At 44.9% G+C, this 120104-nt stretch overlaps 2 protein-coding genes and 1 long non-coding RNA gene across 9 annotated transcripts; 2 read left to right on the top strand and 1 right to left on the bottom strand.

Moving 5' to 3' along the window:
* Positions 1-1332: 1332 nt before the first annotated feature.
* Positions 1333-53559, top strand: LOC137346110 (transmembrane protein 268-like). Of its 7 annotated transcripts, none has more exons than XM_068009410.1 (11): positions 1333-1431; positions 15350-15376; positions 20629-20886; positions 23687-23767; positions 27326-27435; positions 30397-30504; positions 33323-33484; positions 42410-42520; positions 44251-44340; positions 45481-45681; positions 52143-53559. In XM_068009410.1, the coding sequence occupies exons 3-11, from the start codon at positions 20727-20729 to the stop codon at positions 52314-52316; spliced, it is 1197 nt and encodes a 398-aa protein (XP_067865511.1). In that variant the 5' UTR covers positions 1333-1431; positions 15350-15376; positions 20629-20726; the 3' UTR covers positions 52317-53559. The 7 variants fall into 7 exon arrangements, with proteins under 7 accessions (XP_067865511.1, XP_067865515.1, XP_067865514.1 ...); XM_068009413.1 differs by lacking the exon at positions 1333-1431 and adding an exon at positions 1464-1594; XM_068009411.1 differs by lacking the exon at positions 1333-1431 and adding an exon at positions 10844-11000.
* Positions 53560-55161: 1602 nt separating this feature from the next.
* Positions 55162-63707, bottom strand: LOC137345918 (uncharacterized). The gene is made up of 3 exons (XR_010968615.1): positions 63569-63707; positions 61616-61714; positions 55162-55469 (listed from the first exon to the last, which is right to left on the bottom strand). It is a non-coding gene; the product is annotated as an uncharacterized lncRNA (long non-coding RNA).
* Positions 63708-89421: 25714 nt separating this feature from the next.
* On the top strand, positions 89422-118184 carry LOC137346109 (cytochrome P450 2K1-like). The gene is made up of 9 exons (XM_068009408.1): positions 89422-89842; positions 95718-95880; positions 100785-100934; positions 104675-104835; positions 105728-105901; positions 107077-107218; positions 112515-112702; positions 113156-113297; positions 117762-118184. Exons 1-9 carry the CDS (start codon positions 89642-89644, stop codon positions 117950-117952), a joined length of 1512 nt encoding a protein of 503 aa, XP_067865509.1. The 5' UTR covers positions 89422-89641; the 3' UTR covers positions 117953-118184.
* The last annotated feature ends 1920 nt before the right edge of the window (positions 118185-120104 follow it).

Raw genomic sequence — 120104 nt, 5'->3', positions numbered from 1 at the left:
GGGCTAAGGCTTATGCCACACACACTCCAAGAAGTTATACCAGGCCTTGGACGGTCGAACCAGCAATCTTTAAAGGGAATAGCTGGAGGCCATTTGAAAATAAAAGGTCCAAGGAGCTGTAGAGAATCATAGAAAGGTTACAGCGTAGAAAGAGGCCATTTCGCCCATCGTGTCTGCGCTGGCCAAAAAACGAGCTACGCAGCCTAATCCCATTTTCCAGCATTTGATCTGTAGCCCTGTAGGTTATGGCATTTAAAGTGCATATCCAGACACTTTTAAATGAGTTGAGGGTTTGTGCCTCAATTACCCTTACGGGCAGAGATTTCCAGATCTCCACCACCCTCTGGGTGAAAAAAAAATTTCCTCATCTCCCCTCTAACCTTTCCACCAATCACTTTAAATTTACGCCCACCCCACCCCAACCCAACCCAGTCACTGACCCCTCTGCTAAGGTAAATAGGCAGCGAGTAGTTAGGATCTGGAATTCACTGCCTGAGAGTGGCTTTCAAAAAGGAATTTGTTAATTATCGGAAGGGTCATAGAGTTATTCAGCACAGAAACAGGCCCTTTGGTCCATCGTGTCCGTGCCGGCCATCAAGCACCTAACTATTCTAATCCCATTTTCCAGCACTTGGCCCGTGACCTTGTATGCTATGGCGAAACGGGGAAAGATTTGCAAGGCGGGGGGGGGGGGGGAGTGGGCCGAGGTGAGTTGCTGCAGCAGAGGGCTGCCATTGACATGACAGGCCGAATGGCCTCCTTCTGTGCTGTCCCCTTTCTCTGACTTCCTGATGGCCCATCACATATATATATATATATAAAATGGCCATTCTCAATCAATTCTTCTTATTGAAGATCTGATGCAAGGCCATCAACCTGACCTTTTAACTCTGTTGCCCCCCTCTCCACAGATGTTGCTGACTATTTCCAGCACTTTCTCTCCCTCGCAACCCCCCCCCCCCCCCCCCCAAAACACCATCTTCTCACCCTTTCAGTCGAAACTCTCGCGCGCGCGCAGAAACTGTTGCGCCTCCCCCACTTTGACTGACACCTCCCTCAGCCTACCAGAAGTCGAAGTGAGATGTCAGTCAGGCACGGATTTCCCCGCCCTTATCAGCAGAGAGGTGACCTGCCCCCCCCCCATCCCGTGACCGCCGGCTTCCCCCCCCCCCCCCCCCCGGCACGACGCTCTTTCACGGCAGAAGATTGACGTGGCGTTTCGCCAATCGGGTGCCCGGACGGCCCGTCAATCCACTGGGGTTGTCTCGTCACCTGTGGGCCGACAGACCAATGGCGTGCGTCCGTAGCGGGAGGGAGAGGCGGGCACAAGGCTGCTTCGTTGCTCAGATTGAAGGAGCTGGTGGTGATGGGGAGAAAGGGAAGTGAATAGAATTTGAGTGAAAATTGCAGAAAATGGTCTGGTGAAAGGGGGTAAGTGTTCATTTAAGGCTGGTTTTAACCGAGGGGAATAGAGGAAAGGTGGAAGAGAACAGTCTTGAGATGGAACGTGCACTGACTGCAGTTTAGAACCGTTAGCTGCTTGCCTGCATTTCCAGGACCTCAGGCTGATGCAGTTTACAAAAGCCACCAACAGGCATGTGATATTGTCTTTGTTAAAAAAATAGAAATACAACACTTTTCATGACCTCAAGGCGTCCCCAAGCAATTTACAGCCAATATAGGGGCACGTGGTAACCAGTTTGCACACAGGAAGCTCCCACAAACAGCATTGTGACCAGATTTTTTTTTTACTGATGTTGGTTTATGGATCAATATTGAACAGGATACGAAGAGGGGAAAAGCTTCCCATGCTCTCCAAAAATAGTGTCGTGAGATCTTTTACACCCACCTGAGTGTTCCCTCAGTACTTGGAGTGGTGTTGGTAGCGGAACCCCTCGTAACTTTCAAAAGGAAAAGTTGCAGATTTATGAGGGAAGAGGTGGGGGAGTAGGACTAGGTGGATAACTCTTGCACAAAGCTGCCACAGGCAAGACTGTCCAAATAGCCTCCTTCTGTGCTGCATGATTCTATGATTATTGCTGAAAATAGTGTCATTTTATCAAAGCTTTTCATCTCGCACTCATCGGGACAATTTGCAAGAATACCAATGTAAGGGAAAACAACAAATTCATACTGGTTTTCCCTCACATTGGTATTCTTGCGCATTGTCCTGATGAGTGCAAGATGAAAAGCTTTGATAAAATGTCTCTATTTTCAGCGATACTCAAGTTCTGTACTACGAAACGACAATTCTACGATAATATAAAAGCAAAATACTGCAGATGCTGTAAATCTGAAATAAAAACAAGAAATGCTGGAAATACTCAGCAAATCTGGCAGCATCTGTGGAGAGAGAAGTAGATTTACCGTTTCAGGTCAGTGACCCTTCAGAACAATTCAGACAATTCTACGATTCTGTGTTCCCTAAGTTGAGCAGACCCAGGTACATGTCTCAATGGGGAATTCACTGACAGGCGCAATTAGGAGAAGAATAAAACTGTTTGGCTGCACATAGGTGTAAAGTGAATTCTTCCAGGAAGTCAGCAACTCACTGACCCACGGTTGCAAGCTGTGAGGATCCCAGCGAGGTGCAACTGTTTGTCAGTGGGTTGTATATGCCTGGTGCCTCCAGTATCGTAAAGTGCATAGACCAGCAGTGCTGTTAATCAGTCTTTTGGTCTGAGTAGCTGGGGTGAGAAATGAGACTGTATGGAAATGTAGTCACTGTTGTAATGAAGGAGTCAGAATGATATACCACAGAAGGTGGGCTTTCGGCCCATTGGGCCTGTTCTGACTTATAAGAGCTTTCTAATTAGTCCCATACCCCTGTCACTTTCCAATACCCTGCAAAAGGAGAATGAAGCTTTTTTTTGAATCCAGATACACTGAACAGTTCTGACAAACAGGCTATTTCAGGGTTAATAGAATAATAACGGAATATTTCTGAAGATACTCTCTCAGCTTAGGTCAACAGTAGAAATGAAGAACTCTCCTCTCGCCAGATTCTCCTTTAGTAGCTGAGCTGTGCAGCTGGTGAGTTTCAGGAACAGTAGTGGTCATCATCCCAGGCCGCTGTAATTGTCGCTGGAAGGGCAGTCCGAGCACTAAGTCTCAGTGGTTCTTCAACGCACCACAACCGGCTGCCTGGATTACTATTGAAATATTAAAATTCTCATCTTTGTGTTAATATTGCGCCATGGCCTCCCCCCTCCCTATCTCTGTCATCTCCTGCAGCCCCACGACCCTCTGAGATATCTGCGCTCCCCTAATTCTGGGCTCTTGCACATTCCCGATTTTCATCTCCGCCATTAGCGGCCTTGGACTGCCAAGGCCCGAAGCTCTGGAATTCCCTCCTTAAACCTCTCTACCTCTCTTCACTCCTTAAAACCGATCTCTTTGTCCAATCTTTTGATCACCTGCCTAATATTGCTTTACAAGGATCGGCGTCAATTTTGTTTGATAATGCCCCTGTGAAATGCCTTGCGATGGTTTACTGTGTTAAAGACAATATAAAGTTGCCTAGCCAAGAAAATCTCAGGTGTATCTCATCGAATGTGCCCTAACCTGGGAAAAACATGCCATGGTCTAGATAAGACCAGGAATGAGTTTGATTTATCAAAGAGACAGCTTTGAGATAACTGGATGGTGGTTTTCTATTGTCCCCGACTTCCCATTGGAGCTGGGGCCAGAATTCTGTCGTCCAACAGCAGACTTGCCTTAAGATTAAAAATCACATCACCATTGGTGGGCGTTTTGCTTCTCATTCCTGTCACTACAGAAGTACAGGCTGCAATATCTTTCCCTTGGGTTTTTAAACTGAGATGCCAGGGCCTTGATTGTAGGATGTTCGTAGTTCAAAATCAAGTAGCTGATACGGATGTCGCCAAGCTCTTAAGAAGGGAAGATAGACTGATGATAAGAGGTTCCACAGTTTTCAGATCCTGGGAAAGAATGTGTTGAGAGCAGCTCAATCATCTGGGAGGAAAGCGCATTGGTTATAAATGTTATTCTCGTCAATCAGCCAACTTATTGCTGAACCGGATGAGTGAGGAGTTGATATGCTGCACCTCCTTGCATTGCATGTCCCCTTTGCGTAGCATTGCAGTATTCCAAAAGTGTGGGCACACCGTTACTGAAGATTCACTATAGATTCACTGTGTAAGTTGGCTGACAGTGGATGGATTACATTGGGAATGTTACCAGGGTGAAACAGGCCATTCAGCCCAGCTGCCCAGTGCTGGTGTTTATGCTGCACACAAGCCTCCTTCCACCTTACTTCGTCTCACCCCGTCAGCATATCCTTCGAAAGAACAAAATAACCGGACTTTGATTTATATAGCACCTTTCACCTCCTCAATGTCCAGAAGTGCTTTATGGCAATAAACTTTAATGTTGAAGTGTAGTTACTGCTGTTCTGCATAGACTATTAAAAATCTCTCAGAGCAGTGAAATTGGACATTGTACGGGGACTCAAAGCAAATGGTTTCACATTGGATGCTTGTTAACCCCAACACCCCCACCACCTCCGTTCCCCTGCCCTGCCCCTTATTCGGTTCCATCGACTTCAATAGAACTGAGGATTAAGTATGAGGTATAAGGGGCAGCAAGTGCAGTTGTGTCTGTTTTGCGTTCTTGACGCCACCACCACCCCCCCCCCCCCCCCCCCCCCCCCACTTCCAGATTCCAATTTCAGCCTACTTTACCTCCTGTTGTAACAACTTGTTGGTCATGCTTATTCTGGTGGGTGCTGCCATTGTAAATTGCAACCTTGATATTTCCTGATTGACATATTGTTGCCAAGTCTGGCAACTAAGTAGCTGTGCTGTGAGAGTGCTGAAGTCTCCCCAACACTGTTGCTGTCTTGTATGTAAGAGAAATGTCTAAAAAAAGAAATGTGTAATTGGCAAATGGCATTTTACTGGTGAACAGAAAAAGGCTTGACATGGGAGTTGCAGGAATTTAGCTCACAAATGTAATTCTTATGCGCCTTCTCAGAAATGCAGCTTTTAGGGGAGATGGTGGTAATGCTGCCGAATAACTAATCCAGAGGCCTGGACTAATGCACTGGAGGCATGAGTTCAAATCCCACCACAGCAGCTGGAGGAATTTAAATTCCATTAATTAAATCTGGAATAAAATGCTTCGCTAGGTAATAACGATCGTGAGACGACAGGATTGTCATAGAAACTCATCTGGTTCACTAATGTCCTTCAGGAGAGGAAATTTTCTGTGCTGACTTGATCTGCCTACATGTGAGTTCAGACACAAGGGAATGTGGTTGACTCTTAACTGCCCTCTGAAATGACTGGGCAAGCCACTCAGTTGTGCCAAAATTGGGAGAGCTGTCATACTCACCAAATTATATCTTACAGCCAATGTCCCAGACACAGCCATCACCATCACGGGATATGTCCTGTCCCACCAGCAGGCCCAACCCAGCAGAGGTGGTGGCATAGTGGTATACAGTGGGGAGGGAGGTGCCCTGGGAGTCCTCAACATCGACTCCTGATCCCATGAAGTCTCATGGCATCAGGTCGAACGTGGGCAAGGAAATCTCCTGCTGATTACCACCTACTGCCCTCCCTCAGCTGATGAGGGTTGAACACCACTTGGAGGAGGCACTAAGGGCGGCAAGGGTGCAGAATGTACTCCGGGTGGGGGACTTCAGTGTCCATCACCAAGAGTGGCTCGGTAGCACTATTACAGACAGAGCTGGCCGAGTCCTAAAGGACATAGCTGCTAGACTGGGTCTGTGGCAGGTGGTGAGGGAGCCAACAAGAGTAAAAAACCTACTTGATTATGTGCGCACAAATTTGCCTGTCGCAGATGCATGTGTCCATGACAGTATTGGTAGGAGTGACCACTGCACAGTCCTTGTGGGGATGAAGTCCCATCTTCACACTGTGGACACCCTCTTGTGTTGTGTGGTACTGCCACCATGCTAAATGGGATAGTTTAAGAACTGATCTGGCAGCTCAAAACTGGGCATCCATGAGGTGCTGTGGGCCATCAGCAGCAGCAGAATTGTATTCAACCACAATCTCTAACCTCATGGCCCAGCATATCCCTCATTCTACCATTACCATCAAGCCAGGAGACCAACCCTGGTTCAATGAGGAGTATAAGAGAGTATGCCAGGAGCAGCACCAGGCATAACTAAAAATGAGGGGTCAACCCAGTAAAACAACAACACAGGACTACGTGTATGCTAAACAGCAGAAGCAGCAACGGATCACATTAAAGCTGCAGTCCTGTCGCATCCAATCATGAAGGGTTGTGGACAATTAAACAACTAACCGGAGGAGGAAACTCTGACAAGATCCCCATCCTTAATGATGGGGGATCCCAGCATGTCAGCGCAAAAGCACATGCAACTATCTTCAGCCAGAAGTACTGAGTAGATGATCCATCATGACCTCCTGCTAAGGTCCCCACCGTTACAGATGCCAGTCTTCAGCCAATTTGATTCACTCCACATGATATCAAGAAATAGTTGAAGGCACTGCATGCAGAAAAGGCTATGGGGCCTGACAACATCCCAGCTGTAATACTGAAGACTTGTGCTCCAGAACCATCATGCCCGTTGCCAGTACTGCTATAACACAAGCATCTACCTGACCATTTGGAAAATTGCCCAGGTATGTCTTGTCTTCCAAAAAGCAGGAGAAATCCAATCCGGCCAATTACCACCACATCAGTCTCCACTCGATCGTCAGCAGAGTGATGGAAGGTGGTGTTGACAGTGCTAATAAGCAGCACTTGCTCACCAATAACCTGCTCACCGATGTTCAGTTGGGGTTCTGCTCCAGACCTTATAACAGCCTTAGTTTAAATATGGACAAAAGAGCTTAATTAAAGAGGTGAGGTCAGAGTGACTGTCCTTGATATCAAGGCAGCATTTGACTCAGTGTGGCATCATGGAGCCCTAGCAAAATTGAAGTCAATGGGAATCGGGAGAAATCTCTCCACTGGTTGGTAGCACAAAGAAAGATAGCTGTGGTCGTTGGAGACCAATTATATCAGCCCCAGAACATCACTGCAGGTGTTCAATAGGGTACTGTTCTAGGCCCAACCATCTTCAGCTGCTTCACCAATGACCTTCCCTCCATCATAAATCCAAAGTGGGGATGTTTGCTGATGATTGCATAGTCATTCACAACTCCTCAGATACTAAAGCAGTCCATGCCCACAGGCAGCAAAACCTGGATAACATTCAGGCCTGGGCTGATAAGTGACCTGACATTTGTGCTACGTAAAGTGCCAGGCAACGAGCCTCTCCAAAAAGAGAGAATCTAACCATCTTCCCATGACATTCGACAGCATTACCATCACTGAACCCCCCACTTCCAACATCCTGGGGGTCTTCATTGACCAGAAGCTTAATTGACCAGCTGTATAAATACAGTAACTGCAAGAGCAGGTTAGAGGCTGGGAATTCTGCAGCCAGTAACTCACTTCTTGATTCCTCAAAGCCTGTCCACCATCTACAAGGCACAAGTCAGGATGGAATACTCTGCAATTACCTGGATGAGTACAGCTTCAGTAACACGCAAAAAGCTTAATACCATTCAGGACAAAGCAGCCCACTTGATCAGCACCCATCCACGACCTTAAATATTCACTCCCTCCGCCACTGGCACACTGTGGCAGCAGTGTGTACCATCTACAAGATGCACTGCAGCAACTCACCAAGGCTCCTTCGACAGTACCTTCCAAACCTGTGACCTCTACCACCTAGAAGGATAAGGGCAGAGATGCATGGGAACACCACCTGTAAGTTCCCCTCTAAGCCACACACCATCCTGACTTGGAACTGTATCACTATTCCTTCACTGTTGCTGGGTCAAAGTCCTAGAACTCCCTCACAAACAGTACTGTGGGCGTACCTACACCACATGGACTGCAGTGGTTCAAGAAGGGTACCCTTTCTCAAGGGTAATTAGGGATAAACAATAAATGCTGGTTTTGCCAGCAATCCCCAGATTCTGTGAACGGGAAATTAAAAAAAAAAAACAGGTTACACCATAAGGTGAGCAGTACTAGGAAAATGGACAGAACTACTTTGCATTGCTCTGTTTAGACTATTACCATATGGACAGAACATTAAAAGATGTGTACCACTTCTCTAAATTTATTCTAAGATAGCATTACTTTCTCATGCCTGATTGGATTATTCTTTCTGCGTGATTAACAGCCAGCACTGACTTCCACTTTCTCCATTTCAGCAGACCAGAGAAGTAACTAAAATTAATCAAATAGAAAGGAAAGGAAAGGAAGTCTTGTATTTCTATAGCACTGTTCACAACCTCAGGACATCCCCAAGTGTTCACAACCTCAGGACATCCCCAAGTGCTTTATAGCCAAAGAAGTACTTTTTGAAATCTAATTGCTGTAGTAGGAATCACAGCAACCAATTTGCACACAGCAAGATCCCACAAACAGCATCTTTTAGGTGTTGGGGTCATCTGTGTTGAAGAATGGCACCACTGACGTTACAGCCCTGGGAGTGTCAGCCAGGATTTTGTGCTGGGGTCTCTGGAGTGGGAATATGGAAGGTTAAGGGGTGATTAGTTGAGAGTTTTAGGATTTTGAAAGAAATTGATGGGGCAGATAGAGAAAGACCTGGTGCGCAATCTAGAATAAGGGAACCTTAAAATCGGAGCCAGGCCATTCAGGAGATACGTTAGGAAGTACTTCATACAAATGGTGCTAAAAGTGTGGAATTCTCCCACAAAAAGCTTGTAAATGCTAGCTTAGTGAATAATTTTAAATCGCTCATTTTTTGCTTGCCACAGATATTATGGGCTGTCGAGCCAAGCATGATGGGGGTGGGGGGGGCACGTGGTGGGGGGTGTAAATGAAGTTAGGATACAAATCACCCATAATCTCATTGAATACCAGAACAGACTCAAGCGGCTACATGGTCTTATCCTGTTCTGTGTCAGCGTGTATCCTCTGACTTACAAAATGAGTTTGTGAATGATCTGCTGATATATTTAAAACTGCTGTAAGCTTTGCCTAATGGTGTATGTGGGAAACAGTAAGTTACTTGCAATTCACATGCACATGCCTGTAAGTCAATTACAATTATGCTGCCTTTGCATTTTTTTGGTTAAATATCTTTTCATCTATGGTATGCAAGAACACAGATAAATTCAGCCCAAAAAATGCTTTCAGCATTTATCTTTATTGGAATGTTTACACTCTCTGAGTTTTTTTTCCTCTAGCCTCTGCTGAAGATGGTGAGCCTTCCAGCGCCTCTTTTGACCTCCAAGCAGTCAAAGCTGGATTGTAATTCTTGAGGGCAGTGGGGCCATTTGGCGCACCCCTATTACACTACACCCACCCCCCACCCCCTGGACAGGCCCCGAGATAACGATGACTCAGCAGAGACTGGAGATCGAACCTTAGATCTCCCTGGTTCTAGATGGCTCCTGGAGAAACTGATTGGGCCACCAACGAAACGTGTGATGCCCTTTCAACGATAGGCATCTTGGACAGTCAAACTATTTGTGGCCTACTTCCAATACATTTTGCCAGCAGTTTGAAACTCCAGAGTCATTATTGTGCAGAATTTATTTGGTTTGAAGTTATGTCTTAATCTTGCTGCTCGATATTTTTATCCTGGACAGTCATATATTAACAAGCAGAGCAGATACTGATTTGCTATCCACTGTCCTTTTAACACAGATCTCATTTCCTCATTCATGCTTTTGCTACCTCTCGACTTGACTATTCCAATGCAGTCTCAACTGGCCCCGCACATTTTACCCTCCGTAAACTTGAGGTCATCCAAAACTCTGCTGCCCTTGTCCTAACTCGCCAAGACCCATTCACCTATCACCCCTGTGCTCGCTGACCTACATTGCCTCCCGGTCAAACAACATCTTGATTTTAAAATTCTCATCCTTGTTTATAAATCTCTCCATAGCTCGCCCCTCCCCATCTGCGTAATCTCCTCCAGCTCCACAGCTCTTTGAGATATCTGTGGTCCTCCAATTCTGGCCTCTTGAGCATCCCCGATTTTAATTGCATCACCATTGGCGGCCGTGCGTTCAGCTGCCTAGACTCTAAGCTCCGGAATTCTCTCCGTAAACCTCTCTGCCTTTTGACATCTCGCTCTCCTCCTCTAAGATGCTGCCTAAAACCTACCTTTTTGGCCAAGCTTTTGGTCATCTGATCTAATATCTCCTTATGTGGCTCAGTGTCATTTTGATTTATAATGCCCCAATGAAGGTCCTTGGGACATTTTATTATGTTAAAGGTGCTATATAAATGTAATTTGCTGTTATTGTCGGATCCGATATTGAAACTTAGTCGCAATGTCTGCAGACTGTGCATTCGCAGCTTCTTGTAACCCAACCTTCCCATTGTTAGAGGCACTGTGAGGGTTGTGGGGGGGGGAACGGGTGGGCATTAGTGGTGATGGGGTACGTTTAGCATTGGCAATCCCTGGTTAGACTTATTCCTGGAGGTTTTGTCATTTAATCTCCCGCCTCATCTGGTGAAACAGCCTTGTCTGTCCCGTCTTCAATATTTTTATAACTAATAAAAGAAAATGAAAGAGATTCACAATTTTTTCAATGTCATGCTGACTTTTGTACTGCTGCGTTGCTTGCAGCAGCTTCCTTTTAATTAGCCTTGAATTGCTGGAGATTCCAGGGAAATTGTGGAGGGATGGCAACCCTTGGGAAGTTGTGGAGGAGAGGCTGGTGCAGCCATCCGTGGGAATTGCGAGAGAGATTAGTAACAAGTGAAAGTGCAGTCAGACTGAAAGGACTGAGCAGCTGAGTTTCCTGTAAGTCATGGGATCATCGGCCCTTGTCTATTAATAACCCAGGAGGCGAGTTTATCATAAACCACAGCAAGGGGAAAAGTAGCAAGGAGTGCAGCAGAAACCTGAGACTGCTGCTTGCGGCGACAGAAACTGTCAATCACGCGATTGTGGCAATCCCAAGCAAGTGGAAAATAAAGAGAAAGAACAAACAAAATACCAGCAGGTGACTGAAAGCTGAAAGTGGTGCGTCATCCAGTTTTATTTTCCAGCTCATGTATTTTGCAGACTGGCTTGTTCTGTTGTTTATGAATAAGAGACTTGTTGCAGGTTTAATAAGACGTTAAAGGAGAGTTGTTACACCACTTACGGCAAGTGGCATGTCAGTTTTTTACATTTAAGGTTTATTGCTGATTGACCCAATAATATTTGTAGTGGTAATTTTTACAGTTCATGGAGTGCTGAGAGTATAGCAGGCTTGGCACTCTTGATTATTTCAGGGGTAATGCCGTCCTTTCCAGGGACTTTTCCAGTGGCTAGAGAATCAGTGGCATCACTGAGTTCCGATTTTGTTGGCTGTTCGTCCAGCTCATCCATGACTGGCAGAGACTGGGCTTCATTGAGGGAGGTATCAGTGACTACATTTTCCCTGGAGTACAGTTCTAGGTAGTGCTGCACCCAGCGGTCCGTTTGCTTGCATTGGTCAGTGATCGTTTCCCCTGATTTAGACTTGAGGAGGGCGATCTTCTTGATGGTTGGCCCAAAAGCTCTCTTTATGCCATCATACATTCCTCTGATGTTTCCGGTGTCAGAGGCCAGCTGAATACAACTGTATAGGTGTTTCCAGTAGTCATTTGTACAGCGCCTGGCTGTTCTTTGTGCAGTGCTTCTGGCTGCTTTAAGTTCTACGGATGTTAACTCGCTCGGGGCTTTCTTGTAGTTCAACAGTGCAATACGCTTAGCGGCTATGACAGGTGCCAGCTCTTCAAAGTGAGGTCGAAACCAGTCTGCATTCTGCTTCTCACGTTTGCCATAGGTGGTCATTGCTGAGTCATAGATGGCGTCTCTGATGTGGGCCCACTTGGTCTCTGCATCCCCTGTGGGAGTGTTTTGAAGGGCTTTTTCAAGTGAATTTAGAAACTTATGTAACAGCTGTGGATAAGAAATTCTGTTAGTGTTGATGTGTGGGCGGTCCTTCTGTTTGGAGTGATGTAGCTTCTTTGGTTTGAGTCTAACTGCACTGTGGAAGCTGCGTGTGGTTTGAACACTGTTTAAAGAGGCTTGCCTTGTGACAATGAGATCCAGCTGGTGCTAACGACGTGATCTTGGGTCCCTCCAAGAAACCTGGTGACAGGGTTTAGTATGAAAGAACGAGTTGGTGATGCAGAGGTTGTGATAGGTACACAACTCCAGCAGTCTCTGTCCATTCTCATTCATCCTTCCAATGCCATAGCGCCCAAGGCAGGAGGGCCATGAGTCATGGCCAGCCCCAACTCTGGCATTAAAGTCCCCCAGCAGTAACAAATGTTTGGTATTGGGAATGCTACTAATGATATTATGGAGTTCCTCATAGAACTGGTCTTGAAATTCAGGTGGGGAGTAGAGTGTTGGAGTATAGATGCTGAGTAGGTGGACTAGACCAGAGGCGGTGAGCAGTCAGATGGATAGTCGGATAGAGCCGTTTGAAGGTGGCTCTATCATGCTGAGCAGAGAGTTTCTGATGGCGAAGCCCACTCCATGCTGTCCTGGTTCTTCAGGATCCCTACCCTGCAGTAGAAGGTGTAGTCTTGCTCTCTTCAAGATCTGCTCACAGGGAGGCGTGTCTCCTGAAGTGCTGCAATGTCCACATTGAGTCTACTGAGCTTGTTAATGATGGCGGTCTTCCGAGAATCGTTGATTTGTGTAAGGTCTTCCGACAGGCCAGGACACATAGTTCTGATGTTCCAGCTTGCAAAACGAAGGGCTGGTACCTTTTTTTTTTGTCGTGCTGTTTGGTGCGGTGTTACAGTCCACTTGTCGGGCAATGACCCTGAGCTCCAAGCACCCATTGAAGCAGGCGGACTGTGGCAGGACAGAACCTTACTGACCAGGGGCTGCCCGGTTTGAGGCAGGCGGTAGCTGTCCAGTGAGGTGATCTCTCCCACCAATAAAGGCAACCCATGGCGCCCAATCTCTACGCCAATTGAGCTGGACTTATAACTCGTAACTTCTGCCTTCCCTGTTGCTTTGGCCATGTTGTTTCTCTAGCCAGTGGAAAAGCCCCTGGAAATTACAGCATTGCCCCTGAAATAATTAAGAGTGCCAAGCCTGCTATACCTTCAGCATTCCATGAACTGCTTTGCCTGTGCTGGGACGAGGGAGCAGTACCACAGGACATGCGCGATGCCAATATCATTATCCTCTATAAGAACAAGGATGACTGCGGTGACTGCAACAACTACCTTGGAATCTTTCTGCTCAGCATAGTGGGGAAAGTCTTCACTTGAGTCGTTTTAAACACTGCAGAAGCTGGCTGAGCGTGTCTACCCTAAGGCACAGTGTGGCTTTCAAGCAGAGCGAACCACCATTGACATGCTGTTCTCCCTTCGCCAGCTACAGGAGAAATGCCGCGAACAACAGATGCCCCTCTACGTTGCTTTCATAGATCTCACCAAAGCCTTTGACCTCGTCAGCAGACGTGGTCTCTTCAGACTACTAGCAAAGATCGGATGTCCACAAAAGCTACTAAGTATCATCACCTCATTCCATGACAATATGAAAGGCACAATTCAGCATGGCGGTACTTCATCCTTTCCTATCCTGAGTGGCGTGAAACAGGGCTGTGTTCTCGCACCCACACTGTTTGGGATCTTCTTCTCACTGCTGCTCTCACATGCGTTCAAGTCTTCAGAAGAAGCAATTTTCCTCCACGCAAGATCAGATGGCAGGTGTTCAACCTTGTCCGTCTTAGAGCGAAGACCAACGTAAGGAAGGTCCTCATCAGGGAACTCCTCTTTGCTGACGACGCTGCATTAACATCCCACACAGAAGAGTATCTGCAGAGACTCATCGACAGGATTGCGGCTGCCTGCAATGAATTTGGTCTAACCATCAGCCTCAAGAAAACAAACATCATGGGACAGGACATCAGAAATGCTCCATCCATCAATATCGGCGACCACGCTCTGGAAGTGGTTCAAGAGTTCACCTACCTAGGCTCAACTATCACCAGAAACCTGTCTCTCAATGCAGAAATCAACAAGCGCATGGGAAAGGCATCCACTGCTATGTCCAGACTGGTCAAGAGAGTGTGGGAAAATGTCGCACTGACACGGAACACAAAAGTCCGAGTGTATCAAGCCTGTGTCCTCAGTATCTTGCTCTACGGCAGTGAGGCCTGGACAACGTATGAGTCAGCCAAGAGTGACGTCTCAATTCATTCCATCTTTGCTGCCTCCGCTGAATCCTTGGCATCAGGTGGCAGGACCATATCTCAAATGCAGAAGTCCTCGAGGCAGCCAACATCCCCAGCATATACACCCTACTGAGCCAGCGGCGCTTGAGATGGCTTGGCCATGTGAGCCGCATGGAAGATGGCAGGATCCCCAAGGACGCATTCTACAGCGAGCTCGTCACTGGTATCAGATCCACCGGCCGTCCATGTCTCGGCTTTAAAGACGTCTGCAAACGCGACATGAAGTCCTGTGACATTGACCACAAGTCGTGGGAGTCAGTTGCCAGTGATCGCCAGAGCTGGTGGGCAGCCATAAAGGCGGGGCTGAAGAGTAGCGAGTCGAAGAGACTTAGCAGTTGGCAGGAAAAAAGACAGAAGTGCAAGGAGAGAGCCAACTGTGTAACAGCCCCGACAACCAACTTTATCTGCAGCGCCTGTGGAAGAGTCTGTCACTCTAGAATTGGCCTTTGTAGCCACTCCAGGCGCTGCTCCACAAACCACTGACCACCTCCAGGCGCTTACCCATTGTCTCTCGAGATAAGGAGGCCAAAGAAGAAGAAGATTTTTACAGGTAGTCAGTCAAAGGGATACAGATGGCAGGAGCATGTATTTGTGTGGGAGAGGGATTACACTTTGTCCAGAAAGCTTTATTATGTTTCTATCACACTAGTAGTTGGAATGAGTAAATTAGCAAATTTTCAGTAACAATCACAAACACAGTTAAAGCCGCCCGTTGACTAATTGTTTTGACATAACGTTTGTCAAGAGATTTCAGCATATTTAATCATTCTGAAATTGCTATCAGTAGATGTCTTCCCATTTGGAATGCTGGTGCTAATCCTACTCGTCAAAACACAATTTTAATAAATACCTCATCTTGATGTAGCGCCAACATCTTTTTGGCAGCAAGTGGCTTCTTGTAGATAGCAATCATTGTAGACTATCTGGATGTTACAGCTGCAAAGTGAATCTGTACATCAAAATTTAAGTTATCGTTGCTTTTAGTCACCATCACTTATTATTGATGAAAAAACACAACTCATTCACAGTTGTTACGTCGTGACTGTCCTCAGGATTATGGTAAGTAATTGATCATAAGTCCTCACTAAATTGTATCTTACATATGTTTTTCACTTTTGTAGGGGTGTCGCAGTGTGGCTTCTCAAAGGGTAAGTGTTGTTCTGCTGAGTTGCAGTATCTGTTCTATCTTTATAAATTTCTCATTTGTACCAGCAGTAAGTTTTATTTCAAAAAGAAAACTGCATTTTTTTTTTTAAAGAATTTGAGAGCATCCTTAAATATATGAAGGGTCAGTACATGAGTCTCTGAAAGGAGGAATACAATGAGAATTCAGGTCAACAATACTGATTGTTGATCTAAGTCTGTCCCTGGCATTTTTGGAATGTATTTGTGCCTACTTACTGAATCAACACCTGTAATATAGTAAACTATCCCAACGCACTTTGCAGGAGTGTTATTGGGCAAGATGTGACACCGAACCACGTAAATTCCGTAACAGCTGCCAAATTGTTGTTAAAACCCCAACTGATTTAGTGTCCTTAGAATGCAGGCAATATCGCCAAAGCACTATTTATTGCCCGTCTTAAGTTGGTGTCATCAATCACATGCTGTGGGACTGGAGTCACGTATAGTTTGGAGCGAAAGATTCCCTTTCCTGAAAGATATTCGTGAACCAGTTAAATTTTTATGACCCTTGGGCAGCTGTCAGTAACGGCAACTCCCATTCAAACTGCGTATTCAACATTGTAAAATGTCTCAATGCACTTTAGAGGAGCTTATCAGTGACACCAATCGAAAATGAGGCGACATCTTAGGACAGATAATCAAAAGGTTGGTTAAAGAGGTAGGTTTTAAGGAGCATTTTGCCGAAGGAAAGAGAGGTGGAGCGGTTTTGGGGTAAGGCGGGGAGGAATTCTAAAGCTGAGGGTGGAGGTGGCGGAAGGTACAGCTGCCAATGGGAGGTCAAGGAATTGGCGGATGAATATTTTCTTGATGCTGGCCCACAGATTGCCAGATTTGTTGAATTTACTTTGATCACTTGCTATGGTGGGATTTGAACTCATGACCTCTGGGTTGTTAGACAAGTATTATAACCACTAGGCTACTTCTGAAGGTGCCACTCAATTACAACAGTAATTGCCAGAGAGCAACCCACGACCACCCTAGAACCACCTAGTTACAGCACAGAAAGAGGCCATTCAGCCCAATCCTTCTACCAATCACCTTAAATCTGTGCCTCCTGGTAAGGGAAACAGGTCCTTCCTATCTAATCTATCTAGACCCCTCATAATTTTGTACACCTCTATTAAGTCACCCCTCAGCCTCCTCTGTTCGAAGGAAAACAACCCTAGCCGATCCAATCTTTCCTCACAACTGCAATTTTCGAGCCCTGGCAACATTCTAGTAAATCTCCCCAGAGCAATTATGTCATTCATGTAATGTGACCAGAACTGGACGCAATACTTCAGTTGTGGCCTACCCAGCATTTTATACAGTTCCAGCATTACATCCCTGCTTCTGTATTCTATGCCTTGGCCGATAAAGGAAAGCATTCCATATGCCGCCTTCACCACTTTTATGTACCTGTCCTGTCACCTCAGGGACGTCTGGGCATGCACTCTCAATATCCTCCCATTTATTGCTTTGTTTGTCCTTTCCAAATGTATTACCTCACACTTCTCCCGATTGAATTCCATTTGCCACTTCTCCGCCCACTCAACCAAACCATTGATATAATTTCGGAGTCTATGGTTATCCTCTTCACCATCAACTACACAACCAATTTTTGTGCCATCTGCAAATTTCCCAATCATGCCTCCCACATTTAAGTCCAAATTATTAATATCTGCCACAAACAGCAAGGGACCCAACACTGAACCCTGTGGAACATCACTGAAAACCACGTTCCATTCACAAAAACATCCGTTGACCATTACCCTTTGTTTCCTGTCACTGAGCCAATTTTGGATCCAACTTACCACATGGGCTTTCACTATTCTGACCAGTCTGCCATATGGGACCTTGTCAAATGCCTTACTAAAATCTATGTAGACAGCATCCACTCCGCTACCCTTATCAATCCTCCTTGTTACTTAAAAAAATTCAATTAAGTTGGTAAAACACAACATTCCCTTAGCAAATCCTTAACATGTATGTTGACTATCCCTGATTAATCCGTGCTTTTCTAAGTGACAGTTTATTCCATCTCTCAGAATTGATTATAATAATTTGTCCACCACCGAGGTCAGACTGACCGGCCTATAATTATTTGGCCTATCCCTTGCACCCTTTTTAAACAATGGTACAATGTTCGCAAACCTCCAATCGTCTGGTACCTGGCCTATACCTAGTGAGGATCCCTGGCTTCCTTTAAGAGCCTGGGATACAATCCATCCAGCCCTGGCAATTTATCCACTTGCAAGGATGTCAGACCCTCTAGTACTTCCTCTCTCATTATGCTTATCGTATCTAATATTTCACACTCCTCTTTAACTACAATGTCTGCATTATCCCTCTCCTTTGCGAAGACAAAGACAAAATACTCATTAAGAACCCTGTCCATATCTTCTGTATCCACGCATAAGTTACCTTGTACATTTCTGATAGGCCCTACCCTTTCCTTAGTTATCCTCTTGCTCTTAATGTACTGATAAAACATACTTGGGTCTTCCTTGATTTTACCTGCCAATATTTTTTCATATCCTCTCTTTGCCTCCCTAATTTCATTTTTTTACTTCACTTCTGCACTTTCAATACTCTAGGCTTTCTAAAGTATTACGTTTTTTTTGACTGTCATAAGCTTTCTTTTTCTGCTTTATCTTATACCTTGTAAGCTTCTAGGTAACCAGGGGGCTCTAGATTTAGCAGTACCACCCTTTTTCTTTGTGGGAACATGCCTACACTATGCCTATGGAATCTCACTTTTGAATGCCTCCCACTCGTTTGCCACTGATTTTCCTTCAAGTAGCTGTATCCAGTCCACTTTCTCCAGGTCACCTCTCCGCTTCACAAAATTTGCCTTCCCCCCCCCCCAATTTAGAACTTTTACTCCTGTTCTATCTTTGTCCTTTTCCATAATAATACTAAATCTAACTGAATTATGGTCACTATCTCCAAAATGGTCACCCACTGCTACTTTATCCACTTGCCCAGCTTCATTTCCTAAGACTAATTCTAGAATTGCACCCTCTCTCGGGCTTGTTACATGCTGGCTCAAAGACCATCGTGCAAGGTACCCCCCAACAAGGTGAACTGAGGGGCTGGACCAATGAAAAACCCCTCAACTGTATCCAGAAAATATTTGGTTTGCTGTAAAATGTACATAGCATGTAAAATGAAATGGAAGGATTGTGAGGCAACTCACTCCTGTATTGAAGGAAACTGATCTCTTTTGCACTCCTTGTATTTTTTGACTTTGTGCTTTTTGGAACTGTTTGTTAATGTATTTTTAAACAGTTTTTTTTATGAATAAAGTATATTTTGTAAATAAAAAAAAGTTACATGCTGGCTAAAAATGTTCTCTTGAATGCAATTCAAGATTTTTGTTCCCTCTGTGCGCTTCACACTAGTTGTATCCCAGTCGATATTAGGATAGTTGAAATCCCCAACTATTATTGCCCTAAAGTTTTTCCACCCAGAAAGTTTTGCCTACATATTTGTTTTTCTATCTCCCTGTCATTATTTGGGGGTCTGTCGGACCCTCTCAGGACAACTGAAGAAGGGTGATGAAGACAACCGTCTCAATGTTGCTCAAGTCTCAAGCAGAAATGGGGGGAAAAGATTCTGACTGAAGAGGGTATGAACTGAATGTGAAATTCAAGTCCTTTAAAACTAAGTGAAGACATAGTTAGTCTTGGTCAGTCAGATTGCCTACTGACACTAAAGGCTAACTCATGAAGAATGAACTATATGGAACTCTAACTCAAGTAAAGAGAGTCAGTGCCTTTGGAGAAAAAGACAGAGCAGTCAAAGGTGGGGCGGGGGGGGAGACTGATGTAAATTACAACCTTGAAGTCTCCCCACTATCCATTGTAATATATACCCAGGATGTGGTGCGATTGCATTTAGGAGGAAAATAGATTAGCGTGAGGGAGACCGGTATAAATGTTTTGCTGATAGGGTGAGATGACGAGGGGTTTGAGGAGTATTGTGTGGAGCATAAACACTAGCATGGACCTGTTGGGTTGAATGGCCTGCTCCTGGGGTATACGCGCTATGTAACATGATTTGCATTTTGAAACAGTTTCATTCAGTGTTTTTTTTTTATTGACGGTTCTCGGTCTCGATGCTAACTGTGGAATTGATCAGTGACAGCGTTAACAATGAATGGTGAACACTTGTGAGTGTTTTGATCAGCTCTAGAATTTGCTTTGTACGAAATGCATTGGTCATGGTGTGTCACCGGGTGGTAACACACCTAGAGATCCAGACGATGCCAACCAGGGAGAGAGAGGCCTACATTTTCCATTTGTGCGCTGAGAGAATCTGTATCAGAGGTTGTGCTGGCCCAGTCTGTGATTTTCTTTTTCACCCATTAAAATTAATGGTCAGAAAATCACGATCTGGGGGGCATGATTTCTCAATAGGGCTTCCCGGCATGCACCCGGAGCTGAAATAGAAAATCCCTGGCGATATATCCAGCAATGTGACAGTAATGTCTAAACTGTTTTGCCGCACATCTAGAATTATGTTAAAGAACTGAGATAAGAACTTTCAAGCCCCAGTGTGGTATGAACAGATTTGTTCATGGTCCCCACATATTGAGCTTTTTACTTATATCCACACCTCCACGGGAGACGTGACCAGGAACTTCTACTCGGGCAGAGAGTACAGGAATCAGCGCGTGAGATTATCCAACCTCTGCCTTGCTCCTTTATTAGAGGGGGAAAAGGTAGGCAGTTCAGAGTGAGGAAGAGGACAGTGCCATAAACAACAAGAGGTCTTAATGCTGGGAAATGGTGGGGAGGGGCAAGCTGAAACTATCAGCAAGTTTTTAGGTGTAAAATAAAACAAGTCAGCCATGTAATTGGAAATGGTGAGATTATCTTCCACGTATTATGCAGCTGCACCTCATTCCCACGACCCGTGGGTAGGGTGAGATAAATTGGGCTGGGAGGAGCTCATGTGGAGCATAAACAGTGGCACAGACTGGGTGGGCTGAATGGCCAGTTTCAGTGCTGTCAATTCTATGTAAGCTTAGCTCTTCGACCAAGCTTTTGATCATCTGCCCAAATATCTCCTTAAGTGGCTCAGCGTCATATTTTGTTTCATAATGCCTCTATGAAGTGCCTTGGGATGTTTTATTATGTTTTAAACGCTATATAAATTCAAGTTGTTGTTGTGATCCGTTTCAGTTTGCAATTATCATAATCTTATTTTGGTTCTTTATTTTAAATTGCAGGTGATCATGCCTAAGTTGCTGATTTGCTCCTCAAGTGTTGCTGATTCTACAGCGTCTCATACGTGTGGTACAAGGCAGTCGCAGCACTAGGGTCATGTATGATACAGAAACAGAGAAATATCTTGTCGTGCCACATCAGCTCACAGTCACCTATCATAATGGCGCATGATGACAGTGGCTACAATATATTGCCAGCGCGAGCCTCCTTGACGTCATTTGAAGCAGTAGAGGAAGCCGATGTGATTCACTGGATCAATGGTATGAAACGCACATTACTACACAGTTAAATAACTGAGTGCAGAAGAAAGAAAGACTTGGCATTTCTGGTAACACCTTTCATGGCTTCGGGATGTCCCAAAGAGCTTTACAGCTAATAAAGTATCTTTGTGAAATGAAGTCACTATTGTAATGTAAGAAACAGGGCAGACAATTTATGTACTGCAAGCTCCCACAAACAGCAATGTGATAATGACCAGATTATCTGTTTCAGCAATGTTCATTGAGGGATAAATATTGGCCAGGGCCAACTCCCATCTCTGCCTGTCAGGTTAGTACAAAGGAGTTGTGACCTCAGGAAATTAGAGCAGAAACTTGCAGATGCATTAATGAGCCAGCCCGAAGAATTGGCCTAAAGTAAAACACAGGCGTCCCTTGGGCTGAGTGTTTATTAAGGGTGTAAATATATGAATGTCAGTTGGGAGTCAGTTGCCAGTGATCGCCAGAGCTGGCGGAGAGCCATAAAGGCGGGGCTAAAGAGTAGCGAGTCGAAGAGACTTAGCAGTTGGCAGGAAAAAAGACAGAAGTGCAAGGAGAGAGCCAACTGTGTAACAGCCCCAACAACCAATTTTATCTGCAGCGCCTGTGGAAGAGTCTGTCTCTCTAGAATTGGTCTTTATAGCCACTCCAGGCACTGCTCCACAAACCACTGACCACCTCCAGGCGCTTACCCATTGTCTCTCGAGACAAGGAGGCCGAAGAAGAAGAAGTGTACGAATGAGATTTGTCTCACACCTGCCCATGAATGGCCTGAAATTTCAACAGGTGGGGGTGGAATAAAGGGCTAGGACCTGACCTCAGTGTTCCCACGAAGCTGCAAGCTGCTTGGGGGGAGATGGTGATGTAGTGATAGTGTCACTGAACTAGCATCCAGAGGCCCTGGGCACACGGTTCAAATTTAAATTCAATTAATTAAAATCTGGAATTGAAACCCAGTCACAGTAATGGTGCTGTGAAACTATCAGCGATTGTTGTAAAAAACCTATCTGATTCACTGATGTCCTTTAAGGGAAGAAAATCTGCCGTCCTTACCTGGTCTGGCCTACATGTGCCTCCAGACCCACTGCAATGTGGTTGACTCTTAACTGTCCTCTGAAATGGACTAGCAAGCCACTCAGTTGTCAAAGGCAACTGGGGGTTGAGCAACAAATGCTGGCCTTACCAGTAACGGCCACATTCCATAAAAGAATAAAAGAAAATCCTGAAAGGTACTGTGTAAGCCTTGTTCTGAGATAAGTAAATTGTATGCAAATTTAAAGAGAGCACACACTAGAAAACAAATGGACCATACACAACAACTAAAAGGGAATGTTGTCAGATTCTGCCTGAATTTGTATGTCCACCCACATTGAATACAGATAACAGTGAAGGAAATTGTCACCTCATATCACAAATGGTGCAAGTCCCTGGCATCCAGCATTGTGAAGTTTGTTGGAGGCTTCTACACTGTTGACAGACAAATGTTTCCCCACTGTTTGCAGAGCCTTTTGGATAAAACAAAAAGGAATTGTTTTTGCTCTGGGCCATTTCTTCAGGCCGAGCCACTAATGTGTCTGCTCGTGTATGTCTAATTTCCTGAGGCCCCGCCCGCCCTTCACCCCCCCCCCCCCCTTTTGCATTGATCTTGGGAATTCTGATGGGATTAAGGTGCTCCACAACAATCTCGGTGGCAGCTATCCCCTCCTGCTGGGGTTACGGTTTCCTTGAGGCAAATCAAGACCTTTATCTTCATGTTTCTCCATCTGTCCTCTTTTTCTCTTAGTTTTTTACATTTGCCTGAGTTTTGCGTCCACTCACTTCTCAAAAGGGTATGGGGCGAAAGCGGGAACAGGTTACTGAGTTGGATGATCAGCCATGATCGTAATGAATGGCGGAGCAGGTTCGAAGGGCCAAATGGCCTACTCCTGCTCCTATTTTCTATGTTCCATCTGTTAGTCCTTTCATTAACAACTGGTGTCTCTGGTTCTCATTTTCTTTGCTTGTTGAGAAACTTCAGAGGAGATTTGATAGAGGTGTTCAAAATAATGAAGGGTTTTAATAGAGTAAGTAAAGAGAAACTGTTTCCAGTGGCAGAAGTGTCAGTAATTAGAGGACACAGATTTAAGGTGATAGGCAAAGGAACCAGAGCTGACATGAGGAAACTTTTTGTTTTGCGCAGCAAGTGATCTGGAGTGCGCTGAAATGGGGGTGGAAACATTCAATAGGAGCATTCGAAAGAGAATTGGACAGATACTTCAAGGGGAAAAATTTACAGGGATACACGGAAAAAGCAAGGCAATGGGACTCATTGGATAGCTCTTTCAAGGAGCCAGCACAGGCACGAATGGCCTCCTGTGCTGTGCCATTCTGTGATTCTTTTTTTTGCCCTTCGCCCGCGCATCCCCATCTCTTCTATTCTCTCGCTCTCTCTCTCTGCTCTCCTCCGTTCCCCTGACTGGGAACCCCTCCCTGAGCACTTACCTTGTACTGACGAGCCTTCCCAGGGGCCCCGGCATTGGCCCCCTACCACTTGATTTTTAAGAGCTGGTAGCAGCCACTTCCTGACCGATTCTCGATGGCAGTCGGCATGTTAATGAGGCCTGCCTGCCATTGCTCCCGGACAGTCCTGTAACTTTCTTCACCACGTTCCGGCACCGGATTTAAAACCAAACCCAATCTGCCTCTCAAACCTTCATTCACCTCAGTGATTCATTTTGCATAGTCTCGTAATCTCAGTATGTCTGCTTCATTTCCTCCTCCTGACAAATTAAAGTATCTGAAAAAAATGATTTTTGTGTCTTAGATCCAAATGGACCAGGCCTCCTCAGTCGCAGTAATAGCACGAATGATTCAGAGCTGTACAACAGCCCATCTGAGAGACCAGGTGAGTCCTGAAACACATTGGGATTTTGAGCGCAAGATGACGCAGTTTTGTTGAGGCTGTTTCACTTCGGAGCAGTAGAAAGAACTGATAGCTCGGTGAAATTTATTCCATGAGTTGTGACGTTGCCTGAAGCAAGATCCATCAATTGATCCTCGGTCTGTCAGCTGATCCCAGCAGACGACTGGGAGAACACTAAATTTGGGCTCTGTACCCCTGGGCGAGGTGCGGGGCAGGGGTGGAGAAATCAACAAAGGTTCCTGCTGGAAGAGAGCATGAGTAAGGAACGAATTGGGCTTGGTTGTGCTGCTTCCACTTGAAAAGTGGCTGTTTTGGTCGCGATGCCACGGGGCTGATAAACAGCAAGAAACCAGTGACATTGGAGTGGAGGGAAGGGAGACAATTGGAGCATCAGAAATGAAATGCTATAATGACAACCAGCCTATTGAGAAACTGACCGGAGTGGGTGCAATGTTGGTTATACACTGAGCCCAAGGGTCCAGCGAATTCGGTCCAGCGAATTGGGTTAAAATTATTCCTATCAGATTTTTTTTTTTAAAGTTAAAGGTGCATTTTCAAGTTGGCAGGCAGCAAATAGTGGAGTGCCTCAAGGATCAGTGCTGAGGCCTGCGCTATTTACAATCTATTAATGACTTATAAGAAGAGACAGAGAGTAATGTATCCAAATTTGCTGATGATACGAAGGTAGGTGGAAAAGTAAGGAGCTGTGTGGAGGACACAGAGGGGCTGCAAAGAGATATAGACAGGTTAAGTGAGTGGGCAACAAGATGACAGATGGAGCATAATGTAGGGAAGTGTGAAGTTATGCACTTTGGTCGTAAGAATAGAAAGGCAGAATATTTTTTTAAAGGTGTGAAACTTGTAAGTGTCGATGTTCAGAGACTTGGGTGTGCTTGTACAAGGAACGCAGAAAGTTATTATGCAGGTAAAACAAGCAATAAGGAAGGCAATGTTAAACTCCAGAAAATTGTTAAGGAAGGATAATGCTGGAGCCCGTATTTACTCTGTTTCACATTCATTGTACAGAATAAAAGGATTACAAACATGTAGCTCCTCGCTCAAAACCCTCCACCAGTTTCAGTGAGTGTCTGCTTGTAAGTGCTCAACTAAGACCCCAATTAACACTCTTCACCTACATATAATCAAAGCATTGATACACAATTAACAGGAAAATGGCATGTTGTCCTTTATTGCAAGAGGATTGGAGTAAGGAATAAGGAAGTATTGCTACTATTGTGCAGAGTTTTGGTGTTGTTCTGGGACAATCACCACATGAGGAGACTCAGGTACAGCTTCAATTGATTTATTCAAGTGTACGCAGGGAGAGACACCACCTCGGGTATTCCAAGGTAATACTCTAACTTTATATTCAGGAGCATAGACATATTTACTGTTCTTATCATACAGTGTGTTCGGCCAGGGATGATTGATCTTACGCATTCCAATGAGCACACTTCCTCAACCTTATCAATGCACATACCAGATGGCTCCAAACTGTTGTCAACAGTTATCTTTTATCTGTCTGTTTCCCCCTTATACCAGCATTCCACAGACACGGTTGATTACATGGCCTCAAGGCCCCCGGCTCCATCCTTCGCTCCCTTATCCTAACCTCGGCCCTAGCAGCTTGTTTGTTCTATCCTAATCTAAACTTGATCATTAAATTCAGCTGAGATGTATTTCTAATTCTCAGCTTGTTTCTGCTTATGAATACACTGTTAATATCCTTTATCAGCGCCCACTCCAGATGCCTCTAGCCTGGGTCTATTATTCTCTTTCACATTAGTCCAAACATTCCATCGTTTAATTTGCTTTATTGTAAAGTCTGTACAGATCCCAGTTATCAACCTTTACTCCCTAATCCTGTAACAGCTTGTCTGTCTTTTCCTCATGCTGACTTATTCTGCTGAGCTGCCTTTCCAATTCACATTGCTTAATTCTGCTTTACCCCTTCAGTGCGATTACATCTGGAATACAGTGTGTAGTTTTGGCCTCCACATTTAAGAAAGGATATCTTTGCATTGGAGGCAGTGCATCGAAGGTTCACCAGGGTTGACCTATGACGAGAAACTAAGTAAATTGGGCCTGTATTCTCTGGAGTTTAGAAGAAAAAGAGGTGATGTGGTTGAAGCGTATAAGGTACCTTTTTTTTGATCGCCAGAACTGGCGGGCAGCCATAAAGGCAGGGCTAAAGTGTGGTGAGTCAAAGAGACTTAGCAGTTGGCAGGAAAAAAGACAGAAGCGCAAGGGGAGAGCCAACTGTGAAACTGCCCTGACAACCAATTTTATCTGCAGCATCTGTGGAAGTGTCTGTCATTCTAGAATTGGCCTTTATAGCCACTCCAGGCGCTGCTTCACAAACCGCTGACCACCTCTAGGTGCTTACCCATTGTCTCTCGAGACAAGGAGGCCAAAGAAGATGAGGCCAGCATTTATTGCCCATCCCTAATTACCCTCGAATTGAGGGGCTTGCTTGCAGAGGGCAGTTAAGAGTCAACCACATTGCTGTGGGTCTGGATTCACATGTAGGCCAGACCAGGTAAGGATGGCAGATTTCCATCCTTAAAGGACATTAGTGAGCCAGATGGGTTTTTACAACAATCGACAATGATTATTGATCATATGATTAGACTTAGCTTTTTTGTTTAGTTTCAGATTTATTAATAGTGGAATTCAAACCCATGTCCCCAGAACATTAGCCTGGGCTTCTGGATTACTAGTCTAGTGACATTACCACTACACCACCGCCTCCCCTGCAGGGGATGGATAGGGTAGACACTGAGAGATTACTTCTGTTGGTCGGGGAATCTACAAGACAGGGAGTCGATCATTTAGGATTGAGATGAGGAGAAATTACTGCACTCAAAGGGTTGTGAATCTTTGGAATTCTCTACCCCAAAGGGTTGTGGATGGTCCATCGTTGTATATATTTAAGGCTGGGATGGATAGATTTTTGGTGTCAGGGAATCAAGAGGTGAGGCGAGCGGGCAGGAAAGTGAAGTTGAATCCTCAGAACAGCTATGATCATATTGAATGGTGGAGCAGGCTCGATGGGCCGTATGGTCTACCCCTGCTCCTATTTCTTGTGTTTTTATGCTCTTGTGTTTTTATGTTCTTGTGTGCTGGCGAGAGCAACTCTTGGATATACCCCCAAGGTGGGTGAGTGAACAACGACGCCAGAGAATTTGACCACGTTGCAAGTGCTTGACCTCAAATTGGCCTCCTTACAGTGTGAAGTGGATGTTATGTGCTTCCCCAGTAAGTGACGGGTAATGGAAATGTGATATTCTTGTTATACACTTTACAACAGCAGTTCACAGCAGAAGCATCGGATGCAGTAGCAAGCCCGCCTGTGATCTTAGGAGAGGTGTCATGGGAAACATAAAAAGTCATGTGGAAAAAAATGTTTTTGCTGTAATATGCTGTTGACGCGAGAAGCATCTTTGAAAAGACTTCTCACCAGCAAACCATTGCAAAACACAAATTCCCTCTCACTGTGTGATGGCTCAAAGATCAAATTCTCCACAATTTGCATTGCAGAATTATACAACGGCCGGATTCTACTGGTCCTCACTTCCGGTGGCCTCTGGTGTTCTCAGGGATTTGATCTGCAGTCATGTGAGGAAAGTCTCGCCAGATTTGGAGTGCAGGTAACGCAAGAACTGCAACTCATTCATTGTTAGACAGTTCCTCCTTTTTTGTTCTTCAGATTTTATCTCTCGTTTTTATTTTGGATGACTTGCTGCTGCATGTTATCATGTGACTGGAAGGACAGGGTGTGCTTTGTCACACGCTCCACGATGGTGAATGCAGATCAGCAGCAGTCACAAAGTGCTAGAAATGTGCAGTCAGCAGATCCCTGTTAACTGATAACAGGTGTCAGCCATGTTGATGGACAATCTGTTTTCTCCCACTGCATTAATCTCAAGTGGATTTTAGATGGCATTGTCCACAATGATGGATAAGTATTTTACAATCATTCCCACAGCACCACCTACTTGCTGGAGCCTGCATCTGCATCATTACAGGTTACTGTTTACATATAAGGTTTCCTATCCAAGTGTTTACATAGGCAGTTTCAATGTGAAATGTTGACATAAAGGCATGTCCAAGAATCACAACAACAACGAGTGCATAAATACACAAAATGTTTAACAATAGATGTACAGATGATGAGATGGGCTAAAACAAACATAATTTGAAACATTTTGGTCGACCAAAGCAGATTATCTCTCAAAGAAAGATTTGCATTTCTATAGCACCTTTTATGATTGCAGGACATCCCAAAGCACTTTACAGCCAATGAAGTATTTTTGAAGTGTAGTCACCATTGTCATGTAGGAAACGTGGCAGCCAATTTTCACACAGCAAGCTCCCATAAACAGCAACGTAAGTGACCAGGCAATCTGTTTCTGTATTGTTGATTGAGGGATAGATATTGGCTAGGTCACTGGGTATAACTCTCCTACTCCTCTTCGAAATAATGGTGTGGGATCTCTTACGTCCATCTGAGAGGGCAGATGGACCCTGCATTTAACATCTCATCCGAAAAGGCAACGTTCCCTTAATACTGCAACAATCTGAAGTGGCTGCCTAGATTTTGTACTGAAGTCTCTGGAGTGGCACTTGAACCAACAGCCAGGTGTCTTTAGGATCAAGCGCCTGTTTCCTTGGGTCCCGTTTAACCAGTCAAATTTGTAGGAGGGTTGCATTTCAAGTATTTCTATTTAATTAAAAAGTTTCTTGCTTGCATAGAATCTCAGACTGGTGGTATGTGATCTGCAATTTCCCCCACATAACAAATTTCTTGATTTTAACCATTTTTTGACGGAGGGGTGCAAAGGTTGGATGCCTCTGTAGAAGTTTGACAGGGTAAATGGCAGATGGATGTTTTCCCTGGCAGGGAAGTCAAGAACTAAGGGTTACTGCCTCAGAATAAAGGGTTGCCCATTTCGAACTGAGATGAGAGTTGTGAATCTTTAGAATACTGTACTCAGGGAGCTGTAGACGCAGCTCAAGACAGAGAGATATTTTTGGTTACTCAAGGAATATAGGGATCGGTTGGGAAAGTGGAATTGAAGTAGTACAGCCATAATATTGAATGGTGGAACAGGCTCAAAAGGCCAACTGCTGCTCCTGTTTCTTAAGAACAGAAAGTGCCTGTGGTGGTGGTGGTCTGCCCAAGCGCAGGTCCTCTGCTCTTTCTCTCCACCCAGAAGAGATGGATATTACTAGGGAAGAGGGTAGATGAGGTGATTTCCAATTACCTTCTTCAGACTGAAAGGGGAATTGAATCTGCGCTGTTGATGTTGTTCTGAATTGCATGCTAGCCATCTAGCCAACTGAGCTATCCAGTGTGCAGAGAATAAGAGGGGGCAAAAAAAAAAATACATATTTACCAGGGAAGTGATGACTGAGTGCTTTTGTTTGTAAACGTGGCTGGTGGCCTGGCCTTCTGACTACATCGTGGCATGTGACATGGATAGAGGAATGAAACATAGCAAAAGATACAAGGAAACCTTTAGCAGTGGCCCGGTTCCTTATTCAGCATTGCTCTGCAAAATTGACGCGTCATCAAGTTGATTCCAAATATAACCTTACTTCTCATTTGGTTTATTCCACAAGAGAAATCGCAGTTCATTGGTCTGTGAAATGTTTTGTATCAGTATGTCTTTGAGTTTAGCTTTTATCATGTGACTTGTGTTGATTATTTTTCTTCTCATTTTTATTTATCAGATTTGTGAAACGCCTTTAGCATAGTAAAATGTCCCAAGGTGTTGACAGGAGCGTTATCAAGCAAAATTGGACACCAAGCCATATAGGAGATAGCTTGATGAAGGGTTAGTGTTAAGGAGTCTCTTAAAGGAAGAAAGCAAGTAGAGAAGTTGAATGGCTTGAGGAAGGAATTCTAGAGCTTAGGGCCCAGGCAGCTGGAGGCAGAGCTGCCAGTGGAGGAATGTTAAAAGCATGGATGTGCAAGAGGCCAGAATGGGGGGAGCACAGAGATCTCAGGGTTTTGGGGCTGGAGTAGGTTACAGAGATAGGGAGGGGTGAGCCCATGGAAGGATTTTAGATTTTTAGATTTTAGAGATACAGCACTGAAACAGGCCCTTCGGCCCACCGAGTCTGTGCCGGCCATTAACCACCCATTTATATTAATCCTACACTAATCCCATATTCCTACCACATCCTCACCTGTCCCTATATTTCCCTACCACCTACCTATACTAGTGGCAATTTATAATGGCCAATTTACCTACCAACCTGCAAGTCTTTTGGCTGTGGGAGGAAACCGGAGCACCCGGAGGAAACCCACGCAGACACAGGGAGAACTTGCAAACTCCACACAGGCAGTACCCAGAATTGAACCCGGGTCGCTAGAGCTGTGAGGCTGCGGTGCTAACCACTGCGCCACTGTGCCGCACTGTGAAAGCAAGAATGAGACTTTTAAAATTCCGATGCTGCCAGAATGGGAGCGAAGGTAGGTCAGCCAGCACATGAACAATAGGTAAACAGGAGTTGGTGCAAGTTAGGAAAGTCAGTGATGAAGAAAGGGCTTTGAAGATGGACCCCACTCTCTGTCACTATAGCATTGCTTTCCTGCTCCACAGGTGCCACCGGAAGATTATGAGTTACCGATTCGAGCATCCCTAATGAACACAGAAGTAAGACGATACATGTACTTCAGTTCCACTAGCTTCATGATGCTTCTGGCACCAGTAAGTGATCCTGCCATTTCCAGTTGTGTGAGCTTACATCAGCATGAAACGGCATAGCTCCTACAATGCCAAACGCTACAAAGCATTTCACCCATGTGTTAATTTTTTTATAATACTATTTATTTGTAACTGAGAAGGTAATACTAGCAAGTTCCCAGAGCATGGTCAACATTGCTTTGAATTACATGCGAGTGATGTAGTTTGACTCTTCTCTTAATCCTGTCCTCTTCCTCCCCTGGGTGATATAATTGTTGCTGTTGGTGAGGGAGTTTAGGACAAGGAGGACATAATCTTCCAATCAGGGCCAGGCCGTTCAGGAAAGAAGCTGGGGAACACTTCTTCATGTTAAGGATGGTAGAAGTGTGTAAATCTCTTCCCACAAAGAGCAGTACACGCCATCTCAATTAATAATTTTAAAGCTGCAGTCAATGGAGTTTTGCTAGACAAGGGTATAAAAGTTTGCAGCTAAGACAGGGAGATGGAGTTGAGATACAGTTCAACCATGACCTTATTGGTTCCACCAGTTCCAGTATGTTTTTAGAGCTAAGGCACAACCTATGTGAAGTTCAAAGGGAGATAGAGTGAACCCACATTCTGCACTGTGTCTGTACACTAACATCTACGTTACCGGCCAACCAGCCTTTTGGCCATTTTGTTTATCCTCATTGCAATTTTCTTCCCCTGAAGATGATGACTTATGCGGTATATAGTTCCACAAGCTCTCTCTGGTGCCCCAATCTCTGAGTAACTGGTTGCTACTGAACCATGCGGACTGCCTTATTTCAATTATCACCTTATGTTCCTTGTCCATAACCGGTCGAAGTCACTGGGTAACAATTTAAGGACAGAACTAGTTAATTTTAAATCTAGGCTGACGACACTGAGGTTAATTGTTGTGCTTCAGTTGAGATCAAGAATGGGAGGTTCCTGGTTTGTAACCCTAAATGCTAAACTATGGTCCAGATTTTTGCGGTGACAGTGACAACAAAACTGTCAACGTTCTCCGTCATTCCTGCTCTGAAAAGGACAGTTTAACGCAGAAATCCAGAAGTTGTTGTCGGTAATTCTACGCTTCCCTATAGAATGTGCTGTTGAAGTCTGTAATCAATTCGAAATCACTGAACTGGTGAGAGCTTGTACTTTTACACTATTAGTTTCAATGTAAAAACCCTTGAAAAAGTTACATCTTGTCAAATGAGACGTAAAGAGCAAAGAAAGTTCATAATTACTGCTGAACAGCCTCATTGGCCCTGAAAAACTAATTTTATATTTGTAGAATGTCAAATATTATAAAAACTGACACTTTTTCTTGGTGTAACTTTTTTTTTATAAGTTTCTTTGATATTTCAACTTCTACCTCAATCCCATATGCAATCATTTATTTCACTCTTTGTAAAATTTTAATTAAAAATGTTTTAAAATGTGCATTTTACTTTCTGGTTTGCTGTCTAAGAATTCTTCAATGTGATTGGCTGCTTACTCTGCTTGACAACATCACTGTTGCTGGACACAAGGAGATCCCCTTGACTTGGCATCAGATTCAAACTAATGTCGGGAAAGGGGAAATCCATGCCCCAGCAATTGCTAGATTTCTAACTGCAAAATCCAGATTTATGTAGTAGACTTGCCGCTTGAGCTTTGTTGTCACCGTTCTGTTCTATTTTTCTCTCCCTACTCTCCTAAAGATTGTGACTAATGGCGGGCTTATGGTTCCTTAGGCATTGACAAACGCTGATACTTTGTAGTAAATTGCCCATTCTTCATAGGTGAATCTGGACATGGTTGTCAGCAAGTCATGTAGGAAATACCGGAATCAAGCCAATCCCTGCTGTTTTTGTTTTATGACTACATGGGCACACCTTTCTCAAGTAGCTGTCAGACAGCAGTTAGGAGTGGGAATGCTGGATAATCTCCACGCCCCCCCCCCCCCCCCCCGCCCACTTCCTAGACCATGGGCACAAATTCCAAGCACAGTGCTGCACCTAAAGCTGGGTCCACTGGTTTGTGTGGGGTACCATACCATGCAGCGGTTTTAGATACTGGGTCATTAATGTTAAGACCACTTCAAGTGCTTTTTGAACAGACTATTTTAAAATAGCATAACTTTATTTCCAATTTCCAATTGGAAATAAACAGGGGATATTTTTAACAACTCTTTGGGTGGAATCCCATGGGATCGGTGGAACACAGTTTTTCATCCCACCCAATATCCGTTGAGTTCAATGGAGAGTAAAATCAGTTGGAGTGTAAAGCTGGTGTCACACTCAATCCCAATAGGCAAGTTAGCTTAAAATTGCCCCCTGTAGGTATATTTGTCTGGGAACTGCTGCAATGATAACATGGTGAAGATGCAAAGAATGTTGCAGAGCAGCAAGTCATTTTTCATTAATAATATTGCAAGTTGTTTCATGGATACATTTTTTTTAAAAATTGAGATATGCAGGTGAAAGACCACGGTCCATAGTCAAGGTTTTCACAGATAAATGGATAATGACCTAAACCTGCTTTAAAAAAAATAATTTGCAATAACAATTGAAATTGACGTTCAGATATTAGTAGAAAGAGGTATGTTTCAAGGAGCATCTTATAGGAGGAGAGAGAAGCAGCAAGGTTTGAGGAGGGAATTCAAGAGCTTGGGACCCAGACAGCTGAAGGCACAAATGCCCATGATGGGTCGAAGGAAATCGGGGATGTGCAAGAGGCTAGAATTGGAGGAATGCAGAGATCTTGCCCTGTTTTAGTAGTTTTGATTTCCAGCCTTGGGTAGGATGACAGACCGGTAGCACTGCCTGTGTAATGGCGTCTGTTGATCTTTTAGGTATTCTATTTGGCGGCCTGGTGTTGCCTCTTCTCGACTTTTCACCTCTACTTGGGCCAGTATCTGAAGAGCTTCTTCTGGGCTTTCTGCCTGCTAATCAGTGCCGTCGCTGTACTGCTGACCACAGTCTTGCTTCTGATACTGCATCGACACAATCAAAAGGTAGGGAAGAGACAAATGTACCTGTGATGCTGTGCTTACTTTAAAACCAGTGAAGCGTTTGATTCTTTTGATGTATCTGTACATGTTTTCATGGTTTATTGCAAATGCAATGTTATTTTTTTTTATTTTCTCCCTGGAGTTGCAAGTGGTACTCAGACTAAATATAGAGTGACAACAAGTCAGGTGTGGTGTTGTGTTACATATTTCATTTCAAAGTGAGGGATGTCATTGCTGAGGATCGGAACACATTTCCCGCTTGAACGTCCAGTGCCGGCATCAAGCATTCCCAGATCAGGATTATAATACGGCTGAAAGTATGACAAAATGCCCTTTGCACTCTGCTGTTAATGTGGTGCAAGGTTTTGTTTTCTGTGGTGCTGCATGTGATTTACAAACAACATGTGATTTTGTTGCACGTTAGTGCACAGAGGAACTTAGCTAACCGTGTGCTTCAACCACAACCTCAGATGAGGAAAGGCCCTACCACACAGGTTCGGCATTTCGGTTTCTCCCACGAATTGTGGCTGCTGAGTGTGACTGAATTTCTGTGCCAAATTAAAATCTTGCAGCACAGAAGGATGCCGATTCTGTCTACATTTTGCGAGAATAGGATCCAGAGTCCAATGAAAAGTAGAAGCCTCATTCCCCCTTTTTTATAACCTAAGCACTTCAGAATCCTTTCATTTAATCCACCACGTACCGTCCCTTCGACAGATAGTGCTGTTGACAGGGTCAGGTGTAGAACAAGGATATGCTACACCATTGAAATCTGCTTGTATTAACTCATCTGGCACTTAGTTTTATATTGCCTTCTTGTAACTCTTCAGTCCTCTATTTTTCATCTATTGTTTATCTATAGATTAATCTATCATGGACTGAATATGGCTGCAGTTGTCCCTCTGGTCCAGCTGTGAACGGAGGATGATTTCAGGAAAACACTAATACAGGCAGTCAGTTTTCAGGAGTTGGGGGTGTTAGATTGTGAATGAGTCTGACCATAATGAGGGGTTATAAGGTTAAAACAGTTATTTTCCTATGAACAAGGGATTACAAGATTAAAAAAGGGATCATCTTCCTAAAAGGTTAAAAATGCTTGTGGATGTTCCTCTGTGTTAAAAAGCTTGCCTCATCTTAGAACCATAAAGAGGCAGCCGCTTCTAAAAGTCACGAACCTCACCACGTGGTAAAACTTTGATAGTTTTGTAAACAGGCATAAAAGCTGCCAGAGTGCAATAATTGATCAAATGGTTTTATGCTGACAGCCCTAAACCAGTCGACTGAATTTTTGATAAAACTGACAAACCCAAAAATTAAATTATAATCTTGAAACACAGATGACAAATAAGAGCTGATCAGCAAGAACCAACACAATTTGTAAAGGGTAAATCATGTCGAACAAACCAGGTTCAATTATCAGAGGAGGTAACCAACGGGGTAGATGAGGGAGTGTCTATGGATGTTGTTTATCTTGACTTCCAGAAGCAACTCAGTGAAGTTCCACATAAGAAGCTATGGGTGGCACAGTGGTTAGCACCGCAGCCTCACAGCTCCAGGGACCCGGGTTTGATTCTGGGTACTGCCTGTGCGGAGTTTGCAAGTTCCCCCTGTGCCCGCGTGGGTTTTCGCCGTTTGCTCCGGTTTCCTCCCACAGCCAAAGACTTGCAGGTGATGGGTAAATTGGCCATTGTAAATTGCCCCTAGCGTAGGTAGGTGGTAGGAAATATGGGAGTACTATAGGGTTAGTGTAAATGGGTGATTGTTGGTCAGCACAGACTCAGTGAGCCGAAGGGCCTGTTTCAGTGCTGTGTCTCTAAAATAAAAATGAAAATAAAATAATGAGTAATTTGTTGTTTTGTAAGGCTAAGGACTTGCCCCGGTACCCAAAAATGCCTCGAGTCGGATTTTTAGTTTTAGTTTTAGAGATACAGCACTGAAACAGGCCCTTCGGTCCACCGAGTCTGTGCCGACCATCAACCACCCATTTATACTAATCCTACACTAATTCCATATTCCTACCACATCCCCACCTGTCCCTATATTTCCCTACCACCTACCTATATGAGGGGCAATTGCTAATGGCCAATTTACCTATCAACCTGCAAGTCTTTGGCATGTGGGAGGAAACCGGAGCACCCGGAGGAAACCCACCTTGTACAAACAAGTGATCTTTATTACGAGCATGCAAGGAGAAGTCCTACTCCCATGAATGACTGTAGACATTCTACTGGTACAATGTCTGAGCAGTCATTTTATAGAGTTTACAAGAGGTTTATTTGATAAGCTGATTCTTTAATTACCTCATCTCCCTTCTACTGTCTTCCCTAATCTCATCCTGCCTTGGTTATATTATTCACCTCATCAACCTTTTGATTAGGTTATTCACATGATTCGGGTGTCTCCCACCTGATCTTGTTACCTTCTGATTAGGTTATTCACATGATTCGGGTGTCTCCCTCCTGATCTTGTTACCTTTTGATTAGGTTATTCACATGATCCGGGTGTCTCCCTCCTGATCTTGTTACCTTTTGATTAGGTTATTCACATGATCCGGGTGTCTCCCTCCTGATCTTGTTACCTTTTGATTAGGTTATTCACATGATCCGGGTGTCTCCCTCCTGATCTTGTTACCTTCTGATTAGGTTATTCACATGATCCGGGTGTCTAGTAGGCAAGCTTTCTCAAGTTACAGGAACCTGTAAGAGGTTCCATTCCTGTACTCCCTTACTGCAGTTCTTGGACTTCGGGAATTACAAGAACAAAATTGCACATGACACAGGGTTAAACTGAACCACAAATTTCTTTATTTAAAAAAACAACACCCGTCCGAACACCCTGTTACAAAGACTTCTAAACTAATTTAAAGGACACCACACGACACCTCGATTGGTTAGTCCGATTAAAATCCCTCCATGATTTAACCTCGGCACTCACCCAAACACACAAGTCACCACAACTTATAAAATAAACCTTTTCGAAAAAACCACAGGCAAAACCCCATGTTTCTGCCCCAAATTCACTCAATTCAAAACCCAAACCCTCCCAGGATTTGGTTAGATTAGATTAGATTAGATTAGAGATACAGCACTGAAACAGGCCCTTCGGCCCACCGAGTCTGTGCCGAACATCAACCACCCATTTATACTAATCCTACACTAATCCCATATTCCTACCACATCCCCACCTGTCCCTATATTTCCCTACCACCTACCTATACTAGTGACAATTTTTTTATAATGGCCAATTTACCTATCAACCTGCAAGTCTTTTGGCTTGTGGGAGGAAACCGGAGCACCCGGAGAAAACCCACGCAGACACAGGGAGAACTTGCAAACTCCACACAGGCAGTACCCGGAATCGAACCCGGGTCCCTGGAGCTGTGAGGCTGCGGTGCTAACCACTGCGCCACTGTGCCGCCCTTACTACACTTAAAATTGTTTTAAAACTCTCGGTCCCAAATGCCCCTTGGATTTGGCTGATAACCTACAATCCTCCATGCGGTTGGGCCTTCCGTGAGAATTGTAGGTCCAAGGGCCATGTTGACCATTCCTGACCCTCCGTCTCGACTGCAGCACCCACAGTGCAAACCCTTCAAGATTTGACTGAAAAACTTACAATCACCCGCCCGGCTGGTCATTACCAATGGCCTGGACCTGAGATGACCAGTCCCCGTCCTTCTTCACATAACTGCAGTGCCAAACCCTTCGATCTTGTCTTTTTTATGATGACCCTTATCTAAATATCATCATCACATCTCCTGAAGCCATCCTGCTGGATGGTCAGCACTTAGCATCTTTTAATCTCTTTCCTCTGTTACCTGCCTGGGCCAGACAGATCCATTTAGTGCTGATGTTATTTCCATTACTGAGAACAATGAACTCCACCAAGGTGAGATAACCGAGGCTTCAGAGCTAATGTCCATGAAAAAGGTTGACAGGAGTGAATGCTGTGATCTGGAGCCGGTTAGTTACAACAATGGCCTCCCCGATTACTTAACATGATGGCAGTTATCCTGTGTCACTGTTATGATAATGTCCCAAATTCCAGCCCTTTAACAGTACTAGTTCTGTTGTGATGTTTGAAAATTGACTCATCGGAATGCAGCTTACCTCTGTGTGCTTTATGTTGAGGTTTGGCTCTTATTCACAGTACTAGTGTCTTTGGGGGTTGGGGTTCATTCCCCATACTCCACAAAGTCCAGTTTTAGAGTCCAGTTGGGGGGGTGGAATTCCGATCCCACAGACCTAAGTTATGCCAAGTATCCCATGATCCCCATATGTCAATCTCCCCTTTAGACCCCCCCCCCCTTTTGTCTCTTAGCCAGCTCCTGGCCCAAGTTAGCCATTACCCTAGAATCCTCTGTCCGTCGAATAATTTGGGGATGCTACTAGTTTCAGTGAGCTTCGAATCTTTCCCTAGCATCCTCTTACCACCTCACCAGTGTCCTAGTGACCAGGTTTAGTCTGGGATTGATACTTTGTATTATTCTACATAAATTACAGCAATTTTAGTCAAGCCTGCAGTATTCATGGGGTACACCGCTTCTGTTTCCCCCTTTTGGCCCTTGGCTGCTAGCAAGATGGCTAACTAATGCGAAGTGCTCCTTGCTCCATCACTGTTGGCCAGACAGGGGGTTAGATTTGCACAGTTACATTTTCTAAATTATTTTTATTTATTTATTTAGAGATACAGCACTGAAACAGGCCCTTCGGCCCACCGACCACCCATTTATACTAATCCTACCACATCCCCACATTCCCTATATTCCCCTACCTATACTAGGGGCAATTTATAATGGCCAATTTACCTATCAACCTGCAAGTCTTTGGCTGTGGGAGGAAACCGGAGCACCCGGAGGAAACCCACGCGGTCACAGGGAGAACTTGCAAACTCCGCACAGGCAGTACCCAGAATTGAACCCGGGTCGCTGGAGCTGTGAGGCTGCGGTGCTAACCACTGTGCCGCCCTTATGTCTAACATCTCAATTTAGGTACCAGGGTACAACATTCAACCATAAATCTGATAGCAATTGGCAACTGCACCGCTACCAGTACATCGGAATCAGTTCTAATCCAGGGGTGAATGTCCACCCTAATACCCCAGTCCCGAACCGCCTCCCACCACGATGCATCCTCCAGTTCGGTTTCCACATCCTCTCCCAGTTTTTTGATCTCCTGTTGGATTTGGTGATACTGCTTCATTGCTGTCCGGACCTCTTCCCTCACCTTCAGTAGATGTTCCAGCAGTTTAGGGATTCGCTTCCCCTCAACAAGTCCTCAACAGGTCCGGAGTCGATGTTGAGGACTCCCAGCGCAACTCCCTCCTGACTGTACACCACTGTGCCGCCACCTCTGCTAGGTCTGTCCTGCAGGTGGGACAGGACATACCCGGGGATGGTGATGGCAGTGCCTGGGACATTGCCTGTAAGGTATGATTCCGTGAGTATGACTATGTCAGGCTGTTGCTTGACTAGTCTGTGGGACAGCTGTCCCAACTTTGGCACAAGCCTCCAGATGTTAGTAAGGAGGACTTTGCAGGGTTGACAAGGCTAGGTTTGCCGTTGTCGCTTCCGGTGCCTAGGTATAAATGGAACCTTCATTGTCACGCGTTGCAACTTCAGGCACTGCTGTTCTCCATTCCCAACTGCCCTGAGCTACTCCTTAGGCATACTAATTTCGTCCAATCGCAATTGACATTGCTCGAGTATCCCATGGTTCCCATATGCCATGCTCCCCTTCAGTCTCAAGGCTCACAGCTTGCCTTTCTTAGAAATCAAAGAGGCTTGGACATTACCTAGAAATTAATAGATATACAACCTTACTTAGGAATCAAGGAGGGTGGATCATACCTAGAAATTAAGTTATACAGCCTTATCTGGGAAACAAAGGAGAATGAACTTACTTGCAGTCAAGGCAACATGCCATATGTCAGAAGTTAGTTATGTAACATGGAAAATAGTATAAATATTAGAAGCATACATTGGATTTTTAGATTTGTTGGGCATGCTCCGATGCCTCTTGCAGTAAAGGTACGACTGTTGGAGTGAGGTGATGATAATTCTCCCCTTAACTGGGACAAAGTTATCTCGCTAAATCTGTAGTGTTCTACTCGGGGATTTAAAGTAAATGTTACTTTAGTAATTGGATACCCTACTTAAATATTTTACTATAATATTTTTAGATTTAAAAATTGGATTCTCTGCTAGAAGTAAGATTGTACTTTCGTTTCCTAGAACTATTAACTAACAGTGAATTGCATGTTCGGTTCTTTAATAAACTTTTTGCCGTTCTGCCTGGTCACATTTGTGAAATAAACCAGCTCAATTTGCATCTGTCCTCAGCAAGTGTTTTCTTGGTTCATCTTCAGAGATTCAAGGAGCACATGGGTAAACGACGGCTCACAAGGGGATGCTATTTGTTACACACCTTTGATACTCCATTGTATAATTAGATATGAGCAATTCACAGATATCCTTAAACAGGAGATGCTCCAACTGCTTACAGAAGTAGCTGGCATCACTGCAGCTGAGAAAATTACTGCTGCAATTCCTTTGACCTTAAACGTAGAACAATATTCTTTAGGATCATTGAATTCATGGCAGGATAGACAGACAGGAATAGTAAAGGAAGACCACTTTAAGATGCATAGAATATCACAACTTTCTGCTACAGGTGGGAAGAGACAATCATCTGTTACCCTCATCCAACCAAATGGATGTGTATTAGGCACCTGTGGGTTATACACTGGTCAGGCTTTGACAGCTCCAGCGACCCGGGTTCAATTCTGGGTACTGCCTGTGTGGAGTTTGCAAGTTCTCCCTGTGTCTGCGTGGGTTTCCTCCGGGTGCTCCGCTTTCCTCCCACATACCAAAGACTTGCCGGTTGATAGGTAAATTGGCCATTAGCAATTGCCCCTAGTATAGGTAGGTGGTAGGGAAATATCAGGACAGGTGGGGATGTGGTAGGAATATGGAATTCGTGTAGGATTCGTATAAATGGGTGGTTGATGGTCGGCACAGACTCGGTGGACCGAAGGGCCTGTTTCAGTGCTGTATCTCTAAACTAAACTAAACTGCCAGCTAGAACTGGGTAAGAAGCAAGAGGGCATACAACAGATTTCTCCTGAACAATCCCACAACAAACCTCCGGAAGAACAACAGTCAGGTTAATACAGGAAGGAAGATAAGAGCACAACAAGCAAAAATTATTATTTTTTTAAAATTATTTGTTCATGAGAGTCACCAGCAAGGCCAGCATTTATTGCCCATCCCTATTTTCTCTTGGGTGGTGGTGAGTCTCTTTCTTGAACTGCTGGATTCCATTTGGTGTAAGTACATCCACAGTTTTGTTAGGGAGGGAGTTCCAGGATTTTGACCCAGCGACAGTGAAGGAATGGCAATATAGTTCCAAGTCAGGATGGTGTGTGACTTGGAGGGGAGCTTGCAGATGGTGATGTTCCCATGCGCTTGCTGCCCTTGTCCTTCTAGGTGGTAGAGGTCGCGGGTTTGGAAGGTGCTGTTTAAGGAGCTTTGATGAGTTGCGGCAGTGCATTTTGTAGATGCTGCACACTGCTGCCACTGTGTGCCATTGGTGGAGGAAGTGAATGTTTAATGTGGTGGAGGGGATGCCAGTCAAGCGTGTTGCTTTGTCCTGGATGGTGTTGAGCTTCTTGAGTGTTGTTGGAGCTGCACCCATCCAGGCAAGTGGAGAGCATTCCATCGCTCTCCTGACTTGCACCTTGTAGATGGTGGACAGGCTTTGAGGAGTCAGGAAATGAGTTACTTACCACAGAATTCCCAGCCTCTGACCTGCTCTTGTCGCCACAGTACTTATATGGCATTCCAGTTCAGTTCCTGATCAATGGTAACGCCCAGGATGTTGATAGTGGGGGATTTAGTGCTGTTAATGCCATTGAATGTCAAGGGGAGCTGTTTAGATTCTCTCTTGTTGGAGATGGTCATTGTCTGGCACTTGTGTGACTCGAATGTTACTTTACTAAAACAAAATCAGAATGAGGGTGACATGTCATGTTCAGGTAACAGATTCATTCAGACAAGCCTCCTTGTGCGGGGCTGCTGATCTCACATATGCCGAGGTTTATCCCTGCACGTAAGGAGGCCATGGAAAGCGAATTGGTAAAAACATATGGTTCAGTGCAACACCATACCATGTCTGGAGCAGGTTGGCCACCACTGCCTTCTCAGCCAGGGATGCAGGGACTAAAGGAAAAGAAAGAACTTGCACTTATATAGCACCTCTTACAACCTGAGGACATCCCAAAGATCTCTACAACCATTAAATTACTTTCTAAAGGGTAATCACTGTTACATTGCAGGAAATGCAATCGTCAACTTTTACACAGCAAGGTCCCAAAAACAGCAAAGTGATAATGACCAAATAACCTGTTTCTTCCTGCAGCGATGTTTGTTGAGCTATAAATATTGGCCAGGACACCAGAGGAGAACTCTCCTGCTCTCTGAAATAATGGCCGTGGGATCTTTCATACCCACCTGAGAGGGCTGATGGGGCCTCAGCTTAACCTCTCGCTCGAAAGACTGCACCTCTGACAGTGCAGAACCAGCCTCGGTAGATTATGTGCTTCAGTCCCTAGAGTGGGAGTTAAACCCACGACCTTCTGACTGAGGCATGAGTGTGATGCACTGAGCCACGGCTGACACTAAAACAATGGCAGGGAAAGGACTTTTGTACAAACACGCTAATCATTTGTGTGATAACAGCGCCAACAGTAGCTTCCACCCCTTTTTAGTTATTGAACAGATTGCCTGGATGTATTGGTGAACATAGGGTTGAACCTCTAGTCCCTACGTTCATTTAAATGCAGAAAGCTTCATTGATGTTAGTGTGGAGTGTGAAATGCTGGCCAAAGTGTTAATCTTTTTAAAAAATGAAACTAAAATCTGTGTTACAGATTAATGTGAACACAGACATGCGTCTCATCTGGGCCAATGAGAATCTCATGAAATGCAACATTTTAGTCGGAACGTTGGATACTACAAAATATTGCACAAGCGTGCTTCACGTATCCTTACCAGGAGTCAACCATTTGTGAAGGCTTTGTTATTTAACCCCGTGAGGGGTAAGTGGAGGAAATTTGAGACATTCAACAAAAGCACAATGATATCAGGGATGAGGGTCTTCAGTTACATGGAGGGATGTGAGAAGTTGGGATTGTTCTCAGTGCAGAGAAAATTGAGGGGAGAGTTGATTGAGTTGTTCAAAATCACGAAGGGCTTTCATCGAGTCTATGAGGAGAAATCCTTTCCAGTGGCAGAGGGCACAGATTTAAGGTAATTGGCAAAAGTACCAGAGGTGAGATGAGGAAGCTTTTTTTACACAGCGAATTGTTGTGATCTGGAATGCACTGCCTGAAAGAACGGTGGAAGCAGATTCAATAATAACTTTCAAAAGGAATTGAATATATAGTTGTAAAGGAACATTTTACAAGGCAATGAGCGGTCAAGTTGGACTAATGGGAATAAAAAAGGAAAATGCTGGAAATACTCAGCCGATCTGGCAGAGAAGAAGAAGAGTTCAGGTCTGTGTGACCTTTCATCAGAACAGTCCTGAACAGACCTGAACATGAACTCTGTCCAGAATTTTACATCCCCCCCCCCCCCCCCCCCACCCACCACAACGAGCGGGCTGGTGGTGGGCAGAGGGTGGTATAAAATTGGGTGGTGGGGGCCGTTCCCGATATCTTCCCACTCCTGCTGCAATTTTATGAGGGGCGGCAGCGTCGAGAAATTTCCCGTCCGCCCCAAGCCAATCAAGGTCCTTGAGTGACCAATTAACTGCCAGTTAAGGGTCTCCTTCTGCCGTCGCTGGTATTTTACCCGCTGTGAGGCGGCCGGACAGCAAAGGCCCCAGGAACACTGCCAGGTAATACCTGGCGGCATTCTTGCAAGCTTGAGGGGGCCTTTATAATCGGTTACCATGTGCCCCACGAGGCCTGCCTCCGAAGCCCCAACAGAACCCCCTGCCTCCCCCACCGTTTGCCTCACCGGGGCCCGGCCAGTTGTCCTCGGCGAGGCTCTAAAACTTAGGTTGGTTCAGGGCCATCCTTCCTCTTGCTTCCGATGGCTGGGTGTAGTGGCAGCAGTGGCACCACGCCCGGTGATGCAGCTGGGACCAAGAACTGCTGACCCGCTGATCGGCCAGTAGTCCCATTAGGCAGGACTTCCTGCCTCAAGGAGGTGAAAGTCCAGTGCAAGGCCAATGGCCTGGGGAGCAAAAATTCCCAGCATGGCTCCCTGGGCTCGGCGGAGGCAGGCTCGTCCCCGACTTTTGGCCGGTGGGCACAGCCTCCCACATAGCCTAAAATTCCAGCCTCGGTTACTCACTCTCTCTCTCCGCAGATTCTGCCAACCCTGCTGATTATTCACAGCATTTTCTGTTTCTATCTCAGATTTGCAGCTTCCACAGTATTTTGCTTTTGGATTAATTGGATAGTTCTTCGAACCAGCACAGGCACAATGGCTGAATGACCTTGTTCTGTGTTGTATCATTCTATGATTTCACTGGTGCCCTCCCCACCCCACTAGATGAGTCAGACATCTGTCCCATTTTGAGGAAATGCTGCAGAGCTGCAATGAGCCGTTGGTAGAGATAGTATCCTGTACATTAAATGAGCTGAACACTCCCTTTTTCTCAACATTGATTTTGTATGTTGGAGAAATGCTGAATTATCCCCATAAACCCATGTGTACAGGTGAAATAAATAACGGATTTCATTCCTTGACAAACAGCCAGCTCTGCTTCATGTATTTTGATATTAAGGAGTGCGAGAGACGACTCACTTCCCTGCTGGAAGAAAGACATCAGACACGTTCTGGACTTCAGGTAGTGATTGCTTTCTTTGTCCTCTTGCAAATAAAGACACTTTTTTTAAAGCATAAGAATGAGAAAAGACCATCCCGCTCCGTCCCACTGGTTATCCCTGCTCCAGGCTGTTGACGGATTTATTTTTTATCTCCCTGTCTAGCCTTTTGTGTTCACTTCCCATTTGTGCTTATTCAGTGAGTCAGTCTATTTAGCTTCCTCAACCCAGTAACTGTATCAGCATTTAGTGGGATTGCCAGAGAGTCTGTACTAACATTCAGTTACCACTTTTAACTTTTCATTTTGGTTTGTGTTTATTTGATTAGCTTATTTTTCTTTGTTTTTATTCTTTCATGGGATATGGGCATGGCTGGCAAGACCAGCATTTGTTGCCCAACCCTAATTGCCCTTGACCACTGAGTGGCTTGCTAGGCCATTTCAGAGGGAATCTAAGAGTCCTGTAGGTCTGGAGTCACGTGTAGGCCAGTCCAGGTAAGGACGGCAGATTTCCTTCCCTGAGGGATATTAGTGAACCAGATGGGTTTCTACGAAAATCAACGATAATTTAATGGCACCATTACTGATTTTTATTAGTTAATTGCATTTAAATTCCACCAGCTGCCATAGTGGGATTTGAGCCCGTGTCCACAGGGTATCAGATGGGCCTCTGGATTACTAGTTCAGTGACATTTCCACTACACTCCCTTTTTGGCACTTTTGAAGGGCAGTATTGAATTTGAAGAATGAGGGAAAGGCAGAAAGTAAAGAGAATCATGGTCGAAGAGTTACTCAAATGTACGTGAATGTAGGAGAATAAGGGATTATCGAATTGAGATGTTTGATATGGTAGATAGAGAGAAACTATTTCCTCTGGTTGGGTGTGGGGCAGGGGGTGGGGAAGAGTCCAGAACAAGGGGATATAATCTTAAACTTAGAGCTAGCTGGAGGATAATTGGAGATGAATAGATTTTTGTTGGATCAGGGTATCAAGGGATATGGAGCTAAGGTGGCTAATGGAGTTGAGGCACAGATTAGCCATGGTCCAATTGAATGGCGGAACAGGCTCGAGGGGCTGAATGGCCTACTCTTGTGCTATACAGTAACCAAATAAGCACCATCGTAACACTTGTATCCATTTAATTGTTTTTTTTTTATCAACAGTCCTTTTTGAATCAGAAGCTGGGTCACCTCTGCATCGTCATAGAAACTAATCAAGTCAATCCTCTCATCAACATCGAGGCAGAGACTGAAGAGGCTCCACTGTTACCAGGGAATGATGAAGACACTCACAGCAATGGCAGTCACCAATCACAGCATGTCTTTAATACATTGACATGCCTAGTACCTAAAGGCACAGCTCAGGTAATGCATTTAAATTAATGCATTACCAACTATAGTGTTTTGGCCTCCTACTCATCCCTGATTTCCTTCGCCCCACTATTGGCGGCTCTGCCTTCGGTTGCCCAGGCCCTAAGCTCTGGAATTCCCTCCCTAAACCTCTTCACCTCTCTATGCTTCTCCTAATGCTGCTTAAAACCTATCTCTGACCAACCTTTTAGTCAGTTGTCCTAATAACTACTTCTGTGGCTCGGTGTCCAATTTTGCTTTATAACACCCCTTGGGCTGTTTATCTTCTTTTTGGGCCTCCTTATCTCGAGAGACAATGGATACGCGCCTGGAGGTGGTCAGTGGAGTGACCTCTCCATGGCGCATGCCTGGGCAAATTTATGGAGGTTGAGAGTTGCCCAGTCGTCAAAACCCCCCTCTCGGCCTTTCTGGTGGGGTCCAAAGGAGTGCAGGACACGACGTTTGGCACCAGTATGGCTGCAGGAACTGCCGGAAACATGCCAAAGGTGACACATGACCGCCTACGGGGTTCCGCTCCGGATTTTCTGTTAGGGTTTACTCCCTTAGCCTTGGTCTCTCCCGAGACGCCCACAAGGCAGTGGGGTTGTTGGGGCCCCTACACAGGTGTAGGATGGTGCCGGTGGGAGGAGGGGATGCAAGGGGGAGGGGTAGAGGGAGGGGGTGGGGGGGGGTTGCAGGGGAAGGGGGTGCGGGGTGAAGATGGTGCGAGGGGGGGGCGGGCTGGGACGGGGTTGTGAGGGGGTGAGCTGAGAGGGTGGAGCAGGGAAGGGGACGGGGGTGGGGGGGGTAAAGGGGGGGGGAGGGGGTTGGAATCTGGTGCAGGTAATAAGCCATTTCCTCAGTGCCCACCATCGACGTCCGGAAAGCTCATCCACGTCCTTCGGGAGGTGAAGCATCATTTGGCAGACTTAGAGGTGATTACATTTGCTAAGGGTTTTTTTTTGCAGTGGTTTAAATAAAGGCATGCAGCATTGCCGACAGTGCGCTGCAGATGCTCTCCGAGCCATCTCCCGCGGGCGCTTTGAAGTTGCGGCCGGGGGGGCCGTTCGTGGATGTTTTGGGTGTTCGGGGCACCTTTTCACAGGACTTCTCTCGGGTCCCGCAGCTCCTTCTTCACCTCAATGGACTTACCGCATGCCGTGGCTGCAGACACTCTGGACTGTGAAGACAGCAGGATCGGACTCACCGCACTCCGTGGCTGCAGACACTCTGGACTGTGAAGACAGCAGGATCGGAGATTAATCTCCGATCCTGCTGTCTGTTTATCTATGTTCACAATATATATGCAAGTTATTGCTGTAAAGTACTAATTCTCAATTTTAAAAAAAATTCATTCATTTGATGTGAGCATCACTGGCTAGGCCAGCATTTATTGCCCATCCCTAATTGCCCTCGAAAAGGTGGTGGTGAGCTGCTTTCTTGAACCGTTTCAGTCCATGTGAGGTAGGTACACCCACAGTGCTGTTAGGAAGGGAGTTCCAGGATTTTGAGCCAGCGACAGTGAAGGAACAGCGATATAGTTCCAAGTTAGGATGGTGTGTGATTTGGAGGGGAACTTGCAGGTGGTGGTGTTCCCATGCATTTGCTGCCCTTGTCCTTCTAGTTGGTAGAGGTCGCGGGTTTGGAAGGTGCTATCACAGAGTCATAGAGTCGTGCAGCATAGAAACAGGCCCTTCAGCCCACCGCATCCATGCCGACTATAATGCCTATCTATACTAATCCCACCTGCCTGCATTAATTACATATCCCTCTATGCCTTGCTCATTCAAGTACCTGTCCAGATGCCTCTTAAATGTCGCTACTGTTCCTACCTCCATCACCTCCTCTGGCAGCTCATTCCAGATACCCACTATTCTTTGTGTGAAAAATTTACCCCTTTGATCCCCTTTAAACCTCCTCCCTCTCACCTTAAATCTATGCCCTCTAGTTTTAGTCACCTCTACCATGGGAAACAGACTCTGGCTATCTACCCTATCTATGCCTCTCATAATTTTATATACCTCTATCATGTCCCCTCTCAGCCTCCTTCGCTCCAGGAAAAACAGACCCAGCCTATCCAATCTCTCTTTATAACTCAAGCCCTCCAAACCAGGCAACATCCTTGTGAATCTATTCTGCACCCTCTCTAGCTTAATCACATCTTTCCTGTAGTGCGGCGACCAGAACTGCACACAGTACTCCAAGTGCGTCCTAACCAACGTTATGTACAACTGTAATATGACGTCCCAACTCTTGTACTCAATGCCTCGGCCAATGAAGGAAAGCATGCCACATGTCTACCTGTGTTGCCACTTTCAGGGAACTATGTACTTGCACCCCAAGGTCTCTCTGCTCAACAACACTCCTAGGGCCCTGCCTATATGTCCTGCCCTGGTTTAACTTCACACTTGTCTGCGTTAAATTCCATTTGCCAATCCCTTGTCCACTTTCCCAGTTGATCTATATCCTGTTGTAACCTACAAGAGCGACGTCTCGATTCATTCCATCTTCGCTGCCTCCGGAGAATACTTGGCATCAGGTGGCAGGACCGTATCTCCAACACAGAAGTCCTCGAGGTGGCCAACATCACCAGCTTGTACACACTACTGAGTCAGCGGCGCTTGAGATGGCTTGGCCATGTGAGCCGCATGGAAGATGGCAGGATCCCCAAGGACACATTGTACAGCGAGCTCGCCACTGGTATCAGACCCACCGGCCGTCCACGTCTCCGCTTTAAAGACGTCTGCACACGCGACATGAAATCCTGTGACATTGATCACAAGTCGTGGGAGTCAGTTGCCAGCGTTCGCCAGAGCTGGTGGGCAGCCATAAAGACGGGGCTAAAATGTGGCGAGTCGAAGAGACTTAGTAGTTGGCAGGAAAAAAGACAGAGGCGCAAGGGGAGAGCCAACTGTGCAACAGCCCCGACAAACAAATTTCTCTACAGCACCTGTGGAAGAGCCTGTCACTCTAGAATTGGCCTTTATAGCCACTCCAGGCGCTGCTTCACAAACCACTGACACTTCCAGGCGCGTATCCATTGTCTCGAGATAAGGAGGCCAAAGAAAACCTTAGACAACCTTCTTCACTGTCCACTATACCACCAATTTTGGTGTCATCTGCAAACTTACTAATCATGCCCCTTACATTCACATCCAAGTCATTAATATATATGACAAACAACAGAGGGCCCAGCACTGATCCCTGCGGCACACCACTGGTCACCGGCCTCCAATCTGAAAAACAACCCTCCACTACCACCCTCTGCCTCCTATCACCAAGCCAATTTTGTATCCAGTTTGCTAGCTCACCCTGGATCCCATGTGTTCGAACCTTCTGGACCAGCCTACCATGCGGGACCTTGTCAAAGGCCTTGCTAAAGTCCATGTAGACAATGTCCACCGCCCTGCCCTCGTCAATCCTCTTGGTTACCTCCTCGAAAGACTCAAATCAAAGCTGAGACATGATTCCCCATGCACAAAGCCATGCTGACTATCCCTAATCAGACCTTGCCTTTCCAGATGCATATAAATCCTGTCCCTCAGAATCCCTTCCAATATCTTACCCACCACTGATGTAAGGCTCACCGGCCTGTAGTTCCATGGCTTATCCCTGCTGCCCTTCTTAAATAAAGGCACAACATTAGCTATCCTACAGTCTTCCGGTACCTCACCCGTGGCTAACGATGATACAAAAATCTCTGTCAGGGCCCCAGCAATCACCTCCCTTGCTTCCCATAGCATCCTAGGATACACCTGGTCAGGCCCTGGGGATTTATCCACCTTAATGCGCTGCAAAACCTCCAACACCTCCTCCTTTGTAATGTTGATATGCTCCAGGATATCGCTGTTCCCTCCCTTGAACTCACTAGCTTCCATGACCTTCTCCACGGTAAATACAGACGAGAAATATTCATTTAAGACCTCGCCCATTTCCTGTGGCTCCACACATAGATTACCACACTGATCCTTAAGGGGATTGACTCTCTCCCCAGCTACCCTTTTACTCTTAATATACTTATAGAATCTTTTAGGATTCTCGTTTATCTTATCTGCCAGGGAAATCTCATGGCCCCTTTTTGCCCTCCTAATTTCCTTCTTAAGTGTAGTCCTACATCTCCTATACTCCTCAAGGGACTCGCTCGATCCCAGCTGCCTATACCTGACATAAGCTCCTTCTTTGTCCTGACCAAACCCTCAGTATCCCTCAACAACCAAGGTTCCCTAAACTTGCCAGCCTTGCCCTTCCATCTAACAGGAACATGCCGGCCCTGAAGTATCTAACTCTTCCTGTCGAAGGAGTCTTGGTGTGTTGCTGCGGTGCATCTTGTACATGGTACACACTGCTGTCACCATGCGTCGGTGGTGGAGGAAGTGAATGTTTGTGGATGGGGTGCCAACCAAGCAGTCTGCTTTGTCCTGGATGGTGTCGAGCTTCTTGAGTTGTTGGAGCTGCACCCTTGTAGATGGTGAACAGGCTTTGGGGAGTCAGGAGGTGAGTTCTCGCCGCAGGATTGCTGCCAGAGCTAGTGCTGACCCACAATAATTACACCAGCGCCCTTGGTGTGTAAAGTTCAAGGTTTCAGAGTACTTTTCATCCATGTAAATTAATTAGATTTCTTTTAATTGCTGCCCGAGATTGTGATGTAGTTGGTTGATAGTGTTAGGTGGTTGAAACTTAGGAAGAAACTGAAGAAGCCAATTAACTTAGATTATGAGTTTTCGACCGGGTTCAATTCAACTCCATCCCTTTCCGCCATGCCTCTTGGAGACTCTCAGATTGCCTGTTAACCTGCCCTCTGTCCAGTAGGACAGGTCCCAGTGAGATTGTGGTAATCCTATCTATTGTTGCTGTAACTTGAGTTGAAATTATTTTCAAGGGACTGGCTGTTCAATGTTATCAAACGTCGACATTTAATCATAGAATCTTACAGCGCCATTGGTGACTATTTGGCCCATTGTGCCTCACTGGCTCTTTGAAAGAGCCATCCAGTTAGTTCCATTCCCCATCTCTTTCCCAATAGCCCTGTGAATTTTTTCCCTTCAAGTATTTATCCAATTCCCTTTTGAAATTGGCTGTTGAATCTGTTTCCACTCAGCTTTCAGGCCGTGCAATCCAAATCATAACTCGCTGCATTAAAAAAAAAGTTTCCACAGGTCGCCTGTGGATTTTTGCCTAGATGTAGGAGAGATTTGTTTACACACAGAGTGGAAAAAGATGGAACTCATTGCCACATCACCCTGTCAATCTAAGGTGTTGTGTATGAGCTTTCTGTTATTGCTGCAAACTGCTCAGCAGAACAAGGATAGATTTGCGACCCAGGGCAGTGAGTAATGAGCCCTGAGGAAGCAGAAAGAGCAAAAGGAGAGATATTATTTGGAAGAAATTTAAAATGAAAAGCAACTGAACAGCAGCAGAAGTGTAGAGGAACAAAAGAAAAACAAAACAAGTATATGGTATGGTAGCAAAGTGGTTACGTTAATGGACTAATAGTCCAGAGAGAGTCGAACTAATGATCCAGACAGATCCCACCGAATGCTAAGGAATTTAAATTCAATTAATTAAAGGAATCTGGAATAAAAAGCCAATCCTGGTAATGCTGACCATGACACTACCAGATTATCGTAGAAACCCATCTGGTTCACTAATGTCCTTTTAGGGAAGGAAATCTGCTGTCCTTACCTGGTCTGGCCTACATGTGACTCCAGACCCACAGAAATGTAGTTAACTCTTAACTGCCCTCTGAAATGGACTGGAAAGCCAGTCAGTTATATTCGAGAAGGTGGCTCACCACCATCTTCTCAAGAGCAACTAGGGATGGGCATTAAATACTGGCCTTGTCAGCTTCACTCGCATCCCGTGAATGAATTTTTAAAAAGAATTAAGTCCTTGGCAGTGATGTAATCTCATTCTGGTATCTGAATCTGCCATGACACCACCTTCCTCGTCTCCTCCCCATCCCCATCATTTGAATAGTCATGGCTCATTGCGTAGTAGCCTTGCCACTGAGTTTAATAAGTTGTGCACTCAATCCAGTTGCACAGATTTGAACACGAAATCTGGGCTGAGAGCCCGATTGCAGTACTGAGGGAGTACTGCACTGTCAAAGGTGCAGTCTTTTGAATGAGACGTTAAACTGAGACACCATCTGCCCTCTTGGGTAGATTTAAAAAAGATTCCATGCTGCTATTTCAAAGAAGAGTGGGGGTGTTCTCCCTGGGGTCCTGACTGATATTTAAAAACAGGTTATCTGGTCATTATCACATCGCTGTTTGTGGGAGATTGCTGTGCGCAAATTGACAGCTACATTTGCTGTATTGTTTTTTGGTGTAGTCACTGTTGTATCTCCTTAGTTGTGAATCACTTTAGGATATCCTGAGTGTGGCACTGAGCCAAGGATGTGATCGATGATATTTTGCCTTGACTATTTTTGTTTATAATTTTTATTAAAAGTTCTATGTTTTTTTTTATTCCAGGAAGTAGCTTATCAGTTGCTGGTCATGTACAGTGGACTTTATGTAAAACTACTTGCAACAGAACAGCTTCCTCACATTCAGTCTTCCATTCATGCAAAAGATGAGCATGTTCCCTGTCTTTGTCAGTACGTAGAGACTTCAATATTGAACCTATCAAGCTGTGAACTGAAGTAACCATCTTCAACTCTGAACTTGCAAAAGTTTAGCAACTGTGATTCTTTCTGCATGTAACAACAATTGGGCCTTGAACCTCTGAACTTGTAAGGACTTCATGAAAATAACCTATCGAATGGCTGTCCATGAAATAAGGGCCAAAGAGCTTTCACTCTCATGCCAGAAGCTAGCTTGCTCCAAAAAAAAAAAGCACAGGCAGGAATTACTCAGCAACTGCACTTTTCCCTGTTCATCCAAAAGCTGCGAATGTGTCCAGTGGGCGGATTATTCCGAGTCCCTACCTTCCTCTGCTCCTCTCCCACATCGCTATCGATGATTCCTGGGTTCATTGGTCACAGTTTTTAATCCGTGGACATTAATGAATGCAAAATTGGAGGCAGAATTTTGATAGAATAGATGGGGAGAAAGAGTTTCCAGTGACGGGAGAGTTGGTAGCCAGAGCGCACAGCTTTAACATAATTGGCAAGAAACAGAGGAGATGGGTATTTTTTTTTTCACACAGTGATTTATGATCAGGAATGCACTGCCAAAAAGGGTAGTGGAAGCAGAAAGGGAATTGAATACATATCAAGAGAAAAAATGTGTAGGGCTGTGAGGAAAGATCAGCTGGGGGTGGGACAGGGTTAGTGTATCTAATTGGACAGTTCTTTCAAAGAGGCAGCATTGGCCGAGTGGACTCCTTCAGTATTGCATGATTCTATGAGATAATGAGTCCGCGCTTTTCCAATCAACCACCCATTGTGTGTGGCTCAGGGTTTCAGCATACTCCATGTATGTTTCAATATGGAATGCACTGCTTGAGACTGTAGTGGAGGCAGGTTCAATTGAAGCATTCAAAAGGCAATTAGACAGTTAGATGAGAAGAATGTGCAGTTACAGGGAGAAGGCAGGGAATTAAACCTTCGGAGAACTGGTGCTGACACGATGGGCCGAATGGCCTCCTTCCGCAATGCAACAATTCTGTGATTTACAAAGATGACTCTGTATTTGTTGGGTTTACTTATTATGTGAACAAATGCTTTGCTAGTGCTGAAATTTTCATACTGAATATGAATATTTCTTTTTCAAAGTGTAAATATTTTAAAAGATTTATGAACTGCTACAAAGTTTTAGTTTGTCAGATTATTTAATGACATGAGGAAGACAATTTAGTATTTTAATAGTAAAAGGAGAGTTGGTGTACTTCTGGCAAAGTAGACCCTGGACAGCTCCCCCTGTATTTTAGTCTTAAATAAAAAAAGCTTTTTGTACTAGCAGCGTTCCTTTGTACAGTTGTTAAAAGATTTTGAGTTGTGCCAGTTAATTTGTTTATATTCTACCGCAAACATCAAACATCATAAAACCAGGTGAAAAGGGCTTGAGAGATCATCATATATACTGTTGAAACGATCATTTAGTCAGATTGTTCTCAATCTGTCAGAACGACAGGAGTTTGAATGACAGAAGGACAGCTCGTTCGGATCTCATCCTTTGTCATTATCCAGCTACATCCCAGGTGAATCATAGACTTTGCCCCGTTTGCCAGGTAACATTAGACAGACACCATCCCCACATCTGGCATTAATACTATGGTAGATGGCTGCCCTATCAATTTGCATCACTTTTTAAACAAAGTGACTCCTGACAATGCAGCGCCATTGTGGGCATCATCAGTGCGTGCGAACATTTGGCAGTATGAATGAGTGCACATGACATCACCATACAATAGCCACCTCCACTTCCCCAACAGCACCCCACTCCCTCCCACCATCCCTGCTTCAATCGCCGCTTGCCCCCAACTCGGTCGCTCACTCCCCGCTTCGCCATCCGAAGAAGCAGCACGGCCTTGAGCGAGTGACTGAGGGAAGGCAACGGCCAGGCAGGGAGCGAGCGGCAAGAAGATAGGCGAAGGAGGGAGCAGTGAAGAGATACGTAATGGCAGGAGGGAGCGGGGGTACTGTTGGGTGTGGGATGGAGGTGGCGATCACAACCATTGAGGGGGTTTTGATTTAATTTGTTTGTTTCAAATTGAACAGCGCCATCTTTATTACCAGCGGCTGTCTAAGATGTTACAGTGACATTTCAGTCGATGAGGCTGCATTTGAGCATGTGCCAGTACTGCGCTGCCTAGTAGTTTTGCCAGCAAACGTAACCTTTAAAATAAATCGCTCTTATCGTACAGCATTGAATATGTGTTGACATATTGTAGGGGGTAGAGTTTCCTGTACCTAGATGTATTAGGGTGCAAGATGATTGGGCAGAGAAAAAAACCAAAACATGTTTACTTCTATACCTCCTTTCACAACCTCAGGACATCCCAAAGCACTTTCCAGCCAATGAAGTACTTTTTGAAGTGTAGTCACTGTTTTAATGTAGGACACAAGGCTATTTTGCACACAGCAAGCTCCCACAAACATGTAATAAAAAACAAGAAATGCTGGAACCACTCAGCAGGTCTGGCAGCATCTGTGGAAAGAGAAGCAGAGTTAACGTTTCGGGTCAGTGGTCCTTCTTCGGAACATGGCCTTCTGCCTCAGTGCTACAAAACTGAGCTACAGCTGACACAACTTACTGAAATATCCGGAACACAAGTTCCAAACATTTCAGTCAAAAGGTACTTGCCACACAAACTCCAGTTGGCTGTGACTTCAACTGCTGAGCTCCAAGAGTCCCTCCTTAAACTTCTCCTTGCACCTCTCTCTCTCAAGACACTCCTTAAAACCTACAGCTTTGGCCAAGCTTTTGGTCACATGTCCTAATCTCTGAGGTGGCTTGCTGTCAAATGTTGTTTGGTAATCACTCCTGTGAAACACCTTGTATGTTTTATAGTGTTAAAGACACTAAAGAAATGCACATTGAAGACAAGTTATCATTGAGCATGATTTTTTTTTTTTAATTGGATAGCTTCAAAACACAGCAGGTATTTTCAGAGATGCTCATCTTGCTAGTCAGCGAGTTGCTGAGCACATCTTCATTCTTTGCCATTAAATTTAGAACAGTAGACTGCATTGCCAGGAAGTTGCCAATAGTGCACCGGTCTGGATTGCCAACAGCTAGACCAGTGCAATCTTTAACCTCAGGATCCACATTGCTGAATCATGGGCCCGGATTTTGGCAGTGTCACTGGCAACAGATCATCATCCAACGATGAGTTTATCTGGTCATACTTTTCATCTGCAGAGAGAAACAGGCAAAAGTTATAAATTGTCTGCATAACAGCAGTGACTACTAGAACAGTAATCCATTGCTAGTACAGCACTGAGAAATCCTACTGTCAAGAAGGCATTATATAAATACTATTTTGTTTCTTTCTTGGTGATCATTTCCATGTAACTAAAAGACTTTTCAAAGTCATTTAAATGTTTATTGTGCATCTCATTCAGATTTACACTAGACTTGTCGCTCATGAGCATTTCTTCAGCCATTACTCTCCTGTCCCCAGAACTCAACCCCGTTTCCTGACTTACTGCATGCCTCCCATTTAAAAAAAAACTCCTCTAAACACTCCTCTTCAGTTACATAATCCAGTTTCCCTATCTTAACCTCTCCATTTCCCCCCTCTTGCTCAGTGTTCATCTCATTCCTGCATGTGAAGACTGCTATGTCAGTGCAAGTACCCGTTGTATTGATGCCCAATTGTACAAACAAGGAATCGCACTTTGTGCTATTTAATAAATCCTTCACTGGAACTTAGCAGCTTCCAGAGCTGTCTGCTGCAAATTTCACTCTTGCTTTTCCATGATGTACATATTGCAAATTTTGTGAAAATTTAAGAGTCAACTGTGGTTCAAGCATGTAGTCAGTTGCAGTCTAACTTACAAGGAGCTGCACTGATCCTGCAGAGGGTCATTACTTTGGATTGAAGATAGACAGTGAACGTGCAAGAGATTAGGCCTCAATTGGGGAGCTCGGAGGTGGGAGTTACAGTAAGGAGCACAGACCCGAAAGTAGGTCTCAATTGGAGAGCCCGGAGAGTTGGAAGTAAAGTTTGGCTCAGGTATAAAATTAAAACTTGAACCAGGCCCAGAGTTCTTTAATTTTTTTTTTTAAATGCCTGACCTGACAAGAACAAACATATCTTTGAAACAGAAAAAGATCATAGACTAAAACAAAAACAATTCGAAACAAAACAGTACAGTCGGGTTTTGCCGGGTAGCCAGGCTCTAGTTGGAAGTAGGGAGGCCCTGAGAGTAGGCCTCAATCGGACAGCCTGGAGGTAAAGGAGCGCAAGTAATCAGGGAGAGAGGTAATAAAGGCATTTAAAGTGTCAGCACAAGGGAAAGAGCCGATTGGTGAGTAGCTGGTCAGTTTTTTTTCTGTCCATATCAGGGACGAATCTGGAGTTTTATTTCCAGTAATTTTAGTTGAGTCTGATAAATAGAAGTTATGGCAGGGCACCTCAGTCCCATCCTGTCATGTGGAAATTCGAGGACACTTCTCGTTTCTTCAAATTTAAACACCCTTGTCCCCAGTAGAACTATTACACTTTTCCATCCCAATCATTCCCCCTAGTATACCCCTCATCTCCACTCCCTTAAATGCAAGGAATGCAGACTTGAATGACTGGTTTAACCATTCACCGCCAGATCTCACTAGACCACTTAAGGCACTATCGGATAACACCCTCCATCACTAGAATTTCCCACTATTCAAAGATCAGCCAGTAAGGCAAACATAATGCTAGGCTTTTCACCACTAGTTGTCATCATAAACACCATGCTGCCTCCTCTACCAAAAGTGTGAAGTACAAAGCTCGAGACTATCTGTTGAGCTGTCTCTACTGCTTCCCTCCTTTCCTCAACTCCACTGGGCCTAACTTCCTCCAAGGTTCCCCCTTGCCCTAACCCAGAATTTGCATCTTTAGTTTCTCTCCGATCTCTCTTTATGCCCTCTCCAAGCTGATCTTGTCGATGAGACACACCTCTTGCTCTCGAGACTCTATTCTTACTAAACTGCTGACTACTCAACTTTCCTTCCTGGTCCATGTTCACTGATATTAACTCTTCTCTTTCCTCAGGTACTGTTTACCGCTCCCCTGCTCAAATCTGCCATCAGCACCTCTCTGAAAAAACACAAACACTTGATGCCTTCATCTTTGCAAACTCATGCTCCAAACGTGAATCATCTTTTCCTCTAAAGTCCTTGAACTGTTGTCACCTCCCAAATCACTGTCCACGTCTCTCAGAACTTCTTGTTTGAATTCCTCCGATCAGGCTTCTGCCCCTCATTATACTGAATTGGCTCTGGCCAAAAAGGTCTCTTAATAAAGAAGTTGACTGTGACAAAGGTAAACTATTCCTCCTGGACCTGTCTGCAACCTTCGACACAGCTGACTGCCAAACCCTGCTCCAACACCTCTCCACCATCATCCAGCTGGGTGGGACTGTACTTGCTTGGTTTCTATTAGAGAATCAGCTGCAATTGCTTCTCTTCCCACTCTTGCACCATCACTTCTGGTGTCCCCCAGTGATCTATCCTTGAAGTCCCTCCTTTTTCTCATCTGCATGCTGCCCCTCAGCAAGATCATCTGAAATCAGGGCATCAATTTCCACTTGTACGCTGATGATACCCAGCTCTACCTCACCTCCACCTCTCTCGATCCCTTCCTCTTTCTCTAAATTGTCAGACTGCTTGTCTGACATCCAGTATTGAATGAGAAATTTCCTTCAATTAAAACATTGGGAAGACAAAGCCATTGTTTTCAGTCCCCATCACAAACTCCGTTGCCTTGCTACCAACTCCATCCTTCTCCCTAGCAACTGCCTAAGTCTGAACCAGACAGTTGCAACCTTGGTGTTAGATCTGACCCCAAGATGAGTTTGCTACCACACATTCGCACCATCACTAAGCCCACCTATTTCCACCTCCATAACATCGACCGACTCTGCCCTTGTCCCATCACATCTACTGTTGAAACCCTCAACCATGCAGTTTTTTATCTCTCGGCTTGATTATTCAAACACATTCCCGGCCGCCCTCCCACATTGTTCCCTCCGCAAACTTGCTGTCATTCAAAATTCTGCTGCCCTTTTCCTAACTCACACCAATTCCCGGTCACCCATTTTCCCTGTATTCACTGATCTACATGCTTGACCACAACAACTCAATTTTAAAACTCTCATCCGTGTTTTCAAATCCCTCTACCGTCTGGCCCTCCCTATCTCTAAACTCCATCAGCCATACAATCCCCCTGGATCCCTGCATTCCACCAATTCCGGCCTCCTGAGCATTCCCAATTTTAAATCACCACATTAGTGGTAATGTCTTCAGTTGTCTGGGCCCATAAGCTCTAGAATTACCTCCCTATATGTTTCCACCCCCCTAACTCTCTTTATTCTTTTAAGACGCTCCTTAAAACCTACCTCTTTAACCAAGATTTTAATCATCTGTGCCAATATCTCATGTTGCTTGGCGTCAAATTGTGTTCCAGAACAGTCCTGTAGAGTTCCTTGGGACATTTAATTATGGTAAAGGTGCTATATAAATGCAAAGTTGTTATGTATAAAATTATGAGGGGCCTAAATAGAGTGGATAGGAAGGACCTTAACAGGAAGCTCAATAACCAGTAGTTGGTAGAAGAATTACAGGGGAGTTGAGAAATGTTTTCACCCAGAGGATGGTGGGGATCTGGAACTCACTGCCTGAAAGGGTGGCAGAGGCAGAAACCCTCATTGCATTTTAAAAGTGCTTGGATATGCATTTGAAGTGCCGTAACGTACAGGGCTACAGACTAAGAGCTGGAAAGTGGGATTAGGCTGGATGGTTCTTGATCAGCCAACACGGACACAATGGGCCGAATGGCCTCCTTCTGTGCCATAAATTTCTATGCATCCAGAATCCATTCTGCTGTGGACAGGGCACAGACAGGTCGACACTATGACCAGTCACTCAATTAATTTGTGTTTGGGCAATTGAGGCAGTGAATAGTTCATAAAGTCTTATATTTGTATAGCGGCCTCAGGATGTCCCAAATTGTTTTGAAGCCAATGAAGCACTTCCTGAGGTACAGTCACTGTTGTAATGTGGGAAACACAGCAGCCAATTTGAGCACAGCAAGCTCCCACAAACAGCAGTGAGATAATAACTGATAATTTGTTATAGAAAAATGTTTGTCGAGGGATAAATATTGACCAGAACACTGGGGAGAATTCCCCTGCTGGAATGTTTTATGTCTACCGGAGACAGACAGGGCCTCCATTTAATGACTCATCTGAAATACAGCACCTCTGACAGTGCAGCGCTCCCTTTGTACTACCTAGATTCTGTGATTGAGTCTCTGGGGTAGGACTTGAAGCCAAAATCAGGCTTGAAGGGCCGAATGGCCGACTCCTGCTCCTATTTTTTATGTATGGCTCATAACAGACACAGCTAATTTCTCCCCCTCAAATGCATTTGCTCCTCCTTCACTTTATATTCTATTCCCTCCTGCAGGGGCTGGTTCATGTTGGGTAGGTTTCCACAGCTGGCAGCCAGCTGTGCTCCAGCATCTTTCTCAAATGGTCATATCTCAAGTAAGGTGGTGATACTAAATCTTTTATAAAACCCAGGTTCAGCCTCAGCTGGAGTGTTGTGCCCGATTCTGGGCAGCACACTTTAGGAAGGGTGTCAAGACCTTCGAGAGGGAGCAGAAGCGATTGACTGGAATGGTGCCAGGGCGGAGTGACTTCAGTTCTGTGGAGAGACTGGAGAAGCTGGGAGTGTTCTCCAGAAGGAACTCATTGGCTGTGAAGCACTTTGGGAGGTCCCCAGGTCATGGAAGGCACTAAACAAAACTCAGATTTTGTTTTTCCCTTTTATAGAACAGAGGTGGTCGAGGAGATTTCTAGAGATGTTTGAAATCATGAAGGGTTTTGACAGAGTAAATAAAGGGAAATAGTTTCCAACAGCAGGAGGCTCAGAAATTAGAGGACAGAGATTTAAGATAATTGACAGATGATTCAAGGGGAGATGAGGAGAATTTCTTTTTATCCTGTGAGTTATTAATGGGAATGCACTGCCTGGAAGGGTGATATGATGGAAGCAGATTCAATAATAGCTTTCAAAAGTGAATCGGATATATACTTGAAAAAAGAAACATTTGCAGGGCTATGGTAAAACCAGGGGAGTAGGAGTAAATGGTTATTTCTTTGAAAGAGTCAGCACAGGCACAACAGGCCAAATGGCCTTCTTCTGTGATGTCTGATTCGATGTGTAAACCAAAACATTAAAGCCTAGATTTTGCAATTGCCAATAATCAGTTAAAAATGAATGGGATATTGGAAGTTTTCACATGGGAGTTATCACAGTCAAGCCCAATCACTTTCCATATGTTAATCTGAGTTCTTTTTGCCTTCAGTCTGGTTCAGTAAATATACCGAGTCGGATGTGTAGGTAAAATCAATTACTTTATTTGCGCAGTCGCCAGCGGACTTACTCTGAGAACAGCAGCACTGACTCCACCAGAGTCTGTCGGGTCCCCCCCAGAGTAAGTAAAGTTTGTGATACAGGTACCACTGTTTATACATTAAGATTCATGCTACACCTCCTTGTTTAACCAATCAGTGCGGTACAATTCGACTTCACCCACATGGTGACATGCAGTACATCTGTTACTGAGGTTACAATACACTCCATTCTCAAGACATACTTGTTACTAATAAAATATTGTTTTGTACCAGCAAGATAAAACAAAGCGGACAAGCAAACTAATTAGCAAGAGCATAGGAATCATCAATAACCATGCTGGTCTCACTCCCTACATGGATCATGAGTCTGTCTCTACCTTGTGACAAGTAATTGCGGAGCATCCTGCTATCTCTATTAGGTTTACATTCTTGAGTGTTTCGTGCAGTCTGCAGCTACATTAAGTAGTGGCAGTTCACGAAGATAAGAGGGGCCTAGCACTCCTTATCACTCACACAGGGATGGACATCATTTGATTCACAGGAGTCCATTTGTTCCAAACCACAGGGAGTCACACAATCAGGCCATAAAGAACAGATGTCCTGGCAATTACCAGTGTCGGCTAGTCTTTACTGTCTCACACGCTCTGCCTTTACTTTTAACTATTTCATTGTGGTTTCTGCTACTTAAAATCAAAGCTCAGCAAAGCTACTATTCCTAACTTGGCTATTGTTCCCATTACGCATAGTGCCATACCTTTCTGCTCACTTCCACACATACAGATTAGGAGTGTCAACTCTGGCTGATTGGAGGCTCAGGACAAGAGTAGGACTTGCACAACTACTACAGTTGACATTAACTAACACAGCATCATGCAGGGGTTGAACCTAATACAAGAGAGAATGAAACCCATCCAGTGAATGAGAAGAGACACTAACCTTTGACCTGGCTACCTGGTGCCTTAGATTGGCCAGCAGAAGGTGAAATTTCCTTAGTGTTTAAAACACTGCCAATCTTGTCCAGCACGTAGCGGCAGGCTTTAAAAGACATAAAATTCAGAACATATTGCAGTTTCATTAACAACTTGAATTTACATAGCATTTTTAAATATTGTAAAATGTTGTAAAGCTCTTCACAAGGGTTACCAAAATTGTGTGAACAACATTTGACACCAGGACGATGAAAGAATGGAGATATAGTTCCAAGTCAGGATGCTGTGTGACTTGGAGGGGAACTTGCAGGTGGTGGTGTTCCCATGTGCCCTTGGTCTTCTAGGTGGTAGAGGTCATGGGTTTGGAAGTTGCTGCAGCGCATCTTGTATATGGTACACACTGCCGCCACTGTGCGTCAGTGGGGGAGGAAGTGGCTGTTCAGGATGATGAATGGAATGCCAATCAAGCGGGCTGCTTTGTCCTGGATTGAACTGGAACTCCCTACCTAATAGTACTGTGGGTGTACCTTCACCAGATAGACTGCAACAGTTCAAGAAGGTAGCTCACCATGCTGTGAATCAATAAGCAAAAACCTCAAATTTCTTCATTCCTGCAATTCTAGCCTCTCGTGAATCTCCGATTTTAACTGCTCCATCATTGCCTTCAGCTGGATGGTGTTAAATGATTCGAGTGTTGGAGCTGCATTCATCCAGGCAAGTGGAGAGTATTCCATCACACTCCTGACTTGTGCCTTATAGATGGTGGACAGACTTTGGGAAGTCAATAGGGTTTGTAGGTATGGAGTAGGTGACAGAGACAGGGAGGGTTCAGTAGGGAGTGAGTGCAGGGCCATGGAGCTATTTAAAATAGAATGTTGGTGGACCTGGAAACAAAGGGCAAATGGGACTTAGAATACAGGCAGCAGAGTTTTGGATGAGCTCAAATTTAAGTTTATGGAGACACATACACTGATTTGGTTTCATAACTAGCTCATTTAGAGTAGAGAACTTAGCTCGAGATATTTTCCAATTATTAAAAAGAAACAGCATACACCAAGGAAATGAGGATGTCTGAGAGCTACAACTTAAGAAATCCTTTGCTCTTTTTAAGAAACCTATTCCAGCCCAGGGTTTCACTCAACCAGTCCACTTCCATGGCATGACAAAATGGAAACAACGCTGGAAATAGGCCTCAACAAATCATGCCCTCACTTGTCTTGGAGAAATTCCGAAGAAGGGTCACTGACCCGAAACGTTAACTCTGCTTCTCTTTCCACAGATGCTGCCAGACCTGCTGAGTGAATCCAGCATTTCTTGTTTTTGTTTCAGATTTCCAGCATCCGCAGTATTTTGCTTTTATATTATTGGAGAAATTATACTTGGGTTTCATGACAATTTTTCAAAAGAAAATTCTGCATCATGTGCAAAGAAAGGCATCTATATCCTGGGTCTAAAATCAATTTTACAAAGTCTGTAAAAGAGTTGCAAACCCGAATACATGACAGAAGGCTCTCAGAGCAGTGCAGGCTTACAAAGAATGGACTGTCAAGACAGCCCAATACAGATTAAAAACCTTTCCCTGTCCTTAGCGCAAATTAAAAAGTACAAAGAACATCTTAGATCTATGTAGAGCATCTTGTATTACATTAATTCAGTCCAGTTTCTAAACTCAGACATAATATTTATCTATCAGCAACAAAATTCATCACTCCAACTCCTTTTTCAATGACTTCATGATGCAGGTTAAATACTGATTTTTAAGAGAACCTGACAACTTTAAGGAAACAGAATTATCTTTTGGATAACCTGAGTCTATTTTCTTCATAAAGCATTTGAGTGAGGAAGATGTGAACTTTAACCATCAGGATGCCAACGCCCTAACCTTTCAGGTTCTTTAATTAATCTCACTGATAATTTATAGTCATTATTTATCTTACTAATAGAAAACACTCTTACTCACCATCGATAATTAGTCAGACCATGTTTTTTGTCTCTCTTTTTATGCCTTTTCTCCCCAGAAATGTGCAATAGCTCAAAACAAAGTCCAGCTCTTCTCTATTCGTTACTTTTGCAACAGCTGTAACTCTCCTGGCGCCGCGCATGCTGGGAATTGTAGTCTTTCTCTCCTTAAAACACCAACTGCGAGCGCTGGGAGGAACTACAACTGCTGTACGCATGCGCAGTCACCCGGCCAGACGTCACCCCGCGGCCCTGGTTGCCAATTGGTCTTGACGTTGGCCACGCCCACAGCAGCTTTAGTCCCGCCCCCTGCACTTCCGCTGCTCCAATGGCCCAACTAAGCAGCTTAAAATAATGGTTGCAGACAATTTGAAACTTACACGAATAATGCAAACAGTCATCAAATTAGTCTGCATCTGCAGGGGGAGTAGAACCAGTCAACATATTGGGTTTATAACATTACAGCAGCAAGAAACAAAGAGAGACTTGTATTTATATTGCATTATAATTCTCCAGCTTGCTCCCACTCTGACCTCTCTGTCCTCCTGCAGTTTTCCAATGAAGATCAACGCAAGTTGGAGGCACAGCACCTCATCTTTCGATTGGGCACTTTACAGCCTTCTGGACTCAACCACTGAGTTCAACAATTTCAGACTGTAACCTCTGCCCCCATTTTGTTGCCTTCTTGTTTAGAGATACAGCACTGAAACAGGCCCTTCGGCCCACAAAGACTGTGCCAACCATCAACCACCCATTTATGCTAACCCTACACTAATCCCATATTCCTACCACATCCCCACCTTCCCCTACCAATACTAGGCAATTTATAATGGCCAATTTACCTATCAACCTGTAAGTCTTTGGCTGTGGGAGGAAACCGGAGCACCCGGCGAAAACCCACATGGTTCGCAAAGAGAACTTGCAAACTCCGCACAGGCAGTACCCAGAATTGAACCCGGGTCGCTGGAGCTGTGAGGCTGCGGTGCTAACCACTGCGCCAACCACTGCGCCACTGTGCTGCCCGGTTTTACTCTTGCTTTTCCTCTTGTTTTTGCTTTCAGACGGCAGCTGTTCATCATTCTATCATTCACACCTCCTCTAAGTCGTATCTTTTGTTTCTTTACTTGTCCCATTACCACTCCCTTTGGCTCTGCCTCACCAACTCTTTTGTCACTTAATCTATCCTGTTCCACCCTATCACAGACCTCCCCTTTTTTTCTTTTCCCCCCCCCCCCCTTCCCCCCTTCAATGTTTATAACCTATTATCTTTCTAACTTTCCCCATTTCTGATGAAAGGTCATCAAGCTGAAACGTTAGCTCTGTTTCTCTCCCCACAGATGCTGCCTGACCTGCTGAGTATTTCCAGCATTTTCGGCTTTTATTTCAGATTTCCAGCTTCCGCAGTATTTTGGTTTTGAATTTATGCAATTCCTTTCACAAACTCAGGATGTCCCAAAGCACTTTACATCCAATGAAGTACTTTTGAAGTGTAGTCACTGATGTAGGATACACAGCAGCCAATTTGCAGACAGCAAGCTCCCACAAACAGCGATGTGATAATGGCCAGATAATCCCATTTTAATGATGTTGGGGAGAGAGAAATATTGGCCCGGACACCAGGGTGAACTCCACTGCTCTACTTCAAAATTGTGCCATGGGATCATTCACATCCATCTGAGAGAGCAGATGGGGCTTTGGTTTAACATCTCATCTCAAAGACGGCAGCTCCAGTAGTGCAGCACTCCCTCAGTACTGCACTGGAAAATATTACAGATGGTCATCAAAAGGGGTAACAACTTGCATTTATATAGCGCCTTAAAGCACTGTCAGAACAACTACGATACTGAGCCACATCTTAGGACAGGTGACTCGAAAACTTGGTCAAAGAGGTAGGTTTTAAGTAGCCTCTTAAAGGAGGAGAGCGAGGTTGATAGGTTTCGGGAGGGAATTAGAGAGCTTTTAGGTTCTGGGAAGCTGAAGGGATGCTGGAGTGAAGGAAATCTGGGCTGTATAAGAGAATTGGACGGAAACCGAGATCTTAGAGTGTTACAGAGCTGGAGGAGGTTACGGTGATAAGATGAGGTTAGACAGTGGAGCGCTTTGAAATCAAGGTTGAGAATTTTAAATTTCCCAACTGAAAACAAAGGAGAAATGACAGCTCTTCAGATCTCTGCAATCTTCCAAGTCTGTCATCTTGAGCATCCCTGAATTTAATCGCAATTGTAAAAGAGTTGCAAACCCGATTGTGTGATAGAAGGCTCTCAGTACAGTGCATCCTTACAAAGAATGGACTGTCGCAACAGCTCAATACAGATTAAAAACCTTTTCCTGTCTTTAGCACAAATTAAAAAGTACAAAGATCATCTTAGATGAAGACCGTGCCTTCAGCTGCCAAGGGCCTAAGCTCTGGTTTTGGATTTTTGATACAAGGAAAATGAAGGGAGATGGGGATAGTGCGGGAAGGTGTAGCTGAGATAGAAGATCCGCCATTATCTTGTTGAATGGCAGAGCAGGCTTGAAGAGCCAAATGGCCTACTCCTACTCCTGTTGTTGTTATGCAGTTGTGAGGATACAGAATGACTTGTAAAGTGGAATGCGGGAGAGGGTTAAATAGTGCTTGGGGTGGGACTCTCTGTTGGAACACTGTGCTGGCGGGGAAGCCTGCACCGGCTGTCTATTATGGCCTGAGTCACTGAAGTCAGCTCCACTTTATCAGCGCTTTCTGTTTTGGTTTACTCCCAGTTTTTCAATTAGTTTTAAACTTTGTGTTTTGTGCAATGAAGTGTCATCACACCATAGAGGGGTCCTGACTTTCTTTCATCCAGCCTTCTGGCACCTTTTCTGAAGAGGGGGTCGCTCTTCCTGAGGTACAGCCTCATGGACACACGTAACCCCTCCTGTATTGCATCCGAGTCCTTTTTGAAAGAAAACATTATGAGGATGTGGGTGCAGCTGTCAAGACTGGCATTTATTGCCCTAAGAAGGTCGTAGTGGGCCTGCTTGCTAGACCACGTCAGTTAAGATTCAACCAGGCTGGCAAGGGACTGGAGTTACGTATAGGCCAGAACAAGTAAGGGCAGTGGGTTTCCTTCCCTAAAGAACATTAGTGAACAAGGTGGATTTATATGACAATCTGGCAGCATGATGGGGTGGTCACTTTTATTGATACCAGCTTTCTATTATTTCCAGATTTTTTTCAACCACATTTAAATGAGCAATTCTTCATCTGTGAGATAAGAATGTGATGGTCAGCAGGGTAATTAGCCATGTGACTATAAATCAATGGTTAAGCCAATCCTTACCTGACATTCACACCAAGACCATTTTTTAAGTCATTCATGAGATGTGGGTGTCAATGGCATTATTGCCCTTCCATGCCTTAGAATTGGCCCTTATCGATGAGAGTAGAGTTGAAAGAAATTCACTTCAAAACTTCCTTAAGAACACCGCTACACCATTCGACTTCCTCTCTCCCTCAAATTAGTCCCCCCTCCCCCCCCCCCCCCCCCCTCCTCCCCCCCCCCCCCCTCCCCTTCATCATCCCTTATCCCTTGACCCAGTCCATGTGATGAAGGTACTCCACAGTGCTGTGAGGAAGGGAGTTCCAGGATTTTGACCCAGTGACAGTGAAGGAACGGCGATATAGTTCCAAGTCAGGATTGACATGACTTGGAGGGGAACTTGTAGGTGGCGGTGTTCCCACGTACCTGCTGCCCTTGTCCTTCTGGATGGTGGAGATCACAGGTTGGAAGGTGCTGTCGAAGAAGCCTTGATGAGTTGCTGCAGTGCATTTTGTCGGTGCCCTGGTGGTGGAGCAAATGGATGATTAAGGTGGTGGATGGGGTATCTATTAAATGGTTCCTGGATGGTCTTTGGAATGGAACAAACTTACATTCTACCTGGAGATGTTTAGAAATTGCAGGTGTCAGTCATGGCTCAGTGGGTAACATTCTCACCTCTGAATCAGGTAAACCATGGGCTCAAGCCCCAATGCAGAGACTGAAGCAGAAAATCTAGGCTGATACTGTAGTGCAGTACTGAGGGAGTGCTGCACTGTTGCAAGTGCGTCTTCTGGATGAAACATTAAACCAAGGCCCTGTCTGCTCTCTGAAGTGGATGTAAAGGATCCCATGCACTATTTCAAAGAAGAGCAGGGGAGTTATCCCAGTGTCCTGGCCGATATTTATCCCTCGATCAACATCACGGACAAAAGCAGATTATCTGGTCATTATCACATTGTATTTTGTGGGATCTTGCTGTGTATAAATTGGCTAGAACGTTTCCACATTACAACCGTGAACAAAGTAGAAAAATTGCTTCATTGGCTGTACAGTACTTTGGGACGTCCTGAAGTCATGAAATGTAGTGTAGAAATGCAAACCTTCCTTTTCTTTCCAACGCAGAAACAGGAAATTCGACACAAGCAGTCCCTGTGAGTGTATATCATCCACAGGAACAGGAGTCCTCATTCCTTTTATCACAATGTACTAATCTAAAATCGTTACTGATCTATTTTCTCCACTATAATACTGGAGAACCATGTTAAAAGAAAGAGAAAAAAAAGGGTTGTATTTATACAGCACCTTTCACAATCTCAGGATGTCTCAAGACGCCTCACAGCCAATGAAGAACATTTTTAAAAGCGTGACTCACTGTTGTCATGTAAGGAGTATGTCAAAAACAAAGGCCGTGTCACAAAGTTACCCCAGCTACGTGTGCGCATGAACAACCAAATCTGTTTCACATGAGTGCAAGTTGGGTCTGTTCCTATCTGGCACAGACAAACACAGGTCCATTCTGTTGTGATAACGTATTTGTCAGTGTGGTCAATATAATTATCTAAATATATGTTTATACAAATATGTTTGTCATCACATGGAGTGATGCAATATCACATGATTCATTTCTCTTGTACTGTCTGTTAGCATATGTAAGCTGAAGCAACTAGTGCTGTTAAAGCTTTGCATTCAAAGCTTTTATGCCTGTCCTTCAGCTTCATTTATATGAGTCCAGAAAAAGATAATACAACACGTTCATGCACAGGCGGATCACAGGCTTTCCTTTTAATTACTGTTGGCACTGTCAGTTAACAATAACTTTGTGCGTTCAAATGACGTTCTTCTGTCCCCGGCTTTTCTTTTGTTTTAAAAGAGAAACAGCAACTCAAAAGTAGACTTTTAACACAAGATATTATCGCACTCTGCCCAGAGCACTCCCCTGATTTATGGCATGACTGATCCCCAGAGTTTCTGGCCAGGAGTGTTCCTGTAGCCAGTGTGTGGTAAAGTACTCTGCAGTGACTCATCAAACAACTAGGTTCCCTCACTGGGTGTGTGCGGTGCAGATTCAGGTACAGAACATGTGACAGTGAGCACAGCTCTTATGCTCTCAGGCTCATTTAGTAGATCACCAATGTGCTGTGCCTCCATGGGATCTGCACTTCTTTAACATTTATTTTATTCATCCCTCGGATGTGGGTGTCACTGGCAAGGGTGGCATTTATTGCCCATCTCCTAGCTGCCCTGAGAGGGTGGTGGTGGTGGGCCAACTTCTTGAACCGCTGGCAGCAGTTTTTGATGCAACTCAGTGACTTGCTAGGTCGCCAGTCGAGAGTCAAGTGGGTTGTGGGACTGGAGTCAGATATTGGCCAGGCTGGGTAAGGACAGTGAATTCCTTCCCTTAAAGAACATGAGTGAACCAGTGAGTTTTTACGACAATCCGACAGATTCCTGTTCACTTTTACTTTTTAGTTCTGGATTTCTTTTAAACGTAGTTCAAACTGTCAAAATCCCCATCATTGTTTATATCAAGAGTACACACTGTTGCAGCAATACCTGTTGCTTGAGACAAACAATTAAAGTAAAACTCTCCTTTAGAAGAGAGTTGAACAGAAATTACTGTTGGCACAATTAATGAGCTCATACGCCATTCTTTTTGTCTCTGATTCAGTGGGTAGCCCTCTCACCTCTGAGCAAGAATGTTGTGGGTTCAAATACCACTCCAAGACTTGAGCACATAATAATTTAGGCTGAAAATCCTAATGCAGTACTGAGGGAGCGCTGCATTGTCGGAAGTGCCTTCCTTCCAGATGAGACAGGAAACCGTCCTTTAAGATATAAGATCCTACAACACTATTTGAGGAAAAGCAGGATGTCCTGACCAATGTTTACCCTTCAACCAAAACCACTGAAAACAGTTTGTCTGGTCAATCAGCTCACTTCCTTTTGTGGGATCTTGCTGTGCACAAATTGCTCACCATGTTTCCTTGCACAGAGTGACTGCACACTTGTACTTTATTGGATATGAAGCATTTTGGGAGGTCCTGAAGATGTGAAACGTGTTATGTGATTATTTTAAATTAACCTCTGTGAAAATGAGAGACTGTTTTACGAACATGTTAGATGTTTATCTCTTGATGTTACCAGTTTCTACCCCAATCCTTTTTCGAACCTTAAAATTTGTGATGCTGTAATACAGATGTTTATCAGTAAGTGGTGCTGTTGCATTTTCAAAACTGTTTCCTGATTCTTCCACAGGCTTTCTTCACAAAGTCGACCTGGGCACAGACTAACCAGCGATTGGCTACAACTGAGAAGAGTCGGGTGAAAGGGTTATTCCCACCTGCTGGGAACAGGCTAAAATGAACAGATTCGGGGGCGAGAGGCTTAATATCCCCCCACCTGTGAGAACACGTTAAACAGTTTTGAGAATCATAAAATGATGCAGCACAACCATTCAGCTCATTGTGTCTGTGCCAGCATTTTGGTAGAAGTGTACAATTCATCTCACCCCGCCTGCTTTTTTCTATAGCCCTGTAATGTTTTTCCTCTTTCAAGTGCTCATCAAATTTTCTTCAGGCTGTTACTACTGAATCTGCTTCCACCACTCTTTCAGGCAGTGCATTCCAGATTATCACAGCCTGACGTGTAAAAGAATTGTTTTGTTATTCTTTCGTGGGATGTGGGCATCACTGGCAAGGCCAGCATTTGTTGCCAATCACTGAGTGACCTGTTAGGCAATTTCAGAAGGCAGTTAAGAGTCAACCACATTGCTGTGGGTCTGGAGTCACATGTAGGCCAGACCAGGTAAGGACAGCAGATTTCCTTCCCTAAAGGACATTAGTGAACCAAGTGGGTTTTTACAACAATCCATGATAGTTTCATGGTTCCATTACCGAGACTAGGTTTCAAGAGCAGATTTTTATTAATTAATTGAATTCAAAGTCTATCTGCTGGCCTGGTAAGGATTGGAATCCATGTCCCAAGAACATTAGCCTGGGTCGCACAATTACCAGTCCAGCGATATTATCACTACACCACCACTAGTTCTTTTGCTAATTGCGTTAAATCTGTCTACCACGCTTCTGCTACTAGAAACCGTTTCTCCTTATTTACTCTATAAAAACCATTAATGATTTTGAATACCTCATTCAAATCTCCTCTTGAACTTAGCTGCTGTAAAGGGAATAACTCCAGTTTCTTTAGTCTCTCCACGTATTTGAAGGCCCTTATCCCTGGCACTACTCTAGTAAATGGGTAACTGAATGTAATAATGCTCTGTGTTTAACCCCATGCTTTTGATTAGAAAGGAAAGGCAGGGCTATTAATCTGAGTACAAAGACAGATGGTCAGAGCAGCAACTTTCTACCCTCCTGCATAAAATTTTCTCCTTGTCTCAGAAGCTGATGACTTCCTTTCAAGATTTAGGATATGTGGTAATTGTTTTGGACTGCTGGGAGATCAAGTATCCGATAAATGTTCCATCTGGTGAGATTAGTCTCCTGCATTAATTAACACCTGAGCAAACGAATTACATAAACATTAGGGAACATTTTGTATGATGCAAATCTTCACATTTAATATAAACGCCTCAAAGTTAAAATTCTCGTCCTCATCTTCAAATCCCTCCACTGCCTCACCACACCCCCCCCACCCCCGCACCCTCCCTATCTCTGTAAACTTCTCCAGCCCTACACGCCTAAGATCCCTGTACTCCTCCAATTCTGGCCGCTTGCGCATCCCTGATTTTCATCGCTCCATCACTGGCGGCCATGCCTTCAGCTGCCTCGGCCCGGAGTTCTGGAATCCCCTCCCTAAATCTCTCCACTTCTCTTTCCTCCTTAAAACCCACCTCTTTGACCAAGCTTTGTGTCACCTGTCCTAATATCTCCTAATATGGCTCAATGTCGATTTATTGTTTGATAACACTCCTGTGACTTTCCTGGGGACATTTCACTACATTAAAGGTGTAAGTTGTTGTTGTTTATTTGTAGTTTTTGTTTGACTTCCCATTTCTTTATGCTTTTGTAATTCACTCGAGTTTGATTCTCCCACTCTAGTCAGAAGGATGGGGAGGCCTCACCCAGTACCCTGATCGACTGATTTAAGAGCTAAAGAAACCCGAGGCCTAGTTATTCATCTCACCTCCTGGATATAAAACTGGCGGCACGGTTCAATAATGCAGTCTTCCGGATGCGACATTAAACCAAGCCGCCCTCATGGGAACTTAAAGGTTCCCAAAGCACTATTTCGAAGAAAAGCAGGGGAATTCTCCTTGGTGTATGGACCAATATTTATCCCTCAACTAATAACATTAACACAGATTATCTGGTCGTTATCACATTGCTGTTTGTGGGAGATTTCTCTGCACAATTTGGCTGCTGCACCTCCAACATTACAACAGTGATTACACTCCAGAAATACATCAAGAAAACATGCTATGCCAAATGAGGATTTCTAATTCATCAGTCAGCAATCTACATTAAATTTTTAAAAAGGAAATCTGCGATCTTACATTTAACTTTTAAAAAAATAGCAACCAAGATGCCCGCCACAATTTGCATATAAATACCTCACATTCCAGGACATTGAATTGGAGACACATGTTGAACAAGGATCCCATCCAGGGCAATGCTTTGGATAACTGAGTAGATTATTCAATATCAGCCTCGTTAGCGAGACATTCAAAGCCATCCTGAGGCATTAATGAGTGGAGAGTACCTCCAGGGGGTAAACACTGACAATACCACCTGAAAGAGATTTGAGTTTTAGACTTTGGACCTCATTGAAAACAAAGGGTAGTGAGAGAACCATGTGACAGTCTCCCCAGGCTGTGTAAAACTTGGAGTTTTGTTATACAGAGTAAACAAGCTTCGAGTACTAACCAGACAGGACCCCAGTGGGGCTGTGTGTGTCTCTCTCTCTTTCTCCAGATATACTACAAGTTTTGAAACCTGCGTGATTGTGAAACATCCAAGTATCCTATTGCTACAGACAGAGATCCCGGGGAAAAAAGCCACCTGCATCACTGTCTCCAAGAAAAACCCGAACCAGGTAAGCTGGCTGCAAAGTACTTCTACCAGCTAGGGAATTCGGAACCACAACTACAGCTGGAAGACAAATGACTTACCAGACCCCACAGACTGTATATTACTTTTACTTGTTCTGGACTCTAATGCAATCCAAACTATTCCTCATCACTCTATAATCTATTTGTGTGTGTGTGAGATTCTTGTGTGTATGTGTGTGAGTGAAAGTGTAGTGTAATTTATTATTTTTAAGTACAATAAGCTCACCTCTTGTTTAAACTCAAGAAAACCTGTTTGATTGGTTCTTTTATGATAACAAAAAAGGTAAAAGGTTAAACACTCATTGAAGTGGTAAGCACATTCACTGTTTAAAAAGGAATCAATCCTGTTGACGTCAAACAAGGAGAAAGACAAGTAGGGAGACATACGACCCAGGAGCAAGTGATGGAGATCGAGCTCCAGCCTCAAAGTCTCCCATTCAGCCGCTTCCTCCAGCCAACTGGGGGGAGGCTGGATAGCCAGTGACATTTATATATAAGAAGATTAAGGGGATTGACAAAGTAGACATAGAGAGGATGTTTCCTCTGGTAGATTGGTCAAGGAGGTAAGAGCCCATGGGATCCAGGGCAATTTGGCATATTGCTGCCAGAGGAGGTGGTGGAGGCAGGAACAGTAGCAACATTTAAGAGGCACCTGGACAGGTACTTGAATGAGCAAGGCATAGAGGGATATGGAATTAATGCAGGCAGGTGGGATGAGTATAGATAGGCATTATGGTCGGTAGGGACGCGGTGGGCCGAAGGGCCTGTTTCTATGCTGTACGACTCTGACTCTGACCGTAACAACATCATTGGCTCTAAAGGGATTTAGGATGTGCTAGGTGATGAAAGTTTTTTTCCCAAAAATATACTTTATTCATAAAAATCTGTAAAAAAAATGCATTATAAAACAGATCAAAACAGCACCAAGTTGACATTCCAAAAAGTGCAAAGGAAATCAGTTTTCTTCAATGAGTTGCCTCACAACCCTTCCATTCCATTTTACATGCGATGTACATTTTACAACAAACCCATATCTAGTGTATACAGCCCGAGGGGTTTCCCATGGGTCCACCCCTTCAGTTCACTTTGGTGGGAGGACCTTACACAGTGGTCTTGAGCCTTTTGAGGCGCATTGAGCCTTTGCAGCAGCTGCCCCAAGCTTTAGTGCGTCCCTCAGCACGTAGTCCTGGACCTTGGAATGTGCCAGTCTGCAACACTCAGTCATGGAAAACTCTTTGTGCTGGGAGACCAGCAAGTTTTGGGCAGATCAAAGAGCGTCTTTCACCGAATTGATAGTCCTCCAGCGGCAGTTGATGTTTGTCTCGGTGTGAATCCCTGGGAACAGCCCACAGAGCACAGACTCCTGTGTTACATCGCTGCTTGGGATGAACCTCGACAAAAACCACTGCATCTCTTTCCACACCTGCTTTGCAAAGGCACATTCCAGAAGGAGGTGGGCAACAGCCTCTTCCCCACCACAGCCACCTCGAGGGCAGCATGTGGAGGGGGCGAGAATCCGTGCGTGCAGGAAGGATCTGACGGTGTGGGGGGGCCTTCTCACCACTAGCCAAGCTATGTCTTGGTGCTTGTTTGAAAGTTCTGGTGATGAGGCATTCTGCCAAATGACTTTGGCAGTCTGCTCGGGGAACCATCCGACAGGATCCACCGTCTCCTTTTCTGGTAGGGCCTTGAGGACATTCCATGCAGACCATTGCCTGATGGATTGGTGGTCAAAGGTGTTTTCCCACAGAAACTTTCCCAGGAAGGATAGGTGGTATGGCACAGTTCAACTGGATGGAGCGTTCCGCGGCAATGTGACCAGACCCATCCTTCGCAACACCGGAGACAGATAGAACCTCAGCATACAGTGCAGCCGCACACAAAGGTGGTCATCAGGATGAGAGCGACCTTGGGTACATTTTCCCCGCCCTTATCCAGAGGTTTGAACATCGTGTCCCTCCAGACCCGGTCCATTTTGGGTCTCCAGATAAAGTGGAAAATGGCTCGGGTGACCGCCAGGGCGCAGGAGAGGGGTATGGGTCAGACCTGTGCCACATACAACAACAATGTGAGCACCTCACACCTGATGACCAGGTTCTTACCCACAATGGAGAGAGATTGCTCCTCCCACATGCTCAGTTTATGTTTCACTACGGCAATGCGTTCCTTCCAGGTTTTGGCGCACGCCCCGGCCCTTCCGAACCATATCCCCAGCACCTTCAGGTAGTCTGACCTGATGGTGAAGGAGACAAAGGATCGGTCGGCCCAGTTCCCAAAGAACATGGCCTCGCTCTTGCCATGATTTACTTTGGCTCCCGAGGCCAGTTCGAACTGGTCGCAGATGCTCATCAGTCTGTGAAGGGACAGCGGATCCGAGCAGAAGACGACAACGTCATCCATGTACAGGTAAGCTTTTACCAGAGTGTCTCCGCTGCCTGGGATTGTCACCCCTCTTATGCTCAGCAAAAAGTTCCATACAGCAAACAAACAAGACAGGAGAGAGAGGACAGCCCTGTCTGACTCCAGATTGGATTGGGAAACTTTCGGATTCCTACCCATTGATTGAGACTGTGCTACTGATGTTGTGTAGAGCAGTTGGATCCAATTGCAGATTCCCTCCCCAAACCCCATTTTGGAGAGCACGTCTATCATGTAGGTGTGCGATATCTTGTCAAAAGCATTCTCCTAGTCCAAGCTGATGAGGCAGGTGTCCACCCTCCTGTCCCGTACATAGGCGATTGTATCCCTGAGTAGCACAAGACTATCAGACATCTTCCTGCCAGGTACAGTAAAGGTCTGGTCAGGGTGGATCACCAACTCCAGAACAGACTTGACCCGACTGGAGATGTCTTTGGACAGAATCTTGTAGTCAACATTAAGCAGTGAGATGGGCCACCAATTTCTGATTTCCGTCCTCTCCCCCTTCCGCTTGTAGATGAGGGTGATGATGCCTTTCCTCATGGATTCTGACATGCTGCCGGCCAGGAGCATACTCTTGCATACATCCAGCAGGTCCGGGCCGATCCAGTCCCACAGGGCCAAGTACAACTCAACCGGTAAGCCGTCGCTTCCGGGAGTTTTACTCGTCTCGCAGGACTCGACGGCCTTTGTCAGCTCGTCCAGAGTTAACGGTTTGTCCAGACTCTCCCTCATGCTGTCATCTAAGATCTCTGTGATAGATGACAGGAAGGACTAGGAAGCCGTGCTGTCCCTGGGGAATCACGTCGAACAGCCCAGCATAAAAGCATTTGCTGATACTTAGAATGTCAGATTGCGAAGATGTTACGGAGCCATCCTCTTCCTTCAGGCTGCTGATCACAGAGCTCTCTCTGTGTACCTTTTGGAAGAAGTAACGCAAGCACATCTCATCCTGCTCAATGGAGCGGACTCTGGACCGGAAGATGATCTTGGAGGCCTCCTTGGCAAAGAGCGAGGTCTGCTGGCTCTTCACCTCTTGGAGGTCCTCCTTGACCTCGACCCCCATCAACTGCAGCCGGAGCAGATTTTGCATTCTTTTCTGGAGTCAGGACATTTCCCTCTCTCTCTCTCTCACCCTCTGAACACCTTTGAAAATAAAGAACCTCTTGATGTTCTCCTTGATCGCCTCCCACCAGTGCACCGGAGACTCAAAGAGGGGTTTCATTGTTCTCCAACCTTTGTAATCCCTTTAGAGTTCCTCAACGTTCTCTGGGGTCAGCAGTGTATCATTGAGTTTCATGTCTCCCTGCCAACCCGCTGGTCGTCCTGTAAGTGACAGTCGGCCAGTAAGAGGCAGTGGTCGGAGAAGAACACCAGCTTGACATCGGTGCATCTGACCATGAAAGCACGGGACACAAACAGGAAGTCAGTTCTGGAGCGGGCAGACCCGTCCGGTCTTAACCAGGTGTATCTACGCTGCGCTTCATCTGCAGGGTTGCTGAAGACGTCATGCAGCTTGGCACCTTTTATTGTTTCCATCAGGAATCTGGATGTAACGTCCAGTTTGCTTTCATCACTGCAGGATCGTCCAGCTGCATTAATGATGCAGTTGAAGTCACCGCCTACAATGACCGTCCTGGACGTCGCCAGCAGCAGTGGGAGCTGCTGGAGAACCTTCAGTCGCTAGCTGCATTGAGCCGGGGCCTACACATTGATTAACCGGAGCTGAGCATTGTTGTACATTACATCTGCTATGAGGAGGCGACCGCCCACCATCTCCTTAACTTCGGAGATGGTGAGGTTACCTCCCCAGAGCAGAATACCCAGGCCAGAGGAACGGGAATCATTTCCCCCTGACCAGATCGATGGCCCATGGGACCACCATCGTGACCATTGCCTGTAGGTGCTGAGGTCCATATTCTACACTCCTGCAGAAACAGTATGTCGGCTTTGACCTTGGTGAGGTAGACCAAGGTTGAAACACATCGCGTAGTGGATTTAATGCTACGCACGTTAATCAAAGCAATCTTTATACCCACTTTAAAGTTGGGTGTTGCATCCCACACCATGTGTTCTTGCTAGTCCTAGTCCTTGGGTATGTTCCTGCATACCCTTAGTGTACACAAGCTGTTTCACATTCGTTGGGCTCAGAAACCCCTCCTGGTTTCTCATTGGGGGGTTTGTTCCGCTAGGGTGACATCGGTGGGCGGGGGGGGGGGGGTTGCTTTTGTAGGTAGCAAGGCTTGGGTTGTCCTCTGCTGTTAGTGTCTTTCCCCTCTGTTCCTCCTCGAAGACATCACTGCTCCCGTGTTCCTGGCGCTGAAGTGCACCCGACACTTCTTTGCTCTTGGTGTCCCGGAGCTGGGGGGGCATTATCTTCCAGCTCCTTTGAGTTCTGCCGCTTCTTTTGCAGGTGCCGTCGTTCCGGCCCTTCCTCGTCCAATGAGGAGGAGCTGCCGTAGTCTGTCTCAGACGGTAGCCTCCTCTTGCCATTGGTTTGTGTGGTGACCTGTTCCTTTTTTGGAGTTTTTTTGTGGTTTTTCCTTTGTACAACTTGTCACTGACCAGTTTGTCCATCTGCTGCCTCCTCCTCCATTAATTCTGTCTATAGAGGAGGGCTTTCCGGGCACGGGGTAGCTGTTGGGTCGCTGGTTGCAGCTGTCTCCTCTTTCTTCTCCCTCTCAGGTCGACTTTCCTCGCTGTGGAGAGGATTGCTTGTCTCCTTCCCAGCACCAGACGCGTTCGCCGTTCCTTCTCCTGGCCTTTCCTTGGATCTTGCCGCCTGAGCATAACTGAGGCAGCGTTTGGGGCAGGTTTTGTAGAGGTGACCTGCCTCACCACACAAGTTGCAGCACTTACTCTGTTTACAGTCCTTGGTCTGATGACCCTCCTCTGGCAGTTCTTGCAGATGACTGTGCTGCAGTTAGCTGCCACGTGACCAGATTTGCGACAAACTCTGGGCTGCCCCACATAGACCAAGCAGCCTTGACTTCCCCCGATAGCGAAGCTGGAGGGAGGGTGGATGATGGCTCCGTTGGCATCGACCTTCAAGGTCACTTTGACCTGCCGCTTGCTGGTCCAAATCCCAAATGAGTCCTTGACATCAGTACTGCTGCCGGCCCCCTTGACGTACCTGACGAGGAAGGTGAGTACATCCACCACAGGAACGTGAGGTTATAGAAGTGAATTGTCACCACCTGGTCACATTGAGACGGCAGCGTGAAGAGTGACTCCACTGTGAGGATCGACAGCGGCACCTGGTTTCCCTTCTCCTTGAACACCTTCAGGAACTTGATGCATCCCGCCACGTTCTTGAACGTCACGTCGAAAATCCACTGCTGGGGAAGTCCTGCAGGCAGAAGATGTCTGCAGCATGGAATCCACAGCAATCTATCAGGATTTTCTTAATGAAGAAGGTACGGTCAACAGGTCCACCTCCTTCATTATCCTTCACCACCACCTGAACAGTGTTACACACTCCCTGACCTGAAGCTCTAGAATTGGTTACAGTCATTTTACTCAAAACCTACCTGGAACAGGATCAAAGGCCACTGATCACGGCTTCTTCCCCTGCCAGGTAAGCTAGGTGATGAAAGGTGCTATAGAAATGCAAGTCTTTCTTTTTATATTTTTGGCTGGCAGTGTTTCGGAAGAATGCTGTCTCTGTGTCACTTCCCCACTTTACGCTCAGACTGGGTGAGCCAGTCTTTGTAGGTGTGCTGGGCTCCATGGAAGGAGCAAACATTAGAGCCCGCCTCCTGCACGTACATTCACTAAAACCTGCTCCTCCAGTCTGATAGAATGAGCATAATTACAAGGGCATGTGTTCATGGATTGACCAAACCATCATTTCCTGGAACCTGGGCCTTATTGTTTTTACAGTGCAGTCAGTTTGGGGGGATGGGGGGGGTAGACTTGGACATACGGTTTCCATAGTGATAGAGGCCCTGCTCGGATAGCAATGTAATTGATGGCTGGAAAGCTATTCAGACAACGCAACACGTGAGTGGGATTTGGGAATGTGGTTGCCATAGTGACAGATGTTAACCAAATCTTTGTGCAAATAGTCCTTTGTGCTGCTTCTGTTTTACCGTGGGTGGGGGTAGGGGTGAGTGACTGCAGCTTGGGAATGTTGTTGCCATAATAATGTTGATCCATCAGAACCCGATAAGAAGCCAAGGTTAAAGGTCAGAGATAGCAAAATGACCTTGAATGCCTTAGAACTGACACAGTATGTTGCAAGCAGCAATAGCGGCCTGCGCCTCTTGCAAATCTCTGGCAACCTGAAGGCTTAATTTGAAGTACGTTGCCATTAAAGACGCAATGATTGGGCCCCTGTTACTTATGCACAAGGCACCAACTCAATTCATAAAATCCCAGTTTGGAGGAACTCCACTCCACCCTCCTTCATCCAAATCTCTGCAACCCGTATCCTATCTCTCACCAAGTCCCCATTCAACCATCACCCCTGTGCTCGCCGACCTACACTGCATACAGTTCTCATCCTAGCGTTCAAATCCCCCCCCCCCCCAAGACCTCTCATTTCCCCATCTCTGTAACCTCTCCAGCTCTACAACAAGAACAACTTTCATTGATATACCTTGCTTAATGTAGTAAAATGTCCCAAGGCACTTCACAGGAGCAAATATCAAACAAAATATGGCACCGAGCCACCTCAGGTGAAATTAGGGAAGATGACCAGAAGCTTGATCAGAGGAGCATCTTACGGGAGGAGGAAGTGATGCAGAGATGGAGAAATTTAGGATGGGAATTCCAGGGCTTGGTAGTTGAAGGCACTCATGATGGAGTGAAGGAAATCAGTGACGTGCAAGAGGCCAGAACTGGAGGAACAGAGACTCGGAGAGTTGTATGTCATTATCATCTTGCCATTTGGGGGACCTTGTTGTGCGCGTATTGTCTGCAGAATTTCCTACCTTGCAACATTGACCACAGTTCAAATCTACTTCATTGGCTGTAAAGCCTTTTGAGATATCCTGAGGCTGTCAAAGGTTTTGTGTAAATGTAAGTTGTTCTTTATCGATCTCTCACCACCTACATTAATAGATGGAGGGTGGCAGGCACTTTATACATTGCTTGCCAATAGTAAACCACACAGCAGTCCATAGGATGATCACCTCCTCTCCGAATGGCTCAGCAGTTCAGTTAGTTTAATCGTGACACTGTTAATGGGAGATTTTGATCCTCCGCTCAGGGTGTGGGGTGTTTTGGGGCGGAGGCTTTAAATACAAAATCGGGCAGCATCTGGGTTGAATGGACAGGAAATTGAGAGACATTTGTGCCCGATTTTAGACTGAAGTCCTTGGTCCCACTGAGTTCTTCATCCCCAGTTCTAAAAAGGAAAATAAAAACTACCCCTGAACATCTGGTGTTTTCTCCAAGTCTTGTTCCGTGCTGTTGGCTGGTATTTCAATTATCCAGTGATTAGATTCATTGCCATGCAGTGGGGAGAGTTTCAAGTGCTAGACTCGAATCCTGAGAGAATCTGTTCCGAGAAAGTGGCTAAAAAAAGTTACCAAACAGCACTGACTGAAAAGCAAACTTTGTTTCTGCATTGCTAGCAACTGGTGCAAACTACTGTGCATTTGTTTGTGAAGCGATAACAGAACTGGCAATGACCTTGTGTGTAGTGTAACTGAGCCTTTGCACTGTGTGGCACGGACAGGAAGCACTTTCAGTAATCACTGCCATGCACCATTACTTCTGTTATCCATTGAACACACGGCTGGAGAATTGGTGTAGGAGGGAGGGCATTAGATTTCTGAGGCATTGGGACTGGCTCTGGAGCAGATGGGACCTGTACAAGATGGCCTACACCTTAACAGGACTGGAACTAATATCCTCGCAGGGAGATTTGCTAGTGCTGTTAGGGAGGGTTTAAACTAGTTTGTCAGTGGGGTGGGAACCTGAGGGGTAGCTCAAATTGGAAGGAAGTAAAGCTGATAACAGGAGGTTGAAAAGTAGCAAGTAACATTAGAAGGCAGGCGAAACAAAGGCGAGCATCAACTAGGTTTAGAATGCAGAATAATGTCAAGAAGACAAGGTTAAGGGCACTCTACCTGAATGCAGCATTCACAACAAGGTAGATGATTTAAAGGCCCAAATAGAGGTAAATAGGTATGATCGAATTGCCATTACGGAAACATGGCTACAGGGTGACCAAGACTAGGAACTGAATATTCAAGGATAATCAACATTTAGGAATGACAGGCAAAAAAGAAATGGTGTTGCACTGATAATAAGGGATGGGATCAGTACATTAGTAAGGGAGGATCGCAGATCAAAAGAACAAAATGTGGAATCTGTTTGGGTAGAGCTAAGAAACAGCAAGGGGCAGCAAACATTGGTAGGGGTTGTTTGTAGGCCACCAAGTAGTAGTGGTAGTGTGGGGCATGGTATTAATTAGGAGATTAGAGAAGTATGTAGCATGGGTAATACAGTAATCATGGGTGACTTCAATCTGCATATAGACTGGGTAAAGCTAATGAGCACTAATGCTGTGGAGGACAAGTTTCTGGAGTGTGTTAGGGATGGTTTTCTAGAGCAGTATGTTGAGGAACCGACCAGAGAACAGGCTATTTTAGATCGAGTATTATGTAATGAGAAAGTGATAATTAATAATCTTGTTTTAAAAGAACCTTCAGGGATTGACCATAATATGATAGAATTTTACATTATGTTTGAAAGTGAGGTAGTTCAATCTGAATCCAGGGTGTTAAATTTGAACAAAGGAAATTATGAAGGCATGAGGGGCAAATTTATTGAGGTGGATTGGGAAAATATATTAAAAGGTATGACAGTACACAGGAAATGGATAGTCTTTAAAGAAATATTACATAGTTTACAGTAACTATACATTCCTTCAAGGCACAAAAATCCCAAAAGTAAAGGCAGTCACTGTGGATAACAAAGGAAGTTAAGGATTGTATAAGATTAAAAGAAAAGGCCTATAAAGTCGCCAGAAATAGTAGTAAACCTGAGGATTGGGAGGATTTTAGAATACAGCAAAGGAGGATGAAGAAACTGCTAAAGAAAGGGAGCAGAGAATATGAATGTAGGCCAGCAAAAAATATAAAAACAGACTGTAAAAGCTACTACAGGTACATAAAAAGGAAACGTTTGGTTAAGACAAATGTGGGTCCATTGCAGGCAGAGTCAGGAAAATTTATAATGGGGAATAGAGAAATGGCAGAGAAACTAAATGATTACTTTGTGTCTGTCTTCACTGAGGAAGATACAAGAAATCTCCCAGAATTAGAGATCCAAGGGATTAGGAGGAATGAGGAATGGAAGGAAATTAGTATCAGAAAGAAGTTTGTATTGGCAAAATTAATGGGGCTGAAGGTTGATAAGTCCCCGGAAACTGATATTCTACACCCTAGAGTGTTGAAAGAGGTAGCTATAGATTCCGGAGCAGTTCCTGCTGATTGGAAGATTGCAAATGTCACCCCACTATTTAAGAAGGGAGGGAGAGAGAAAACAGGGAATTACAGACCTGTTAGCCTTACGTCAGTCATTGGGAAAATGCTGGAATCTATTCTAAAGGATGCTATAAATGGACACTTGGATAATAATGATCTGATTGGGCATAGTCAACATGGATTTATGAATGGGTATTCATGTTTGATGGAGTTTTTTAGGATGTTACTAACAGAATTGATAAAGGGGAGTTGGTGGACGTAGTATACTTGGATTATCAGAAGGCTTTTGATAAACTCCCCCACAGGAGGTTGGTTAGCAAAATTAAAGCACATGGGATAGGAGGTAATATACTGGAATGGATTAAGGATTGGCTTAACAAGCAGAAAGCAGAGAGTAGGAATAAATGGGTCATTCTCGGGTTGGCAGGCTGTAGCTAGTGGGGTACCGCAGGGATCAGTGCTTGGGCCCCAGCTGTTCACAATATATATCAATGATTTGGATGTGGGGACCAAATGTGGTATTTCCAGGTTCGCGGATGACACAAAACTAGGTGGAAATGTGTGTTGTGAGGAAGATGCAAAGCAGCTTCAAGGGGATTTGGACAGACTTTGTGAGTGGGCAAGGACATGGCAGATGGAATATAATGTGGAAAAATGTGAGGTTATCCACTTTGGTAGGAGGAACAGATGTGCAGAGTATTTCTTAAATGGTAAGAGATTAGAGAGTGTAGATGTACAAAGGGACCTAACATGCAGGTGCAACAAGCAATTCAGAAGGCTAATGGTATGTTAGCCTTTATCACAAGAGTATTTGAGTACAGGAGTAGTGAAGTCTTGCTTCAATTGTAAAGAACCTTGGTTCGATCGCACCTGGAGTACTGTGTGCAGTTTTGGTCCCCTTACCTTAAGAAGGATATTATTGCCATAGAGGGAGTGCAACAAAGATTCACCAGACTTGTTCCCGGGATGGCAGGACTGTCCTATGAAGAGAGATTGGGGAAACTGGGCCTGTATTCTCTAGAGTTTTGAAGAATGGGAGGTGATCTCATTGAAACCTACAAAATACTGAAAGGGATAGACAGAGTAGATGCAGGTAAGATGTTTCCCCTGGGTGAGCAATCTAGAACCAGGGGACACAATTTTAAAATAAGGGGGAAACCAGTTAGGACAGAGATGAGGAGAAATTTCTTTACTCAGAGGATTGTGAATCTTTGGAATTCTCTACCCCAGAGGGCTGTGGAAGTTCAGTCATTGAGTATGTTTAAAGCAGAGATTGACAGATTTCTAAATACAAATGACATAAGGGGATATGGGGATAGCGTGGAAAAAAGACATTGAAGTGGATGATCAGCCATGATCATGTTGAATGGCAGGGCAGGTCTGATGGGTTGAATGGCCTACTCCTGCTCCTATGTTCCTATGCTCCTAAAGCATGTTGAAAATACTCCGTTTTCAAGCTTTAAAATGCGTCCCCGCTGCTAATGCTCCAGTTTTTGTTAGCATGAGAAAGAAAAGATTGATTGATTGATTGATCTTCCTCAGACCTTCTTCGAAATAGTGCCATGGGATCTTTTAGTCCTGAGAGGGCCTTGGTTTAACGTCTTGTCCAAAAGTCGGCACCTCTGACAGTGCAACACTCCCTCAGCACTGCCCTGAGAATGTCAGCCTAGATTTTGTGCTCAAGCATCTGGAATAGGATTTTAACCTAACATGACAGTTATTGTTAATGTACAGTCCAAAAGAGCATCAACAAGAGGACACAGCATCTGAGAGAGATGTAGACAGAGATGACCAAATATGTTTTGCTTGCATCTTCTGCAGGTAAGTCGTACACACCAGCAGAAATTGAAGCTTCTAAGCTTTCAACATACTGGGTCTCTCAACGAGACCTACAGATGGCGATCAGGAAAATTCATTATGAAGCACATTTGATATTTGTCATACTAATCTTGTGTTTGTGTGCATTTGGTTTCAGAGTAAATAAACTGAAACATCTCTGTTTGGGCAAGTGGTTAGTTAGTACAATGTTATAAATAAATTGAGGTTACGGTCAACGCTGGTGTGTACGCCTCTGGGGATGGCATGTTCCGCTGGTCCCAATACGTAATGCTGAGATCATGAAGATTCCCTCTGTTCGGTATTTCTCATAAAATTGAAATTCTGTTCTAAAAGTAAATCTTTGCAAACACACTGACCATGTTGCTACACAACATTATGCTACTAATAGTCAGTGGATCACTTCTAGTTCACTGCTGTATAATGTAGATGTAGGATTCTATAGCAGGGTGCGTTCCTTCCGGTTTGCTGGAAGCAAGCGTCTGGATGCTGTTTTTTTTTCTTTTCCCCGGGGTCTCTCTCTCTCTCTCTCCCTCTCTCTCTTTGTCTGATTTTTTAAGGTAAAGCTGTGTTACATCTTATCTCCTGTTGGGAGACGCTTTGGGCTCTGCGCCATGGTGATCGCACAATGGCCCAGGACGTTGAGAGTTTGTCCATTTTTATGAGCAACAGCCCGACCGAGGCTTCCATGCCGGTCAATTAATTTGACAATTGTCTGCAAAATTCAGCACAAATTAATAAAGCCAGGGTTAAAAATGTGTTTGCTCTGTTAATTGGGTGTGGGGATGATGATTCAGGGCCTGCTCGTGCTGGTTCTATTGGAGGTGAGCAGCACATGAGCTTGGTGCTCCCACTTCATTGCCATGATTGTAGCGTGGCTGGGGCCAAGCGGGTTCCTCCCTGCTGGCATCGTCTTCGCACTGCTGGCTGTCTCCAGCTCTCAGAAGGCAACCAAAAAGCACATGGTGCAGCCAGCCTTCTGTTCTTAAAGGCAGCCTGTCCCTCTTAAAGGGAAGCTGCACTGAATATTATTGATGGAATAGAAAACATGGAAAATGAATACCAAGGCAGAGAGAGTGTTCCAGGGTAACGGTGGTGGTCCTGGACAGATGGAGAGACACCGTGATTCTGTTGCGGGGGGGTGGGGGGGTGAGGCCAGAAGTTACAAATACCACCCTCAAAAGGGAGTGTAACTAGGTGGACAGGGAGGTTATACCTGGTGTCTGGACCCAATGACTTGGCAGCAGTGTCACAAGAAGCTTACTGACCTCAGGATGGTGATCAAGGTCAATGAATGTATCTTCACCTGACATCTCCTACCCACCATACCACCAACCTGTGACACTGCTCAATGCACCACAATCCCCTCACTCACCCAGCTGGCACTCAGGACTCGCACCTAATATCCGGATACTCCACCTCACCCTCACACACCTACTAATGCTGCCAGCCTCACAGCCAGCACTCACTGCCTCCACATACTTCTAGCTATTCAGTTATGGCACGTACATCACCCAAATACAGTGCTGCACAATACCTGACGTTCTGTTCTCTGTCACTTGTAGGACAAGGTTGGCGACCTTGAATAGAAGGGAGCAGAGCAGAAGCAGCAGAGGACAGGGACACCTGCATCTCCTGAAACCTACAGAGGAAATGGCTCTCAGAATGATGAGGCCAGCTGTGATTGAGCCCCTGGTGTCCAGCATTGCTGAGAACGTTGAGGATGATGTCCCTTCGCACCCTCACCCTGCTATCTGGCACGATGAACAAGCTGCTGATAATGTGATCAAGGGCCTCTTGCTACCCACCCACCCAACGTCCCTCACCTGTAACATTTCCTTTCTGATTTCCTGCTTTCAGACATCTAAGAACTGCTGCCTGCCCAGCTATAGGAGGTGAAGGAGAAAAAAAAAGAGAAAGAGAGAGCAACAATGATGAAGAGGCTCTGTCATTTGATCTGACACTCAGAGCCACCAGCTCAGACCTTGGAGTCTGATATACAGTTGAGATCAGCACAGAGTGGGCTGAATTTGATCAGCCCCCGACATTGGGGGTCATGGCCCCGGGGCCCGGAAAATACAGCTGGGAGAGGCCCACCATGGGCCTCGGCAGCAGGAAAGCACCGCCCCATTTTATCAGCTGCGGAAAGGCCCCCTCGCCGCTCGGCAAAAAAACCTTAATTTACATATTAAAATCAATGCTAATAAATGAATAATTATTTACCTCATTGCAATGGCCGTTCCAATGCCGATATTCCAGACGTTTGCCAGATGTCCCGTGCCTTCGCATCTCTGCTCGGAGATCCGAGGTGTAACACTGGTGGGGAGGGGGGAGGAGTGAAATCTTCAGGGTGGTGGGGGAGTGGGGAAAACTCTGACTATTGGCTGAGGGGACGGTGGGAAGTAATTGAAGGCAGAGGTCATGAAGTTCGGGGGGAAAGTTCGAGTTAGGAAGGATAGTCCTTTTTGGGTGGAGGGCCATAGAAAAATGGTGTGACCATTAGCGGGGTTGGGGTGGGGTGGGCAGTTGGGAGAGGGGCTTCGATCTCTTAATAAAATTTTAAATATCACTTTAACATACAGTTGTCTTTAAAAATTAAAATTGCACTTAAGGGTTTGAAGCCCTTCAAACATGGCACCGGACACCGTTACCGGGGATGGTACGCCCATCCGCTCTACGTCATCGGGGGTGGGCGATACGGCCCCTCCAAGCTAATCAGCTGCCTTGCAAAATATTGCGGCAGTGTCTTACGTGTGAAGCTTGCTGCCGAGAATGGCGGCAATTGGGGGAAATTCAGCCCAGTGAGTCACCAGGCAGGAAAAGATGATTCATTTGCCAGACCATCAGAGGGCGAGCTTGCAGGCAGGTTCTGCTGCAGGGAACTCAGATGAGGCGACATAAGGAGAACGCTGATGGGCATGCTCACCGAGACTCTGAGTGCACTGGCTGGTCTGCCAGGCAGCCTCCTGTCACTGTCAAGCAGCATGGAGCCATCCTGTTCCAGACTGGCAGAGGCCATCGCACAGGGCTTTCTCTCTCCACAGCCTCTGCTCCATCTCCATGATGTGCTGAAGATCCAGAGGCACCGCCAATGCTGCCCCCATACCTGTGGGCAGGTGGCCGACTCCTCTCCCTGTGAGGATGCAACAACACTTTTTTTTTTGTAATAGAGATACAGCACTGAAACAGGCCCTTCGGCCCACCGAGTCTGTGCCGACCATCAACCACCCATTTTATACTAATCCTACACTAATTCCACATCCCCACCTGTCTCTACATTTCCCTACCACCTACCTATACTAGGGGCAATTTATAATGGCCAATTAACCTATCAACCAGCAAGTCTTTGGCATGTGGGAGGAAACCGGAGCACCCGGAGGAAACCCACGCAGACACAGGGAGAACTTGCAAACTCCACACAGGCAGTACCCAGAATTGAACCCGGGTCGCTGGAGCTGTGAGGCTGCGGTGCTAACCACTGCGCCACTGTGCCGCCCTTTGGCAAATCCAGGCCCATACCACCACACCTCCAAAAACAGTCCACAGCGCTTCCAGATATGTTGTGATATTGTGGGGGAGGCAGTGGCATAGGCGTACTGGTAATGCCACTGAGCTGGTAACGTCAGAAGCCGAGGCTAGTGGTTTGGGGGGGGGGGGGGGGTGTGGGTTTGAATCCCACCATGGCAAATGGTGAAATTTGAGCTCAATTGATAAAAATCTGGAATTAAAAAGCTAGTTTAATGGTGACCATGAAACAGTTGTTGTTAAAAACTCATCTGCTTCACTGATGTTCTTTAGGGAAGGAAATCTGCTGTCCTTACCTGGTCTGGCCTACATGTGAGCTCAGACCCACAACAATGTGCTTGACTCTTAAATGACCTCGCATGTCACTCAGTTCATGGGAATTTAGGGATGGGCAATAAATGTTGGCCGAGCCAGCAATGTCCACATCCCATGAATGAATTTTTAAAAAGTGCCGAAGTCCTTCACAACTGCCTTCCCTGCAAGACTTTTAAGTAACACAAGTGGAGGGCCTACCTTGTAGTTCAGCACTTGTTGTTTGTAGAGTCCATTGCTTGGACCCGCGTGCTCCAAATTAGGCATTCTAGTTTTAGAGATACAGCACTAAAACAGGCCCTTCGGCCCACTGAGTCTGCGCCGACCATCAACCACCCATTTATACTAATCCTACACTAATCCCATATTCCTACCACATCCCCACCTGTCCCTATATTTCCCTACCACCTACCTATACTAGTGGCAATTTATAATGGCCAATTTACCTATCAACCTGCAAGTCTTTTGGCTTGTGGGAGGAAACCAGAGCACCCGGAGAAAACCCACGCAGACACAGGGAGAACTTGCAAACTCCACACAGGCAGTACCCAGAATTGAACCCGGGTCGCTGGAGCTGTGAGGCTGCAGTGCTAACCACTGTGCCACTGTGCCGCATCACATCAGCCTGTCGAGCTGTGCAACATCAGGATTCCACACCTTCTGAGGTTTACAGCACACGCTGGAGACAGGGGGTGTCCTTCTCAAGACCATGTGCCATGTAGGCTGTGCTGGCAGTGCAGAGGCCCCAGCAAAAGAAGCTGGAATTCCAGACTGCCACTGGCATCAGCACTTTGAAGATGAAATTTGTGCCCCTAATGTTTAAATTGGAATCTCGCTGGCCTGTTCTGTAAAGAGTTTATCGAGTTGAAAGGATCTTTCACGATCGTATGACAAAATCAATGTGTTCTGGTTGCTATGAGACGGACTGCGGTTCTTTTGAGAGTCATTGTCCGTGAATAACTGTGGAGGCAAAAGTCCAATGAACCTGATTAGATAGTTTCCAAAAGGCGAAGGGTTCTATTCACAGGCTGCCCAAATGCTGCTGCAAATTATGCTTGGAATGTGACTATTTCAGACCCACTCAGGCAAATCAGGATATTTGCTCATAGTCAACAGAAGTTAATACCCACACATGGGCGAGACGTACAGTGACAGTAACGGAGAGTGGTTTGGTTTCCCAGATAAGTCCATTCGCAATGGCTGTCTTCAACTTGCTTCCATCCAGTCTCAGCACCACATTGCTGGTTTATTCCCTGTTTGTGGTTTTCCTGATTTACTTCATTGCTAGTTCTAGAAGCAGCCCTCAGGCAAACTACCCCCCTGGACCCACACCCCTGCCAATAATTGGCAACCTGCACCAACTGGAACTGAAGAGACTGTACAAATCTCTGGTCAAGGTAAGAAAATCAGCCACCAACCAGGCAGCTCTGATGACTGCTAATAGTGGGCATTGAAGATCTCATTGAGCTGGTTGATTTATTTAGAAGTTTTTAAATTCCCATTGTGTATAGGTATGTTTCAGTCCTTTAAAAAGACATCAAGACAAGATCCTGATGGGAAAAGACATTTAGGGGTTTCGTTCATTTTATTCACCTATGTGATATTGCTAACCATGGACTTTTGGAAGTTACTTGGTTGCCTTACAGAATAGGGGGGTATTACGTCAGCTTGACCAAAGTTGGTCGCAGGTTTTTTCTTCCCTGTAAGTTTTTTTCTCCTTTCGGAGGCAGTATGAGTTGAGGTTAGAGAGGGTAAGATTAAAGAACTTGCATTTATACCAATACGTTCATGACCTCAGGACATCCCAAAGCGTTTTACAACTAATTAAGTACTTTTAGAAGTGTTGTCACTGTCATAATGTATGAAACATGCAGCAAATTTATGCAAAGCAAGATCACAAAAACAGCAAAGAGCTAATGACTAGAGAATTTGTTTTAAGGATGATAGTTGAACAATGAATATTGGCTAGGACAATGTCCCCTTCTCTTTGAAATCATGTCGCAATACATTCACCTGAGGAGGCAAACAGAATTGTGGAATCTCACACCCCCTCAGTACTGCACAGTTTAGGCGTCAGCTTAGAGCCAAATCCAGGAACCTTCTGGTGACTTCTTTAAAAAAAAAACAAGTTCAGCATCTCTTCAAGATTCCAGATGAATCAGTGTCAATAATTCAACTACAAGTCCTTAAAACATATTTTACAAAAAAAAGAGAAGCACACACGTAACACCTCCACCTTCGGAGAAATGCACTGCCACTTTAAATGCTTCTCGGGTTTTTGGGGGTGACGGACAAAGGGTTTTGGGCTTATACACAAACTCATAATCATCAACAATTTCCACTACCTGTCTGGCCAATGAAACCTACATGGGTTTTTACTAATGGAGGGAGTGAATTTTTAAATTCTTCCAGGACAATTAGTTTCCTAAGGTTCTCATTCATGGCTTCCATCTTTAGTGCCCATATCAACGATCAAAGTTAATTTGCTTTACCCTCTCAAATTCTATGTAAGTCTGCCGAAACAATCTCCAGAGGTTCCAAAATTTCTGCTGGTAAGCTTCAGGGACTAACTCATACGCAGCAAGAATAGCCTTGTTTGCCATCTCATAATCCGCAGAAGCCTCCTCAGGAAGCATGGCATAAACTTCATGAGTTCTGCCCATCAACCTGCTTTGCATAAGCAGTGACAGCTTTCCTTTGGCCACTTCATCTGTTTGGCTATATTTTCCAAAGAAATGAAAAATGCCTCTATATCTCTTTCCTCAAACTTACGGGGGTCTTGTATAAACTTAAACAGCTCTCCACTGGGTCCTGGGCTGGAGTCAGATCTTTCCTCACCGGAATCTTCACTGGAGTCAAGACCACCCTGTTGTCTTGGTTCCGGCTTTTTAACTTTGAGTTCCCTTCCTTCTCTTTCTCCTTCCCTTTGAAATTCTGGTTCAAGTTTCCTTATTGTCAATTCCTTCTCAAGCTCAAGTTTTTTCAATTCTTTTTCTTGCTCAAGTTTTCTTATTTCTATTTCTTTTTTCTTTTTCTTTGTCAAGCTTAAGTTTCTCCATTTCCTGTTCCTGCTTCATCTGTAACAGAATTTTAGCTAATTCAACTTCACGACCTCTGGTTTTCTTTCTTCTTCTTCCAATTCCAAATGTTATACTATTACTTAGCTCCTGGTTTTAACTCTAACCCCAATTTTTCTACCAATGCTATTAGCTTAACCTTAGTTAAGTACCTCAAGTCACTTAGCGATACATCCTCTGTCCCCAGAAAAGTCGCAGCAACTGTTAAAGATATTCCAGTTGTGTAGACTTTATTCTGTTATACAAGAAACCTGGTTCTGTTTTCTTTCTTCTTCAATTATTATTACCCCACTTACAATTGAATGTCATCGGCGTTGGGATTATCCCGCACAGAGCCCCCAATTATATGTTACGACTGAGCCGGGAGGAGTGCATTGTTTATTCTAGTTCCACTTCTTCACAGGTCACAACATATATTTAATTTTACCACTCACTGATACGGTCCATCATATATTCTATTTTTCCAGAATAAAACACACCAGCCAGGTTTCTTCAACAAATAACAAAATTATCAGTTTATTATAAAAGAAGTCTTAACCAATAATGAAGTAACAAATACACATACAAATTGAAATATTAAAACCCCTTATTTATCATAGCCCATCACACACACACACACGCACACACATACATACAGCAGTTAACTGGGAAAATAAAAGGGATTTCTGTTTATTGCACTGTTACAAAGAAAACAAAAAAAAACACTTAGACTGAACACTTGTCCTTGGTTTTGGTTTGGTGATCCAAATCAATATAGACAACTGTCACTTGGATCTTCTGAGAACAGTTCTTTCCAGGTGATGTTGACAATTAGTTTGGGTAGGCTTTCCAAGAAATGCAGCTACAGAGGCTCAGATAGGTCTTACAGCATAAATGCAGCCCCAAGGGTTTCAGTTCCCACATATTTGATTCAAATACAGTCGGAAATGGGAAAACTGATGCACTGTATGTAATATTCCTTTTCAAGAGAGATAGGGAGAGCTGAGTCTTCATTGGCAGGCAAAACACACTGTCTTTTTGTCAAAATTCAAAGTGAAACTAAAAACATGTTAGAAGTTAAGCCTCCTGACCTCTATAAATCTTGGCCTGTTACTTCTTGGTAAACATCTCTCCAAGTCATAAACAACCCCTGCTGTGTGATTATCCACAGACAGTAAGACTTGTGTACAAGTTAAATCCAAGAACTTTCGAGTGACTTCTTTAAAAGAAAACACATCTTCAAGATTCCAAATGAATCAATGTCCATAATTCAACTATAAGTCTTTAAAACAAGAAAAATAGAAGCAGTCACTAACATCTTTTAAAACTTTTCCCATTGTTTCTTGTCGGGCATTCCATGTCCGAACAGCCCTCCGTGTAGAAATATACTTCTAATCTCTCTCTCGATGTATAAAAAAATTGAGTTGGTGTGATCTTACAGTGCACACATTTGCTCCTGCATGTCTCTACATTACAGCAGTGATAATATTTGATAAGTAGTACATTGACTTTGAAGCACTGAGACACTTCCTTAGGTTATGAAAGAGGCAATAGAAATACAAAGTCATTCTCCTTTTATGTCATCCATGAGACCCAGCTACTGCTTCCTTGACCCCATTCCCACTAAACTACTGACCAATCAACTTCCCTTCCTGGCCCCCTGCTAGTTGACATTGTAGATGGTTCTCTCTGCTCAGGAACTGCTTCCTTATCTGTTCAAACTACCATAAACTCCCCTCCTCAATCCCCTTTACCTTTCAAGCTACCAACTTATTGGCTCAGACTGGGTTGACTGGCCTCCCTGTGTGGTGTATCATTTTGTGATCTCCAATGTCCTTCGTCTCTCCAAGGTCTTTGACCGTGTTGTTGCCTGCCAAATCCATGCTCATGTTTTGCAATAATTCCCTGTTTGAAACTCTCTAATCTGGCTTCTGCCCAATCACAGCAATGAAATGGTCCTAACCAAAAACATAAATGACACCTTCTGTGATTGTGATGCTTTATTCCCATATCTTGTCCCACAACCTGATCAGTATTAACTCCTTATCTCTCAATACCTCAAATTCAAATTGAAATCCCCTAATATCCTCACTCTTCCCTATCACTGTATCTTCCTCCAGTCCTACAACCCATTCCCCCACGACACTCCATTCCTCCAAGTCTGGCCTCAGGTGCATTCCTTCCCTTTGCCCCCACTGATGGCTCTGCTTTCAGCTGCCTGGACCCCATGTTCTGGACTCCTTTCTTAAGCTGCTCTGTCTCTTTACCTCCCTTTACTCTTTAAAATCTTCCTTCAAACCACTTTGACCAAACCTTTTGTTACTCCTCTTTTGGCTTGGTGACCATATTTTCCTTGCACCTCTATGAAGTACCTCAGGACATTGTTTCCATGTTAAAAGCACGCTATAAATGCAATTTGTTGTTGTGATTGCATCACCTGGGCTCAATTGAAATTCTAGGAACATAGGAAGATAGGAACAGGAGTAGGCCATTCAGCCCCTCGAGCCTGTCGATCCATTCAATGAGATCATGGCTGATCCGCGGCCTAACTCCATATACCTGCCTTTGGCCCATATCCCTTAATATCTTTGCTTAGCAAAAATCTATCTATCTCAGATTTAAAATTAACAACTGTTCTAGCTTCAACTGCTGTTTGTGGGAGAGAGTTCCAAACCTCGACCACCCTTTGCGTGAAGAAGTGCTTCCTAAGATCTCTCCTGAACGGTCTGGTCCTAATTTTTAGACTATGCCCCCTAGTTTTAGAATCTCCAACCAGTGGAAATAGTTTATCTTTATCTAGTCTGTCTTTTCCTGTTAATATCTTGAATACTTCGATCAGATCACCCCTTAACCTTCTAAATTCTAGCGAAAACAGCCCTAATTTGTGTAATCTCTCCTCATAACTTAACCCCTGTAGTCCAGGTATCATTCTTGTAAACCTACGTTGCACTCCCTCCAAGGCCAATATAACCTTCCTAAGGTGTGGTGCCCAGAACTGCTCACAGTACTCCAAGTGGGGTCTAACCAGGGTTTTGTACAGCTGCAGCATAACCTCTGTGTCTTTATACTCCAGTCCTCTAGATATAAAGGCTAGCATTCCATTAGCCTTTTTGATTATTTCTGCACTTGCTCGTGGCATTTTAAAGATCTATGCACCTGAACCCCCAAGTCTCTTTGGGCATCCACTGTACTTAACCTCTTCCCATTTAGAAAGTACCCTGCTCTATCCTTTTCTGGTCCAAAATAGATAATCTCACACTTGCCCGCATTGAAATCCATCTGCCGCAGTTTTGTTCTAAGCATTATCAAAAACGTGCAGACCCAAGGTTGAGTCTATGGAATCTTAGTGCAGCAAGCTAACTCTCTGAAACAGTTATCCAATTAGTTCTGTTTCCTTGCCCCAGACCCTTGTAAATTTTCCTTTCTCCAATATTTATCCATTTCTGTTTCAAAAACATTCCCCCATTGTTTCTTGCCCAAACAACACTCTGCGTGAAAAATATTCTTCTAATCTCTCCCTCGATGTGTGAAATATTTGAGTTAAGTAGTGTAAGTGGCCATGACAACTGATGGAGCTACCATTGATCTCCAGATGCAACTTCAGGAGTAGGAGGGGAGTCTCAGGGAATGTGGAGTTAGTAGCTATGAGTGGGAGACTGGAGGCAGCCCTGTGAAACTTCAGGTCATGCATCTGACAGGTCCTGAGTTTCATTTTGGCTTTTAGCCCAGTCTGAGTCAAGAGTTTGAACTCAATCATCAGTTGTTTCTACAATGATGTGCATGCTACAGTTGACAGATCCCCTCTTGACAATGGAGCAGAGATCGAGAACTAGCCATGTTAGGTTAAATGCAGCAGCCCTTTGCTTCTCGCAGGGTACACATTCAAAGGGAGGGTTAGGTTCTAGATGGGAGTATAATAATAATGAATAATTCTAGAATCCACTTTCCTTTCAAACATGGCTCCCTACTGGGAGTGCCAGATTGGTAAACTTATATGGACGTCTCAATGGTTCATGGCATACCCATTACATCATCAAGGTATCTCTTATATAGTATTGCATAGATTGTACAGCACAGAAAGAGGCCATTCAACACATCTGGACAATGCCAGCATTTATGCACAAGCCTCCTCTCACCCCTCTTCATCTAATCTTATCTACTAATGTGACCAACGACCTGCTAAGTGATGGTCACAGTTTGTTTCTTTTCTTTTCAGCTGTCGGAGAAGTATGGCTCAGTATATTCCGTGAGACTGGGTCCGGAGAAAGTGGTGGTGCTAGCTGGGTATGAAACAGTGAAGAATGCTCTCATTAACCATGCTGATGAATTCCGAGGAAGACCTGACGTACCAATCATGAACGTTCTTAAAGAAGGATCTGGTAATTACCTGCTATCTGTCCTTAAACAGTCTGACCTTGCTACAGGAACTGTCCTTGGCAGTGCATTGAGGTACAAAGGAGCATTCCCTATACTGGCTCCTCATCTTTCCAATTGCATTTCCCTGTCGTTATTACATTCAACCGAATTAATTGCTTGCAGTTTATAGATTAACTGGGCTAGTAAATAGGAAAATCCATTTATTCTAGCTATAGTACAGTGTAGCATGTCAGAGAATGTCAGAGCAGAAAATGTTCCAGCTACTCAAACACAACTGTCTCAGTAAATCATAATCTGTGATACGTGGAAGAAAATGCAATAGCATCACAATGTCCTGTTTTGTAGTCATTTGTTTAAGAAGACGAGCAAGGATAAATTAGGAAATTATAGGCCGGTGAGCCTTACGTCAGTGGTAGGGAAATTATTAGAGAGGATTCCTCGGGACAGGATTTACTCCCATTTGGAAACAAATGAACTTATTAGCAAGAGGCAGCATGGTTTTGTGAAGGGGAGGTCGTGTCTCACTAACATGATTGGGTTTTTTGAGGAAGTGACGAAGATGATTGATGAAGGAAGGGCAGTGGATATTGTCTATATGGACTTCAGTAAAGCCTTTGACAAGGTCCCTCATGGCAGACTGGTACAAAAGGTGAAGTCACACAGGATCAGAGATGAGCTGGCAAGATGGATACAGAACTGGCTCGGTCATAGAAGACAGAGGACAGCAGTGAAAGGGTGCTTTTCTGAATGGAGGGATGTGACTAGTGGTGCTCCGCAGGGATCAGTGCTGGGACCTTTGCTGTTTGTAGTATATATAAATGATTTGGAGGAAAATGTAGCTGGTCTGATCAGTAAGTTTGCGGACGACACAAAGGTTGGTGGAGTTGCGGATAGTGATGAGGATTGTCAGAGGATACAGCAGGATATCGATCGGTTGGAGACTTGGGCGGTGAAATGGCAGATGGAGTTTAATCCGGACAAATGTGAGGTAATGCATTTTGGAAGAGCTAATACAGGTGGGAAGAATACAATAAATGGCAGAACCCTTAGGAGTATTGACAGGCAGAGAGATCTGGGCGTACAGGTCCACAGGTCACTGAAAGTGGCAACGCAGGTGGATAAGGTAGTCAAGAAGGCATACGGCATGCTTGCCTTCATCGGTCAGGGCATAGAGTATAAAAATTGGCAAGTCATGCTGCAGCTGTACAGAACCTTAGTTAGGCCACACTTCGAATATTGCGTGCAATTCTGGTTGCCACACTACCAAAAGGACGTGGAGGCTTTGGAGAGGGTACAGAAGAGGTTTACCAGGATGTTGCCTGGTGTGGAGGGCATTAGCTATGAGGAGAGGTTGGATAAACACGGATTGTTTTCACTGGAACGACGGAGGTGGAGGGGCGACATTTAGAGGTTTACAAAGTTATGAGTGGCATGGACAGAGTGGATAGTCAGAAGCTTTTTCCCAGGGTGGAAGAGTCAGTTACTAGGGAACATAGGTTTACAGTGCGAGGGTCAAAGTTTAGAGGGGATGTGCAAGGCAAGTTTTTTACACAGAGGGTGGTGAGTGCCTGGAACGTGCTGCCGGGAGAGGTGGTGGAAGCAGGTACGATAGCGACGTTTAAGAGGTATCTTGATAAATACATGAATAGGATGGGAATAGAGGGATACGGACCCCGGAAGTGCAGAAGGTTTTAGTTTAGACAGGCATCAAGATCGGCACAGGCTTGGAGGGCCGAATGGCCTGTTCCTGTGCTGTACTGTTCTTTGTTCTTTGTTAGTACAGAACTTGAGTATTGCTGAAAATAGAGACATGTGTTCATCTTGCACTCATCAGGACAATCTGCAAGAATACCAATGCAAGGCCGTCATTTTCAGCCCTGAAAAATGCCCAGCCTACCTCAAATTACCCTGGAAGTGTAATGTATCCAAAAAATTTGAGTAACAGGTGAAGCTAGCTTTTTCATGCTGCGACTATGCAGTAGCAACACGTATGGTGTTCGCCACTAACAGGATGCTGCTGTCAGGCCAAAAGGATATCCTGCCTATCACACAAATAAGTAATGTGATATATGAATTTCAATGTCAATGTGATGCTAGGTATATAGGCTGTACATCCCAAAGATCATATCAAACAAGATGTCCCTCCCGCTGTTCGCAGTGGGCAAGGTACAGGCTGTACCCAACCAGCCTGTGCTTGCAAAACTCAAAACACAGTGTCCAACATTAGATGTGATTCCGCAATTGGAAAGCATTTGCTAAATAATCCTCACTGTGCTAAGAATTACGCTGACAACCAATTTAAGCTTGGCAGTAGAGCTCGCAGTGTGGCACATGTCCGCGTATTGGAAGCTACATATCTTAATACACAGGGCCCTGTTCTTTGCAGACAGAAAGAACATGTACAAACATTGTGCCTGTTTCAGCTAAACCATATAAGTGACAGCCATTCACTGGTTCATTCCTCAGGGCAATGCCTTGACCAATGAGAGTCAAGCTGCCTGGTTTAAATTTCAAACAAAGCTTGGCAGTTAACTGTCAGTCACCGTGGCAATGCCTCTACCAATCAGAGTTCACTTGCCAACCAATCAGCACTCTCTCTCATACAGTATAAAGTTGTTGTTTTCCCTTACATTGGTATTCTTGCAGATTGTCCTGACGAGTGCAAGACAAAAAGCTTTGACAACATGTCTCTATTTTCAGCAATATCCTGTTTTGTGTTATTCATGAGGAGGTGTAAATAACATTGTGGTCAGAGCACTGCATGCAGCTTCCAGCAATGTCACTGAAGTGAAATCAAGTGCAGTCTGTTAAAATGGAGAAAATAACACATGGAGAGAAACTAGGAGCACAATTACCGGAGGTCATTGAACATGATCTCCTTGCCAAGACAGATGATTTGTCTGGTACTGATGGTTGGAAGTTGGAAGCAGCATGATCATTGTTTCGAAGGGACAAGCACATGTGGATTGTAGAGCACCAAGAATTTAGATTTAGAGGTAGGGATAACTAAACCCTAGGAACAATCCCCCCAAAAAAGTAGATTAAAAAACTTGTACTTTTGTAGCAATTTATCACATACACCTTTGAATTATTCTTGTTGTGTAGGAAAATAGGGCAGTTAATTTGTACCCAGCAAGGTCCCACAAGGTCCCAGAAATCCAACTGGATGGAGAATTAGTCGATGTGGTTTTGTTGGTATTGGTTGAGAGAGGGGTATTAGCCAGATCACCAGGAGAACTCTCTGCTCTTCTTTAAAGAGTGTCATTGGATATTTCAGTGCGTGGTAACAACCTGGAACTCACTGCCTACAAGGGCGGTGGAAGCAGATACGATGAATGATTTCAAAAGGAAGTTGAATAGGGACTTGAGAAAAATAAACTTACAGGGCTATGGGGATAGAACAAGGGAATGGTGCTGACTGGATTGCTCTACAGAGAGCCGACATGGGCTCGATGAGCCAAATGGCCTCCTTCTGTGTTATAATGGCTCTACATCTCTATTTAACATCCAAATAAACCAATGAATTAATAAATTCAATTAATTAATAAAAATCTGGAATTGAAAGCCAGTCTCAGTAATGGTGCCATGAATGTAAAAAAAACCCACCTGGTTCACCGATGTCCTTTTGGGAAGGAAATCTGCCGTCCTCGCCTGGTCTGGCCTACATGCAACTTCGGACCCACAGCAATGTGGTTGACTCTTAACTGCCCTCCGAAATGGCCTAGCAAGTCATTCAGTTCTCAAGAGCAATTCGGGATGGGCAACAAATGCTGGCCTTGCCAGTGATGTCCACATCCCGTAAAGAATAAAGCAACAGGGCAAAGCAGACAGGATCTCGGTTTTGACATCTCATTGCTAATGAAGGCCACCTGAAATGATGCAGCATCGCCTGAAATGTCAGCCTTGATTATCTGCTCAGGAGCTTCCAGCTCAGGGGTGGGGAGGGCATGAACTTGGATGAATGAAATTTGTGTGAATTTGGACGTTCCATTGCATTCTGAATTCTGTCCACTTCCAAACATTCACAATAGCAAAAGAAAAAATAAAACAGATGAAATGACAAATTTAGGTTGGATTGGATAGGTGGGGATTATATCAATAGTGTTTGAGAAGAAGATAGGGGGAGTCTGCAAAGTACCCGTTCTCCAGAGTGTTGGACCAGCTCTCCAACTGTGTTTGAATTAGAGCAGCCTAAATGTTGGAAGGGAACAGCCTGAGAGCCTTTTATCAAAGCATTCTTCAGTTGAATTTTACAGCACAGAAACAGGGCATTCACCCCAACAGTATTGGTAAGCCGTACATATATGTATGTTTCGTACCAAGACTGTTGGTGGATTTATAGTTTTTATTAATGTCTGTGTGTAGGTGTTGGGGTGTAATACAGCTCACACTTCCACTGAAATAGCCAGTAAGTATTCCTTTGAAATTCCCAAAAATAAAAGATTTTTCTTCTCTTTTATGAAGAGGATAGCTGATGTGACTTAACTTAAAAATGAGAAAATTATGAGGAAAACGATTATAATGTAATCGGATATATTGGAACAGCAGAGGACTGGCAAACAAGCAGGGGGTGGTTGAGGAGACCCTTTTTTGAGTCAGTGAGTTGTTGTGATCTGGAATGCACCACCTGAAACGGTGGAGGAAGCAGATTCAATCGTAACTTTCAAAAGCAATTGGATATATACTCGAAAATTTGCAGGACTATAGGAAAAGAGCAGGGCAGTCGAACTAATTGGGTAGCTCTTGCACAGGCACAAAGGGCCGTATGCCCTCCTATTCTATAAGTGAAAGTTAGGGTGTCCCTGTGACACTAGTATACAGAACTGGGCACCAGCTGGCCTTTGACCTCTTCAGCTCACTAAGGCAGGGCTTGTGGAATTAATGAGCTCTTTGGGTTGACCTGTAGGTGTGGTTTGGTCCAATGGGGAGCCTTGGAAACAAATGCGAAGGTTCATGCTGTCGACTCTCCGGGATTTTGGAATGGGCAAGAAATCCGTTGAAGAAAAAATAATCGAGGAAGCTGGGTTCCTGGTGAGAAAGATTGAGTCATATAAAGGTGAGCCTGCGTGTTAGCTCAGTATTACTGTATGTGGAGACATTGCTCACCCATACCGACCTCACACATCAGATACTTTAGCCCTTAAAGTTCCTGCCATACTCTCCTGCTTATGCCATATCTGGGAAATTTGCTGGGGATATGGTTCGGAAGGGCCGGGACGTGCACCAAAACCCGGGAGGAGCGAGTAGCCAAGGTACAACAAAAGTTGAGCATGTGGGGGCAGCGATCTCTCTCCATTGTGGGTAAGAACCTGGTCATCAGGTGCGAGGCGCTCATGTTGTTGCTGTACGTGGCGCAGGTCTGGCCCATACCCCACTCCTGCGCTGTGGCGGTCACCCGAGCCATTTTCCGCTTCATCTGGGGATCTAAAATGGACCGGGTCCGGAGGGACACGATGTTCAAACCTCTGGATAAGGGCAGGAAAAATGTACCCAACGTGGCCCTCATCCTGATGACCACCTTCGTGTATGGCTGCATCAAGCTATGTGTAGATCCCCAGTACGCAAACTCCAAGTGTCACTACGTTCTGAGGTTCTATCTGTCCCCGGTGTTGTGAAGGATGGGCCTGGTCACATTGCCATGGAACGTTCCATCCAGTTGGACTGTGCCATACCACCTATCCTTCGTGGAGCAGTTTCTGCGGGAAAACACCTTTGGCCACCGATCCATCAGGCAGTGGTCAGCACGGAATGTCCTCAAGGCCCTACGGGAAAAGGAGACAGGGGATCCTGTCGGATGGTTCCCCGAGCAGACCGCCAAAGTCATTTGGCGGAATGCCTCATCACCAGAACTTTCAAACAAGCACCAAGATGTAGCTTGGCTGGTGGTGAGAAGGGCCCTCCCCCACCGTCAGATCCTTCCTGCACGCCCGAAGTCTCGCCCCCTCCGTGCAATGCCCCCGCGGTGGCTGTGGTGAGGAAGAGACAGTTGCCCACCTCCTCCTGAAATGTGTCTTTGCAAAGCAGGTGTGGAAAGAGATGCAGTGGTTTTTGTCGAGGTTCATCCCAAGCAGCTCTGTAACACAGGAGTCTGTGCTCAATGGGCTGTTCCCAGGGACGCACACCGAGACAAACATCAACTGCTGCTGGAGGACTATCAATTCGGTGAAAGACGTCCTTTGGTCTGCCCGAAACCTGCTGGTCTTCCAGCGCAAAGAGTTGTCCACCACCGAATGTTGCAGACTGACACATTCCAAGGTCCAGGACTACGTGCTGAGGGACGCACTAAAGCTTGGGGCAGCCGCAGCAAAGGCTCAATGGGGAAAGACCACAGTGTAAGGTCCCCCCACCAAGCTGAACTGAGGGGCTGGATCCATGGGAAACCCCTCGAACTGTATCGGAAAAAATTTCATTCGCTGTAAAATGTAAAAATGTTAATGGCATGACAAATGAAATGGAAGGGTTGTGAGGCAACTCATGATTGTAATGAAGGAAACTGATCACCTTTGCACTGTTTGTATTTTTTGACTTGATGCTGTTTTAAACTGTTTGGAAATGTATTTTTCACAGATTCTTATGATTAAAGTATATTTTGGAAAAAAAAAATATCTGGGAAATTTAACAAAACACTGTAAAATAATTAAGTATAAAAGAAAAAAAATGATTCAGAGGGGCGTTTATTTTCTGTTCCTGCACCTAGAATCATTGAATCACTTGGGTGCAACTAATCAGCTGGGAAGGAATCTATACCTAGAAGGGACGTCTGTCTAATTTTATCAATCATTTAAATTAATGGATAGAAATCATGTCAATTCCACTAGGGAATAACCTCCTCTGCACACATTTATCCTGTGTTTTCTGACTGGAAGCAAGCGACTTGTTAGTCCTAGGTGGAGGAATAGGTGATAGTCAAATACCATAGTGTAAGAAATCATTCAACAGCAACAATTTGCATTTATATAGAGCCTTGAATGTAGTAATATGTCCCAAGGTGTTTCACAAGCGAGTTATCAAACAAAATTTGATACCAAACCGCATGACAAGATATTAGGTGATCAAAAGATATATCAAAGAGATAGGTTTTAAGGAGCATCTAAAAGGTGGAGAGAGAGAGAGGTAGTGAAGCGGAGAGGTTGAGAGAGGAACTTCCAGAGTTTAAAGCCTTGGCAGCTGAAGGCATGACTGCCACTGGTTGGTTGGCTTCCTTCCATCTATGATAGATGATGGACACGCAGCAAACAATCCATTTAGGTGGGGTGTCTTCTCTTTGCTGTGAAGGCCAATCCTGGAGAGCCAAGTTCTGCTACAAATGCCGCACATGAAGCTGCCCAGTGATGCTGTGAGTTGTTGTTTCTGACCTGGGCACCTGTTGCTGTACCCACTGGTCATCGTGGTAGTACAAGCCGGCCCACAGGATGCGTCACCATTTCCCTCTTGCATCAGCTAGTGACTCCGAAGTGCAATAGTCGACATTTAGGGCCTTCATGTCACACTTGCAAGCACCCTTGACGCAGAGCTTTGGGTGTCCCACTGGTTGTCTGGCCCCGGCTACCTCTCCATGCAGAAGGCCCTTGGATATGCGACTGTCTTCCATCCTGCAGACGTGTCCGATCCACTGAAGCTGCCTCTGTTTGATTGGTGCCAACACACTTGGGAGCTCTGCCTTTGAGAGGACTGCCATATTTGTGATTTTGTCCTGCCAGGATATATCCATAATGTGCCACAGATTGAGCTTCTTTTCCTGCTATCTGTAAATCGCCCATGTTTCACAGTCATACAGCAAGATGCTGAGAACACAGGACTTTTAAACTGATACAGTGATGAAAACTAAGGATGCACAAGAGGTCAGAATTGGAATTCAAATTGAACAGAGTCAGAGGAGATAATGAGCAAAACCAGAAGGTGTGGGGAAGTGACAATATACTTGTTTCTTTTTAAATTCTGTCGATTATTGGATTAACTGAACATTGAAGTAGCAAGTTCCACAGTTGTGAGAACTTCTCATTAATGAGTTGAATGAGAGATAGTAAAGTACACTTTCAACTCTCCGTCCAGATAGCTAACCTTTGCCAGTTCTGATGAAAGGCCACAGACCTGAAACGTTAACTTTGCTTCTCTCTCCACAGATTCTACCTGACCTGCTGAATATTTCCAACACTTTCTGTTTTTATTTCAGATTTCCAACATCCGCAGTATTTTGCTTTTCTGCTCTTCTCTCGCTGGGATTTCCGTTTGTCTCATTTACCTTGTTTACCTTTACTGCTTTCCATTTCCCGCCTGATACAGTGATGAAAACTAAGGATGCACATTTCCCGTCTGGTGTTTGCCCTTTCGTTCTTCTTCCCCCCCTCCCCACACCACCACCCCCCCCTCACCCCGACTCCCCCCCACAAACCACACACCCCTTTTCACTTGTTCAAAGCCTATTACATTTCTAACCTTTGCTGGATCTGATGAAAGGTCACAGACCTGAAACGTTAACTCTGTTTCTCTCTCCAAAGACCTGCTGAATATTTTCAGCACTTTCTGTTTCTATTTCAGATTTTCAGCACCCACAGTATTTTGCTTTTATGATTGCTATGAGTGTATGTGTGTATATGTATGTGTGTATATGTATGTGTGTATGTATTTATCTAAATGTGTGTGCATATTATGAGCGTGTATGTGCAGTGAATGAAGGAATAAGAATATAAATAAGTATGAATGGGCAGGTTCGAAACACTCACGTGAACCCAGATTCATGGAAACTCTCCAAATGACCGATTTACCTGTCCCCACTCTGCATCTTCATTTTTGCAGGTCAGCCGTTTGACACGGATGTTATAACAAACTTTGCTACAGCCAATGTCATCTGTTCCATAGTATTTGGAGACCGGTTTGATTATGAGGACAAGACGTTTCTTTCCATAGGAAACATGGTCCATGAAAGCTTTCGACTGCTTGGTAGCCCCATGGTCCAGGTAACTTCTGCAGCTGACAGCTCTGGGAATGTCACACTTTACAGGTTTCTATAACACCTTCATTGATCAGAGCTGGAACAGCTACCTGTTGTGAGTCCTGATGATGTAGAAAGGGAACTGCTGGTCAACTTCATTCAGAAGGCAAAGGAGCAGGTTCTCTTTGAGCACTGCTGTACTCTTCAGGTGCCAGCTTGACTCAGTCGCTAACGTCAAATCTCCTTGAACAGAAAGTTGTGCATCCAAGCCCTCCTGCAAGATTTACATTAGACTAATGCCCCTGTGCAGTGTTGAGAGAATGCTGCTCTGCTAGAGTTGTTTGGGCTACTTTTAACATTGGGTGAAGGTGTAACATCGGTGATATTGAATTCGCTGCCCGATTACACATTATGGAGTGACTTTCCTTTCTGTTGAAGTCAATGAAGGAGAAAGTCAGGTGAGGTGTATAATGGGACAATTCACCTGTTTTACACATTCAATTTCTCCATCATGTATCAGCCGTGACCTAGTTGAATGGCAGAGCAGGCTCGAGCAGCTGAATGACCTAATTCCTGTTTTTATGTTGCTACTAATTATGCTGTGTGATGTTAAGGATGATGGTTTAACAGTTTAAAGTATTGGATGCAAAAATTTGATTCTAACAGCCTATTTAATGTAATTGGGTTAATGAGTCCATTAAAAGAATAAATTTGATCTAAATTAATTTATCATTCTTGCAATAACATCGCATGACATCATTTCTAGCCTCCTGTGACCTTAGATCAAAATTGTTGCTAAGTATATTGTAACATCTCTTTGTCTCTCTCATGCAACCATTTTGCTTGGAAACTCATGAGCTGTTGCTAAGACCAAATTATTCACGCAGCAACTAATGGTTTAATTTACTGTTGGGCAGGTGTTTAATGCTTATCCATTTCTGAGGTTTCTACCTGGAAGTCACAAAAAGATTTTCAAACAATTTGAGATGCTGAAGACGTGTTTGAAGAACATCATTAAAATTAAACAGCAAGAGCTGAATGAGAATGACATCAGGAGCTTCATTGATACGTACATTGTCAAACAACAAGAGGTATGCTAATAATGTTCTTCTTCTTCTTTTCTTTTGGGCCTCCTTATCTCGAGAGACAATGGATACGCGCCTGGAGGTGGTCAGTGGTTTGTGAAGCAGCGCCTGGAGTGGCTATAAAGGCCAATTCTGGAGTGACAGGCTCTTCCACAGGTGCTGCAGAGAAATTTGTTTGTTGGGGCTGTTGCACAGTTGGCTCTCCCCTTGCGCCTCTGTCTTTTTTCCTGCCAACTACTAAGTCTCTTCGACTCGCCACAATTTAGCCCTGTCTTTATGGCTGCCCGCCAGCTCTGGCGAATGCTGGCAACTGACTCCCACGACTTGTGATCAATGTCACACGATTTCATGTCGCGTTTGCAGACGTCTTTATAACGGAGACATGGACGGCCGGTGGGTCTGATACCAGTGGCGAGCTCGCTGTACAATGTGTCTTTGTACAGCGCGTAATAAAAAAGATGCAATTACAGTGATAATCTATGCACAAAACCATGGCTCAGTGGGTACCACTGTTTGTAGGTTCAAATCCCACTACAAAGACTTGAGTGGATAATCCAGGCTGCCACTCCAGTGCAGCACTGAGGGAGCGGTGCAATGTCAGAGGTGCCATCTTTTGGATGAGACAGTAAAGTGAGGCCTGATTTCGACGCTGCAGTCGATGTAAAATATCCAATTGCATTATTTCAAAGGAAAGCAAGGGAGTTCTGGCCAATATTTATCTTTTAAGCAACATCGCTAAAAACAGAATGAAAAACAGATGATCTGGTCATTAGCACATTGCTGACTGTGGGATCTTGCTCTGTGCAAATTGTTTGCTGCATTACCTTCATTACAACAGTGACTACACTTCAAAAGTACTGTAAAGTGCTTTAGGACATGCTGAGGTTGTGAAATAACAAATGCAAGTCTTTCTTTCAGATTCATATCTCAGACTGTTTGATAATCTGCAGAGCCGAGCGATAATAACAGAGATTACTGTGTTAACTTTCAACTTCAGAGTAAAAGGATCTGAGATTGCAGTAAGAATTTATACGACAGCATAACTAAAATGGAGTTTACAGTAAATCCCACACTACAGAGTCAGAGTAACTGAGAATTGTGAAAATACATACCGCAGATTAACAAAACCAAAGTATCGACTATTCTGATCTCATTCTGTCATCCTGCATTTCCTTTTCAAGGAGGTGGGAAATCCAGACACGTACTTTCATGAGAAGAACTTACTGATCACAACAAGTGATCTATTCATCGCTGGGATGGGAACTGCTGCTACCACAATTCGCTGGGCACTTTACATCATGATGAAATACCCAGATATCCAGAGTAAGGAAGAACATCTAATATCCCTTTCATTTTTCCAACTCAATTGGTCATTTGCCAATCTACTGTTCACTCTGGCACACTAAGTGACCTTCTCAAGAATCTATCTACAGGGTGTTGAGGAATCCAGAACAAGGAGCATAAAAGTTAAACTACAGATAAACCATTCAGGAGTGATGTCAGGAGGTACTTCTTCACACAAGTGGCAGTGGAACTCTCTCCCCCTAAAAGCTGTTGAGGTTGGGGGGTCAATTGAAATTTTTAACACAGAGATAGATTTTGTTAGCTGAAGGGTATTAAGGGTTATGCAACCAAAGTGGCAAGATGGAGTTAAAAAAGAACATAGAACATAGAACAGTACATCACAGTACAGGCCCTTCGTCCCACGATGTTGTGCCGAACCTTTAACCTACTCCAGGATCCATCATACCCTTCGTACTACTATCATCCATGTACCTATCCAAGAGTCGCTTAAATGTCCCTAATGTATCTGCTTCTACTACCACCGCTGGCAGTGCATTCCACGCACCCACCACTCTCTGTGTAAAGAACCTACCTCTGACATCTCCCCGAAACCTTCCTCCAATCACCTTAAAATTATGCCCCTTGGTGATTGCCCTTTCCACCCTGGGAAAAAGTCTCTGGCTATCCACTCTATCTATGCCTCTCATCATCTTGTACCCCTCTATCAACTCACCTCTCATTCAGGAGTGCAGAGGTGATTTACCAGGATGCTGCCTGGACTTGAGGGCATGTCTTACGAAGAAAGATTGAGGGAGCTAGGGCTTTTCTCATTCGCTTCTTTGTAAGACATGCCCTCCAGTCCAGGCAGCATCCTGGTAAATCTCCTCTGCACCCTCTCTAAAGCTTCCACATCCTTCCTACAATGAGGCGACCAGAACTGAACACAATATTCCAAGTGTGGTCTAACCAGGGCTTTATAGAGCTGCAGCATAACCTCGCGGCTCTTAAACTCAATCCCCCTGTTAATGAAAGCCAACACACCATACGCTTTCTTAACAACCCTATCAACTTGGGTGGCAACTTTGAGGGATCTATGGACATGGACCCCAAGATCCCTCTGTTCCTCCACACTACCAATAATCCTGCCTTTAAGCCTGTATTCTGCATTCAAATTTGACCTTCCAAAATGAATCACTTCACACTTTTCCAGGTTGAACTTCATCTGCCACTTCTCAGCCCAGCTCTGCATCCTGTCAATGTCCCGTTGCAACCTACAGCAGCCTTCCACACTATCCACAACTCCAGCAACCTTCGTGTCATCGGCAAACTTGCTAACCCAGCCTTCCACTTCCTCATCCAAGTCATTTATAAAAATCACAAAGAGCAGAGGTCCCAGAACAGATCCCTGTGGAACACCACAGGTCACCGAGCTCCATGCTGAATACTTTCCATCTACTACCACCCTCTGTCTTCTATGGGCCAGCCAATTCTGTATCCAGACAGCCAACTTTCCCTGTATCCCATGCCTCCTCACTTTCTGAATGAGCCTACCATGGGGAACCTTATCAAACGCCTTGCTAAAATCCATATACACCACATCCACTGCTCTTCCTTCATCAACATGTTTTGTCACATCTTCAAAGAATTCAATAAGGCTTGTGAGGCATGACCTGCCCCTCACAAAGCCATGCTGACTGTCTCTAATCAAACTATGCTTTTCCAAATAATCATAAATCCTGTCTCTCAGAATCCACTCCAATAAATTGCCCACTACCGACGTAAGACTGACTGGTCTATAATTCCCAGGGTTATCCCTATTCCGTTTCTTGAACAAGGGAATAACATTTGCCACCAGCCAATCATCTGGTACTACTCCAGTGGACAGTGAGGACGCAAAGATCATCGCCAAAGGCGCGGCAATCTCTTCCCTCGCTTCCCGTAATATCCTTGGGTATATCCCGTCTAGCCCCGGGGACTTATTTGTCCTCATGTCTTTCAAAATTTCCAGCACATCCTCCCTCTTAACATCAACCTGTTCGAGCATATCAGCCTGTTACACGCTGTCCTCACAAACGACCAGGTCCCTCTCACTATTGAATACTGAAGCAAAGTATTCATTTAGGACCTCCCCTACCTCCTCTGACTCCAGGCACAAGTTCCCACCGGTATCCCTGATCGGCCCTACCCTCACTCTGGCCATCCTCTTGTTCCTCACATAAGTGTAGAACGCCTTGGGATTTTCCTTAATCCTACCCGCCAAGACTTTTTCATGTCCCCTTCTAGCTCTCCTAAGTCCATTCCTCAGTTCCTTCCTGGCTACCTTGTAACCCTCCAGAGCCCTGTCTGATCCTTGCTTCCTCAACCTTAAGTAAGCTTCCTTCTTCTTCTTGACTAGCTGTTCCACATCTCTTGTCATCCAAAGTTCCTTCACCCTACCATCCCTTCCTTGCCTCATCGGGACAAACCTATCCAGCAGTTGCAGCAAGTGCTCCCTAAACAACCTCCACATTTCTGTCGTGCATTTCCCTGAGAACATCTGTTCCCAATTTATGCTCCCCAGTTCCTGCCTAATAGCATTGTAATTTCCCCTCCCCGTCTGCTCGTGTCCCTCTCCATGACTATAGTAAAGGTCAGGGAGTTGTGATCACTATCACCGAAATGCTCTCCCACCGAGAGATCTGCCACCTGGCCTGGTTCATTGCCAAGCACCAAATCCAACATAGCCTCCCCTCTAGTCGGCCTGTCTACATATTGAGTCAGGAAACCTTCCTGGACACACCTGACAAAAACTGCTCCATCCAAACTGTTTGCACTAAGGAGGTTCCAATCAATATTAGGGAAGTTGAAGTCACCCATGACAACAACCCTGTTACTTCTGCACCTTTCCAAAATCTGCCTCCCGATCTGTTCCTCCGTGTCTCTGTTGCTGTTGGGGGGTCTATAGAAAACTCCCAATAAAGTGACTGCTCCTTTCCTGTTTCTGACTTCCACCCATAATGACTCAGTAGACAAACCTTCCTCGACGACCTCCCTTTCTGCAGCTGTGATACTATCCCTGATTAACAATGCCACTCCCCCACCTCTTTTATCTCCCTCCCTATTCCTTTTGAAACATCTAAACCCCAGAACATCCAACATCCATTCCTGCCCCTGTGATATCCAAGTCTCCGTAATGGCCACCACATTGTAGCTCCAAGTACTGATCCATGCTCTAAGTTCATCACCCTTATTCCTGACACTTCTTGCGTTAAAATAGACACACGTCAACCCATCATACTGCAACTTTGCCCTGTCAACTGCCTAACCTTCCTCACAGACCCTCTGCACTCTGTATCTGCCTGTTCCACAGCTACCCCATCCACTGATCCGTAGCTCCGGTTCCCATCCCCCTGCCAAACTAGTTTAAACCCTCCCGAAGAGCTCTAGCAAACCTCCCGCCCAGGATATTAGTGCCCCTCCAGTTCAGATGCAACCCGTCCTTCTTGTACAGGTCCCACCTTCCCCAGAAGGTATCCCAATGATCCACATATCTGAAGCCCTCCCTCCTACACCAGCTCTGTAGCCACATGTTCAGCTGCACTCGCTCTCTGTTTCTAGTCTCACTAGCACGTGGCACCGGTATCAATCCTGAGATTACTATCCTGCTCGTCCTGCCTTTTAGCTTCCAACCTAACTCCCTATATTCGCTTTTCAGGTCCTCATCCCTTTTCCTAGCTATGTCATTGGTACCGATATGTACCACGACTTCTGGCTGCTCCCCCTCCCCCTTAAGAATCCCGTAGACTCGATCCGAGACATCCCTGACCCTGGCAGCCAGGAGGCAACATACCATCTGGGAGTCTCGTTCGCGACCACAGAATCTCCTGTCTGTTCCTCTAACCATTGAATCTCCTATCACTATCGCTCTCCTATTCTCCCCCCTTCCCTTCTGAGCCACAGAGCCAGGCTCAATGCCAGAGACCTGGCCACTGTGGCTTTCCCCTGGTAGGTCGTCCCCCCCAACCGTATCCAAAATGGTATACTTATTATTGAGGGGAACGGCCACAGGGGATCCCTGCACTGTGCGCCTATTCCCTTTCCCTCCCCTGATGGTCACCCAGCTACCTTTATCCTGTAACTTAGGTGTCACTACTTCCCTATAACTGCTCTCTATCACCCCCTCAGCATCCTGAATGATCTGAAGTTCATCCAGCTCCAGCTCCAGTTCCCTAACGCGGTCTGTGAGGAGCTGGAGTTGGGTGCACTTCTCACAGGTGAAGTCAGCAGGGACACAAGTGGTGACCCTCACCTCCCACATCCTGCAAGAGGAGCATGCAACTGCCCTAGCTTCCATCCCCTCTGCTCTAAATTGACACAGAGATTAAGTAAAAATAAGTTAAGATACAGATCAACTAGGATCTAATTGAATGATGGGACAGGCCTGAGGGATTGAATGACCTCCTTCTGTTCCTATGCTCCTATAATAGAGTTTCTGTTTGACTGACATGAAGTAAGTAACTCTCCTATTAGAAGACACTTAGGACAAATATACTTGAAAATTCTGGACGTACATAGCAGGGCAATCAGCATTAGTGAAAAAGAAAAGAGGGATCTTGAGATGTTTCAGGTATAATCTTTCATGAAAGAAGGTGCTCACTTGAAACTTGACAGATCCCAGGCCAAGGGCTGGCAGAAGCTACAGCTTAGGGACTCCCTTCAGTGTGCATAGGGGTAGAATTTAACCAGTGATAACCAAACAGCCACATGGCATAAATAAGCTTCTGGCTTCCTTTCCACCTTTGACCATGTCCCTTGTGGCTTGCAGGACTATCATGAGCCAATTGGGGAGTTCCTCAGCCCCCCAGTGACAACCCCCACCTCCCCACTGCAACCCATTGCCCCCAGATCCTATCAATGAGCTAGGCTGTTGGATTGACCATCAGCAGCACCTGGGGTTGTGCGGAGTGGCCTCTTTGGAGGGTTGACTTGGATCCAACCTCTCATCGTCAGATATGCCGTGGAGCTGAATTGAACCGAACTACTTCAGGAGCAGTAATGGTGAAATGCAAAAAAACAGGAAGTAAAGAAATCCCACATTTTTCAAACCCTAGAATCCAGAGGTTTACGCTACCTACTATCAAACCCTGATTTACATCTCTTTATTGGATAATTTGGATCATCTAATATAAACACGTCTCGGGTGGCAACACAAAACAGGCGTTATTGCATAGGCTGCCCATTAGACACTCCGCTTGACATGCAGTCAGTGGGTATAACAGACATTCAATGTGATACCATCAGATTCACACCACCCTCAAGACAAATTTCTACCCACTTTAGCCTTTTCCTCTTGTAGGGAAAGTTCAGGATGAAATCGACCGAGTGATTGGATCGGAGAGATCTCCCAGAATGGAGGACCGGAAGCACATGCCCTATACTGACGCAGTTATCCATGAGGTCCAGAGATTTGCGAACATCGCCCCAATGGGCATCCCACGAGCGACGACCGTGGACATCAACTTTCAAGGATATTTCATCCCTAAGGTAGGAGGATGCAAATCTACTGATTTGACCAGTTGCAGGATATAATATCCTACCTTTTAACAGTATTCAGCAACTTCAGCCTCAAGCTCAAGGTAATAAATTGCTAATTATTTTATTGGTTTTTCAAAATGTGTATAAGAAGCATGACTTTGACCTGTACTCTATGTCACCACTGCACAAAACTTATGTCCACTTGACCGACAAACTGCCTAAAGACCCATAGCTGGCGTTTACAGTTTGCCAGTGTAATTTAAATGTTCAGTACTGGGCCTCAGGCCTCGGGCCTACCTGTTCTGGTGCTGGGATCGTTCCCAGTTTGCTGCAGCAAACCAACACTATCCAGTTTCATCACCTCATTCCCAGGCTGGAATTAGCAGCACCAACAACTTAAATTTATAGGTTGCAAATGCATCATACACAAGCTCTAGATAAAGGTTCTTCTTTTCTTCGTAGGGAACTTACATCGTTCCTTTACTGGCCTCTGTGCTTTACGATAAAACCCAATGGGAAAAGCCGGAAGAGTTCAACCCAGCTCACTTTCTGGACAACACGGGAAAGTTTGTGAAGAGAGATGCCTTCATACCTTTCTCTACAGGTAGTTCATCTGGGAAGTTACTCAGCATTAAACAATGAAAATTCCTGATTCATTTGCATTGATCTATAGAGATAACAAGTCCTCACATAAGAGCAGGAGGAGGCCTTTCAGCCTAAAGTCTGGCTTGGGCATAAAATTAAAACCCGACCACAGCCAACCCGTACCCGACCCGGGCCTGAGTCCTTTGATTTTTTTTTCCGCGCACGACCCGACCGGACCCGAATATCCTTCATCTGTTCCGGCAGCAGGCTATTCCTGCAGCTGGAGTTGTGGGGAATCATGGGTAAGCCTGATCCTGTGACTTCCCGGGAGCAGCAGTGTCCAGCCGGATCCGACCCGAGCCCGAATGCTGGACTCGGAATTTTGACCTGACCCGATCCGACCCGCTCCCGACACATGTAGTCGGGTCTAGTCAGGTTCGGGTTGGGTAGCCCAGGCTTTATTTCAGCCGCTTGAACCCGTTCTGACATTCAGTTAGATCGTGGCTAATCTAAATCTTAACTCCATTTGATTGCCTTGGTACCATAACCCTTAACCCCCTGACCTAACAAAAAATCGAGCAATCTCAGCTTCGAAATTTTCAATTGACCCCTAGTCTCACTGTTTTTGGTGGAGAGAATTCTAGATTTCCACTACCCTTTGTGTGAAGAAGTGCTCCCTGACATTAACCTGAACAGTCTAGTGCTTACTCTGAACTCCTGCACCAGAGGAAATGGTTTCTGTCTATCTGCCCTATTCACTCCCTTAAACGTCTTAAACAGTTCATCCCTTATTCCTCAGCACTCAGGGGAATGCAAGCCGAGTCAATGCAGCCTGTCCTGATAATTCAGCCTTTTTAACCAGGGTATCATCTGGCGACCCTACACTGCACCCTCTCCAAAGCCAATCGATTCTTCCTGAGGTGCAGTGCCCAATATTGAACACAATATTCCCGATGGGGGCCCGACCAGAGCTCTGTAAAATTGAAGCAATACTTCCTCCGCTTTGTAAGTCAGCTCCCTTGAGATAAAGGCTGAATATTTTCAATTATTTTTTGTACCTACTAGCCCTAAAAATGATTTGTCTACTTGGATTCCCAAATCACTCTGCTCCTCTGCACATTACAATGTTCGATAAATAACTGCATTGTAATTAGAGCTCAGAAGCTCCCCACTGTTTGTACTGCGTGCGTTTGATGGCACTGCTGTTGTCTGAGTGAGAATTTTTATAGCTGCACTTATCTCTGACGTATGTATTACACGGAATTTACGGCACAAGAACAGGTCATTCAGCATATGCTGGTGTTCACGCCTCACACAAGCCGCCTTCCACACTGTTTAATTCAACTAACCCCATCAACACATTCTTCGATTCCTTTCTCCCTCATCTACTTATCTAACATCCCTTGAACTCTAGCTATCAGAGTTGGCTGAACAATTTAACCTTCTCTCTTGTGTCACCACTCTCCGCAGGGAAGGCTACTCCGAGCAAGTCGTATCTTGGAAAATCGTGTCTGTCTCTTCTGATTTTCCAATGTTAAGATGAATGGCGAGGGATTCATGAGCCGTGAGTCACAATTCCCTAGGACAGTCTCCCTGTGTGTGCTACTTCTCTCGAGTGAGATGGCCCCTCATGGTGTATATGAGCTGCCTTGCTATGGGTGTCAATGCCTCCTTTGGTACATCAGTCAACTGGCCAAACTTCACATGGTGTTGGCAAGCTATCTGACTGTGGGGCAATCGCTGGTAAAGACTTCTTATCATTACCTGTGTTACACCCTCAGTAGAGACCGCCAGCTTCAAACAAGAGATATGAACTTCCCCAGTGACCAATTAAAGAATGACACAACACGATTTCGCGTTTTAAGACTTTTACTATAACAACTAAACTAAAAATCACCATGAACTAAACAGTACTTAGTAGGTAGCTAATACACTAAATTACAGAGAAAGATTCCTCCCATTAAATTATTCACACATTTGAAAACCCCACACCACATTTATATGTTACACAGGTTCTCAGTGGAAAAGGTATCCTTTTGGTTAAATGTTCCAGACTCCTCTCAGTTACAATGGGTTGGATCTTCCAGTGTCCTTCTCAAAGCAAACGTCCTCTTCGCTCACTTCTTCCAAGCACATTCGACTGGACTTCCATTAGTAAGGCAATCTGTGGTGACCCCGTTGATCTTTTCTCTTCTGCAAACCTCGAGCCTTCAAACCGGGTCCAAATCTTAGCCTTTTACTGTATCGGTGACCTGAAAGCAGCTGTTTTCTCGGAAACAGCCTATTGGTCACTCTCTCTCTCTCGTTCTCTCTCTCTCTCTTAGGCTCCGCACATGACTGCTGGTCTTTGTTTCTTCCTTTCAGCCTCCAGACCTAGAAAAGCCTGTTGAATTTATCCAGATCAAAAGTCAATAACTATTTGCCTTTGACAATTCTCAGAGATCATAAGACTGACCATAGCAAAACTACCTAATTCTTCCTTTGTTTCCAGGTGTTACAAATTGCAACTCGAATCTACATTTTAGAGCCCTGGCTCCCTGTTTATGATCTGTGAGTCTGGGAGCGTGAAATCCAATTGTCCTTCAGGTGTTACAACCTTGCACTCTGCTTTCAAAACTGTCTTTGATCTGGGCTCCTTGTCCTCATGGTAACCAAGACCTCTGGCTTGTCTCTGGACAGATTTTGTATGAGGTCACATGTTTCCTCTGAATGTCCTTTTTACACTGCATCAGAGAAAACAGCTTTTAAAACATAACCATACTACAAAGTCCACGTGGCATCAGACGAGCACATTAGTGAAGGAAAGGAATCCCAGCTGATTTCTGTTGTTCTCTCCCTCAAGATGCTGAATCCAATTGCCCATTTGGGTATCACAAATACTGATAGGCTAACTCACAAGAAGCTTGTGATTGTATGCAAGACCTTCCTAGTGCAGATGGTTCAGTGTCACACCATGTAGCGTCCCCCGGATGAAGATTTCTGTATTTTCGGACAATATAAGACAGAAAAAGACCCCCTAGTCCATCCAGCCTGCCCCACACAATTGTGATAATTTGTGTAGTACAATATAATTGTACTGTCACTTGGGCGGCACAGTGGCGCAGTGGTTAGCACTGCAGCCTCACAGCTCCAGTGACCTGGGTTTAGTTCTGGGTACTGCCTGTGTGGAGTTTGAAAATTTTCCCTGTGTCTGTGTGGGCTTCCTCCGGGTGCTCTGGTTTCATCCCATATGCCAAAGACTTGCGGGTTGATAGGTAAATTGGCCATTATAAATTGCCCCCAGTATAGGTAGGTGGTATGAGAATTGAGGGAAGATGGGGATGTGAGAGGGAAATGGGATTAATGTAGGATTAGTATAAATGGGTGGTTGATGGTCGGCATGGACTCGTTGGGCCGAAGGGCCTGTTTCGGTGCTGTATCTCTCTATGACTCTTTATATACACTCGGTGTTAAGAACTAGTCCAGGAGGTTTCCCAGGCCCTGAAAATTTGATGCAGTACCTACTTTTTTTGAAAGATCTGACCTGTGCCTCGGCCTGACACAGGTTCAGCTCTCGTTTGAAGGAGTTCACCAATTCAGTGCCCAGCGTACAAGTGGGCAGTCTGGTCCTGAGGCCCATTGTTATCTGGGAAATGATCTCCTGACATCTTACCTAGATATGGCCATACACAAATTAAAATTGTGGCCCCTGCCCTCCAAACCCAGTTAATTGGAATAAATTGTCAACTGGAACACAATCTATTCCCTTTATTGCCTTATAAAACACAATCACATCACCTCTAAGTCTACACTTCTCCACACGCGTAAAGTCCCAATTATTTTTGCCTATCTTGATAACTAAGATACTTTTACAAGGTCTCTTCCACATTAGGGAAACCAAAGATTAATTTAATGATCGCTACACTGATCACCTCTATTCAGTCCGCAAGTGTGACCCTGAGCTTCTGGTTGCCTGCCGTTCTAATTCTCCACCCGACTGCCACTCTGACCCTTCTGTCCTCGGCCTCCTGCACTATCCCAATGAAGCTCAATGCAAGTTCGAGGAACAGCACCTCATCTTTAATCAGGTACTTTACAGCCTTCCAGAATCAACATTGAGTTCAACAACTTCAGATAATAAGCATTGCTCGAGATTTTTTCGGACAGAAGGTGCTAGTAATTGTTCTCCTGTTCTTTTATGTCAACCTTGCCTTCCACCCAATCATTAACTTTCCCTTTTGTCCTTTCTTCCACTTCACATCTTCCCTGCCTTTGTACTTACTTAAAACCTGTTACATCCCTTACTTTTTCCAGTTCTGACGAAAAGTCACAGACCTGAAATGTTGTCTCTGTTTCTCTCTCTGCTGCCTGACCTGCTGAGTATTTCCAACATTTTCTGTTTATGTTCCAGATTTCCAGCATCTGCAGTATTTTTGCTTTTGGATTTATGCGGTGACAAGGCAGCTGTTAACAATGGCGCTTGTTTCTTGTTCTGACCCTATAGGTCGCAGGATTTGTCCAGGAGAGACACTGGCCAAGGTGGAGCTCTTCCTGTTCTTTGTAATTTTGCTGCAGAAGTTTGACTTGCATTCTCCGCCTGGAGTTACTGAACTGGACCTCACGCCTGTCGTAGGGGGAGTATTGAATCCAAAGCCTCACCGTGTGTGCGTCGTACCTCACATACAACATCGCTGAACAGTCCGAACATTCTCAGAACATAAATCGTTATAAAGATTTTGACGATTAATGTACTTGTGCAGCATTGCTAATCAGTCATCCAATCATTTACGAGATATGCCACCAGCACTAACTGGCACTCTCACTTTCAAGGGCAGTTAGTGATGGGCAACAAATGCTGGCCTTGCCCGTGTGTCACCCACATCCCATGAAACGAATATTTAAAATAAAAAAAATCCTCCTTTTGTTATGCCGTGCTTTTTTATCAGTTTTATTCTGATTAGTTTACCTATCAGACAGATCAGCAAAATGAAGTATTGTTGGAGAATATTCCATTTTAATGCATCATCCTTAAAATCTACTATTGGGTTTGTCAAGTAACTGCACATGGAATTTCCAAGCCTTCATGTCTACTGCGGCAGCCCTTTAACTGCTGCTCATTATGTCAAGCAGTCGAAATAGATATTAACATGCAGATTGACAGATGAGCAGCGTTGCATTACAAATAGATGGAGGATCTTTAAGTGACTTGAGGACTGCAGTGTGAGCTTGGTTTTGTGAGTGTCTTTGAGCCTGAAGGATCTGAATCTTTGTTTTGAAAAGACAGGAGCATGTTTCCCTCCCCCCCGCCTCACCAACCACTTATTAATGAAATTATAAGGAATTTTTTTTCTGCTTTGCATTCCTGGAAATTGCACACTGAATTTTAATGGGGATGAAATCAGAGACCATTTGGAATTTCTGCAGCGGGATTGCCAAAGGATAAAATCTCTTTTGTTTCTGAAACCATGGAGACAGTTTAAACTCCCTCCAAACCCCACCTGCTCGACAGGGTGAAGGGTAGGTAAAATAGAACGAAGAGACTTACCCCCTCCACACCTGCCCTGATCCGGCCGACTGCGGTTATAAATTAAAAGATACCCCTTTTCTTAAATATGCAAATAAGGCTTTGGTGATGACATTGGGACTTGACTGCTATTTTTACCTCAGATCTGGGTAGTGGGAACAGTAGCGATTTCTCCACATGACCAAAGCTTGCTGGATGTGGATTCAGAGCCGGAAGAGGCTCAAATAATATAAGAACATAGGAACATAAGAACTAGGAGCAGGTGTAGGTAATTCAGCCCCTCGAACCTGCTCCACCATTCAATATGATCTCATCTTGGCCTCAACTCCACATTCCTGCCCGTTCTCCATAACCCTTCAACCCATTTCTAATTAAAAATCTGTCTATCTCCTCCTTAAATTTACTCAATGTCCTGGCATCCACCGCACTCTGGGGTAGTGAATTCACAGATTCACGACCCTTTGAGAGAAGTAATTTCTCCTCATCTCTGTTTGAAATCCGCTACCCCTTATCCTAAAACTATGACCTCTCATTCTGGACTGCCCCACGAGGAAACATCCTCTCTACATCTACATTTATCAATCCCCTTAATCATCTTATATACCTCAATTAGATCTCCTCTCATTCTTCTAAACTCCAGAGAGTAAAGGCCTAAACTGCTCAATCTCTCTTCATAAGACAAGCCCCCCCCATCTCTGGAATCAATCTAGTGAACCTCCTCTGAACTGCCTCCAAAACAACTACATCCTTTCTCAAGTAAGGGGACCAAAACTGTACGTAATATTCCAGGTGTGGTCTCACTAATACCTTGTACAGTTGCAGCAACACTTCCCTACTTTTATACTCTATTCCTTTAGCAATAAATGCCAAAATAAGTGTACACGTTTAAATTTTTTAACAAACTTCCTTATATGGGCTGTGAGGAACATCAGGCTCCAAATAGGACATGTTAGGTCTCACATGCTTACCTCACCCCGTCTCCCCAGCTACAATTTCAGCAGCCACCCCCTCCACCGAGCCTTCCGATGAACTTGCCTGGTGCAGGTGACTCCCCACTCTCTGGGGTCCATGACAACATCTTCCGTTAAAGTCAGCTGAGCCCTGCTGCCAATCGCTAAGCTGTGATCCTGCCCATAGTACAAATCAACAATCCCTACCCCACCCCCCCACCTTCCACTTCGAAGTCCCCCACTTTCATTTGCAGAGGGAAAAAACAAGCATCCACTCAATTATCATAAGCTTGAGGCCCACTTCTTGTTCAGGTTGCCAACTCTGATTGGACATATTCCTGGAGGTGTCATCACATGACTTTCCAGTCTCCAA

This window comes from Heterodontus francisci, chromosome 29 (genome assembly GCF_036365525.1).
Source record: "Heterodontus francisci isolate sHetFra1 chromosome 29, sHetFra1.hap1, whole genome shotgun sequence".
NCBI classification, from domain to species: Eukaryota; Metazoa; Chordata; class Chondrichthyes; order Heterodontiformes; family Heterodontidae; genus Heterodontus; species Heterodontus francisci.
Note: the sequence above shows the minus strand (reverse complement) of the source record. Positions and strands in the feature narration are given on the sequence as shown.

Bases quoted from the DNA above. Each gene is read 5' to 3' on its own strand.
- LOC137346110 (XM_068009414.1), top strand. From the start codon at position 20,727: ATGATACAGAAACAGAGAAATATCTTGTCGTGCCACATCAGCTCACAG. The intron at 23,768-27,325 runs GTGAGTCCTGAA...TTTGCATTGCAG, and splicing joins CAGCCCATCTGAGAGACCAG to AATTATACAACGGCCGGATT. The intron at 44,341-45,480 runs GTAGTGATTGCT...TTTTATCAACAG, and splicing joins AGACACGTTCTGGACTTCAG to TCCTTTTTGAATCAGAAGCT.
- LOC137346109 (XM_068009408.1), top strand. From the start codon at position 89,642: ATGGCTGTCTTCAACTTGCTTCCATCCAGTCTCAGCACCACATTGCTG. The intron at 89,843-95,717 runs GTAAGAAAATCA...TTTTCTTTTCAG, and splicing joins TGTACAAATCTCTGGTCAAG to CTGTCGGAGAAGTATGGCTC. The intron at 113,298-117,761 runs GTAGTTCATCTG...CTGACCCTATAG, and splicing joins CTTCATACCTTTCTCTACAG to GTCGCAGGATTTGTCCAGGA.